At 41.8% G+C, this 142,135-nt stretch overlaps 11 protein-coding genes across 17 annotated transcripts in view; 7 read left to right on the top strand and 4 right to left on the bottom strand.

The window, feature by feature from the left end:
• Window positions 1–8,625, bottom strand: part of LOC139333133 (fibrous sheath CABYR-binding protein) — a 12,258-nt gene extending 3,633 nt beyond the window's left edge. For both annotated transcript variants that reach the window (XM_070965413.1, XM_070965414.1), the window contains exons 1-3: window positions 8,517–8,625; window positions 5,676–6,098; window positions 702–749 (exon numbers count right to left, since the gene is read on the bottom strand). In XM_070965413.1, the coding sequence (XP_070821514.1) occupies window positions 702–749; window positions 5,676–6,098; window positions 8,517–8,561 (516 nt within the window). In that variant the 5' untranslated portion in view covers window positions 8,562–8,625. The remainder of the gene's footprint in view (window positions 1–701; window positions 750–5,675; window positions 6,099–8,516) is intronic.
• Window positions 8,626–25,109: 16,484 nt separating this feature from the next.
• On the bottom strand, window positions 25,110–35,306 carry erap1b (endoplasmic reticulum aminopeptidase 1b). 2 transcript variants are annotated; one of them, XM_070965268.1, is made up of 19 exons: window positions 34,930–35,306; window positions 34,144–34,658; window positions 33,628–33,766; window positions 33,246–33,380; window positions 32,989–33,109; window positions 32,722–32,876; window positions 32,349–32,462; window positions 31,975–32,106; window positions 31,577–31,708; window positions 31,122–31,205; window positions 30,809–30,966; window positions 30,488–30,567; window positions 30,171–30,354; window positions 29,762–29,918; window positions 27,547–27,731; window positions 27,238–27,399; window positions 26,944–27,084; window positions 26,723–26,804; window positions 25,110–26,487 (listed from the first exon to the last, which is right to left on the bottom strand). In XM_070965268.1, the coding sequence occupies exons 2-19, from the start codon at window positions 34,632–34,634 to the stop codon at window positions 26,317–26,319; spliced, it is 2,823 nt and encodes a 940-aa protein (XP_070821369.1). In that variant the 5' UTR covers window positions 34,635–34,658; window positions 34,930–35,306; the 3' UTR covers window positions 25,110–26,316. The 2 variants fall into 2 exon arrangements, with proteins under 2 accessions (XP_070821369.1, XP_070821370.1); XM_070965269.1 differs by having other exon boundaries at window positions 34,992–35,001.
• A 1,722-nt stretch (window positions 35,307–37,028) lies between these two features.
• naaladl1 (N-acetylated alpha-linked acidic dipeptidase like 1) lies at window positions 37,029–47,352 on the top strand. Its single transcript, XM_070964909.1, has 19 exons — window positions 37,029–37,228; window positions 37,540–37,712; window positions 38,238–38,359; window positions 39,845–39,964; window positions 40,734–40,926; window positions 41,165–41,258; window positions 41,356–41,460; window positions 42,016–42,101; window positions 42,195–42,314; window positions 42,402–42,487; window positions 43,206–43,269; window positions 43,530–43,597; window positions 43,714–43,805; window positions 44,473–44,566; window positions 45,054–45,135; window positions 45,336–45,509; window positions 45,933–46,020; window positions 46,122–46,214; window positions 46,953–47,352. The coding sequence occupies exons 1-19, from the start codon at window positions 37,029–37,031 to the stop codon at window positions 47,128–47,130; spliced, it is 2,232 nt and encodes a 743-aa protein (XP_070821010.1). The 3' UTR covers window positions 47,131–47,352.
• Window positions 47,353–52,823: 5,471 nt separating this feature from the next.
• Window positions 52,824–79,429, bottom strand: atosb (atos homolog b). Of its 3 annotated transcripts, XM_070964133.1 has the most exons (11): window positions 79,086–79,429; window positions 68,009–68,200; window positions 61,815–62,000; window positions 61,413–61,626; window positions 59,189–60,548; window positions 57,612–57,670; window positions 57,271–57,370; window positions 55,923–56,081; window positions 54,945–55,013; window positions 54,541–54,746; window positions 52,824–54,238 (listed from the first exon to the last, which is right to left on the bottom strand). In XM_070964133.1, the coding sequence occupies exons 5-11, from the start codon at window positions 60,374–60,376 to the stop codon at window positions 54,085–54,087; spliced, it is 1,935 nt and encodes a 644-aa protein (XP_070820234.1). In that variant the 5' UTR covers window positions 60,377–60,548; window positions 61,413–61,626; window positions 61,815–62,000; window positions 68,009–68,200; window positions 79,086–79,429; the 3' UTR covers window positions 52,824–54,084. The 3 variants fall into 3 exon arrangements, with proteins under 3 accessions (XP_070820234.1, XP_070820235.1, XP_070820233.1); XM_070964134.1 differs by lacking the exon at window positions 68,009–68,200; XM_070964132.1 differs by lacking the exon at window positions 79,086–79,429 and having other exon boundaries at window positions 68,009–68,655.
• A 318-nt stretch (window positions 79,430–79,747) lies between these two features.
• Window positions 79,748–86,330, bottom strand: cenatac (centrosomal AT-AC splicing factor). The gene is made up of 11 exons (XM_070964135.1): window positions 86,026–86,330; window positions 85,063–85,229; window positions 84,361–84,459; window positions 84,208–84,274; window positions 83,834–83,896; window positions 83,326–83,393; window positions 83,102–83,216; window positions 82,975–83,005; window positions 82,698–82,799; window positions 82,262–82,394; window positions 79,748–81,779 (listed from the first exon to the last, which is right to left on the bottom strand). The coding sequence occupies exons 1-11, from the start codon at window positions 86,140–86,142 to the stop codon at window positions 81,659–81,661; spliced, it is 1,083 nt and encodes a 360-aa protein (XP_070820236.1). The 5' UTR covers window positions 86,143–86,330; the 3' UTR covers window positions 79,748–81,658.
• A 370-nt stretch (window positions 86,331–86,700) lies between these two features.
• LOC139332036 (zinc finger protein 664-like) lies at window positions 86,701–88,891 on the top strand. The gene is made up of 2 exons (XM_070963717.1): window positions 86,701–86,961; window positions 87,095–88,891. The coding sequence occupies exons 1-2, from the start codon at window positions 86,790–86,792 to the stop codon at window positions 87,910–87,912; spliced, it is 990 nt and encodes a 329-aa protein (XP_070819818.1). The 5' UTR covers window positions 86,701–86,789; the 3' UTR covers window positions 87,913–88,891.
• Window positions 88,892–89,262: 371 nt separating this feature from the next.
• LOC139332030 (uncharacterized) lies at window positions 89,263–109,308 on the top strand. The gene is made up of 5 exons (XM_070963707.1): window positions 89,263–89,566; window positions 89,721–90,203; window positions 102,654–103,549; window positions 103,633–103,900; window positions 109,014–109,308. Exons 1-5 carry the CDS (start codon window positions 89,395–89,397, stop codon window positions 109,043–109,045), a joined length of 1,851 nt encoding a protein of 616 aa, XP_070819808.1. The 5' UTR covers window positions 89,263–89,394; the 3' UTR covers window positions 109,046–109,308.
• Window positions 95,825–97,116, top strand: LOC139332035 (zinc finger protein 664-like). The gene is made up of 2 exons (XM_070963716.1): window positions 95,825–95,996; window positions 96,157–97,116. The coding sequence occupies exons 1-2, from the start codon at window positions 95,825–95,827 to the stop codon at window positions 97,095–97,097; spliced, it is 1,113 nt and encodes a 370-aa protein (XP_070819817.1). The 3' UTR covers window positions 97,098–97,116.
• LOC139332096 (zinc finger protein 501-like) lies at window positions 100,648–128,125 on the top strand. Its single transcript, XM_070963809.1, has 3 exons — window positions 100,648–100,849; window positions 101,010–101,901; window positions 128,063–128,125. The coding sequence occupies exons 1-2, from the start codon at window positions 100,678–100,680 to the stop codon at window positions 101,879–101,881; spliced, it is 1,044 nt and encodes a 347-aa protein (XP_070819910.1). The 5' UTR covers window positions 100,648–100,677; the 3' UTR covers window positions 101,882–101,901; window positions 128,063–128,125.
• LOC139332034 (zinc finger protein 664-like) lies at window positions 110,110–125,789 on the top strand. 2 transcript variants are annotated; one of them, XM_070963714.1, is made up of 4 exons: window positions 110,113–110,388; window positions 110,546–111,268; window positions 111,353–111,520; window positions 124,767–125,789. In XM_070963714.1, exons 1-4 carry the CDS (start codon window positions 110,217–110,219, stop codon window positions 124,817–124,819), a joined length of 1,116 nt encoding a protein of 371 aa, XP_070819815.1. In that variant the 5' UTR covers window positions 110,113–110,216; the 3' UTR covers window positions 124,820–125,789. The 2 variants fall into 2 exon arrangements, with proteins under 2 accessions (XP_070819814.1, XP_070819815.1); XM_070963713.1 differs by lacking the exon at window positions 124,767–125,789 and having other exon boundaries at window positions 110,110–110,388; window positions 111,353–119,774.
• On the top strand, window positions 126,407–136,732 carry LOC139332033 (zinc finger protein 879-like). 2 transcript variants are annotated; one of them, XM_070963712.1, is made up of 3 exons: window positions 126,407–126,679; window positions 126,843–127,733; window positions 127,818–136,732. In XM_070963712.1, the coding sequence occupies exons 1-3, from the start codon at window positions 126,508–126,510 to the stop codon at window positions 128,039–128,041; spliced, it is 1,287 nt and encodes a 428-aa protein (XP_070819813.1). In that variant the 5' UTR covers window positions 126,407–126,507; the 3' UTR covers window positions 128,042–136,732. The 2 variants fall into 2 exon arrangements, with proteins under 2 accessions (XP_070819813.1, XP_070819812.1); XM_070963711.1 differs by having other exon boundaries at window positions 126,843–136,732.
• Window positions 136,733–142,135: the final 5,403 nt, after the last annotated feature.

The following is a 142,135-nucleotide window of genomic DNA, read 5'->3' as shown; positions in this document are numbered from 1 at the left end:
ATCCACAAAAGTGCTTTAAAAAGTAGGTGATCTGAGTATTGTGTTATACATGAGAAAGAGAGCAGAGCAAAGTGCTTTTCCATCCATCCGAACTTTTCCATTCAAAGAGTCACTGCAACTGTAAACTTAGAAAAGAAGAGTGGAAACTGTGAGTTACTCTGGTTTGATGAATGACATCTTTTGCACAACTGTTGGGTGGTGACATATAAGCAAAAAACAGCACTCACACACTGAAATGTGTTAGCTCAATGTATGAGCAGTGTTGTGCTTTATATAAGGGGTGTGTGCTTTGCTTGAATGGCCTCTCATCAATAAGACAAGGGATTTCAGTGAAAACTGAATGGAGAGTGACCCTGCATCACTGCAACACAGTTTTTTTTTTTGTGTGTGTGTGTGTGTGTGTGAAGGAATCATGTTTTTAATTGTTTTCCTTTGAGGGTTTTGAAATTAAATGAACAAATCTCTAAAAACACTGCTCTGCTAACTTAGGCTACTGCTGATTCCTCTTCAACACATATGAAGTCGTCTCTTCATAACTGCTCATAAAGTCAAAGCAGGTCTTACTTGAAATGTGTCAAGTTGAGTTATGCTCCACTCATACTCATTCACACCTGGTGTAATCTGCCTAATCTGCTAAATTATGCTGTTTGAGATAGTAGAGGCTTAAGTGTGTGTGAAAATGAAATGCAGATTTGTTTTACCTCTGTCTCAACAGGAGCCTCCACTGGAGTCCCATCTGGATGTACGACCTGTGGAGGACAAAGTCAGTGAGCAAAACACTTATAGAAATATAAAAGTATCTTATTCAAGAAGATAGAAAGATGGCAGAAAGGGCATCCCATTAAAAAAGGCAATTAAAAATTTCTGCCTCATGCTATGCTGGGGGGAGGGGGGGGGGGTTAAAGGTGGTGCTCTGGGAGGGGCACATGCTATTCCTAAAAATGTGCCAAGAGCAAAATGAACTTCTGCTCAACAGTTTGTCAGCCAATCAGTAGCTGTGATGCCTTGAGGCATTTTAACAGAGAAAACCCAGAGAGGGTCTTTGTGGGTTTACAGTGTCCAAAAAAAAAAAAAAAAACATAAGGTCACAAATCAGATCATAAATGTACACTGGCAGTCAACAAACAACACACGCACACACACTCATCTTAGAGTATGCTTTGTGTGTGAGTGCAGCTGTAGCTCAGGAGAAGGGGAGGAACATGTAATGTGCATTAGGAATTTAACAACCAATTGTGTACCGGGAGGCTAGTCCGGCCATTTCTTGCACCCCCCCACCTTGTTAAATTATTGTCGTCATCAAGCCCTCACTCCCAAAAACACACACACACTCCAACATTTATTATTACATCTTTTTCTTTCAGGAATGTTGCTGGGTGAAGATAGATTTCAGCATTTACTCTGTTATAGTTTCATAATTGCCACTGCTTCCTGGACCTTTGTGTATTACTATTCAACTCATAATTTTCACTCACAATTATGAGAAAATGCAAATACAGAAGTCACTCATATTTTATTTATTTTTCTATAAGCCAAAGACACTCTGGTAGCCTTGCCACTGATTTAGTGGAACAGTTGGCAGTAACCTAAATGGCCAATGGCTGCATGGCCATTGTGCATCCAAGTGTGCTGAGCCATAATGGCAATTACGGGGAGCTGCACATAAATATTGTAAATCTTCATAGTACAACAATAAATTATTTAAACTGTCTTGTACCAGCCGGTCTTCAATGTAGGACAAGTCTAGTGCTTGCAGGCTGCTACTGCTAGTCACGAACAGACCAGTCATCTTTTGACCAAAATCACCCAAATCAATTTATCTACAGCCGAACAGAGGGAAAACTCAGTTCAAATGCTCTGGTTAGACTGGAGTTACTTGACCATCTCCATTTTCTTCTCTGTGCTGTGTGACTGAGAGGTGAGGAATCCTGTCCTCCCGGATTTTAACTTCTTCTGAACAAAAGCCAAGTGGGCAAAAATGCACGTATAGCTGAGGAGGGTAAATATACACTCCAGTTACACAGCGTTGGGGGGATGGTATAAGGGAGAGAAAGGGGCAGGTAAGGAACGAGGGAGAGGCCTTCCTTTCCTTGACAGGAAAACACACACATGCACAAAAATGCACATAAAGTATAAACACCCCCTCCGGTCTGTCCCAGCGGCAGAACAGTGTGTACCAAACTGATCTACACACAGATCCTTCCTCACCAGTCCCACCAAGAGACATATTCAGCACAAATCAAAGCTGATGTAGAAACAGCCAGCACTTACACAGACCATTTATCCCACAGAGAAAGTCACAATATATCTGCAATGCAATGATCTCTGTGGTTCAGCCAAATTCACACTCTCACTTTATTTTCAGGATCTCTGATTTTGAACAAATTTAGAGTTTAAGGACACAATTTTGCAAGGCCTAATTTGTCTTTATTTGCAAAGACAGCTTCAAATGAATGAATGAATGAATAAATAAATAAAAACAGCATTGTTAACTCATTCTTATTATAAAAAGAGATCCAAAGCAAAAACTTGAAAACTGAGAAAGGAGCGTTATGAAAGTGTGTGGTTCAGCTAACAAAGCCCTACAGTGTTCCAAAAAACAAACCTATAAAAGCTGCCTGTAAATGTTGAGGGGAGGTGGTTGTATATGCATGTGAACATATGTGTGGAGGAAGGCTGGACACTGGGGAGAGGAAGGCTGAGTGCCCTCACGTGCTTTGCCACAAGGTGATAAGTCTGAAAATGAAAAAACGATAGCTTTGCATGTCTTTATTGGCCACGGTTTCTGGCTATCATGTCAACTGTGATAAAAGAAATGCTTACTAATCATCTGTACGCATGCTGTATTTAGCATTTTTATCGTGAGCAAACTGAAAGCAAATGTACCGCAAGTCATCCTTTCACTTTAAATTTGTCAGATCCTTTAAAAAGGTTGTGACAGCTGTCCGTAAGCTCCTCTTCAATGCGCCAAATACCAAAGGCTAGGCTACACAACTACACACAGACACACTTCAACAGACAGATGAGCGCCCCTGAAATCCCAACAACTCAAAAATATCCCTCTTTCCCCAGTCTTGTCTCCTCCCACTGATAAAAGGGAGACATATGGATGAACAAGTGCACGTTTGGAGTAGACACTCTAATGAGGGCCCATACATTGCCATAGGACAGGAGGAGAAGAAGGGAGGGGGAGAACAGAAGGAGGGAGGGAGAGAGGAGAGGAACAAGTGGTGGGAGGGAAGGAAGGGTGATGGGGGAGAGTGAATTTACAAGGGAAAGAGGGGTGAGGGACCGAGGGAAGGAGGACTGGGCGGCTGCAGGAGCACAGAGGGCGCAAGCTGGTACAAAATGTTCAGCCACGGTAGGAGCCGCACCCACCGTCGCTTCAGGCCCACAGAAAAATGAAACACACTCAGTAGGTCTGGGTGGATGGGGTGGTGGGTTTCCACTCACCTGAGTCTCCGTGGTGACACCAAGAAGCGGAGGGGCCACCTCCCTTTGGTTCCAAAGCCAGCTGAATACGAGCCCCATTGACACCTGCTCTGATCTTATCACTGATCGACTAACTGATGTCCAGCTCTCACCTGACAAGTGGTGCCACCAAGCAAAAGGTTTCTTGCAAGACTATGGCCTACAGCAGATAAGCTGTCTGTGAGCAAAGTTTCATGAAGTCAAAACAGAAAAGTTGATAAAACAAAGCAAGAAAAACGTGACTTGAACGATTTAATTAAGCTGCTACTGTATGTGTGTGCAGTTAGCCAGCACTAATTATCAGTTTTGCAGGAGTGTCTGTGCGCAATTGTGAGCGTCTGAACTGAATGTGGCAGATGTGCAAGTGGGGAAGGAGCAGAGAAGGAGGAAGGCGAGAGGTGGGTGGTGTGGAGGGAGGGAGGGAGGGAGGGAGGGAGGGAGGGACAGGGGGGATGAGGTAGGAGGGTGGGGGGGCGTACTGCCACAACTTAACAATTAAACAATGATGGGCAGTCCATCTCCAATAGAATCCTCTTTATGAGTCCTGTACAGCTCAGTGGGCAGAGCATAACACTTCAGGGTTAGAGGTCACATTCAAAACCTCCATGTGTGAACTGGACGGGATGATCCAACAATTGCTCCTCTTACACCCATTCTCCATTAAGCATTACACACTCACATGCATCCTAACAAAACTCAGTTACTGGGAGCAAAGACCACAAATTTAGTGCATGTGTGTGCTCACATGCCATCTCCAAGTGTGTACGTGCACAGTGGTTCAGGCGCACAGATGTACATGTATGTGCAGTGTGCGACTGTGTATGTCTGCACATAGCCTCCAGTCAACTGGCTGAAACAGAACATTCTGTTCCCAAATGTGTACACGATGGCGACGACACAAAGACCACGTGTCATTTTTCAGCTTGCAAATGAAAATGTATAGATTTGGATGGCAAAAAATTCAAGCACTTAACATTTTCCTAAACTAAATATTTCCACGCTTGAAGCCTTTATCATCACATCTAAATTGTTACTATAAATGCGAATGTGAGTCATTGTGTAGATGAAACACCAGATAATGCTGACATCAACTATCTCTCAAGGAGTGTATTCAAATTTAAGCATATTCCAATCCTTGAAATTAATTAATTATTTCTGAACTTTCCAGACTCTGTATGAACACTGAGAGGTATGCTTTTTTTGGTACACCACTCTGTGTACAGTCAAATAAATAAATTAAATTAAATTAAAAAAAACAAAAAACAGAAGCCATGTGTCTTCAAATACAACAAACAGCAAGCCTTTTCATCCCATTCACTAAGTTCATTGACTTTCAAACTGAAAAACAGCATTGATAGCATATATTACAGAAAGGTGTGTTATCTGATATGTCAAATTTGGACAACCTCTTTCATGAAATGAAAAAACAGCATGGTTCTCCCTAGATATTTTTAGAGCACAAACAACTCTTACTTATACTTGTCTTATCCAAGTTATCAGTCTATTCCCTAAGACATAAACGTGCTCAGTAGCACAGACATTAGGTGACCCTGTAAAATGACATAGCTGAACAGGCTCTGCTCAGTCCGCCACTGATGGAGCCTACAATCTCTCCCGTGCTCTCCACCTCTTTGCTAAATGGAACATGTTGTTCCTACTGACTCCCACCCCCCCACCAGTTCCACCTCCCTTCTCCCATAAGGACCCAGCCACAGTACATACCCTTCGGTGGTTGTCCACAAAACCCAAACTTAGATTGGTACTCTTTATACAGAGCCAGCCAGTGAAGTGTCTCTTTCCTGCAAACCATATGCAAAGTGGAACCTACCAAAGATTAATTCTCTATTTCCACATAGCAAGTATCTAACCTGACAAAAAATACCCCCTCTGGCAACTGTATGCATTTTTTATGATGGTACATGCTGAACCCTATGCAGCTCATTGCCTCAAGAAGGAACCAACTTGGCGAGTTGTCTTGATACATTCACTAAAGAATCTAACACAGATTTTCAAGATCTGACTGCTTGAAATTGGCAGCTAAACTGCCATGCCTTATTCACCTGCTAAAATTTACACTCATACAGTACATGGCCTTTGAGGAGCCATCACACCAGGCCTACTTCAAAGATTCCTTTAAAAACCTGAACAACAGCAAGATTTTCTAGAAGAAGCCCATTTGGGACAATGCTCTTAATAATCCTTACCTCGGTTTCTGGTTCTGTTTCGGGAATGATAGGCTTTTCCTCCTGTATGAGCTCAGCTTCAACTACAATGGGCTCCGTTGGTGGCGTCTCAACGACTGGTGCTTCTTCAGTGACCGGGGCAGGGACTTCAACCTCGGCCTCTGCCGTGGTCTGTTCCAACACCACAGCCTCAGGCTCTGGTGCCTTGACCTCGACTGGCACGGGCTCTGCGACAGGTTCTTTCACGACTGGCTTTAGTTCTACTTCAGGGGTTTCCACAATGGGAACAGCAACAGGAACAGGCTCTGGGATCTTTTCTGGAGCTGGAGTTTTAGCTGCTTTCTTTGGGGTTGCTGCAGGGGGCACACACACTGCAATCCCGGGGCTTGCTTTGACTGGTGGGTTGGCTGCATGCTGCTCTTCAAGGGCTCTCCTCTGGGCCTGCTGCAAGGAGGAAAATACACAAAAACATCTGGGTCAATGGCTGTTGTCGTCACCACAGTGGAAGCCACTATTTAATTCTTTTCATGTTTTCATCCTGCAACCCATTCTGCTGCAGATATTAGTTCAATTAATTTAGCCTCTTGGGTACTTAGTGTGGCACAAGTAAGTGGCAGTTAATTTACAGTTGCTTCAAAGATGTATTGAGTATGTAAACTGCTAAATGATGAAGGTGGAATACCAAAAAAAAAATAAATAAATAAATACACAAATGGAGTTTTCGGAGTATGAATGCTTCTGACACCCCCATTGTGTCCACATACTGATGTTGTTGTCAGTCAGGGGTTCGTTCTGGCACATTTCTGTGTGCAGGAATACCAGACATGCCATCCCAGCCAGATCCAACATGTTTTTCAGCGCTGGACAAAACCCCCCCTCAGACTTTAATGGAGGTTTTAGGGAGGACAGACCACCGGATGGAGGGGCTGGGTGACTGGGAGTGGGCCCAGCAAAGCTAGTTAGATAATGGGAGCTAATTAGTTGAATCAGAGCAGTCCTGACAGGTCTGGTGAAGCGGGAACAGAAACCGTGCGAGTCAGCAGCACTGCTGGGTGCCCTGCGGGCCAGACAGTGGGCCTAATCACATCATAATCAGGTTATAATCAGGTTACAATCACTCCCCGAAAATGCTTTTGTTAGGCCGACAGCCAGTTAGGCATTCACAGTGCTAGACCAGTGCTGGAATCCAATGAGGCATGTTTGTGTAGGTTCATATGTCTATGCCTGTCCATCTAGTCACCGTCAAAACAACCCCTCCCTCATCTTTATTCACAAATAGCTGGTTGAAATCCAAACCTCACTATCACAGAGTAATATAAACATTTCAAATAACTGAAGTTGATAATTGTGGGCATCTGTTCAACACCGTTAACTATCTCCAAGGCCCAGTCAGCCTCAGAGGGAAACACTTCAATGTCAACGTGAGGGGGTTTACATGTGGCATGTGTGAGGAGCACTCAGCTTGACTTCAAGTGTCCAGCAGCTCCTTCCCTTCCTGCGCTCTGATATGTCCTGGGGAATTGGTGATAACACCAAGCTGTAAGCGACTGCAGGGCATTTTTATCTGAGTGTCACTGGCAGACTGTGAGAGAATCAGAGAGATTGTGCAGACTCCAGTCTGGCAAAACTAAGGCAAGACATTCCTCTGGTCAACACACTACCAAATACAGTTGTGTGGTGATGAGAATAGTAGACTGGCCAGCAAGCTAGAGGCTTAAGGGGGGTGGGGAAGAATGCCACAAACTCCATATTGAGAAGTTTCCCCAGAGCTGGAAGACTGGGCTTCAAATGGTCCTTTAGTGGTGTAGTGATCATTAGAGCATGATTTTAAACAATTATTAGGACTAGAAAAGACTCGACAGAGATCAGTTCGGTGGTGGAGTAACCTCTGACCTCAGAGAAGCAGGAGCTTCTATGTTATTTTCTCACTCATTATAGACCCCTCCTCCAATCCACCACACCCACTTTTACTTGGGCACTGAATGTTCAGAAGTGAAATTTCTCCCAATTCCCTAAGAGGAGTGGGGCGGCAAATATGCCAATCATCATGTCACTGCCGCTTCAACATACTAAATTAGAGCAAATGGCCTGTACTAAGTATACCAGCGTATAATTTAAAATTGAAGGTGGCACTTTTCACGATTAATGAGAAAAGACCACAGAAATATATAAACCTGCAGATCATCCCAGCACTAAACCAAATTATGCAGCGCGCACGTGGAGCGCGGGGGTTAAGCCAAGAGGCTTCTTCTCTCTTGTACCTCACATGGGATCCAAATGCACCTTTACGTGTCGTGCTAGTAGTATTAACTGTATAATTTCAATAAAATCTATTTTGGGGGCGTTTTTGGCACAGCCGTCCATCTTTACGCACGGAACTTAGAGCGCTCCTCGGAGCTGAGTGCGTCATGAGAAAAGAAGTACAAACGCGTGAATATATGCGCTCAAATAAGAAACTGAATAACATTAAGAGAATCAACACAAACCGACATTGACTATCTTGTACGTTTTTTTTCTTTGCTTTGAGATTTCGATTACAGCGCTAGTTTAGAAGCTTCATTTCATCATAAGCGCACAGCACGTGTTTTGCCTCAATATTAAGAGCAGCAGTTGTATTTTTACGCATCAGCAATCACAATGTGTAAAGGCAAAAACGAGGTTTCGCCCTTTGGAAAAAACGGTGAGGAGTTTAAAATAAACACAAGAACCATCACAAACTGACAAAAGGGCATTTCCATCAGCATTTTCCGACACGGGAAAGACCCCAGCGACTGACAGAGTTCACATTCTACTGATGTCCGAAATACTTCGGATATGATGAGATGCGAATAAAAACCCCAAAGCGCGCCTGCCACCACTTACCGCTCTCCTCATACGACGCTTGTTCTTCTTCCACCTGCTGGGCATTTTGATGTGTGTTGGTGGAAAGTGGACAGACCGGAGAAAGGAAACGAGCAGAATGGCAGAGTGGGCAAACTCGATCTTTATAGAGCCCCCGGTCAATGCGTTACCTTTGAACCGAACCTATGAGAGGACTGGGATGGAAATGGGGGCGTGGAGAGGCAGACACACACGCACATCAGTTTAACACATATGCATGTGCACGCCAGCTCAGTGAGATGATCGTATCAGAGCCGGGCTACCTATTGGCTGGATGCTGGGTTGTATTATGCAACCACTCCATCAGAGCAGAGAGAGAGCAACTCATGTGCTTGCAGAGTGCCACACCCCCCTTTCCTGGATCAGTTAGAAATACTTTTTTTACTCGAGCGCGTGGCAACAATGCAGCACGTGCTCTAAAATATTTTGGAACGATGTTTGCAACGCACATCATAAAGCATGGTACAATTCAATACGTGCCTCCTTTTTAACTTCAATTCATTATCGAGAGAAAACCAACAAGGGAGAAATGCGCACAAACAGGCGCTCCTGCCAACAAAACAGCGTCTGTCAACTTTTTCCTATTCCTGAAAATCATGAAGCCAGAGAATAGCTGTCATTGTGTGTTTCTCATGCGGGGAATAAAGAGAAAGAAAACACGCACACGTGTTTACGCCCACCGCCCCCCTGCGCTGCATCTGCTGTGAGCGCCCATTGTCTCCTACGGATACAGCGGTACTCGTGCATAATTGGAGAAAAGAAGATGTATATGCTTTATTGTATCACTCAAATCGCGTAAAAGAAGATTTCAAGGTTCATAGACATGTTTCACACGGGTTGTTCAGTGAGAGGATGATGTGAAGTTTCTTTATACGGAGGGGTTTTAGTGTTTGTCTCTGTTTCGTGGTTTTTAATTAGAAACTGAGTTGACCTTATACAACATGGCACTTTCCTCTGAAAGCTTGCAACCTGATTTGTTCCTCAACAGCGTGTGAGTGCAGATGGGTTACATGCACACAGTGCTTCAGCATGCCAGCACCACCTCCATGTTGAACTGGCGGTCTTTCCACTACTGTAATTCAAGAAAACTTCAGAACATGCAGCTGCTGCACAAACTGATGTTTGTGTCACTGTGGCCTCTCTGTTACTGTTGTCACTGTAACTGCTCACCAGACAGCAAATTCTGAGGTATGTCAAGTCAAAGTAACAACAACAAATAGGAAATTGCATAAAGCAAATTCCATAGCATGACAACAATGTAATTTTGCCATGATAACTCTTATTATCCGGATAATGTTACTTAGATTCGTAGATTGTTTACTCAGACATTCTTCCTGTATGTTCCAAGCACAATTTTCTTTAGTATACAACATCTGAATAGAGAAATTGTTTTAAATACTGCAGTGCACTGTGGGTGATATACACCTCTGGAGGGGCCATTGCTGATGACTCACTCCCTCAGCCCTCCAAGGGGCAGTCTCACCATGTTCACTTCAGGTTTTTCAGGCAAATGGAAATGCACTTTTTATCCTCTGCGGGCATGAACTGCACGTTGCATGAATGATGAAACGCAGTCATGATTGCCCCACCCATCCACTCACCTGTTCCCACTTTCCTCATTAGCCCTGCAGTCATTTCACCAGCCCATTTTCATTCAGCCTTTGTCAGGTCATCTTAGTTGGTTTTTCCTTTTTGTATTTGAGTTTCCGTTACCTTTGTTGAAGGTTACCTGGACGTGCACATATCTTCCTTCCTCCCTCCTTCCCTCAAGAAACCACTGAAACATTTCACTGCCTCTATTGTCTGCATCTGGGTCCTTACTTTTTACCACTCTCCCTTTCTGTGTGTGTGTGAGCGATCTGGGATTAGATAGATAGCTAGATACTTTATTCATTTCCAAGGGAAATTCACAAAACAAAAAAAGAGCACTGAAGGCTCAAAAAGTACAAAAAAAAGTACAAAATAGCACACAACACACACAGAGCTGCCGGAAGAGCTGCCACTTGCGACGGTGCTGGAAACACTGTTAATTCATTGGTTCATTGGTATGTCCATTTTAGTCAGTATTTGAGGAGGCTTCAGTTACAGAATAACAGACTGTATTACTGCCTCAGTCAGATGCCACATATTCTACATGTCTCTTTACAGTCTAAATCTTTCAGAGTTTGTGTAACAAAAGTTAGCACATACCTGCTCAACTTGCTGAGATGAGACTCCATTCAAGAGTAATTGTCAAAACACTGAAGAGCCAGTGTTTTGCTATGTAAAACACTAATCTTATTAACATCTGTTACATTCAAATTAGTTCAGGTGTGACCTATCTAGAGTGGGACATTTTCACAGGAGCATTTGTCTCACCTTTGATATGACTTGCTTTGTACTCCTTCCTCCCTCCAAATGCTGTTTGCAATCAACATTCAATCACACGTTGCTCTGTTTTTACTGAGCTGATCAACTTACAGCAGGGCGACGTCAACAAGATTGCTCAGTCACAGAGGATTAGTTGCTGAGCACAAATGGTGTCACACTGGGGCTCACCGTCTTGCTATTTGTGGCTGAAGGATTTTCTTTAACAGCTGTATGGTTACAGGTAAAGAAGACACTTATCATTCCAGCATCCTCATCAAGCCAGACTTAATTATCATCAGAGAAGGCAGAATGTGAAGTGATCAGCCTATCAGAAGTATTCAAACTGTTACATTATTGTAAAGCATTATACGCTGCTTCACCCCTCCATCACATCTATTGCTCACCACTGTGGGACTTCTTGAATGGCTATCAGTCTTATTTTATTGATTGGGTTAATTTTAACACTGAAATGAGATGAAGTTAGCCCTTAATCCCATTAATAATTTATTGTGAGTCAGGATCCCGTCTAGGCTGGTTAAACACAATCAGGATATTGTCAAAGGATGATTGTGCATTTGGGAGTTGGTCTATGGAAGGTTTTGAAATGTTTCATCAAAAGCTCAAAAAATTTGCTTGAATATTTGAAGAGTTGAATTGTGAATTATGTGCTTGATTTGTATATCGGATGGGTTAATAGTACTGATAATTTAAAAAAATGCAGAAGAACCAGATCTTCCTGATTTTGTGACATTCTACTTTGCCATTTTTTGACAATTTTAAATATATTGACAGTCATGTCTGCATAATCACCAAGAATCTACATAAAATAAAGCTGACTTGCAGAATTATGATGGTGGACTGGATTTCCTACAACTAATATATAATAAATCTGGTGATATTCTATATTTTTAATTTTAACTTACTGCCTTTGAGGCCACACTAGAGGTTTTAGTGTTTTAAAATTCAAGAAAGGTTTTAGCCACATCTCAATCAAATGTGACTCAAACCCTGAGAAAGAAAGACAGGTGTTGAGGAATGTGCTCCACTGGCGGCAGAATTAATTACGATCAACAATCCAATCTTATCTTCAGAATCTTCAGGGATGAAGCGATGGAGACACGGCAATGGGCAAACCTCCACCCTCTCTCCAGCCTACAGATTATTGTTTTGGCTTCACTTGTAAAAAAGACAAGGCACACCCAGTCACCATAGATATGCATATGCTGCTTACAATGCTGATATTCTAATGATTACAAGTCTGACCCCTCTCTTGCAAGTAATGAGGCCGGTCAGGTCCTGGAGAATGGATGTGAGAAACAAATGGAATTTGCCCGCAGCCCAACAGATGTTAAAGAGGTAGCTGGTTGGTGTGAGTTGTTGCTCAACATTGCCTGTTCATTTGTGAGTGTGAAAACATGACATGATTCATTATCTATAAAACTATTGGTGATAGAATTGAAAAAAAAAAAAAGCCTGCAGGAAAAGACAAGAGGACAATCCTCCTTTAAATACTTTTGATATCGTTTTTCTGAAATGTGTGTGTCCACTGGGGTTTTCTGTGCAGTGTCCAGGCAGAATAATATGGAGGCCTCTCTGCACAACACAAGCAAGTGCTGGAACACATCAGCCGCTCAGAGGAGGATCACCATCTTTAAATAGATGCATGATGTTTACCTGTGCTGATCTCTCTCTCACACACACACACACACACACACACACACACACACACACACACACACACACTGGAATGCTTTTTATCAACAAACACCCCTCCCTAATTCAGCTCCATAGTTACCAGTGCTGTCCCAACAATGCAAACACACACAAATACAAACACTGCCTAAATACCTAATTCTGGGTTTGGGGTTTTCAAACTGTAGTCCTGAGACACTTCGGCTGCTTGGCACTTGCTGTTTAGAAAAATTTTATGGAAAGAGCAGATTGAATGAGCTTTATTTCAGTTGAAATGACATTCACCTGATTATGCTTTTATGCACATGGTCAGTTTAATTTGGCTTTCAGAATCAGAATTTCTTGCTAATGTTTTGTTTCTTTTCATGGTAAACTGAGACTCTTTTTAAATTTTCAAATGTTATCTTTGGGTGCGAACAGAGAGGACTACATACTGTGTCGAACCACTGTGAGGCTATGAAAACAACTTCAGCAAACCAGTAAGAGAGCATTTCAAATCAGGAGTTAGAAAGGAAGAAGAGACATAAATTTTGCAACTGCAGGTTATTGCTATGTGCAAAATTTCAATATGCCTAAGGTATAAAGCTCTCCAAAGCTTGTTAGGATATTCAAGAAGTGGGTCAGTGAAGCTGTGTGCTTGGACTGTACTGACGGGGAGGTTTTCAGAACTGCTACCACAGCTCCTGCGAGGACTGCTGCACACCAACGAGCAGCAGGGTGAGTTATGACAATGACAAATGCTGGCTCACAGCTGAGCTGAGACAGTTAAGGTTGGAAAAAGAAGGAATGTGCAGGAGTGGGGACAAGGACAGGATCATCATTTACAAACCTAAAGGCCCCCTCTCCATTAACAACTTGCGCCTCATTCAACGACCTGAATGAGCTCTGATGCTGATTTGAAAGACATGGATTTTGACCAGACTCTAGCTGTCTCTTCACCACAGGAACTTTCCCCAGGGAGTAGGATTCATTGATGGAACTTAGTGTGTTTCCACAGCAGGGACCAGGGTCTAAATTAAGCTCTGGGGACATTATTACTCCCCAAAAGTCCCTGCTCAGGGTAGCGTAGAGGAAATTTGGGGGTGAGGCTTGCAGTGCTGAATGTTTTTGTGTTTCATCAAGTCCTCACAGAACTCAATTTCAGCCACCATTTTTGACTGAATTTAGACTGTATAGAAATGTAAAGATTGCAATGATGATGATGAATTGTAAAAGCATAAACTGCCACTTGCTGCGTTTGATTTACATGGTTTTTAATGTTGTTTTTAAAAGATCTCAATTAGGTTACGGTTGGTCAGAAATCAGCAACTGCTAAGATGAAGAAAATTTATGATGGAAAGGGAAGGGAGGATTTTATAATGAGCCTTTCCCTGGATCTGATAGAACTGTTGCTGAAAACCGTCTCAGGCCACATAACATCTCGATAACAGCCGATCAGGTGAGGAAGGAGATCAGGAAGATGAAGGCGAGGAAGGCTCCAGGCCCTGATGGCATCAGCTCCAGACTGCTAAGGGACTGTGCAGATCAGCTCTGTGGGTTCGTCCTGCACATCCTCAACAAGAGCCACAGTCTGGAGAGAGTTCCAGCCCTGTGGAAAACTTCCTTTGTGGTTCCAGTCCCAAAGACTGCACATCCCAGAGAGCCCAACCACTTCAGGCCGGTAGCCTTAACTTCTCACCTGATGAAGACCTTAAAGAGGATCATACTGAACCACCTCTGTCACCTGGTGAGCTGTGAGTTGGACCCCCTACAGTTCGCATATTGACCAGGCATTGGTGTGGAAGACACAGTGATCTCTTTATCACCTGGAGAACACTGGGAGCACAGCAGGGGTCATGGTTTTTGATATCTCCAGTGCTTTCAACACAATCCAGCCATCACTGCTCAGGGGGGAGCTAGAAGGAGCTGGATTAGTCTGTCACCTGGCTGCGTGAACCATCAGCTACCTCACCAACAGACGACAGTATGTGAGGCTTTGTGACTGTGTGTCTGACGTGTATCACCAGGGAATGAACTTGAATACAGGGAAGTCATCTCAAACTTCTTGAAATGGTGTGAACTGAACCTGCACATAAACGCCAGCACAATGAAGGAGATGGTGATAGACTTCTGCAGGAAGTTACCACTGATTACACCAGTGAACATCCAGGGTTTGGACATTGAGATTGTGGGGGAGTACAAATATCTGGATGTTCACCTCAACAACAAACTGGACTGGACTATCAACACAGATGTCCTGTACAGAGAGGGCCAAGTGTACAAGTGGTCTCCACCTGCTAAGAAGACTGAGGTCCTTTGAAGTAATGTTAAAAACATTTTATGACTCTTTGGTGGCATCTTCAATTTTCTACACAGTGGTCTGCTGGGGCTGTGGGAGCCTTGACAGAAAAAGACTGAACAAACCAGTCAGGAGAGCTGGCTCTGCTCTCGACTCCATCAAAGTGGTGGTAGAGAGTAAGACGATAGACAAGCTGACGTGAATCATTGACAACTCATCCCACCCCCTGTATGAGATGATGGGGGCCCTAAGCAGCACCTTCAGCAGCAGACTGCTGCATCCACTCTGTAAGAAGGATAGCGACCGCAGGTCCTTCATTCCAACTCCAACTGGATTTTTTATTCTCTTCAATGTCTCCTTTTATGTTCCTGCTACAGTTGTTGCTGCCTGTAACACCCTGACTAATAAAGTCTTATCTTATCTTATCTTATCAGGGCATTTTTATCTCTTAGTTAACCACATATAGGAATCACGAGCCTGAGTCTTGGTTGCCAAATCGGTTGAGGGGTGAAGGGAGTTTCACCAATTTTATGCCTAATGATGAACAAAATACCAACTTAACCTGCAGGGTTCAGCTCATTACTTGCTTGAGTAAAGCTGATCAGCTCAAACTTGTTTATAGCCGGCATGGCCAGCTCATAACAGCCATTACTTTACCAACCAGACTGGCTCAAGGCTTTCCTTTGAGAAATTTTTCACCCAAATCAATATTTTGTGCTCACTCATTTTCTCTTTCTTTCTTTTCTGAAGCACCACACGAGTGCAGACAATTCAGAGTGTGTTAATGAAGAGTCACAGTGGCGATGAAAGCTGGACAAAGATAGCAGCGCAGGGAAATACTCACAGTGAGCGTCATCAGGGTGTCATGCCAGGGACTCTCCAGTGCTTATTCGTGTCAGAAAGCAGTGGGGGAGGGGAGGAGAGATCAAGAGAATGGGAGGAAGGTAAGCAGAGAGATCACCCTGGTAATTAAAGCAACTGTGCTCAGCTGTCATTCAGCAGAGAGCAGACTTACATTCACAGGCTGACAAACACTTTCTCTTTGTACTCCTTTAGCAGCTCTGGCACTCTTTTCTTTGACCATCATGCTCGCATGCACAAATGTAAAAACATCCCATCCATTCCTTTTTATATTGTCTGTGCAGCCCTCAGGGGGTTTCTCCCTCTAAATCTATCCCAGGATCCTACATATCTCTTTCAGACCAACAGTATTCAAATTCAGCAGAAGACTCAGACAATCTAACAAACTAACTAACTCTTAGCCCTGCACTTGAGCCTAACTGGTCTCCCTCTGTTTATCTCCAGCCCTGTCAGTTTGTTTGTCTGTCTGCCAGCAGGATTTCTTGAACACCAATGAACAGGTTTCTTTGTACTTTTGTGGGCAGACTGACCTTGTATACTGCCCACATGTGGGTCATTAAAGGCCATAGTAGAGAGGCTATGCATTATTCAAACCCTCAGAACAATGTTTTAAATTGTAGTCCAGATCACAGTTTGACCATAACAAATCCTGCTGAACAACAGAGATAAATGTAAATTATGGACAGAACATTTACATTTCTCTTTGATGTAATAGTGCATGCATGCAATTTCAAATAATTCACTTGGTTTGAGTAGTTCGCTCCATATTACTATGAAAATGCAGGAGGATTCACAAAAGAGTCATTGAAACCATGCTGGCTTAGTGTCTTGGGAGAGCTGTGGTGATTATATATATGCATCTGCTTGTTTGATCTGTCCTGCACATGTAATTTCTATTCGTTAGACTTCGACTGAAGTACGGTCTTATACATTGTTCAATAATGAGGACGCTTTTGTTTTCTCCTCATCTTGAGATAACAAAATAATTAACTAATGAGCTCAATATAATAGCATTAAAAAAATAATAGCAGGAACAGCTGTTCTCAGTTTCTGTAGATAGCAGCTTGAATCCTTCAATAAACTTTATTGGGCCAACACGTTCAAGAGACTTGTCTCCCTCACCTGGGCACGCAGTGTCAATGAACCAAACTCAGAACCTCCATCAGACAAAATATTTTCACCTGTGTGTGTGTCCGTGTGTGTGTGTGTGTGTGTGTGTGTGTGTGTGTGTGTGTGTGTGTGTGTGTGTGTGTGTGTGTGTGTGTGTGTGTGTGTGTGTGTGTGTGTGAGACAGACAGACAGACAGACAGAGAGAGACAGAAAGAGAGAGAGCATGTGTGTGGAAAGGTTATACAATTCCTATTTTTGACAATGCTTAGAGGTACACTCCATCAATGCAAGGGTCATCATGTGCCATATATAGTTAAGGGAAGGGATCACAATAAATTCTTATATTTTATGATAAAAACTTTAGCCAAAATGTAAGGAACATCAATGCATGCTCATTTACAGATATGTGCACAAAAATGTACACATATGCTTGAATGCACAGATATTATACTGCACGCACACACTCGTCTACATGTATGTGAAGAACATGGAGGGGTGGAGATGTGAAGAGAGTGGGGGAATGGGTGAATGGATGTGAGGGGAGAGAGTGGAAAGAGCAGGAGAAAATGAGAAAAAGCAACAAAGTGTGTCACTATGTGTTTGACAGACAGACAGACAGACAGACAGACAGACAGACAGACAGACAGACAGACAGGCAGGCAGGCAGGCAGGCAGGCAGGCAGGCAGGCAGGCAGGCAGACAGACAGACAGACAGACAGACAGACAGACAGACAGACAGACAGACAGCGTGAGGAAGACAGAATATAACAGAGTGGAGTGGAATGAGTGGAGGAAATCAGCACACAGAGCCAGAGAGAGTCGGGGGACGAGAGAGGAACAAATGTGAGACAGAGCACGTGGTGTAACAGACAGAGGAGCAGGAGTTTTTGATTCCAGGGGTTATTGGTCTAAATACTTTGTGGTGTGAAAGGTGCCTTGTAGGAACACTCAGGATATCCCCTTCATGCATTCATCCTGCTGCTGCAATACTGCCTCAAAGTAAAAATTCAGATATGCAATTTAGAGGACAAGATCCAACTTGGAACCAGCAAAACCTTTTCTGCACACTCTCCTTTGTCTAAGGGGATTTACTCTAAGAGTAAATGAGACAGTAATCTGGATTTATTGTTTTCTATATTGAAATTATCACCACGCCTGCTTGTGATATATAGATACATTTCCTGATATCGTTGGTGTAGTACACTTAAGAATATTTATGGAATATCATCTGACTTTCTGTATCAAAGTTGTAATTAAATCCACAAGGTGGTACTAATGAGAAAAGAGTGAAGACGTGGAGAAACAGGTGGTGCAGATTTTAGCCTGATTACAGAAGGATGGAACTATCCAGCCTTGTACGTGCTGCGCAGTGTCATTCCTGTTTGCTCCTGTAGAATCTCTGCTGATTCACATGAACCTTGAACCTCCTCCACTAAGTTAAGGTCATATTTCTTTCTTGCCCCATCAACTTTCTGAATCATATTTTCCCACTGATGACCTCAGGCACATTTCCAAAGTCAATACTTTATTGGTACGGCGTCCATTCTCCATACAAGTGCTGGCTGGCTTTGACCAAACTGTTAAATGACTCATTGTAGCAGTAAAGTACAAACAGTAGAAGCTATAATCATCCCTGAGATACAGATTTATACACCGTGAACATATTTTTATTGTCAACACATATGACAGCATGTTTGGTTAGTTATTGATAGATGTTAATCTTAGACTGGGTGGGAAAGTTCATTCTGGGAAAGTGAGCGTTCTCCCGTTTTCTCAGAAAATCTACGGTCAAGCTGACTTTAAGCCCAGAAATAATATCAATGAGGATACACACTGGGCATCTGTCTACACACTTGCACTGCCCTCTAGTGTTTAATTTGCACTATAAAACAATAGCATCCACACACAATCCACAGACTATTCCAGCAGCCGCTCACAAGCAAAATACTGTGAGTTCGCATGTACATGTGTGTGAGAGAAAGAGCGAGATGCAGATAAAGAGAAAAAAACACTACAGCAGCAGTTTACAGTTTATGGGTTTACTGGTTTGTGCTGTGGATGCTGCCAAGAACCTCACATTGTCTCTGCTGGACTAACACGTTTGTGTTGTATTCTCAGTGGCTTGCAGAAAACACTCCTCTGTGGCAACACGATTTGGGGTGTTGAGATCCACAGGGCTTCGCTCTCTCACAGAGTTCAGTGTCATGAATCAGGAACAGTCAAAAAGTTACACTCTGACTCTAAAACGTGAGCAGAACAAAGGATGTTCTGGGAATAAAGCTATAAGACACACACCTACGCACACACATACCCCCTGCACTGTGTAAGTGACGGCTCAATAAAGATGGAGTGAAAAGAGGAGAGGATTTTAACATGTAGAGGGAGGCAGGTGACACCATATCCAGTTGCCTCAAAACCAAGAGAAACTAACAACATGTTTAGACCCTCTAGACGTGTATAGGATTACTGTTCATGTTTTGGATACATGTTTCTGGGCCTCATGTGTCTGTATGTCAGCCTGTCTACACAATGTCCTCTTTAGCTCTGGCCACAAGTGGAAATTGGCAGAGAAAAAGATTAAATGTGAAGCATTTTTTAAATCAATTTTCAGTTTAAACCAAATGAGAATAAGATTTAATCCCAGCCCTTATACGTGTGTTTGCAGGAAATAAATCATTTCAGTTTAGTGACAATAATGATGATTTAAGTCTTGAAGGGCTTTACTCTTAGCAGTTACGGAAGTGAGAAGAACCATGAGAGCATAATGAAGAAGCACTGCACATAGAGGATAGGATTTAATCAATTCAGGGTTGACTAAACTTCTCTGGATAGTAGAGGTTGTTTTTTTTTTTTGCTAAATCTAAGTGCGTAAATCATATGTTTGGTGCAAGAGTGGACTCTGCTGGACAAAGTGAAAATGATAAAAAATATAAAAACTCAGACTGGATGGCACAACTGGACTGGAACAGAGTTGAGGCCTGGCTAATGGAAATAATAATAATAATAATAATAATAATAACAACAGAGTTTGGTTAGAGTGTTGTATTTGTTTTTTGGAAAACATGATATGCACATATGATAATACAATCATCTTGTATTACACCTTGTATTTACATGGAAATTCAGTATAAAATTAAATATATAGACATGAAGGTAGATTTCTATATTTAGTCTACATTTCAAATTCAGGCTGATATTACAGATTTTTCTTTGGACAGATAAATGTTACTCTATCCAGATATCTGTTTGTACACCACCTACAATACTATATACAGTATATCATACACATGAAACCATGCTATTTGCTCATTTAGACACATCATTTACACTATTGTCGTTGACAAGATAAAGATAAAGTTTGAAATGAAAGTCTCACAAAAAGACTGTAGATATACTGCTCATCTCTGACCTTAAAATACTGCTTTCAGCCTTCAAGTAAATACCAGTAAAATAAGCAGTACATTTGTTTTGTGTCACCAAACAGAAAATAAGGACAACAAAGAAAAATGAAAGAGAAAACAAATATGCAATCCAATTTCAGGTCATGTCTCTTCACATGCAATGGCACAACACAATCATATTAAAACCTGCAGAAAGCTTCAGGCAAGTGTGACACAAATATATCAGTAATTCACTGAAAACAAGTGCTACACGTAAAAACACGTTTTCTGACAACTCATGTGTCTGCTTTTGTCTCAAGGCTGCCACTCAATTAGCGTTATATGCCCTATAACATATAACAAATAAACAAAACTGCAAAGCACTCAGAGACATACCTCCCTGAGGCTGAACAATCATCCAAACTTGTAGCTTTGATGAAAGAAAAAAATATCCAACATGTGGATCACGATCTGCATTAAAATACACAGAGTGATGGGCAATAATCCTGAGTAGATGATAGAAGATGATGATGAGTAGATGAGTAGATGTATCCGTGATTTAAACAGTTTTAAACCTATTTGGGGTTTGTACAAGGATGAATGGTGCCAAGCAATTTTGTGAAATACAGTGTTCATGTTGTTGTGCCACCAATCAGCAAAGTGCTAGAAAACTTTGCAGGATTGCGTAGAATTAATATGTGCAATCAAAATTGGTGAGAAAACATTTAATGGAAAATCTGCGCTGCATAAATACATGTTGGAGAAAGGTATCCTTAAAAATTGGCACCCACTCCTCATGATTCAGGAGAAATGGGCGGGAACAAAGTGCTTTGTAAAAGGCCACAAGGTGGCACCGTCAGATTCACATTCACACCTGTGCTTACAATTAAGTGGTTTTTGATATATCCTGCCAAGGAAAAGATGCAAACAAACAGCATGGCCTCCTTTTTGGAGAAAATAACAGCAAGTGGGGGAATGAGGCATACAGATGCAGATCACAACAACAACAACAACAACAACAAAACAAGCTCACAATAAAAATGATCTTTAAGACATTATAAACTCCAGCAGCAGCTCACTCAAGTCCACGAGGCAGTCTAATAATCAAAACTGTCCATAAGCTCAACACAAGCACAGTGTGATGGTCCTGGCTTATTGCTGTGACTGTGTTTGTGGTTGAACCATGTCTGTGTGAGGTGGGGGTGTCATGGGATACACAGGAGTGTCGTATTCTGTGTAAGCAGGGGGAAGATCGTCAGGCTTAAATCCCAGCTGAAATGCACAGAGAGAAACACAAAGTTAAAATCTAAGTGGCAGTATTTTTGCAGTCAGTGTGGCTGAAGGCAGAATCAAAATGGGACACGATCGGATGCATTCTGGTCTGGCTGGTGATGCTTTCCGTCAGTAATGTGTCTTAGAATCACCTCATTGTAGGAAGGCGGCGCCTCAGAGTGGACAGTAGTGCTGTATCGTGGTGGTGGTGAATGGAGCTCCTGGCTGTGTCGAGGCACCCTGAGGTGGTCTTCGCTGTCGTGCTGTGACATGCCAGGGAAGGGGATGATATATATCGAGGCAGGGTGATCCTCCACGTCACTGTTCCCCCTCATCGCCAGCTCCCTCTGCTCCTCCCTGAAGCGATTGCACACCTTGCAGAAGGCCGCGCAGAACACGACGGTGAGGCCTAAGCCCAGCATAGCCAGGAATATCCTTCAAGCAGAGGAGCAGGAGATGGATGAGAGGAGGATGAGAAAGAGGGAGATGAGTGCAAAACAGAGGAGATAGGAAAGTGTGAAGTGGTTTGAGGATGGTAGGAAAGAGATGAGGCATCAAGGAAGTGTCAGTGGGAGTGAGAGGAATGAGAGAAAAGTGGAGAGACAAAAAAATATATTAAAAAAACGATAGAAGAGAAACTGTCTGAGAAACAATCTGCAATTGACTTAAGTAACAAACATGTAGGCCTTTCTGTTTTAATAAGATCAGAAGAAAACAATAATGCTTGAGCAAACAATGTTTTTTCCACCCAACGAGAAAGTGAAGTCAAATGTGCACAAAGCAGAAGGGTTAAATAAATTACCAAAGAAACTTGCGGCTGAAAAAATATCTTACTCTAGGAAGGGAAGGTAGTTATCTGGCATCCTTGGAGCTGCTTGGACAAACTCTTGATGGACCAAAATGAGCGTGGAGTCAAAAACCACAGAACGATCCTGAAAGGTGAAACATTGCGTATTGATTGTGCCATCAATGTTTTATTTTAGCAAAAAAATGTCATCTCTTTAGAGCTGCATAACTTGACTCTAGTGTTTGTACATGCTTTCCTCTTCCTGCATCTTTTCCAGGAAAATAAATGTTGAACTTAAGACCCTTAAACCTTTTGCCCCAGAAAGAATTATCCAAGAATATTTTATTGCCCTTCTCTAGGAGGAGAGATGATAGTCTACTATCAGTGGTTGGCATTGTTACGCAAAGATCTGATGCTGACATTTATTCCACTATGCTTGTAAATCTACCAGGTCAGCAGAATTATTGAGGTAATAGTGTATAAATAGGTCACACTATAAGACACTATAACAGTGTAAGATGTGGCATAATCAAGCCAGCATCTCTGCCTTGATTTTTATATTTTTCAGACACAGTGGGTTGAGAAGATTGTCCTATCTCTTAAACTGCGTAGACCGTTTAAAAACACAGTGGATTACATAAAAAATGTGCTGTCACAAAGCTGAGAAGACGGCTGTTCCTGGTTCAGCTGATGTTTTCACAGGACAGCAGCAAACACACAGTTCAGCTTGTCAATCAGTGGCACACACTTCCCCTTATTATGTCATATGATTTTAGTGAACGGACAGATTATGACACACTGGTTAACACCCTTGAATCACAGGTAAATCACTGCTCGCGTCATTTCTATCAGAGGGGAGTTGAGCCACTTCAGATTAAAACCCCCAAAAGAGTTCCTCACTGCTATGTTCCCCTTCATGAGTCTGGCACTGAGACCACATTTAAGTGGGTTTGCCTGAGGTACCTCAAAGCCTCAGTGCAGCCAAGTAACTGTCAACAAGTCATAACCGCTGATACACTGTGGCTTAATTTCCTGCCTTGTGATCAAAGGATTTGGTCAAAAATGATATCAACAGCTATAGCCCAAAGTCTTGTACTGTGTACATATTTTGAGGTGGTCAAACATCACCACTTTTTATATACTGAATAGATTATGAAACAAAAAAACAACAAGCAAAGACCACAAAATGACATGAGAGGGTAGTGAGGTCAAAATGCACAGGACATGACCGGTTAGCACACTGGAACAGAGGCCAGGTCCGTAAATACTGACTAGACAAACAAACTGCTCCTAATATGGCTCATCTGAGATACTCGATAATGAGATTCAGCTTTCAGAAATTGAACTGTTAAGTTTCATGAACAGGAAGCAGAAGCAGAAAGGCCAACTCTTACCTCCAGTCCGGAGACGGCTCTCCTCAGGTGTACGACGGCGAGGGAAAACTCACCAGAGCAGAGGGCAGTTTCACCTATTGTGGGTGTGCTGATGAGGGGGCGGTGTGTGCATGTGTGTGCATGCGTGTAACTGAGTGCAAACCCCAGCATGTATATCAACCTATGAACTTTCATGAATGTCAGTATTTTTCATTGTGTATTTTTGTTTATGTTTATCTTATATACACACACATACCCACACGGGTGTTTTTCTTACGAATATACGCTCACATAAATGAAATTTTGAGTGTGTTTTATCAGCTGGCCGGTGTATGTTTTATTAGTTTGTGCTAAAGGTCCATCATAAGAATTTATGGCAACATTTGAAGATTTAAAGTAACAGCTACCTCTCTGCACAAGGCCTCAACTGAGAGCTAAATGACCTTAAAAACACGAGCAGTAGAGGACGAACAGAACTTTTGAAAACAGGTGCAGCAGAAAGAATAAAAATCATTCAAAAAGCAATCATGATCTGCAGGAGAGAGACGACTACAAGCATGTTTCCCAAGTCAGGAGCACCTTTATTGAGGTTCCTCAGTGTTTACATGAGCATATGGTCAATACTGGTGCTCCAGCGTAGAAGCGACAGGTGAAGACACAGCTTTTATCACAGACAGCTGCTGAAAATTCTGTGGAGGAAGAGCTCGAACCTTGTGTGTGTCAACGCATGTTCAGATCGGTTGAATGCAGGGGAAAAACTCTTGGCACACTTGATTTTCTCAGAGTAAATGAAAGCGTTTTTTTTTTTTTTCTTAAATTCAGGTTTTCACAGGGGCTCTGATATTATAGACCAGGTAAAGGGTAACGTTGGGACATTTGCAAAAGACTGAAACAGAGACAAACAACGACAGTCAGACTTGAGATATCTGGAGTTTTAGTCCAGTATGAGTCAAACTCCTAAACCCCTGCATCCTACATTTACCATAATGCAACTCGACTTGACTCCACACACCACCCCTGTTTGTCTTCAAACCCATGCTAATATAACCCCTGCTGACATCCCGATGACATCATCAGAGGTTATTTTGAGGCTTGAGAGACGTCCCCCAGAGGACCAGAATATTATGCGACTGTTGTCTCAGGCTGAGTAGTCCTTCCATTGACAAGTAAAGTGATTGTTGTGTATAATAATTGGACAAATACTCCTCAAACAGTTTGGCCATCTGCTGAAGTTTGGTTTTATAGTGTGAGTGAGTGTGACTGATCGGAAACACGGGTGAATCAGAGGATTTTGAAATTACTCCAGAAAGCAGGAAATTCGATCTCTATTGCTTGCAGAGTGTGTGACCTGCTGATCAGAGGGGTGACAGGGTACAAAGGTTTCATCTATAAAACTTCCAGCACTTAACATGCAAGGATTGCCAACGTTATTACAAAACAATAGAACACAGTACAAAACCTGAAATACAAATTGAAATTAAGTCAAATTGACTTTATTGATCCAATACTTCATTCAGCGAACACGTTCTTCCCACAAAATAACAGAATTGCTCTGAATCCTGTCCTACAGAGGAGGGATTTTACAGTACCATAAAGCACTGCTGTGTTGAATAACGCCACCTTCCTTATAGTGCACTGTGCTCATCATCTATATAAGAATTTTAATAAATGTAAAAATGCTGCCAAGAAGGATCAGTGGTGTCAGAATTTATTTTCATGTTCCCAACACTGGAACCTCAGGGAAAGTGCAAATACGTATCTTACAGCACCATTATCTTAAATTTTAAGCAGATTTAAGCCTTTTATGATTCAACAACCCTTACACTGTGCAAAAGTCTCACACGTGCATAACGGTAACTCTACAGCATTCATCCAGGTTGAGCCGGTGTGGACACGTATGTTTTTTAGCATTTTCACTGCAGGCCGGAGGCAGTAATCCCTCTCTCTCTTTCCTTTTTCTCATGTTAAGTGAGATGGAGTGGTCTGGTTCCTAAATATTTGAGAAAAAATTTAAAATTTGCTATTTTGTACAACAATGTACAATATCTATTTTTTTGCTCTCTGCAGTGATAATGAAGCATTAAGGAAACTTTCCGACAAATTCACAACCTGAACTTTCAGGTAAAAACTCACACGTCTACACTTCACTTCACCCAAAACACAAATCCCGAAAACACACACACACAGCTCTGAGCACAAATGTTAAGGTGAGGAAAGACCCTTTTTCATATTGATGTTACTTCGTCAAGCCTCGTGGGGGTTCTTTAAGGGGGTCCATTATTTCTTGGATCTCTTTGAACCTGAGTAACACCCCCAGCAGCTTCATCTTTAGGCTGTAGTTTACAGAGGTGGCACAAAGTCATTGTTTTGTAAGTCACAAGTAAGTCCTAAGTGGTGACACATAAGTCTCAAGTCAAGTCAGTCAGGTTTGGTGTCATTAACAACGTACACCGAGACGGCTCAGGAACCAAAGGGTTTTTTTTTTTTTTACCTTTACATTTAGGGAGGGTAAGTCATGAGTCACTGGTGTTATAATCAAAGCTGACTTGCAAGGCAGTACAAAGTCATCAAATCTCTGATTCAAGTCTAACTCCAAGAGCCTCGCATCCACACCTCTTGTGGTTCCTGCCTTTAGTGACCTTATTGTCCATTCTCAACCATTTTTTTGTTTCCACTAGAGCTATAAATCTTCATGCACGACTCTTCGGCTGCGTCTGTCCAGCCACGCCTGCAGCAGAGGAAGGTTGGTGTCCATCCAGCGGATGTTATCCTGGATGGTCTCGTAGGTCTGCCGGATGCACCTCATCTCTGAGCCCGTCTCCTCGGTCAGGGAGCCGAAAAAGCCTCTCACCTGAGCACAGAGCAAAGGAATCAAATTACAGCAAAATAGGAGAGACAGGAGATGAAGAAAACATGTGGACATAAGCCAGAGAGTGGATTTACACTTGTTTGCATACATAAATATGCAGATGCATTTCAAATAAAGAAGGCAGGGTGTTGGGGCAACAGCAAACACTCTCTATAACCCGACATAAGTAATTCAAGGTCAAGAGTGTGGTCCATAATGGACACACAGCCCAGCTTACCTCGTCGAACATCTCCCTGGTAGAATACTGGTTGGTCACCCCGGTCACCACGTATGAAATAGTGTGAGAGCCCAAGTCAAATCTGCAGCATTGAAGCAAACAGAGTCGCAATTGAAAGTTCAGAATACACAACTCTGTTAACATTTTGTGGAAAAAGTATTTTCAAAGATTGAGAAAATGAGAGAGGAATGTATCGCATATGCATGACGGGGCTGACTGACTTCTTGATCATGGTGTGCCAGTTGGCTCGGAGGAAGTCCCAGGCCAGTTTATAGCCGTGTGGGTTCTTGCTGACAGAGACGACCACATCCGGGAGGTCCTGAGTCTTCATCACCTCACCGTGGAGGCTCTGCTCCATCATCCTGCAGACGGAAATAAGAGAATAAAAGGAAATGCTGAGCAAAATAGGAGGGACACAAGAGGATAATGAAAGGGCAGGAAGAGATGAAAATCAAGAAATCAGTGCAGCGAGGAGGGCAAGAAGAACGGGGAACAAAATGCTTGCAGTGGCCCACCACTTGAGCTTGTCCTGCAGGGGGCTGACAGACATTGCGGTCTTCATGCGGCTCTTTACAGACATTTGCAGCGAGTGGCGGTACTTCTCAAACAGGAAGTCCCACCCCTCTGGTGTTCGAGCTCCAATCACAAACACAGCCATGGTGACGTCCACAGGGAGGCTGAAAACAGAGAAGGCATTCAGTTCAGTAACTATCTGGAAGCTTTTGACGTTGGAAGTTCAGCTCTTTCTACAGGGAGTATTTGTGAGGAAGAACAAATATGAAAAGGAGGCCACTGGTGTGCTGTTCAGGACCGGGGCGCCTCACCTCATGCTGCCGTCTGAGTCTCTCCACTTGTTAAAAAGCTCCGTGGCTTTAGTCACACAGGGAGCGTAGTTCCTGACGCAGCCGAACAGCAGCAAGTAGCTCCTCAGCACTCGCTCAGACACTGATCCAGAGTCAGTCCACTCCTGACGGTCAATCAGGCCCCGAAACAGATCCACAATGTAGTCCTGAGACACACATGCAGTCAGTCAGTCAGTTTATTTTTACTCATGTCTGATGTAAAAGTTTCACTATGAATTGATCTTATTTGCTTGGTGGATCTGAAGTAAACAGTTATATGCAGTAGTATTGTCAATTGTCATCGTTTTGGGCATTTCACAAAATAATCAATGAAGTAATCAAAGGAATGTGGAAATTAATTGTCAGTTTTAGTCTGTACTGTAATCATTGACAAAAGAAAATAAGTAAAATAAAAAATGTGCAATAAACTATGAAAATAACCATTAATTCTGATGATTAAAAATAAATAGAAAGTTTCCACTGTGTGCTTACTGAACTGCTGTATTCATGCTCTGTGCCTGAGAGGAATTTTGCTTTGTTTGAACTGCCAGACGTGACAAGGGGCACTCTGCTTATTCGACATGTGCACAGCCCATTGTTTTTCAAGCTTTTTCAGGATTTATGCAAGGAACCATAGCAATTGGTGCACACTTGTCTGTCTGCACATTTTAAATCTGCTTGTGGAGTTCTTGGCCTCTAACGGCACAATGGAGCAGTTTTTTATGAGTGGGTCCCGTTTTGTTTGACTGGATAGACGTTCCTGTCGCTATCCACAGTTGGCGTTTATGTGCCAGGAAACAGCAATGCACCAGCAAAGGCAGGAAGAGGAAGAAGAATATTTGAACTATTAAAACTTCCACTTAGTCAATGTTAAGTACAGCATTGCATGACAGGGTTAGAATACTGTTATAACCATTTTCCCCCAATACACTTTGATTTGAGCTTGTCCAGAAGTTTATAAGTGATCCTACATCATTACTGAACCACAACTGTATCTGCAATTAGGCTCTAAATTTTTGGGAATGTGCTTTTCTTTCTTCTGCAGTCTACTCAGTGGTTAGACTGAATAGGTTTAAACCTTTTATTTAGTTAGTTTTAGGAATAGCTTTGCTAGTGCGACATGTCTGTTAATTCCAGCTTGTTATAGGCATTATTGTGCACTTGAAACTGGAACAACAACCTGTTCCTGTTTAAATCTGCACAGATTTTGATGCTCAGCATCTATATTTCTTTTACCAGTAACTGGAAATTTCTTCTATTCTTGCTGAACTGTTGCTCAGAGGCATCTTTGTCACTTTCCTCCCTTTAAGCTGTCAGTCTTGATGAACCATTGTACAGTGTTTTGTTCTCCACGTACAAAACATTCCATTTTTTCAAACCCTTCATACAAAATAATACAAAATAACATCTATTTTACTTTCTACACCATCCGACCATTCAAAAATACAGCGTCTCAGCCATCTGAATGTACCGAATCAAGCTTTTAAACGACAGTGTACATGAAATCAAATCAAATCAAACTTTATTTATATGGCACTTTTCGTACTTAAAAGCAACACAAAGTGCCTCACAGAGGCTAAAAACAAAGAAGAAGAAAACCCAGCCCTCCCGCCCCCATAAATATATACAGAGACATATAGAGACACACACTCACGGACACGCACGCACCCACACACACACCCATACAGGCAAGGCAAGGAAAAAGCCACCTTTGGGGGCCATTTCCACACTGAGAAGGCCCCCGGTCCATGACTAGGGAGCGCCGCCTGAGACCGCCCCACACCGAGGTGCAGAGGCCTCCAGCCATCCAGGCCAGAGCCGTCCCCTCAGCAGCGCCCCCATCAGTAGACCAAAAGCAGCTCCCAGTGTGGGGGGCCCCCATGAGGAAACACTGCAGCTAAAAACCAAGGGACTAAGACATAAAATAAAATAAAATAAAATAAAATAAAATAAAATAAAATAAAATAAAATAAAATAAAATAAAATAAAATAAAATAAAATAAATAGTAATTAAACATGTCGTTAAAACATGCAACTAAAATAAGATACAAATAAAGATTAAATATGATAAGAAGCCTGATTAAATGAATAATATAAATCAAACAAATCAATTGAAAGCCTGATTAAAAAGGTGGGTCTTGAGCCTCTTTTTAAAAACAAATGAAATGAATATGAAATCCTGTCTGCTTTCACTAACCTTCATCTGGTTCTCCACAGCAGCCATGTCTCTCTTCTCCATCAGTTTGTAGAGAGGTACGAGCTCTCCAAAGCCCTGAGTCACAGCCATGATCTCAGTCTCTCTGGACAGGTACAGAGACAGCTCCAGAGCCGTGTCCAGCCTCACCTTCCCGACGCTGCAACACACACGACCTCAAATCAACACCATGCTGCACTAATGTCCCTTTTTGCAGTCATTTAATTGTTGTTTTCTTACATTTGGCTGATTAAAAGAACAGCAGGCAACAGTCAATTTCCAAACGAACAAGCCACTTTGCCACAATTGACAAAATGATTAAAATTTAGCATTACGCCCGTCCCATTCCTTCATTAAAAGTAGTCATTGTTTGGCGTAGGTTCAGCTGTTAGTATCTGATCTTTAAACAGACCTGACCAGCTGGAAGACGTTGTGGATGAGGTTGGCGCGGTCATTGCCTGTCAGGGCTGTGTGGTTGTGCTGCAGCAGTTTGATAATGGAGTCCCACCCTCTGCCTGCATAATGGACCATGTAGTAGCCGCTCATGTCCACATTGAACTTCACCCAGTCCACCTCCTGCGGCAGGTACAGGACGTCTGCATGGAGGAGGAGTGAAGACGAGCTTTGACGTGAAGACGACTTGCAGACTTAAAATTCCATGTATGTGCATAAAGGGTATAAAAGGAACAATGTAAACGTCAGCTTCCTCACACCGAGCACCACACTCACCAGTCTTCGTCTTAAGCAGGAAGCGGTGGATGGTCTCAGAGGCGCTGGTCCTGTAGGTCAGTGGGATCTGCCACAGAAATCTATCAACACACAATCAGAATTGCATGTGCATTAGTGCACGTGGCATGGCTAACCTGGACATTTCTGACGGCCCCATTCGAGGTATTGAACTGGCTGCCTGCAGTCCCGACTCTACCCGTTGAAAGTGTTTGGTGTCCCAACTTTTTTATTAAGAGGTTTTTACGTCGAATGCAGGAACACAGACTTCTGCAATGACACACTCACGATATCTGCCATGGCATCCAACACTTGACATTTTACCCTTGAGTGAGGGAGGGGTCGTCTGTCTTCAGATAACGCTCCTGACTCAGCCTGACCTCGCGACCTCTGACCTCCACAGTGACCAGCGGGAAGCCCTCCTGCAGTGTCCAGGTGTCCATGATGGCCCTGACATCCAGCTCATCACCAGAGAACCATTTCTACGTATGCAAACATACATCACACATTAAAACGATTTAACAGTCACAGATTTGCACAATTTCAATAGACAAGCGAGTGGAATACAAAGATCTGGGAAATACTGAATATGTTTAGTGAGTAGAAAAGTATCATGTCACAAAGTGTGAAAACGTACTGCAGCTCCAGACTGGCTGTTGCGCCTGGAGCAGAATTCCTTGTGTTTCATTCGGCCTTCGTCCAGATCATCCGAGCTGCAAACCTAGTGGGGAGAAGCACAAAACTTACACAAGATGTGGCATCATCCCATCAACACACACATTCTGAAACAGCTCAATGTGACCAGATGTTAATCCTCATGCAGAGGTGCCCTGCCAAAAACATTACGACTTTATTGCCCCGCTGTCTTTGGATTTTCATTTTCAAATCCAAAATTTTCAGCACAATTTTCCGAACTTTAAATAGTGAACAGTGACTCAAATGTGACACCAGATACTGTTGAGTATCCCTCAGCCACAGGACCAATACACACACACACACACACACACACACACACACACACACACACACACACACACACACACACACACACACACACAAACACACACACACACACACACACATATCACTCACATTAGTCAGGCTCTCCCACAGGTGGCTGTTGACAGTGTTTTGGTAGCTGTAGCGCTTGAGGTATCTGATGATGCCGATCTCAAAGGCCTCGGGAGTCAGAAAGTCCCGCAGCATATTCAGAATACACGCTCCCTGAAATCAAAATACAAAAAAACACACAGGAATGCTGAAAATGAGCAATTCAACTATTGTCTGTTGTACTTTTGTAAGTAGTTTCAGCTGTATGTTAATTTTGTTTTGATGGCACATTTGTTAATAACTCAGTTATGCAAATTAGGATTGATGTAAATTACTGGCACACCATTCAATGAGTCTGCATTTAACCAAGTGCCCAGATCATTGTTCCAACATCCAAGTGCAACACCACATGATTGGTCCTCTGACAGAGTGAGGCTGACCTTGTCATATGACACGTCGTCGAACATCTCCTGGATCTGCGTGGGGTTCTCCACGTGGGTGGAAACTGGGTGAGAAGAGCTGAGCGAGTCCACCTCCATGGCCTCAAAACATTTCCCCAAGAAGAAGTCATCCTGGGAGAAAGGAAGTGTGTTTACAGGAACACACCCACTGCAATGTCAAAGTAATCCAGTGCTTATGCTACACTGTGCCACTCATATCTTTCTTATTCTGCCTTCTGACTTTAACTTGGAGAGGCAGAAATAGATGGAGAGAATGAATAAGAAAAGATACAGTATATTGTACAGCAGACTCTGACCGCTCATTCACATGTTTCAAGTAAGACACGGGTCAGTTTCCTGTGCTCGGCTCTCACCACGTGCAGCTCCGGGTAGGTGATGTCGAGAGAAATGAACTCCATGAACTTGGCGAAACCCTCATTGAGCCACAGGTCATTCCACCACTCCATCGTCACCAGGTTCCCAAACCACTGGACCGAAGAAGAGCACGTGACACACAGATGCATTTTTAGGTATTCAAATGGTTTAACGCCACTTAAGACTCGGGATGAGACAGATCTGTAACTACTGCGCATGCTGACATTTAGCGTCAGCTTGCAGCATGAGACTCTCGGCTTCCAACAGCGACTGTCCGCCCATAAAGGTGAAGCAACTTCATTTTGTACAGAATGACGAATTGTGATGCCAACTTGTTGCTTTTATTTCTTAAAATAGATGCAGACCAGCTACCTGGTGTGCGAGCTCGTGGGCGATGACCTTGGTGAGACCCAGTTTGTCTGAAGCTGAGGACTTCTCAGGGTCGAAGAGGAGGCCCGTCTCTCTGTAGGTGGTCAGCCCCCAGTTCTCCATCGCTCCTGACTGGAAGTCAGGGATAGCAGCCAAGTCTGCGGGGAGCAACAGCAAGCACATAAATACAATATAAATATGATGCATCCACGCCACCGGCTGGTTCATAATAATAACAATAACATGGTAAAAACATGTATTTCCACTGACCCTGTTTGGGAAGTGGGTAAGGAATATCAAAGTAGTCATCATAGAAGTCCAACAGCTTGACAGCAGCATCCAGAGCAAAGGCCGTCTGGTCGATCTTCTCAGGCACAGCGTAGACTGAAATCTGATGGGGAGGAACAAACTCCTCAGTGTTCATGTTACAGCAGTATGTTAAGTTTCACCAACGGATGCTGTTAGGTTACTCAGAGTGGGACAGCTAAATGACGGCATGGCATGACAGCGTCTGCTGTCCCCCTCACCTTCACACCGTGCTGGGTGGTCTTGCTCACAGACAGGAAGTCAGACACGATGTAGGCCACAAGGTAAGTGCTCATTTTCACGGTGGTGTCAAAGTGATCCTCGAGCAAACCACCTGGCAACTCCACAGTTTTTAGCTGAGAAACACAGGTGTGTAGTGAGAGAGATGGAGAAAAGAAAGGAGAGGTTAAATGGCCAATTACAGACAGAGTATGGTGAATTATTACATCTTTAAAGCTCTTAATGCTTCTTTACTGTGTGTGTGTTATTGTTGGACAGGAACAGTGAAAACAGAACTCAATTTTATTAACCAGTTCTTCCACAATCCCTCTCCTCTCCTGCACTGAAAGCAAACAAAGCAAATATCGCTGCATGCATGTGCACCTTAGGCATGTTGGATATGGCTATGTGACGTGGTTCTCGAATAATCCGTATGGTGAAGTTGGCTTTGAAGGCCGGCTCATCGAAACAGGGGAAGGCTGCACGAGCAAAGGTGGCTTCAAACTGCGTGGATGCCAGAACCCTAACGGTGCAAATAACAGTGAAATAAAAGTTATATTACCTTTAACATAACATGCTGTAAGAAGACTAAAAGGAACATTAAAGCTGCTGTATGCAGACATTTAAAAATCAATGAATCAAGGCCAAATTTGTTGCATAAATGACACTCTCATCAACGTGACTGATTATTGATAAACCTGTGGTACTGTTGGTAGTGCTGTGTCTTGAACACATCAGCAGTAACCCAATAAAAAGCAGTTCTATAAAGCCAATCTTGTCTCTCATGGTGTTGATTTACTGCATTTACATTTATGTCTCAGATTAACGGGGGACAGATTCAGTGATGTTAAGATGCTACATACAGCTCCTTTAAAGGAAACAGAGAAAAATAAGTCATACCGGACTTCCCCGCTCCTGGTGCGGTAGCTGCTCTTGTAGAAACCGTGGTAGCTGTCAGACAAGTTGGCAGCAAACTCCAGCAGAACTTCGTACCTCCTTCCTTTGGTCAGCACAGAGTCAGACAGCAGGGCGAGCTGGTGGAATCGAGGATACTCCAGAACCTGGAGAGGCCTCACACCTTCAGGTGCGAGGAGCAGCACATTGGATACCTGCATCTGCTTGGCGTGGAGAACGATGGTGCTGGTGTCTTCGTGCACGTCCAGCTTGATACGAGCAACGCCACTGAAGTCCAGGGTGGTCAGGTTGGGGTGGATGGTCAGGTCATAGTGGAGGGGGGAGACGGTTTTAGGAAGTCGCATGCGGTCCCAGGGAAATGGCTGGCCGTCAGTGGCTACGGGGCCATCTCTGTCCTGGCCTTGGTTTGGTAGCTGCGCTCCTGAGGAGGGAGGAAAGGGAACGAAGAGGAGGAGCAGGAAAAGAGCCGCTACCATGGTGGAAGCAGGAAGTCCTCTCACCTGAAATACAAATATCACATAAACACCTCATTATGTTCACAAATACTGAAGCTTTGTTGTATCTTTTTTTTTTTTTTTTTTTTTAGTAAAAGCTCAGTGAAAGCTGAATTATTAAACTACGCACAGTAAGAGAGACAATGACAACGCACACACACACAAGTGAAGTGGAAGTACCACATTTTCGATTTCACGCACATTTCCATTCATTTACGGACACGAATCCCTATCGAGAAAAACTCACATTTCACCAACACTGAGGCTGTAAAATTACCTGTTCTTGCAGTCTTAACAGCAGCCAGCTGTCTCTCAGTTCCTGTAAAATGCTCAGCTCACCGTGTCGTCTTCAGCGACGCTTCAAAGTGAAAGTGAAACAGATGAAGGACGTGTTGCATGCTGGGACACAACAGAGGAAACTGTGTCCTCTGTTAGGGTTCATTAGCTGGATCACCAAGACCTCCAGCTGTGGACAGTCGACTGGAAACTCCAGAGAAGATGCTTATTGATGTCAGGACGTCTGTTCATGTCTGCTGCTGAGACGCAGGAAAACACGTCCAGGAAACATGAGTTACAAAGAGAAACGTTTTCACGACCGTCAAATGCTGCAAAATACCAAGTGTATCACTCCATGGCTGTCAACCCGGACCAAATGAAGAGGGACAGACCAGTAAAGTAGGGAATAGAAGGGAAACATCCTCTGACAACAGGAAGTTCCGTGTTGTTATGGTCTGAAATTAGACATTTCACCACTGGAGGGCGCCATTGCCACGATTACCGCTCATTTCCGTCCATAGACGCATTTTACTGAACCGACTGAAATGAATTGAGCCACAATCTTTTTATTTGTTTATTTGTTTATTTTGAATCATCATAAATTCCTCTGGCTTTGAAAGCAGCTCTCCTCAACCTCTGAAGCCAAGTGCTACGATGCACCTGTGTTGAAGATTGAAAGTCATTTTAATTAAGTGTACAGTTTACTAGAAATGTACAGCTCAAAGGTCAGCGGTCAGAAGAAAAGAAAGTTTGAATACCTGTTAACACAACAAACTATAATATTGTCTTACACTAAAATTGCTTTGCACACTGCAAAAGAAAAGTCTAAGTCTAAGATTTTAGATCTGACAAGATATATGTTCTACTGTAAGAAGCAGTTATTAGGTTTGATCATTTCACTTGTTTCAAGATTTGTTCTCCTTCATTATCTCTATGAGGTGTTATAGCTCATTGCTTTATGGTTTTATTACTGGTTTCGGAGTAATTTAATGCTTGAAACAAGAATTTCCAGAATTATAAAGCTGGTCAACACTGACAAGTACAAAACTGCTTCGTTGAAGACACAATTTCTTTGCATCCAGACAAATGTATTTGATTTTAGTCTGGCTGCACTACTTTAAAGATAACTGTGGCTTCTTTGAGACTGGATTTCTTTACTTGTTTCCAAAATCTTGTTCAATGCAATTTTCCTGTTCTGCTACACAATAATTGTGCTTATTTTAAGGAATATTTCCCCCAGTCAATTGCTTTTTTTTCTCTTGTTTCCGAGTTTTTGCAGCATATATCCTCAGGCTCACAAAGCAAATTTTAGAACTCTGATGATCTTAGTTTATTTTTCAAGGGCACCGACACAGAGGTCTTTGTCACAATTTACAATTTATATACTTATTTCTGTGCTTCTGTTGTTGTCTTTAAGTCAATAAACTGTCTGATTTACAACCTATTAATGTGATTAAGACGAGGATACAGACTACAGAGCCATTTCAAACTTGCCTCTGCTTTGACTGATAAAACATCTGCTCATTCAGCTGTTCAAAATATGACACAAAGCTGAAAAGACAATTTGGCAAAAGATTGCCTTCAAGCCAACGTATTCTAATCTAATTCAGTTAGGTTTTGTGAGTCAGTTTGTTCATCTTTTAGGCCAACATAGCCCTTTGTAGAGGGCCACTTTTTCATCCTTTTCAGAAACTTTCCAAAACATACTCTCACTTTAGAAACCGGTGAGGATCTACACAAAAATAAATGAGACATAACTGAATATCAGCCGAAATGAAAATTTCCATGCGTTAACATAGTGTTAACATTGGAAATAAAGGATTACCCCCCCCCCACACACACTCAAAGAGTAAAGTCCATCTGAGTCTCATCTGCAAACATTAATGAGTAAACTTTACAATGAGCATGTCTCCTTATGGGAGGTCATCTGCACTGGTGCTGCAGTCATAATTTGGGAATCAGGTGCAAAGATTTTTCCTCAGAGAAGCCTTTATTCATAAGCAACGCTGAAACACTCCTGACCTCTGGAGAAAGCTCACTGTCAAGCAGACCAAAGACAGGGTGAACTCATTTATCCAAGACCTGATTTCTGGGGGGAGAATGATTAAGCAGGTGTTGATAGGGACTCTGTGCGGTGCTGTCGTACTGACCGCAGGTATTCTCATCGGCCACTACGGTATCAAAAAGAGCAGCAGCTCGCCACCGTCCTGGGTGAATGATGTGGCGAAAGATGTGGACGAGGGCTTCATTGAGATGTTCATGTCTGAGGTGGACAACATCCAAATTCAGGAGAACTTAAGGTGAGTGGATGAATGCTCAAATTCAGATTTTGATGGTCTCTCAATGACGGTTGTTTTTTGTTTTGTTGTTGTTGTTGTTGTTGTTGTTGTTGTTGTTAAATGTTCATGTGAGACCTACTGAAACAGCCTTGTGAAGCAGTTTTGTGTTTGGTTTTCACATTGTCTTAATGTCTAAATAAGCTGAAGGCTCATCAGCAGTGTTGTGAGATCTGCTGGGAATAGCCCTTAGTGTAGACCTTTCAGGTTTTAGACTGTTCAATATCCAACATATAACAGAGCCAAACTTTTATTATACTCATCTTCCTCCACAGGGAGTTGACAAAAGTGCCCCACATGGCCACCACAGCTGGAGATGAGCAGACAGTGCAGTTTATGCTTAAGAGATGGCAGGATCCCCAAACTGGCCTGGACCAGGCGTGGAGAGAAGAGTACAAGGTCTACCTGTCCTTCCCAGACCCCAAGAACCCCAACAATGTCACTGTTGGTGAGTCAAAAAGTTGTTGAATGTGCTGGAGTGAAAGAGGGGACAGTCACACCATCCCTCTCCATTCAGTATGTTTTTAATGATGAAATTCACTGGTTCATTATCTTTTAAGGGTCATTAACAGGTAGCAGGTCTAGCACATTTCAGAATATGATGTAGAGAGTGATCAGGCTTTATTTCATCTGTTTTGCTGTTTGATTTACAGCTGTGAGAACTGCATTTGATTTATCTGCAACATCTGCAGGGTCATCCAAGGGAAGCCAAAGTCCTCAAGCCATTCATAAATTATGACATTCAGCTCATGTTTCCCATCATGTTGCATCAATACCAACTTTAGCTGGAAGTAATATTTTTTGGTTTTGAAATAACATTTACATTCCACACTCAGATTAGTTCCACAATCTGAGAGAGTTTGACTGCATTTCTGTGGTGTCTAACACTGAGCAGGTCTTCATTCTGCCAGCAACCTGATGATTTTTACTTTACTGACTCAGCAGACAAGTCACCATGAGTTGTCCATTTCAGTGAGCCCGACTGGTAATGTGCTGCACATAGCCAGAGAGAAAGAGAAGAGTTATACTTCAGACCAAAATGATCCTGAGGTGGTTCAGCCATATGCTGCGTACTCCCCCGCTGGACACCCAAAGGTATTACAAAAAATCTTTTTAATCCAACATTTCCTGTTTAAAAGAGACTGTTTTCATGCCTGTTTGCTGAAATGAAGCATTCATAATTGGGATAATTGATAATAACAATAATATGGGAATTAAATCCCTGAAACAATGAAAATCACGATTGCCACACCCCTACCTCACATAATACAAGATAACCTTTCATGGCCTTTGAGGCTTGTTTCTTTTTTAATCTTTCATCTCCTGTTATTGACAGTCATTGTATAGGCTGATACGAATGTCTTACTAATTGTCAGGGCAAAATGTGTGTTTGACTTGCAAGTCATTACTTGACTGTAATGATGTTCTAAGAATCTAAGATCTTCAAAAAAGACAATAAAACTTCTGCTTTAAACAATGGTGAAGTGCTGGTACAACAGACGTAGATCTGAAGCTTATCTGGAGGTTTAGTTTATAGAACGTGAATACTTTTAAAAACAAACGTACAGATATGGCATCGTAAAGGCTAAACCCTTGCATGCACCAATGATATTGCAAGTTTTAATGTAGATCAGCGGTCCCAAACCACCCCAACCCACCACGCTTAGAGAGACTGAACAAAAAATATTTAATTGATCATCAGAGTCTGAAAGAAGTTTTATTTTGAAAACCAGGTGCATCCGCCTGCGCCTCTGTACACATATCGAACCGTTCGTCTCGTTCACGTGATAAAAAAAAAAGTAACTCCACAAGCTAGCGAAAATGAGTAAAAAAAACAAACAAAAAAAAACCCCAAAAAGACAAACGTCTTTGGAGAGCTTCTTCGGCAAGGAAAAGGACAGATGATGAGACAGAAGAAGAAGAAGAACCTGAAAAAGAAAGCCGCATTTAAGAGACAATATCAGCAGTCCTACTGAAAATACGGGTTTATCGCTTCAGGTGATTCTCAAGCACCGCTCTGCGTAATATGTGGCGACAGGCTCGCACATTAGGTAATGAAGCCTTCTCGTTGAAGAGGAACAAGCGCAGGGCTTCCACTAATTACAACAACTGCATTCGGGGCAAAGGTGAGTTGTCTTATTGATCATTTGTTTCTATTCGTTTCAATGCCGGTCCGGTCCGTGACGCAAATAAGGATGGGGACCGCTGGTGTAGACTGAAATGATAAACCATCAAGAGCCCATCTCTTAAGAGTGGATAAGCCTGGTTTATCTGCGATATTACTACGTGTGAACGTCTGTTGAAGGGAGGAGGCCATAATAAGGGTTTTAATGAAAGAGGAGGCTGTGATAAGATAAAGATGTGAAGAAGGATGAAAGGGTTCGCAGGAGGCAGTGTGATGTGATGTCGCAGGAGGCAGTGTGACGTGATGAAGTTTATATGTTTCTTGCAGAAAGTGGTATTTTCCAGCTCTCCCAAGCTGAAAAAACTGCACAAAACGATCTGGTACTGTATTGGTTCACTGGGTTGCTTCCTGAGTTGCTGCTGTTGACATAAAGTTGACTTTTCTGGTGGTTTTAGGGGAGACTGGTGTACGCCAACCAGGGGAAACCAAGTGACTACCAGCTGCTGAACCAGACAGTGGACCTCAGAGGGACCATTGCTATCACCAGATATGGAGGAGCAGGAAGAGGTGATAAAGTGAGTTACACTTTGTGCTAATTAGTGAGCAACTGACTATCCTGTTTATGTTTGGTCAATAGTCAGTCTCTTAACAACAGCTTTTATTGAGATAGGAATGGGTGTGAAGGACAAACACGATACAATATAATTACTTTACAATTCAGTCAGTTCTTTATAGCACTGAGACTGGAACTTAGACTGTGTTCAGACAGAGAGAATAAAGACACCCTCACCCCTTAACCCTACTACTCCCACCGATGAAACACATGAAGTAACCATAGATTCTTTGAATTAATGGAGTGAAATCATGCAAATAAAATATTTGACTTTTATCATGAGGATGATATACAGCCAGTTGTGTTAAATATACTGTACATTGCAACCTTTCAGTTTCTTAGTGAAACTTGAAGGAAAGGTTTACAAATCTTATGCATATTCACTGACTCCGTGAGTCTTAATAGTGCGCAAATAACCAATCAGCACCATGTAAGGATGTGCCCCCACAGACTTTCTGCCTAATAACAGCTACAGGTTATTTTTTAGTGAAAACCTTGATGAGTCAGCACTGAACACAAAGACAAATATGCATAAATGTAAAGTACAAAATTAAGGGTAAGTAAATCATGCATATGGAGTGTTTATTTGAATTTCACAATTTAGTGGCTGTCAGTCGAAAAATGGTTGTACTGCAGTGCTTCCAGGAGGTAATGTCTCTATTAAATTTAAGTAAAAGATAAATGAATGAACAATATTCAGCGGACAACCAAATGCCATGTGTTTCATCCAGGCCATCAATGCAGCACCCTACGGCGTTGTTGGTGTGCTTGTCTACACAGACCCTCTGGACATCAACGATGGCCTCATGTCAGACATCAATGAGACGTATCCTCACTCTTGGTATATGCCGCCGTCTGGTGTGGAGAGAGGTTCCTTCGGGGCTGACTTTGGAGACTTGCTCACACCCTACCTGGCTGCCAAAGGTAAGCAGTGACTTGTGTAAAAATGGTACACAAGGTTCATCTTCATAGCATTGTTTTTCTTTTTTATTGTGTGTTTGCTCAACTACTGCTGCACTTTGACTCCAATAATATCTGAGGGGGCACTTTTACAAGAGCTACATACAGCTTCATATAAAGATAAAGCAGGGTAATTTTTAATTATTTTATTTCTATATGTAACTTATTTATAAATCCCTGAGAATTGTGTTTTATTTTGCAGAGGAAACCTACAGAATTCGTGCTGAGGACATTACAGGGATCCCTCCCATTCCAATTCAACCAATCGGATTTGAGGATGCCTACATACTAATCTGGTTTGTGATGAGACACATCTGCTTGTAGGAACTAATACAACCCTAAATGGCTGTTTATGAACTAATTTTAACTTATTTTTTCCATTGTTCATTCCAGTGAGCTAGGTGGAGGAGCAGCTCCATCTGAATGGCAGGGGGCATTCAACTGTACCTACAACTTTGGTGGCCCAGGGTTCAAACAAACATCTGCTTTCCACAACAGGTGCTCAGCTGCAAACAAATTCAAGCATTAGATGCATTTACAGCTGATCTAGGAGCATTTTCTATGGAGCAATGCGCCTGTTTAAATTCTAAAATAATCATCAAACCTTTCTATTTTTCCAAGAATGATTCCAAAAAAGAGGCTGTGTAAAACATAAATAAAACAGATTGTGATAACTTGTTGATCCTTCTTGACATGTACTCAATTGAACACAGCACAAAGACAATATAATCAATGCCTTACCTCATCAACTTAATTGATTTTTGTAAACATATGTCGTAGCCCGGTTCCACTCCTCTGAATTCTGCACATAATTTCCAATTACTTTCAGCAGTTCAAATAGGAAATATAAAGATAATGAAGTGAAAACAGAATAGCAGTTTGACCTTCATCTTATTTTGTACTCTAGTGTGCCAACGAAAAGCCTTAAATATCACATGTAAAGCAAGTACACACATAAACAAACATGCAGTAGTATCATATAGCAATGAATCTACTAGACTTTTTCACTTTTTCTCCATTCTTTGTTGCACTGAATTTGATCCTCTTTTCCAGTGACGTGAAACTGAACATCCACAACTATGAAGAGGTGAAGAGCTCCTCCAATGTGATGGGAGTTATCAGAGGGAGTGTTGAGCCAGGTGAGACTAGAAACCATGTCCAAATCTGCCATAAGACTTCATCTGCTATCAGTTTGTGATTACTCCGCAACTGCTCTGTGTTTACGTCCACAGACAGGTACGTGATCTATGGGAACCACAGGGACAGCTGGGTTCACGGTGCCATCGACCCGAGCAGTGGGACGTCGGTCATGCTGGAACTGACCAGAGTGCTGGGCAAGATGGTCAAGCAGGGTGAGGATATTAATAGCTGAATGAGAGACTAATTGTTCTGCGTATAGAGCTGGATAATGAGTTCATCTCTGCTCCTCTCTGTGGCAGGCAAATGGAGGCCTCGCAGGTCAATCATCTTTGGAAGCTGGGGAGCAGAGGAGTTTGGCCTCATTGGGTCTGCAGAATACACAGAGGTGACTTGCAAGAGTTTGTACGAGTGAAAAGATGAAAAATTCAATTCAATATACCTTTATTAGTCCCACAAGGGGAAATTCCAAACTACAGCAGCATCAGTAAGAAAAAATAGACGAGGTAGACAATCAGTAAGTATATACAAGTATAAATAAAAAAGTGTGATAGAAATAAGTGTCTCTAAATTAGAAATTGCGTTTGCAGACTGTTATGTACAGATACAGATAAATTATCAAGATGAAAATTATAAATTGTGTTTGCAGACTGTTATATACAGGATGTATTGTACAGATTATTGCCCCAGTAAAATTTTGCTCAGGTTCTTGAACAGATCATTTAAAAATAAATTTCAGATAAATGCACAGATTACTTCACTGGTTGTTGCCCAGATTATTGCACGTTATTGTTATTCAGCAATAAAACACTCAGGCGTGTCAGTCAGATACAACTTTTCTCGGCCTGGTGTGAACAGTAGCTTATTGTGGGTAATTTAAGCTAATGCTAGCAATATTTAGACAGATATTCCTGTTTAAGAAATATAATTTGGCTGTGCTGAGCGCTTTTCTCTACTTGTACTACTGTTGCACTAAATTTACCATTAATCTATTATCCATAATTTGTCACTCATGTGGCAAGTAGTAAAGTCTCACCTTAAGTACTGCTTGTATACTCACAGTACATACAGTGACAAATATGATCTTGATCTTGTCTTTTCTCCAGCAATACTTGGCCAAGCTCAGTGAACGAACCGTTGCTTACATCAATGTGGATATAGCTGTTTTTGGTAAGAAGCTCCACATGCACTACCTGCAAAGAGTAATGTAAATGTTTAATGCCTTGTAACAGTCTCAGTCCTTGGGTTCACCTGGACAGATGCAGCCACTGTAGTTAAACAAACATTTTGAAATTTCAGATGTTTCTAAAAATGTTCTGACATGATCACGCATGAAGAATTGTTACGATGGCTACCACTGTAGATTGTTATCACTGACTGTGCAAGTTAATAGTAATGCTAATTCAAAACATGCATCTTTCACTCCTCAGCCAACGCCACTCTCAGAGCTTCAGGGATGCCATCAGTACAGAACGTCATTTTCAAAGCTGCCAAACAGGTAAGCTCTTTAAAAACTTAATTCATGTCAGTCAATTTTCTTTCCAGCATTGTAACTTGAACAACACTATTGTCCACAAACCACCAAGAACACATCAACGTGTGTTTGTTCTCTAGGTCAGTGCACCTGGACTGGACTCCACATCTGTTTACGACAACTGGATCCAATATTCCAACCGAACAAGTCCAACACATGGAACCATTCCCAAGTAACGATCACACCTTTCTTATTTTTCCACATCTTGCACTGCGGAGGGCCAACATAGGAGGAGTATGACCATGTAGATGTATGTGTGGATGTGTACAACATAAGCTGTGTTACCCTGAACTTTTAGTCCCAGGAACCACTTTTCAAGAAACTAAAAGGTTCCCTCAGCCCATTGTTGACCTGCAGATTTTGAAAAATAATGGTTAAAATTAAATGCTGTGAGAACACAACTAATCAGAAATGTTCCATAGTTCCCATACCTTAGTCTCTAAGCAGGGACTTTTTGGGGACTAAAATAGTGTTCCTTGAACTCAACATAGACCCGATCCCTGCAGTTGAAATGCACTGAATTCCTCCAAAGGTTTCTAGTCCCCGGGGAAAGTTCCTGTGGTGGAAATGCAGCTCACATAACTGTGTGCGGCTGAAGAAGAGCTGACATGCTCATCAACAACAGTAGCTACAATATTCATTTTTGTTGCTCTCCATCATTAGCTGAGACTTATCAGACTGCTTAGATAACCCCACATAGTTAATTTTATTTATAGCTCCTATAAATTATTGCAGCTTTGCCAAGCAGAGTTGGACCTCCCGTACAGCATGTGGTTCGTTAGCTGTGTTGTGAGGTGATTTGCATGTGAACATTCTTCTTTTCTGTCTTTCTTTGACAGAATGGGATACCTGACAGGAGCCGGGAGCGATTACGCTGCCTTTGTCCATTACCTGGGAATCACTTCCATGGATATTTCTTACACATATGACAGGGTATGAAAGAAGTCCGCATGAACCCGTTGCCTTTGACTTACTGTATTAGATTTTTGTCTGATGAGTGTGAGTGCTGTAGAAGCTTTGCATGGTAACATTTCTTCAGATGTAATACAGTTTAATTTTTCCACCTAAACATGTTAGCTGTGGAAGGCAGCAACAACAAGCATAACAAATCTCTTCAGTGTGTGGTGCAGTGCTGTGGCCTCAGTTGAAAGCCTTATCATTTTATTCTGCTGTCATTTAGTTTCTCTTCACTGGGTCCAGAACACATTCCTCCTCCCTGCCAACTGGATCTTAAATGTGTTGCACTTTACTGCCATACTGTACTGTTTTCTTCTGTTCTGTTTTCTCATTTTGTCTCTTGTTTGGAATAAGCAGCCAGCCAAGAAAGGTTTTTCACATGTGGGGGGAGAGGTCACGAGTGAACTGATCTCATTTAGTCAGTCATGTAACTCCTATCATATGGATGTTTTTCTTCATTCAGAGTAAAACAAATGCTCGCATTTACCCTGCGTACCACACAGCCTATGACACCTTTGACTACTCCTCAAAGTTCATTGATCCTGGTGAGCAAAGATGTCTCTCATATTATCACATGTGGCATTTTCTTATAAATCACTGAACATTTTTCTGTCACAATCCTGCAGATTGTTTTCTTTTGGGCTGTTTCTGAATATGTTAAAATTTGCTATATTTGAACAAAATGCCCTGTATTTCTCAGGTTTTCTTGTGTTCAACATCTCATTGTACCACTTCCTCCTTTCAGGGTTCGTCAGCCACCAGGCCATTGCCAGGACAGTAGGAAACATCCTCATCCGATTGGCTGACACCCTGGTGTTGCCATTAAACTGCACTGATTATGCTGAGAGTCTGGAGGACTACCTTACCGTATCAGTGAACCTCTATCAGGAAAAACTACAAGCTAAGAATATTTCCATGGGTAAGCACAGGACAGTTAGAGATATTTTAGTGATGCAGAGGAATGTTTTCTGTTTCAGTATGTCAAGACAAGACTTCAGTGTAATGCAAATGGGCCACTCAGTGTTATGTTTTTTATGCTTTTGACTTGTGTGCTTCCATCTTGGGCCAAGGCAGCTGGAATAGTCACTTAAGTTAATGCATTACTTCTGACTGTTGGACCTAAGATTGACGATATCTCTGAGTGGAACATGCAGTAACCAAAATGCTCTTTGTAGCATGAAAACCCTGAAGATATAAGCTCTACAATAATGTCTTCATGCTGCACTAAGAACAGAACAAACAAGCGAAGGAGCATCTGTTTCTCCTACTTGTGGTCACAGAGGATTAGAGAGGGTGAAATCTTTGCAGAGAGGCTGCACAGCTCATCTGTGTTTTGTTTCAGAACCACTGAAACGTGCAGTGACCAGCTTTCGCAGTGCAGCTACTCATTTGGACAAAGTGATTCTCACTTCAGACCTGGCAAATGAAACGTAAGAGCACAAACATACATATACAGACATGTTGTCATCTTCTTTGCCATCCACATAGAAATTAATGCCAGAGACCTCCCCCTCCATCTCTGTTCTCTTAGACCGCTGAAGATCAGAATGATCAATGACCAGCTCATGCTGCTGGATCGAGCTTTCTTGGACCCTCTGGCCTTCCCGGATAAATATGCATACAGGTGAGATGTCTCAAAATAAAACTAAGCTAACCACAACGTCATTGCACTCGAAGAGAGTAGGAGGAGTTGCCAGATGATGTGTCCTACTGACGTTGGTGAAGCTTCAACTTTTCCTCTAGTGTCACTATGAGTTTGACGATTTTGAATGAAATGTCTTGACTGTAATTGGATGACTTCAGTGAAATGCTGCAGACATTATGCCGTTATAATTTTGGTAATCCCTTGACTTTTCATCTGATGCTGTCATCAGGTCAATATATTGTATATATGCAACTACAGTATGTGCAAAAACAAAAGACATTCCCATCAGCCTCGGGTGTGCTTTGTGCTTAGTGTTATTAACAAATTTTAGCATGAAAACACGAAATTCAGAGGGTGAACATGGCAAACATTATACCTGCTTACCTTCGGCATGTAAGCCATGAGTATGTAGCGGTGCAGCCTCACCGAGCTGCTAGCATGGCTATAGACTCGTGGTCTTCTTGTTATAAAGATACTTGAAACTTTTTCTGGAGATAAATTAAATTCACAGAGCTGTTTCTTTTCTGCTGAAAATCTTTTGTGTCCCATTTCTCTTCTTCTTTGTCTCCCTCTTACACTCCTTCTCATTGCTTTAGTCTTTGACAGAGATTATCTTATTCATTGTGACTCAACACACCTCTTATCTAAATTTATTGATTTATTATTCAATTGCCTAGCATTGCTATTTTGTTCTTTATTTCCTTGTGTGATATACAGGCATGTTATCTGGGCTTCAAGTAGTGCGGGCAAGTCAACCTTCCCAGGTCTGGCTGATGCCTACGCTAATGCTAACTCATCGGGACTGTCCAGCGACTGGGATAAAGTACACTACCACCTGTCAGTCCTGAGCCAAGCCATCGAGGGCGCCGCCAACACGCTGTCTGACGTCATATAGACAAGGAGGAGGGAGGAACTGTACTTGCTCATTGAAGATGAACAGTTGTTGTAAATACAGTTGCAGTTATTCTTCTCAGTGTACATAAACTGTTAGTGAACAACAATAAATACCACTAAGAACAATAATGAAGAAAACAGTGGTCACAAGTAAGTGGCACAAACATCCACCTGAGTAAAGCACAGTTTAAGACGTTACCTTATCCTGCCATGTTCTTCAAAAAGAAAAAAAAACTGTCTTTGTTTCCTTTATCAATCAATCAATCAATCAATCAATCAATCAATCAATCAATCAATCAATCAATCAATCAATCAATCAATCAATCAATCCATAACCAGCTCTGATCTTGGTGATGTTTAATGTCATGGAATTTGTATCTCATCAGCTGCTTCTCATCAAAACTGAAGACATGACAGGATAGCTGAATATTTCTAAGTCAACGCCGCCATTGCATCTAAATTTGTAAAATTATGTTTAAACTGGCTTTTCAATGTTGTTTATGCGTGTCAGTAAACTAATTCATGTTTTTCTATGACTTTGAAGAGATGTGTCCAGAAAAGTTTTTCCATTTTTCTTTTTTCTTGTAGAATTAAGATTTTCGTGGAATGGGAAAGGCGAATGATGGTAGTTTCTGGATTTCAAAGATCAACCACAGCACATTTCTGCTGGAACAAGATGTGTGTGACTGTCTGTGTGTGCCAGAGTATTTCCTCTGACAGTCAGTCCTGAGCCACCAGACTATCTGAGAAAGAGAAAAGCAGGCGCTGCAGAGCCATTATAGCGGAGGGATGTGATGTGAATTTAGTGTGTTTATGATGCAGAATTGAATAGATCAAGACTCTAAAGTGCATATCTGGTGTAATGACATACAGAGGGATAAAGTTTAAGTTAGATAAATTGGTGCAAAGGTTTTTCATTTTGTCGGGGATATCAGCCAATCAGCACTCTGATATGTAAGTGTTCCAACATGAGATGACTGCCAGACCTCCAAACAGGCTGAAATATGACTTATTTGATGTGGCAAGTCTGGAACATTTCACCAGCACTGACAAAATGCACCTCATTGAAAACCTGTATGTACTCTATGGGCCTCAGCTGCATCCTGTTACAGCCTGCTTCCCCACTGCAAGCCTGGATGTGCAGCCACAATACTGGCTCCTGCCACCAGGGGTCAGAAAATGTTTTTAAAAAATCGTACAGGCAAAGTCAGCATTTGGTATTAGTGTTTATGTCGCTGTCAGAAAAGCTGAGTGGCAGTGCTACCTGCAAAACCCAGTCGATTAAGCCCTCTGATAGGTAATTAATTTCACGGATCCGTCTTACGAGGTTGCCGTCAATAATGCTTAACTTTCCTGTTAGGCTCTCCTGTAAACACTGATCTCTCAGGGACTAGTTTTGTCCAGACAACTCCCCTCAAGGCCACAGTGCTCATCACACCCATCTGAGCCCGTCCAGCCGCTGCAGAAACACAACTGTGTGGTAGCACTGCTGTGGAAATGAGTGGCTGTTTGTGTGGGTTGATAGGTGTGAGAGGTAGATGGGTTCACTGATTCACTATCCTTTATTCTCTCTAAAAAAGATGGTCTCCTTTGGAGGTTTTAGAAGAGGCCTAGCAGAGCTCTAGAAGCAAGCTGGAGGTGCATCAGTCACAAAAACAGCAAAATGTATGTTCAGATATGTCAGACAAAGCAAAAGAAGATATGAGTGAAAAGTAATTGGCACAGATATATACAGTACCAGTCAAAAGTTTGGACACACCTTCTCATTCAATGTTTTTTCTTTATTTATTTTTTTTATTTTCTAAATTGTACATTAATACTGAAGACATCCAAACTATGAAGGAACACATATGGAAAGGTGTAGTAAACAAAAAAAAGTCAATCAATCAATCAATCAATCAATCAATCAATCAATCAATCAATCAATCAATCAATCAATCAATCAATCAATATTTATGAAGCACGTTTCATACAATGTAGCACAAAGTGCTTTACATGTTAGCACATGCATATTAGCATCCTCTTTGGTGGTGGGAAATTTGAAGAGTGTTAGAATCTCCAGTCCGAAGATATCAGCAAAAGTCTTTTTACTAAGGTAAGAATTTCACTTTACCATGTCCCTTCCACAATGAATAGCTTATGATCCTTTTCTGACCATCAAACATAACTTACATCATTGCAAACATTATTGTGTGCCCTAAAAGCTCACATATTTCATGCTAACCTAGCATGTTAGGTCACTGCTCAATCTAGAGAAATACACAAAGTGGTTAGCGGGGTACAGTTGAGACACAATGTCTCAACTGTACTCGTGCTAGAGTTCTATTACATCACATGCTGTTAAGTTGTGCAGTGTAATGATAACATGTTATAAGTCATAATAAGATTGTGATACTTGAACAGTGTTGTATTAGACATCTTTTTAACCATGAATAATGTAACGATAATTTAGCGTGTGGTGGAATAGGCAAGGTGGTAGAACGGGTACAGGTGATACAGCCTTTATGGGATGTGTAGCCTAGCCTACTTCAGAGTTTGGAAATAAAAAGGTTTGCAGTGTGTGCGTGTTAACTATGTTGTGTAGCCTGTATGGACTTTTTGTTTATGTTTGTATTTTTGTGCTATATCTGAATATATAATATGAAGGCAGGGTGCATTAAGTTTGATGTGTAAGTTATATAAAAATTGTTGAGAACCTGATTCACATGATTAATTACTCTCGTGGATTAATCATTTTATTATTTGAAGGGCATAGGCAACTGAATGGAATAAATTTAATGTGGTATAGGCATCACGTCCTAGTTTAAGACAAAAAGAAAGTGAATTCAGGGGACAAAGATGAGGACATGCAGACTTAAAACCTGTTCAGCACAAGGACTGGTGTTTTTATGGATCCTGTTTTATGTATTCTACAAAAATTAATTGACTTTAAAAAGACTGTAAGGCCATCACTTCTCCAAGTCATTTCCGTGCTTGCAATTTTCATTCATCCTTCTACTGTTCTATAATACACTACACCAGTAATTATCTGGTTATGGAGATTACAGGAAGAACATTAAAATAACGGTATCATGCAACCAACCAGCCCACAGTATGACACTGTAAAGCTAAATAATATGCAACACAGTACTGTAATTCATTTTACAGTAATAAACTGTTGTTATAGATTACAGGAGGTACTCTGCTGAATAGTAATGCTAGTAACTATAGCTGCTAGTAGTTTACTGTAATTTAACAGGCAAATTTCTTACAGTGATGGGTTAAGGTTTGTGTAAGGGTTAGGCAAGTTAAGTGTGCCTTGTGAATAAATCAACAGTGTCACCAGCATCTTCACACCATCACACCTCCTCCTCCATGCTTCACGGTGGGAAGCACACATATAGAAACCATCTGCTCACCTTTTCTGCATCTCTTAATGACATGGCGGATGGAGCCAAAAATCTAAAATTTGGACTCTTCAGACCAAAGGACAGATTTCCAATGGTCTAATGTCCATTCCTTGTGTTTCTTTGCCCAAGCAATTCTCTTCTTCTTGTTGTTGTTCTTCCTCAGAAGTGGTTTCTTTGCAGCATCCCGACCTCCTCTGAACAGTTGATGTTGAGATGTGTCTGCTACTTGAACTCTGTGAGGCATTTATGTGGGTTCTAAACTGAGGTGCTGTTAATTTGCGGTTTCGGAGGCCGGTAACTCCAATGAACTTATCCTCTGCAGCAGAGGTAACTTTGGTCTTCCTTTCCTGTGGCAGTCCTCATGAGAGACAGTTTCATCATAGCATTTGATGGTCTTTGCGACTGCACTTGAGAATATGTTCAAAGTTCTTGAAATTTTCCATATTGACTGGCCTTCATGTAGTAAAGTAATGATGGACTGACTTCCTCTTTACTTAGTTGAGTGGTTCTTGCCATAATATGGATTAGAACAGTAGTCAAATAGGGCTATTAACTGTATAGACCTTTGAACCAACCCTACCTCTGCGCAACACAACTGATGGTCTCAAACACATTAAGAAGGCAAGAACTTCCAGAAATTAAATCTTGACAAGGCACCTGTTAATTGAAAACCATTCCTGGTGACTACCTCATGAAGATGACTGAGAGAATGCCAAGAGTGTGCAAAGCTGTCAGCTAAGCAAATGGTGGCTACTTTGAATAACCTAAAATTTAAACATATTCTAGTTTGTTAAACACTTTTTTGTTTACAACATAATTCCATATGTGTTCCTTCATAGTTTGGATGTCTTCAGTATTAATGTACAATTTAGAAAATAATAATAATCTTTCATTAAATTGTGTTTATGTGGTTTTGTCTCCCTGCTGTATGTGAGCAAACAAACATTCTTGGAAACCATCTTTTGGGTGTTACCCAAGGTACACAATTGCAAGTTCAGGATCAGCCCATAATCCCTTATTTTAAGCACACACTTCTGGCATTGTGAACTGTGTATGGCAGGAATGACTGGCTGTTTTGTTGGTGAGCTGTATATATAGATGTACCTCCGTATTTTAATCTGTGGAATATTTCCAGAGAATGGCTTCTCTTTTTAGCAATGCCGTACTTGACATTAACACAGTTTGACATCAATATTTGCAGAAGTGCCCAGAACAACCAAAGTCTGTCTCTGCTGGGCCAATGAGCAGTGTCTGTGGTGCAGCAGAAGCCAGGGGAGGAAGCACTTTCTAGCTTTAAGGTTCCTCTCATGCAGATTTGTTACCATCTGCAAGAATGGAAATTGAGCTGAATGTCTGTTCTCAGGCTTCCGTTTGTGACTGTCAGCTGCTTCCTTTATTGTATTTTACATTATGTTGTTATTTCAGGTTTGTCTCTGAGAGGTGGACATGGAATATCCTGTCACATTCAGTATGTAGTTGACTGAAATCTCTTTTTTATTTTCAATAAAATGCTGTTTTGAAGATTTTGTTTGTTTTAAAGCCCAATACCACCAATTTTACAGATGAAGCTCAGTTTCCTTGTCATGGTGAGAATTAGCCAGCCTGTGAAACCAGCTATGTCATGTTTTCTTGTTGTCAAGTTGGAAAAAAAAAATAATGATGTCCCAATAATGTTGTGATGTCAACATGGTGATATCAGTTTGGTTCTTATGACTTTTTATTCAGTTTTTTCAATATGAATATCACCTTTAATCTCTCTTCAATCCAATGATGCTGTCAAAAGTTGTGACTATCTCTTCTTTCTCGGTAAACTTCCTCAGATTGCCTTTCAAAACAGGAGTGCAAACTTAACTGGCTTCCCTCCTGACTGTAACATGAAGCTCAAATGCAGGCTGCTCTAATGATGGCTTTTCTAGAAGTAGTTAAGTGGCACACTTTGTCAAGAATTTACTCGAAGTAATTACTGATTTAAGAGTGTATTCAAAAATGTGTCATTGGAGGAAAAAGCTACTCCATTCAGAGCAGGAAGTACTTGTTTTAGGCAAATTTTACTCAAAGGATATCCATCAATACAGAGCACTGAGTTGATGCCTTGCATGTAGTAATAAATAAGGTAATATCTTGTACCAGGGTTGGCAGTTTATGACATTGATGAGGAATCTTTATTTAATGCATCTGTTTTTAACTCATCTGACTGATAACTGATCCACTTAACTGAGCCAGTAAAGTGCAGTAACAGCAACAATGTGGTAAAAAGAAGAATTTCCACTGTGGCTGTCAATCAAAAACAACAAACACAGGTGCTACCCGCCAGGCGCAGAGTTTATTCTTTTAAATATACATAGACTTTTCCCCATATTAAATACCCCACCACCCTCCCCTCCCTAATCATCCCTCCCTCGTCCAATTTCTTCCCTCACTGTCAATTCTCCACTCTCTCTCATCCCCCCTCCAGAGAGAAAGCTCGTCCGGCTGAAAAACACACTCTACTTTGTGCAGCATATTGCTTATTAAGACATTTGCGAAAACATAAATTAAAAATACTACAGCTTGTTGTTTTTTTCCATTTTCTGCTCTGACATCAGACTGTTCTGAACAGAATCTAAAAAAAAAGGAAATAAAAAAAAAAGAAACAGCACAGTGTCCCTCAGTCTGGCTACATAAAATGGATTCCCCTGTTTTTCATGACATGGTATGACCCTCCTGGTTTGAAGTGTACACGGTGTCCTTACCACAATAGGTGAAATGGTAAGAAGAAAAATGTACTATTCAACTGATGTCCTGAGTTTGGTCAAATCACATCGGTGTGTTTTTTTTAATTGTGTTAAATGATAAGACATCCACGATCAAGATGGCTGACAACATTTCAGCCTTCGCTTTCACTAGTATTTGTGTCTCTGCTTGTCTCCTCTCTGCTGGTCAGAAAGTGTGTGAAACATGTGGAGGAAAGATAATCATTCTATTCTCCCCTCAATCAGGGATGTGATTATTGTTTTGTGGCCTTTCGTCAAACTGAACGTTGTGGAAATGTTTGGTCCAATGAGGTGGCTGGAGCTGCAGGCAGAGTGAAGGACAGTGTGATACGGCACTAGAGCAAAATTCAGGTGTTTAAGTCACAAGGCATGCATGTTAACACTGAACTCAGAGAGTCGCCACCAGAAGTGTTGACGTGTGGAGTATGTGCTGTGTGTGTGTCAGCGTTTGTACAGATGAAGGTGCTGTAAAAGTCCTGCTTCTGCCTGGGTGAATACTGGACTGCTCCTTGTCTAATATTTCTTTCTTTTTTTTTTTAGAGAACGGAAGATACAAGAATGCCGTGTTTGACTGAGTGTTTTTTGTTTTGCCTTTCAATAGAGGATAAATGCATAAAAGCAGGGCTTTTACTACCACCGACACTGTATAATGTGTGCACCTGCGTCTTGTGTGCATGTTGGCATGTCTCATCAAGTCTCATCAAGTTTTGTGTCTATCATTCTAGCAGTCTGTCTGTGTCCCTCCCTCCTCTTTAGGAAGCACTGGAGGGGCTGCGCTGGCATTGGGGGGGGGGTCAAAGGGTCAAGCTGGGGTCACACACGGGGGGAGTATTTAGGGTTTCTTGGCACCTCGGTGAAAGATTTCAGCTCATAAGGGATCCCTGTGTCCACTTCGATGGATTTGCGGGAGAATAGCAGCCGGATATCATTGTGCAAGTAGATCTTCCCAGATTTGGAGCTCTGGAATCTGAGAAAGCCAGGCGTGAAAAAAATGTGTTAGCAAGACGATCTTTTCTTTCTTCAACTTGGAAAATTACTGCAAGTGCATGCAAGAGTTTGCCGGCATTCAAAGAAAACATTGCATAGGCGGTATGCACTTAATAAGAGTATGCATTTAATTTTCAATTATGCATTTGAAATCATTATCATAATCTCATGATACTTTTCCAGAAAACACAACACAGGATAATAAAGCAGAATTTAAATGTCAAATGCAAACAAAACATCAGCTGTAAAAAGCAATGCAGCCAGCTGAAGCCTCAGTCATACCTGAGATGTATCAGGTAGCAGAGAATCTTCTTCCTGTCTAGCACTCCGCCCCCTGGAGAGGCCTCGCCTTTCCCTTCAACCCCCTCCTCTACAGGCACCAGAAAGATACGGTGGCGCAGGAAGGTCATGTGATTGACAGGCATGTCGCCAAAGTTGTAGGTCACCAGGAACATCTTCACCACAGTTTTGTTGGGGTTAAATAAGGTCTGAGAACAGATGTCAGAGCAACGTCAGCACTGCAAACCACAAAAATATACTGCACTGCATATGCTTTCATTCTTGCAATGACAAGCACATAACCCTTATGTTTAGAACAAATGAGATATTTCATGTAGTTTCTCATGGGCTACGTGGTCTTCTCCTGGGCAAAGAATGAGATGAGGATGACAGAAAAGACAGCTTACCACTTGAATGGTCCCTGCTTTGGGTATGCTGTATCCTTTCTTTCCAAGAGGTTCGAGGGATATCACCCCCTGCGAGGGAGAGAAACAGAGACATGGCACTGATTAAATGTCCTCAATCACTCATGGCTAAATAACTCGAACTCTTTGGTATATTTTAATAGCTGCGAACTTCTACATCAGGATCAGGATCTGGATTAAATATGTTCAAAGAGCAGCAGCATGACAGCAGCATTACAATGGTAATTTCCATTTCTGGTTTGATCCACCGATGAAGCACATCTGTATAGGTTATGCATGTAAAACCAAGTCATTATCAAAGCCACAAAACACAAAAAAAACAAAAATAAAAGCGGACTAACTCTAAAATAACTACATCAAGCTGTAGTTACAAAGGCAGCTACGCAGGGAGTTATGTTAAATGTGAATTAACAGTTCAAAGAAGTGAACTAAAAGAGGCCTGACATTCACCACTTTTATACACAATTCAAAGTCAACATGAGGCATGAAGCTAAGAAAGTGAAAACAGCTGGTTTCCACATGGTCCAGTATAACAGCAGACACAGTTCAAGACTTCTTAAAATAGGACTAAAGATGTGCACATGTTATATGCTGGTCCCACCTTACCAAGGACTTCTGTTATATGATTGAATATATAGTATTTAGCGCTGATGTGGACAGTGGCTTTGAGATGTATGCATGAATAGAAAAGCACGGCACATATTTTTTTTTACATCTGGTTCTGAGCAAGCAAGCAACACCAATCTTGAAGCCAATTCTAAATTTATTATTGTTTTGGGAAGTTGTTCTGATCTCTAGTTTTGTTTCGTTTGTCTTTCACTGAGTGTATTTTCTTCATGCTATCAAACAAACTACCTGCAATAAACTGTTTTTTTTTTTGGTTTGGTTTATTGTTTGTGCTTGACGAAGCGTGCACATAACCACACAATATCTTCCAAACAAACACATGCTGACACTGACCAGGAAGGGTGAGGGCGCACTGTGCTCTGAGATGTCGTAGTATGTAACCTGCACAGGCAGGGTAACATGCTGTGGGCAATAAGAACCGCTGGCGCCGATCTCTGCCGTGAAGCCTTCGATCCGACCTGACGGGGAGAATCGGCCCTTCAGTATCGACTCCTGGAACACACAGGAAGAGAAGAGAGTTTATGGTCTTGAACAGGAGCCATTTAAAACTCTTCACACTATAAACATTAGGGTTCATTAAGGACACGGTTTACTGCTGCACTCTGAGTCAAGTTTGGCTATAGAATCAGAAGAAACGTCCTACTTTGAGTGTGAAATCCATAAAAACCCAAATTTCCAGTATTTATCTTAATTGAAACCAAAGTTCAGCAACACTGAAATAAAACACGCATTTGCAGGTAAACAACAATGAGAACCAGGAAGAGGATATTTTGGAAGCATTAAACCAGGAACAAATATTATTATATTGTTACACATTTTACCTATTGTATACTCCAACATATTAGGATTCTCTGTATTCAATTCAATATACCTTTATTTGTCCCGCAAGGGGAAAGTCCAAAAAATTCCAAAAAATTAAAGGAAAGTAAGTATCTTTGATCTGTTAACCATGTCATTTGGGCACTAACTTATTTTCTGCATTTACTTTTAATCCTTATAATCCAGGGGGGAGGCTCAAAATTTATGTTGTTTTCACTGATATTCAGATATACAGGGTGTATCAAAATAGCAAAACAACTTCACAACATTATTATTATAAACATATTAATAATAAAAATGGTAACAATTTAAGTCCAGTTTTAATAGAAAGATTTTTTAAAAAGACACATTGTCCTGAACATCAGGACGGTCACAATGCTGAGCATCAAGTGTTCCAAAAATGTCCCAGTAACTAGTGGGAAGTTTCCCAAAGACTTAAAAGTGTTTTTTGGTTTTTTTGTGTGTGTTTTTTTTTATGCTGCATTGAGGTGTTAATTTCTTTATTTGTTTTAGCATTGAGATCATAGTTAGTGATAGTATTAGAAATTGGAAATAAACTGGGAACACCTCTGAGTCTAATGAAGTCCAGTACAACACCCTTAACTATGACCTCAATAAAAAACTCATTACACATTTCTGACAATGACACCAAAAACTGAACATTACAAACTTTGTAAAGGTAGAATTTAGGCTGAGCGATTGTTTGATTTGCATTGGACGGTCCAGGTGTGCCTAATAAAGTGGCCACATAGTGTATGTTGTCAAGGAAGAACCAAGACGTTGGTTAAGACTTTGCAGCCATCTTTGACCTGCAGTTACTTTTGTCTCTTAAATTTCTTAAAATAATCTTTACAGTTCTCACCTCAAAGTTGCCCAGTAGCGATCTGCTGATGGAAGATGAGGGCCAACTGGAGCGTGTGGAGCGGCCGGTGTCTGTGTGTCTGCCGCTGCGCAGCTGCCGACTGAATATGACCACAAGCGCACACACAAAACAGACTGGTGGTTAGTGGTTAAGATTACACTAATTTTGTCTTAACCAACATGTCACATGCCTCTGAGTGTGTCTGAGTATTCAAGTCCAGACACAAAACCCTTTAATTTAGAATAACATACAACCAACGCAAACTCCCACCGTCTTTCCCTGTGTTGGCTTTGCTAAAGTTTTAATACTGTCCTCTTTTGAAAGTATGACGGAGCACTCACCTCTTCAGCCGCAGCCCACTTTTTAGTCGTCTCCCTGATCTTGTGCAGTCCGCGGCAGTCTGAAGAGGACAAGAGGACGATTCATGTCAGCACTTAGCTATTCACCAATGAGTAACGTGTTTGAAATATTAAAAAATAAAATTGTCAATACACATAGAGAGAATAAAGATACTCAAAGAACAAATGGGCATGTGTTGGTTTTTTTGTTTTTTTTCCTGCGAGACAAATTTGTATGTGTAACTCTGTATTTCCTCTTACTTACTGAGCACTGACTGTTGGATGCACAAACATTCCCCATTTCCAGGCTGCTGTTCAACATAGAGGCCACGCAGCTGTCAGATAATTTCTCACTAGACAAACCTATGCTACCTGCTAGCCATTTACTAACAACAAACCTTTCACTCATGGTTAGCTTACTGGCATTAGCTAACCTTTGGCTCTCTAAAGAGCTTGGAGCTCTATGTCAGCTTGTCGTCTCATCGTCACACTCGATCAAAACCACCGACTGCATTTTAGAAAATGAGTCTCCCCTTTCCGTGTCACCAAAATATCTTTTTCTAACCTTTATCTACTGAAATACCACCTGTGGCAGTTTAGTCTTGCTCCTTTTCTTGTCTCACTGTCCTCTCTGTCCCTAATTTGTGTCCTTGAGTCTTTCTTACATCTATCTGCTTCTCCCTCTGCTTCCCTCCACATACACTAAACACCTCTGTAGATCCCACCACTGTATGAAACCTAACTAGTGAACTCTATTGTCACCATTAGCACACTCCCCGTCCCACAAACCCACACATGCAAAGCTCTTTCTGGCCCCCCAATGTTCAAAAATGGCCAATTCACTTCCAGAACCATTTTTTAAGCAGGATGTATGTACATGTATGTGTGTGTGTGTGTGTCTGTGTGTGTGCGCGTTTATGTGTGCATGTGTAGACGCAGCATACTCATGTGCGGGAACAATGGACCCTCCCTCAATGGGCTTTATTCTGGAGCTACTCAGCCTGTTCCAGCGTGGTGTGATGATGAGCCGAGCATCACTTTATTCTTTCACTTTTGCTCATTCTCCTAGTCTCTCTTTACTTAGGCCTCAGCCTCTTTTCCAGGACTGTCCAAACTCACAGATGTCTTACCATCGACCACTGACTGAAGAGCTATTTCATATTCAAAGTTTTATAAGCCTTCGCATATGGTGGTGTAAATGCTTTTGGTCTAAAAACTTGGTATCTGCATGCAAATGTGCACATGCTATTTTTTCATGTATGCTGCAATAAAATCACCTGGAGCTTCTTTCTCACAGCGGCTGTTAATTAATGTTGGAAAACTGCATCATCTGGCCATGAAAAAAAGTCATTAGAAAAGAAGAAAATTGTTTTCCTAAAATCCATTTTCCTTCCCTCAAGTCAGTTACTGCCTTGTTATTACAGACAAGTTGCTTAACAGCTTATGTAAGCCATTAGCTAGGATGATGGTTGGAAATCTAGGATGATGCAGTTGTTTTCGGAAATTAGACTACTCAAAGCAAATGCCAGAGAGAAAGAGATGTATGATGTGTGTTTGTGCCTGCATGCGGGTGTGCTGACCTTAGGCCTGTCCCATGCAGTGGGCAGCAGGTGGTTCCAGTAAGGGGCAGCTTTAGCATCAGTGCTGCGACATGAGGCCGGGCCAAGCCCTGGAGCCAGCAAAGACAGCCTGCTTCTCTTGGATGTGGAGGGTCCCTCGTCTTCTGAACATGAGTCCCCTGTGTCGCTAGGGGACAGAAGCCTCTTTTTGGCTGGCCAGTGGCCTCCAGAGGAGAGACGGTGGCCGTTAGTGCTGGGAGTTTTCTCCCAGGAAGCCAGGCCATTAGAGGAGGAGGAAGCCGCCTGGGTGGCACTTCGTTCTGGTGGAGAGGATTCAAGTCCAACTTCCCATTCGGTGGCCTCGCCTGGTTCCTGCAGCTCTGTGTGGTGCGGAGGGGAGAAAGGGCCTGGAGGGCTGGTGGGACTGGCAGGGTTGGGAGTCTCATACGTGGGCATTTCATATAAGTAGGGACTGGGCTGGCCTCCAGATGAGCCATTACTACAGCTCTCATTTCCAGGGCTACCTAGAGTGTAGGTGGGTGTGTGGCCCCCATTAGGTGCCTCAGTCCTGGCTGAGCCTCCGATGGAATGGCCCTGGTCACACAGATGACCGTGTGGGTCACACATTGGGGGGGATTTAGGTGAGAGTGGAGCAAACACATCAGGAATGGGCCTGTCATGATTGTGCTGAGTTGGGCGTCGGGAGGGGTTGTGGCTTGGGGAGAGGGGTGGAGACCTTGGTGACAGTCCCCCCTCAGAGTCTCTGTGCTCCATCTGTGTGCAAGGGTACACAGAACCAGGCCCACCAGGGCCCATCGCTAACCCCATCCCAACACCTTGAGCTGGAGCTGGCCCACATAGCACTCCTCCCTCCAACACCTCCTGATCTGAGGAGTCCCCCAGGTGAGGGCGCTTATGAGTCAACTGGGGCTCCTCTAGCCCCCTTTTCACGCCCAACCGGACAGGCCTCTGTTGGGTATCAGTGTGGGATTCTGTGGAGGTAGAAAATCCCCCCAGCTGGGAGAAAATGGAGAGCTGGTAGACCTTTTGGAGCCGTAGCTCCTCCTGTCCAAAGTGCCTGGGTGCCCCTGGTCTGACCCCAGGGTCTAGGCCCTGTGTTGGAGCTGTAGGTGGAGGCAGGTCCCCCTCCTGGGCTGGAAGCTCTAATGGAGCCTTTTTGTGGGCTAACTCCACATGAATGTGCCGCATGGTTTCTATGATGGAGGATAAGAGTCTTGACTAAGTTTTGTGCCACAGGGTCAAGTAGGTCCTCACAAGTGCCAGGAAGCAGAGCAAGATGTTCCACAGGAATAGGAAGTCCTATAGTTCCTGCTCTGATGTTGTCAAATAGTGTGAATCAGGAAGCTGAGCCGCACAGCACCTGAGAGGAACAAAATATAGTACCACTAGTCAGGATGGATTTTCATGAAGGGATTAATGATGGTAGACCATATGAGTGATGCAAAACATAAAATGGCATGAAAATTTTCAAAGGACAGGTCCTCAACAACAGTGTGAAAATATTTAGTTCTTATATATTAATCATAGGGTCCTCGGTTCAAAAAATATTCACTTTTACCAACACTTCTGTTGCATTACATGACAAATGTTGTGACATTTGAATAGAAATCAATGCTCATATAGTATGCAGGTTTTCCTGTCTTTTACAGTTCTCCACATAGCTGTACTGACTGACTGTCATAGACATACAGCATGAATCACATCGAGCAATAAATCATATCCATAAGAAGTGAGTCAATTTGCATCACTGTATGTGAATATGATGTACTCATTCTGTACATGCTCACTTCAGCCAGGTGTTACCTAACACACCCATCCAATTTTTACCTCAGAAAAAGCGCAGTACTATATGATAAAAAGGTTTCTTTATTGAGAGTGCAAAGGAATGGCATGCCTCGAACTGTTGGCTTTGACACACCTTGACACTTAAAATGACTTCACTATGTCCCAGTGTTATCTGAACAAGGCAGAGGTAGTGTACCTTTTCTGCCTTCAGAAAATATTCTTGCCACAAAAACAGAGAGGAATTCAGGTATTTATCTTTATAGTTTGACTTAACATAACATATAAACACTACTCAGGACCTTTCATCTCTAAAACAGCATGAAAATACAGCTTTTTGCATTAACTACATGAATGGGCCACTATAATACAATTCATGTCAGGCATGAGCCTAATTTGTCTCCTGGCTAATTAAAGACAGTGTACAAAATCAGTATCTCACCTCTGTGCCCGTCCTTGTCTAATCCTGCCCGTGTGGACAACCTGCATCTGGCACAACATCTGGAGGTTGTGTCTAAAATGGCCTACTAAAGGAACCCGTCTATCTCCATGGCAGCTGCCACGAAACGACGCCAACATCCCAAGTTGGGTAATCAGGAAACAGTAAGGACTCCAGTGGAAGCAGGAGTGAAAGAGCTGGGCACAGGAGCTACGACCTGAGGAGAAATAAAAAAAGGTTGGTGGTTTGTCGGTGAAAAAAGTAAAACTAACACCATGGTAGATATGATAATCTATGATTCAAAGTAGGGATTAATATGGAATGCACCATCACAAGAGGACTGAGATATGCAGAATGGTCTGCAAGTGACTCAGAAATCTTAAAAGCCTGAACAATAAAACTTACCAGAGGGGCGGAGTGTCAGTGATGCAGGAGGCTCTTGAGAGGAAATGTTTCTGAACAGGAATCTGAAGTGACTCAATTGGGGCTCCCTCTGTGATTGGCTGATAGCCAGACACACTCTCCTTGGTCACCTGGGTGTAGGGTGTGGCACAGTATGGCATCATGACAGGGTCATTCCACCCAGAGTCCCTGAAGAGACAGAAAGCCATGGAAACATTTCAAAACGGTGGTGAGTGAGCTTTTCCTTAAACCCTGCAAATACACACACATGCACATGCACACACACGCACGCACGCATTGACGACGTGACGTTGATGTAGCGATGTACACATCTGAGTATATCTGAACAGACAGAGGAGGCACACAAACACAGCAAGTAAGGAAGGAAGTCAATATTTAAGCCTGTTACTGGACAAACAAAAGACAAATCAAATCTAATAATTCATGCATTTCCTCATCATGTTAGTATTCAATAATTCAATTGAGGAAGAAATTTTACTCCCATCCCTTTTTTCATAACCAAAATACCCCGTTTTGAGTACAAAAACCCAAACACTCCGGGCTGATGATCAAACGTGGATTAGCAGTGAGTTGATATTTCCAGTTCTAACTGGGCACTAAATGGGGCAAGGCCAGGAGAAGCAGGACATTTCCCGACCCACTTGGACCAGAACTTGGGAATGTGGAGTGGGGGGGGGGTGTCGCAGTGAGCAGTTGTCACGGCAACCAGTAGCCCAAGGATAACGGCTCCTTTGTGCTTGGCCACAAAGAGGGAGAAAGAGAAAGCAGAGCTAGAGAGAGAGGGTGGACGGTGGGGGGTGCTGGGGGGCAGGGAAGGGTGGCAAAGATGCTCCTCCAAGAAAAAATCTACCAACACAACAAAATGGCTGTGTGTAGAACCATTCAAAAAAATTCAACACACTGTGATAAAGGCCACTGTTCTGAAGAAGAAGAGGAAGAAGAAGAAGAAGAAGAAGAAGAAGAAAAAGAAGAAGAAGAGAACTAATCTGCCTAAAACCCTGCTGGCACCCATGAACACCAGTAAAGAAGCGAGATGGTTCATAGTTGGTTCCGACATTGCAGCAACCAGTTACTGCACTTCCTTGTACTTCCTTTTGAGTCATTCTGACGACATAGTGATTGTGCATGAAGAGATCATGACGTGCACAGAAGTGATGACATTGGTATTTACATTGCTTGGCTGACAAACAGTGTTTATACGAGGATGTGCTGCATTTCATATCTTTTCTCAAAGCAAATTCTCCATTCAGTCGGGACAGCAGCGTCTTTAACCTCAACGGGAAGGGAGGAATCATCAGTCAAAGATGACAAGAGTGAGAGGGATCTGGACATAAAACTGTCCCCTCATATACATTCTGACCTGATTATATGCAACTACGGCATAATGGTATATCATCAGGTAATTATGCTTTGTCAGGAGTGAAGCCTTTGTCACCTGTAATTACTCGCATGACATATGGTCCATATGCAGTCACACAGCGCTACCTTTGGGAACACCCAGGTGGCCAAGACTTACACACAAACACAAGTGCCTCTCCCAAAATTCACAACAAAGCGTTTCACAGTAGTTCACATGTGTCCATAAAATATATTTTGGAACAACCAAAGATGGCTTTCTTTACACCACAAGCACACACAAACACAACAAAACAACCAACACATTTTGAAATAGATAACATGTTTGTATTCTCACTATTGGAAGCTACATGCCATGAAATAGCCATTGGTATAACTCATTGTTTTCTTACTGGAATTATGCTAATATGAACAGGATGGTACATGGCAATGCCACATAAAGAGTCACATATCAACTACATCCTAGGCCAGGACATTTGGAGGACAAATGCTGTCAAACAGAACGTGATATTTCTCAAGGTGGGGGCACTCCAGGGTGAAACTAGAACTGCCCCAGTCAAACAGGGAGATCTGGTTAATTTCATTTGCTAGACAAAAAGATAGATAGGTAGCATGACAGGTAGCATGATGCAAGGAATCTCATCCTCTTGTTTGGTGTCCCCCTGAAGACAGGTGAAGTCTCCAGGATAAGCACCCAGGGGCAGCCACAGGGAGTGGGGGTTGGGGAAAGGATGAGACAGGAGTCAACAGTGAGTATTTATAGTCATTGCCTATGTTAAAGCTGGGAGTACCCTAGGGCTCTGTGCTCGGTCCCATTTGATTTCTGACCTTATTTTGAACTAGCTGAGCCAGAAACTAGCAGAGGCTGCCCAACCCTTTTCAGGTTTGATCTGGGAGCAAACAGAGGAGTAGCAACACTCTGGCTTAACCCCAAGAAAGGCTTCAGGTTGCGCGGCGTGTGTGCCTGCTCAGACATGAGAACTTAAGAACTCGTGTTACTACACGGCTTAACGCTGTTGTGATTTTAATACATTAACACTCACACCTGCCCTGTTTGACAATGCTCCCATATTCATCTCTAATCTATTTCTACAGTCTGATCTGTGTAAAATACATGTGACCCGTGCACACTTAGTGTGCAAATAACACAGAATCGTACATTTGCAAATCTGTTTGCGTGAACAGCAAAACAGTTACAACTCTGCAAACAATTTGCAAACATGTAGGTTTGCAAAGCTAGATGTTCAGTGGACCAATTTCCCCACTATGGATAAATAAAAGTGATTACATTTTCCCTATTATTCGCTATTATTTTTATATTTTTAAAGCTATTATCAAGAGTTATCGCAAAAAATCTTTACCCTAAAAATTCATCTCACATATCCTTGATTGAACGCTGCTGACATGATGTATGAGGATGAGACACATCATTGTCAGGCAAAGCACAATCTCAATGTAACATCTGCAGCATCTCTGGAAGTGGAGAAGCAAGCAATCACTCACAAAGAGACAGAGTGAGGGTAGAAATGGTAAGAGGACAGGAAAAGGATTGAGAAACGCCTGACAAGAAGAAAGCAGCCAGAGAGAGAGAGATATATATTACAGCCCAGCCAAAGGCTGAGGAAGGTATAAATATGGCAGGAGCAAATACATCTCCTGAGTGTCAGGGTCAACTCACAGTGTTCACGGCTGCACTGCATAAACCAGCTGCTGAGTTAGCTCATAGCATCAAAATTAAGCTGCACCAAACAGCAACCTTGCCTTCATATCATGTCCTCACGAAACAGCATTTAGTAAAATAATCAGACAGTTGCTATAATTAAAAGGCTGGAAAATATTTGTGATTGGGAATAAGAAGAAGAAGAAGAACCTACAATTATAAAATCCAGCTATTCCTGTTTTGCTCATATATTTTAGATTTGTTTAATTTGCATGCATAAAGGTGGAGGAAATACAGTATGTGTGGGTGAAGCAAAGACAAATGAAGAAACACATGAAAAACAATAACAGAGGCTGTTTGGGCACAGAAACCCAATGAGATGATGATTCAGTGAGGATGTGAAGAGGACCATGACAAAATGCATTAAGAAGGGGTACAGTTTACTTTAGGCAAGACATAAATCTGGATTGAACAGAGAATAGACTGAGTCATGCTGACAGAAACATTCAAATGGAATTAGGCTATAATCAAACCTGGGAAATGACTGTCCAATAGAAAGGAGCTTAGGAAAACAATAGGAAAATGAGATGGGGAAGTAAGGGGAGAACTTGTATGTATACACTGCTCGGATCCAGAGCAGAAAACAAGGGAAATTACTATTCTGGCAATGACATCGTTCATTGTTCAACTGTTCAAAAAACTGTTTTTACTTACTTTTACCACAAGATTTTGTTTGCTAAATGCTATTGTAGACTAAACCTAAAAGCTAAAATGCATGCTTCACAAGGACATCCCAACCTCAGCAACAGCATCAAGAAACACCACCACTATTACTCACAGTCATGTATAAACACTGAGCTCATGAGACAAGGCTGCCGTGGAGCTCAAATGTTTTGTTCAGGAGATGTCACATCCCTAAAGGAGAATATTTTGCTGCTGAGATGTGTTGAAATATGTGCACGCCTGTTCCTTTAGGCCAAGAGAGACTCGGTCAAGAGGTCAAAGGCCAGCAGTCTTGGGTCAGATGACTTAGAGCACATCATGAGGCCCAGAGGCATTTCATTTCATCATCATGAGAGAAGTGGTGTTCAAGGGCTGACACACAGGCAAACAAGGTGCTGATCCACATGTAGCTAATGACTTGCACTCACACTAGTTTAGTTCCACTGAGCAGTTGCAGTCTGAGCAACTAGTTTGACATACTCATCAGTCATTGTGGCAACTGGAACATCAGTATGTTGAACAAAAACATCTGCAAAACAGACAAAAGCACACTGAAGACCCTGTGGCTCCCTGTAAACTTTGAAAAGCTGCACATGGGTGAAATGACACACACACACACACACACACACACACACACACACACACACACACACACACACACACACACACACACACACACACACACACACAAACAACCTTGCCACAAGAAGGAATGCTGATGGCTCTGACCGAGGAACCAGCTCTCCGTGAAATGTATGAAGGGGCAGAGTTCACAGCCAGCACCCTCACATTTGGCCTGTGCAGTCATCCCAACACCCGGATGCCACATGCATGTGTACACACACACACGTGAACACAGACACACAAGACTCACAGCACTGCCATTGTCTTTCAGCAATTAAAAAAAAAAGAGAACAAACTACTAGAATTACTCTTAATGTGGGTTTGTTTACAATCCTCATCAGAAATGCACCAAATGCAGCCACTGCTTATTTCAGATGTTTTACTGCATGCTCTTTGACAATTGCAGCACACCACCTTTGAGAAATTGTTTATGGGAGAACAGCTGCTCTGTTTACAGCAGTCTGAATTTACGATCATTTGCCTGCTCCCTAACTAGCTTGGAGTAGCTATACTTTTATTATATACAAACATTTCTTTCATATTATATCATACTTAATACTGGTATGCAGTACTGTAAATCCACGACATTCAGAAGCCAACAGAGTTGAAACTTTAACAGAGTAAGACAAGTGGGTCCTGTTGATGATTTCACCCATTTCAACACAGGTTTTCACATGGTTTTCTTCCCCTACAAAAAAGACACGGTGCACCAATGCAATGCCACAGTAATCAAGAAGCAAGTCTGTAAGCCTGCGCTCATGTTTGTATTTTTCATCCTAAACACACAAACACATAGCTAATCACTAAGAAAGGCGACTTTCTATTAACTGCCCTTCTTGGACACTGTGATTCACAATGGTTCTCGCATGTTGCATGATTATTTAGCAAAGCATCTTGCAAAGCATTCAAATTTGAAAATACATATTTAGCCCAAGCCACCTCCCAACAAGAGAGATTGGGGCATTTGTCAGCATTTGGCTTGTGGATAGAGATATGTCCATCCTGTTTTCAATCTGTGACATCAATTTCCAATCAGAGGCATACACTAAGCTATCATCTTGAATGGGCCTTTTGTGAAGACTCTTGTCTCTAGCTGCTCAGCTGCACTCTGTCCTCCTTGTGTCCTCAGCCCACCCTTTACACCCAGCCTTTAACAGAGGTGTGATAGCATCAGCATGAAGTTAGCAGCCTCCCAAATGCCCTGATTGTCTCATCGACTTTTAGCAGAACCCCACCCGAGCTACTCCCAGGCTTGTACTGTGCCTGGAGACTGATAAACACACAGATACACACACACTTCTGCACACATTCTCCGACACAAAAAAGTTGCTAAGTGTTCCTGCAAACAATCACCTGTTGATTAGATTACAGGAGCCATCTAGAGTTTGGAAATCTGATGAGGCTGTGCACGACGGGATAGAATGACAGCCAACTGAGTGTGCGTCTGAGTATGAGACAAAGAGAGAAGACAGGAAGCGACAAAGAAAGACAGAAAGTGACAGAAGGAGACTGGTTACGTTGATTGAAACTGATAAACCTCTGAGCAAGGCGCACGTACAGTACTCAGGCTGACGAGTCATGGCAGTTTAAACTAAGCTGGCTCAGTGACATAGTTGCTGAGAATGCTGTTTGACACGGGGTCCCTTTCTGTCTCTCCCTCCCTCCCTCTGTCTGTATATCTGCCGGCCTATCTGTCTCTCTGTCTGCCTTTCATGTGGCCATTTTAGAAGACGTTGAGTCACCCGAGCACAGCTGACAATACAACAGGAGCAGCATTATCACACTTGACAGCAGGAGAAGTTGTGACACTCACCCTCTAAGAAAAGATGGGGTTTATCTCGCTGTCTCTCTCTCTGCCTCTCTCCTTCCTTCCTCTAATTTGTCTGGTGGCTGGATGGTTGACTCTGCTGCCTTGTCCTTCTGTCCTCCTCTGATTTGTATTTCCACTGGGTCAGTCTCTCTCTTTCGACTCTCTGGTCTGTTGCCTCTCTGTGCTTCCTTCCTCCTGAATAGGTGGTGTTGAGAAAGACACAGTCAAGTTTTTCTGCTTCCCTCTGCTTGTTCTGTCAGGAGCCCTCCTTGCCTGCACTCTCTCTCTCTCTTGTTTTCTTCCTGTCTACCTCTCTCCACCCTCACACATACACAAATCAAAAACCCATCAACAACTCTCACCCCCCACCCATCTCGCTTTTTCCCTCCCTCTTCTTGACTCTCTCAGGCCCCCCCCTGTCCTCGCTCTTCGTTTCTCTCATTCGCACCCCTCCAAAAAATCTTGAATACAAAAGCCACTCCACATGCTAGTGTTCCCCCTTTCCTCTCCTTCCATTCCTCCTCACCCTCTCCTCTCTTCCTCTATCTACTCTCAGGCCCCTCCCTCCAACCCTCTCTCTCTCTCTCTCTCTCTTTCTCTCTGTGTGTTTTCTTTCTGTCGGTTTCCTCTCAGCTGATAGAGCGAGGCATGCTTTGCTCACTCAGCAGTGAAGGCATACAGGGTAAAGGGGGGGGACGTTTCTAGCTGATTGGTTAGAGAAAAGGGGGGTCAGCTGTAGTAGCTGAGGTTCTGATTGGCCAGTGGAGCGAGTGAGAGGGGGAGGAGGCGTGGGGAGCCAGAACTCCACCCACCTGCTCCTGCTTGGCCTGTTCTGCAGAAGTAGAGAAGACCAAAGAGCACTTTCCCCAAACAGTATGTGTGTGGGTGTGTGTGTGTGTGTTAAATGTGTGTCCTTGAGATCTTCAAGCTTGTTTTGTGTACAGCGTTTCACTTGTGTAATCTCGTCCTGTAGCGTGTCAGCCACATGTGTGGTTGTGTGCGTGTGCGCGCGCGCGATATTTAACGAACAACAGTTAATAAAGGAGTTAATGCCTCACAGATTAAAGATGCAAACGTTGATGCAATGCACCCTCCCCCTTCCTTTGCTGTCTAATGCACACTCACACACAAAGGCAAGTGTGTGTGTACCATGAACTGTACAAAGCGTCTGTAGCCTACACAAGCCCACAAAAGCAGAAGGCTTATCTGCTGCTGCTGTGCAGATAGAGAATGAAGTGCATGTGAAAAAGTTTATCAGCTGAGTACCAGGAGCAGCCCTCAGCTGAGTGTGTCTGTGTGTGTATTTTTCCATCTGTGAGCTAATAAGGAACAGTATGTTGACTAGGCAAGAACTATTTTGAACAGAGTGGTGCGGTTAAAGTACACACTGTGCGAGCAAGTGCATCACACACTTGCACTTATGCTCTTTCACCTCACACACACACTCATTGTGAGTGGAGGTTACACGAGTAAAGAACACTGTGCACAGAACATACTTGAAACTGACGAGATCACAGTATTTTGCACACAGCTTCGCCCGGCCCTCTTGTTACAGACACAAACGCACACCTGCTGTGTTATACATTTTTTTTTTTTAGGACAGCCAGGGTTGTGCTGTTACCACACGTGCTGGTCTAGACAACCCACTAACATCATGATCATGAAACAATAGTTTTCACAACTTACAACGTTCAGAAGATGAAACATATGGGTATCATATAGGGAGGATGTGAAGTTACCTGCGGCCACCAGACAAATTTGCACTCTATCAGCCTAACTGGGCAAGTAAGTATTTCATTTTCAGTAGCTGGGGAAAGTGGGTGAACTACATTTTCTATATATAGTTTTTTACTTTGCATTACTTTGGCTGTAATACTGTTAAACGGTCTGCCTGTGTGCATTCATACATGCATGACTGTGTGTAGAGCGGCATTTAACAATTATTTTCATGAATGTTTAATCTTACGATTATTTCCTTGATTAATCATTTAGGCTATAAAATGTTGGAAAATAGCAATAAACATCCATTATAACTTCCCTGAGGAAAATCTGACATATTCAAATTGCTTGTTTAATTAACTCTTCAATTCACTGAAATCATCACTCAGTTATTTTTAAAATGTTGCTGAGTAATTTTCTGTCAACTGACTAATTGATTAATTACCTCAGATTTGTGTGGAAGTATGTCAGTTGTTTCGGTGCATGTGTGTGTGAACGGTCAAAGCGAGCAGAGATGAGGTTTGAATAACAAGACATGGCTTCAGCCACGCACCTCCAAATATAGAGATGTGGGGATATGGGAGAGAGGGGAGGGGGGACGTAGAAGGCGTAGAAGACAGAGAAAGCACGATAGACAGAGGAAGATAAAGTGACAGACAGACGGGGGAAGACGGCAATGAGGCAAGATTTCTGTCCTGAAACAGGACCAGCTGCTGCTGTTAACAGCAAAGCCTGTAAAAACTGAAATAATGTGGACTTTCTGCCAGCAAACAGCACTGTTATTTAGAATCTTGTGTTTCAGCATACACAAACACACTCTCACACACTTCGGTCCCTTTAAGAGCCTGCGTCGCCTTCCATATTTGGAAAAAAAGGGTGTGTCTTCTCTACGAAGACCCTCCTCTATTCAAGGACAGTCTAGGTGCAACTGAGGAGAAAGAAGCATTGAAAACACACACTCGCATTCCATCAAACACATGCATTGATGCCTGTTTGCTATGATGTCTATATGACGATGTTGGGTTTGGATCTTTGGCCATGACGTGTGAAACATATCATATAAACACATCTTGTTTTTCTAGGCCTCTCAAAGTGACACCAGCTGTTTGTTTTTTTTTTTGTGGGGGGGGGGGCCAAACAGTCTTCAAATAGTGAAGAGTGTTGATTTGACTCCACCAGCCCAAAACCTCAGTGAGTAAACAGGTTAGTTGCAGTTTTGAATGACCTGTTTTAAAATATTGAAAACAAAGTCCAATTCACTCTCCTCCTGGGAAGGGAGAGAACAAAAGGAGGAGAGGAAGGGGGGAGGTGGAGGAAGGGTGGGAAAGGAAAGTGTGGTTGTCTGTATGTAAAAAAAAAAAAAAAAAAAAAAAAAAGAGGGTGGGGGGTTGGGGGGGTGGTCTGTATAACATGTTTAAAGAGGCATGGACCCCTGCCCTGCCTGCATTGGTGTCTGTTTCTATTGGCATGTGTGAGAGTGTGTTAGTAGTGCACACACAGGGACATATGTGTGCTTGAGAGGTGTGCATCTCTCTGATAAGTGTGTGATGGGCTGCAGCCAAACACCAAGAAAGCTCCAGTGTGCAGAAGCAAATATTACAGCTAATATTTACAAGAAAATTACAAGCAGCACTGTGCTGACTTGTTGTGATGCAATGTGTTTGGTCTCACTGTAACATGTGAGTGAAGTAGTGTGTGGTAATGAGGTAGAAATATCGGAGGAATGCTGATGTTGACATATCAAGCATCAGTGCATGAAATTAATCTTGACCTATCAAGAGTATATTAGAGTGATTTCAAAACATTTAAATGAATACAACAGCCTTCACATTTTCAGAAGTACACCGCTGACAGGATTCAAGTTTAAAGTGCTAATTTAAAACTGGCTTTCCCATTTATGCAGCACACGCTTTTTGTCTTGGTCCTCATTTTCTATTTTTAGCAGCCTCAGTTATTATGTGTCACCACATGGCAATAACATTAACAGCTTTCTATTTTCAACTTTTCAGCCCTTATTTCTCTGCAGGCCATAGTGTCTTATACATCCCGCTTTCTTCCTTCAAGCAGGTGGATTTTACAGCTTGACCGCTACAGTATAAACACAAACAAACAAACAAACAAACAAACAAACAAACAAACAAACAACACTAATCAGATAACCATTTCCTGCAGGTTGTTTGCCACCCTGAGTGGGTTCTTTACATTTACATCTCTAGAGCACTGTAATGCGTGAGATGAACTCTCTCTGGATGGCATGTTTGACCAGCTGTGTGTTGATAAAGAAGATCACTAAGTGGAAAAAGAGACAGGCCTATTTAAATATGAGTATTTAACTTTGCTGCCAAGAGAAAACCTGTGTGTGAATATGTGTATTTGCTCATTTGGCAGTTAAGCAACTTAGCTGAACATATTTGATAAATAAAATCCTGATGGTGATCGCTTTATTTGCTTTGCATTATTCCATACTCAACTTATTATCAAGTGACTATGTATAAGTGTAAAGTGACGGTACAGATTGGGGTTAAGTTTAAAATAGGCAGATGCAGCAAAAAGACATTTCTGAAAGTAAATCAATTTAAAACAAACAGCTGTCCAAATAAAGCATTCCTGAAATAGCTTCTGTTTGTTTTTCCATGACCAGATTTGTCTCTCCATCCACTTCTGCAATCATTCCCACCAGTCATTTATTGATCCAATGTGCAGCAGCGCTGAGACATGACTGAAGTCTGCAAGTGTGGAAACTTCCTTTGTGCATCCCATAACTGGCTGTTGTTATTAAATTTCCTCACATAGATTTCTAAAGTCTGGTGTAATCCAGTTAAATCAAGTCTTCCCTCCAACACCAATCCATCAATAAGAATTCATTATTATATACCAGTATAGATATTTAATTACTGATCCCTGACATACTATAGAAATGAGCAGAGCTTAACTCTGTGAATGCTTTTTAGTATCCGGTCAAAGTTTGGAGAAAACAAATACAGTTCGCTCACTTTTGCTGAAGGAGGATGGGAATAAAAAGGGAAGAGAAGGACAAAATCAAGGAGTGATATATACGAGAGACAGAGCGCAATGGGAAGAAATGCAGAGATGGGGAGGAGTGTGGCACCCTGAGTCTTGGTGACAGGCCGGGCCAGCGGAGAGGGTGGAATGTTCCAGAGAAATATGTTGCCTATTCATGGAGGACAGGAAATAAAGCTCTCTCTCTCTCCACCTCTCCTCCCTTCCCTCTCAGGCCTCACTCCTTCACCCTGAACTCAGCTGCGTGTCTTTTTACCTCTCTCTGTCTCTCCTCCTCACTCTCTGTGTCTGTGTGAGTTTCCACCTCTCCCCCTTCTTCTGGCCTTCGGGCGTTTTTATTCCTGTCCATCTTCCTTCACTTTAAATTAATTCCCTTTCTTCTCTTTCATGCTTGGGAAACTCGCACAGCATGGTGGTGTTGTACCACTCGAAACCGGTAGCGGCTGAATGTCGTCCAGCCTGCCATCTGGGCAGTGAAACAAAAAGAAAAAAGAAATCCCCTTCTTTGCTATGTAGCTCACTAATACCTAACCAGGGCATACTGTCACTATCTAACCAGCCAACCTGACTGATGATTGGTTTCTAGCCAAAGTGGATGGTGGGGAAGATTATGGTGGCAGTTAGAGTTCATTTATACCCACATTTGTAGGATGTGTGTTGAGTTTACAACAGCAGATAAAGCAGAAAGCAACCTTAAGGACAGGTGTTCACCTCAACTAAAATACCAGTGAAGCTTATACAAGTGCACATTTATGAACACACACACACACACACACACACACACACACACACACACACACACACACACACACACACACACACGCACACACACAGCGAGAGTGGCTCATCCATTTTGGTAAGGGGGGGGGCATTACAGGGTGAAGGGCAGAGAGAGGTCTGCCTAGGGTTAATCCTGAGATCAGTCCAACACAAACACACACGGTTGCAGTCGTTAAGCAGCAGTTAATAATGAGAGGCTTTGGTACCACAAGAGTTGCTACTCTGCATTTGAGCCCTGAGGCAGGGCTGCGCACACTTTAGATATTTACAGAAAGTCCAAACAGGCAAATCGACAAAACACAAGCAGCCTCTAAGTAAGCTGGACGCGAGTCCAACGCATGCTGTTATCTCTGCACGAAAGCTGCCGATATATCAACTTACATGCAAGAACGTATCAGTTTTAATGCTGACATGCATATCCGCATAAAAATATGATGCCGACAACTTGATTTAGCAGACATCCAACACAAGCAGCACATAAAAGTACAATTTATAGGCTATAGCTGGGAAACTTGGCATATCTTTGTCTTCCAAAGTGCACCACAATGCCACATGAGGGGCCATATGGAATCGGCAAAGTTTTTATAGTTTACCCTGAGAGGCACATGAATGTCTGCACTAAGTTTCATGACAATCCATCCAGTAGTTGTGAAGTCATCTTACTGAAAAGCAGAAATGGCAGCTGCCATGGTGCTGGAGGAAAAGTCAGGTCGACCAACTGTGTGGATTTGCTCTTAATCCAAACATACAAATCCAGCACATTAGATAAAAAGTATTATTTATTTAATTATTATTATTTAACAAGTGGGTATCATGGTTCTCCAAAGTGGAAGGTTTTTTCCCGTCTGTATAAAAGCCAATTTGAGTGATGAAAGACGCATGCAACGGCACAGGCCTGACACACATACTCCACAGGATGGAGAGATGGGAATAAAGGCAGAAGAGAGATGGAGGGCTTTGATGCAAGGTAGGGTGAATGAGACAAATGACAACGTACTGCAGAGTAATGGACAGAGCAAACAAGACAAAGAAGAAAGGGAGAGGGGCAGAGAGTGAACAGGTCTTAGCTTGATAAGCCCTGTGTTGACCTATATAATACAGAGATGCATCTGCCTTCCAACAGCAACTCATTGATTCTGTGGCCAGTATAAAAGCCATATCAGCTGACTAAATGGCTCACAAGCTCCATACATTAAATTATATTTAGCCTGTATCGGTGTATGCTGAACAAGGCTCCCCACACTGGATTTTAGACAGCCTTTTGGAGAAGGCTGTTCTTTATCTGTACCTGTATCTAATTATGAGTATAAAGGTCTGCAACAGCTTGTTATTACCAAAATACACATATTGCACATTTTAAACGATACATATTAATCTTATGAAACCAAAACAAGAAAGCCTAAAAATCCAAACTGATGTAGCAGACGTGTGGGAATATTGGGCATTTTTATATTAAAAAATGAAAAGCAATTCTGAAAATACATAGTTGCTGATTGTTTTTCTGTTGGTTGACTAATCAATGGACAGAATCATCATTTCAGCCCTACAGTAAATGCACTTTTGCTTGATAAATGACTGTCTGTCTTCATTTTTTGGTGCTGCGGGTGTGTTTCCACTGTAGGTTGTTTGCAGTTAGCCAATTCTCAATATTCATTCTCCAGGTATTCTACTGATCCTCAATGGAGCAATACGTGCTGAAACATATATCTGTAAATGTTCTATATAAATGCTTCATCAAGTTGTGAGTTTGTGGCTCTCTCCCTTTTCTCTTCCCTTTTTCATTCATTGCTTTCAATCCAAAAACTTAAAGTCCAGATAAAACGAGAGTATGTAGCGTCAGTGTCATGATGTATCTCTGAGTGACACAGGAAAGGAAGGTGGGTCATAATGTTGGGAGGAATTTGATTTGAATGTCATAATTAGGGCACACATCACATTTTGTTATACAGGAAGAAATCATGATTGGATTTTGATACAGGAATACATTTTTTTTAACATATATTGTTAAATGGGTGGGATGTGAATGTTATCTAAAAGGATTAAAAAGCAATTTTCCCTTTCATCTCAGCTTTACCTCTACAACCTAACAAGCTGTATCCGCCCTTCACAAGGTCAATCAGAAGCAGCACATTAAAATGACATCCAGCAATGGCTGCGGTGGCCTGATCAAACATGGTGGAGCTTTTTGGGTTGTTTGAGCCACCGAGATTATAACACACAGAAATATAAAACCCCAAAGGAATAAAATTCTTAATGAATACTGCTTATTTGACTACCTCATTATTTTGACTATTAATTCCATAATTGTATTGCTTTGTTGGGTCTTTGTCATCAGACTCCCATCCTTGAAACAATTTCCCAATGCTCACTTATTCCAAGCATCCACTTCCAAGCCTTCACTACCCTATAAATAGGTTAAGCTATTAACGACAGTTTATGAACTGAACACAGTCACAAACACATGACCTTCTAGGTTTGTAAGAGGACTAATTGGTTCTTCTTATTGACAGACTGTTAAGTGGACTAATTGGCCTTTCTGGTAAGCCTGACATTAGGTTTAGTTACAGTGTGTGTGTGTGTGTGTGTGTGTGTGTGTGTGTGTGTGTGTGTGTGTGTGTGTGTGTGTGTGTGTGTGTGTGTGTGTATATATATACTGTATGTGTGTGTAAAGACCTGAGGTGACGAAGGGTGAGTGAAGGGTTCAGGGTTAAAGTGCAAATCCTAAAATGACTTTATCTCCATAGACCACCTTTTGTGAAAGTGACCAGCAGAAAAAAAGTCTTCACGCTGAAGGCTTTCTCTTGTCCTTCTCTTGAGGACATTTGATTATCATAAGTGAAAACACATGAAAGCACACACAGTTCATGGTGCCCTCTGACCTCCTCTCTTGTTAGCTTTATCTTTCACCTCATACTGCTTCCGCTCTGTCCCTGGGCTGAAAGTGGTATCTTCTAGCAAACAGCATCACTCTGATTCCCCGAGGGGGTGTCGAGAAGATGTGGGGAATGTCAAAAACATCTAGATGCAATGGATTCACAAACAATGGATCAAGAAAAATGACAAAAAGATCTCTACAGTGTCACCAATTACCGCTCCATGCAACACAAAAGGGGGCATGTGAAGGACCTTTATTTTGACGCATAATGGGTAGATCAATAAGGTTAATATTGTTATATAAAAGAGAAAACTACATTAAGTAGAAGCTACTAAGATTTATTTTAAGACAAGGTTGACACTGTTCCTGTCAGTCTACCAGTCAGCACTGGCTCTTGGTAATGGCTTGAAGCTATGTATTAAAAAACATGTATTCACAGTGATATACACATGCTTAACAACTCTTTGTGAGTACCTTCCCTTCTCTCACCCTTAAACCTAATCCTTAATAGCTAAATAGCTCTTTATTTAAGATAAGAGATGATGTAACTCTCATAAGGATGCCAGTACAATTCGTGCATGCACACACATTGACACACATGAGAGATCAATACAGGCCCAGAGCAGTGTTGAGTACTGGATCTAACCCACATAATCATCTGTAATCTCTGACATCAAATCCTGCAGAGACACACTGGAGGGCTGACAACAAGCCTTCATCAGCTCAACGCGTTTAATAGCCAACCCCACTTTCCACACACACATAAAAAGCGCTGCCAGGTTCAGACATAATAAAGGAGAATTGCAACCACGAACCATAACCAGTCAGTCAGACAGCCATGAGAGGTATGGAAGGTATATTCCATGTGTTCAAGGTTGAATGCACAGAGGACCACAAGATGAATGGTGTCCCTTAACTTGAAGCCCTTTATGTCACAGATTATCAGATGAACTACACATGAATAAAATAGTATACTGCAGGAAAGGGCGATTTACAGGCAGTGTTAGACAGAGGCTGTAACATTGTTAATCTGGGCCCAATTGATTCAAACAGAATCAGGAGAAACTGGGCTCTTAGTATTACAAGACACAAGTAGAGTCACGTTGACCATGCTGTTTTCATCTAATAAATAGCCTAAGTAGGTACTGGTGGCTTCTCATAGAGAAAACACACAGCTGCTCATGACCACACTCCAGCTTAACTCGTTGCACTTTGCTGGGCTGCAAGCATGCTGTATATTTCCTTGAGATTACTGGTAGTTATACATTATGAACTATGCAAACAGACCAGTCATCACTGGGGATTCCTGGCATTGTTTTCTTCCCATGCAAAAAAACATTTTCACTCATTCTGGCTGAGTTTCTGATCTCTCCCTCCCTTCCCTTTCTTTTGATGTGAGAGAATTTATTTAAGTGTCTTTGTCTCACCTGAACAGACTTTTATTTTCCAAGTGTGTTTTAGCATTTAGGAATTTAAGTCAAAGAGGCATTGTGCACAGGACATGCCCAGACCCAGGACCCAGGCCTGCTGAACAGCATGCACCTCACCTTCAGGGTTGGTTACAGCAAAGATCTGCATGACGTCACACTCAGCTGAGGACAAAGCCCACTGGTTTCTCCCAGACAGGGAGGTGGGGGGTAGCTGTCAGAGCAAGGCAAGGACAAGCGCGAGAGAAAAATGTCGACTTGCAGTTGGATTTGCTGCAGCAAAGTGAGTGTGTGTGTGTGTGTGTGTGTGTGTGTGTGTGTGTGTGTGTGTGTGTGTGTGTGTGTGTGTGTGTGTGTGTGTGTGTGTGTGTGTGTGCAGAAATATTCTATTTGCATATATGTGAGACAGCTGGATGATCCCATATGCACGTGTGCTGTATGGGTGATGTAGAGTGAGTGCAAGTGCATACAAGTGTGCTTCATGTGTATGTCAGTGCCATCATGCCCTGCTGCTTTGCAGCTGATCATAATATCACTGATATGATGGTTCAACTCTAACACTTTATAGATTTTATATATACTGTAAGAAGAGTTTAGTGCCAACATTAATGCTCCCTTCTCTAAATGATGCAATGCAACTCCCAAGTGCAAGCCAAGGGAACAATACGCCCACTGCACTCAATGCTATCCTCTATCCTGTAAGCTTTACAGTGATGATCATCATTCCACCCGCTGAGCTACAGTCATAATCTCACAGATATATGCTCGTGCTGCTTGATCCCTCCTTCTTGCACAGGCCATACATGCACAATGCCAGGAGGACATGAGTGTGCAGTTATGACAAAATAAGACATTACACATGCATTTTGACGGGGCACACACACCCATGACAGGTGATGGATGATTAATACACTAGGATTTCTATCACTTTGTCCCTCACTACCGCAGACTGCACGCACGCACATAAAGGAAGAGTGAGGCAGGCAGACAAAGCAGGGGAACGCCCCCCACACCAAGATATACTGTCAGGTCATCAACTGGCTTAAGCTGGATTCCACTCAAACTTTGCTCAGATTCACTCGTTAATCGAGAAAAAGATGCCAGTGAAAACCTGCATGTTCAGAGCGCAAACACTTAAATACTGAATAACCTGAACCTTTGTACAGTTTCCATACATGGCGATATTTTAAGTTCGCACGATGCAGAGGATTAAAAGGCAACTATCTAGCAAAAATTGAATATTTTGAAGCCTACTCACCTCACAAAAAAGGTGGACAGCCTGAACTGACGCGTCCCTGTCGTCTGGGAGTTTGGCCTTTTTGTTATCTCTCTGCGTGTTGACTGCTGCGTTGTCGGATTCCAGGTAGCTAAACGTTACGGAGCGAAAAATTCACTTCGAAGCTAAAAGCAGGTTAGCAATCTTAGCTGGATGTCTGATAGGCAAAAGAATCGGACAGTTTCAGTCTCGTCCTCCTACTCTGTCTTGCCACATAGCTCGCTAGTTGGCTGACCACGTCCCTTCCTCTCCGTGTCTGTCTTTTTTGTGCTCGCAGCTGTTTTCGTTGTTTCAACCTTTGCCTGAAATTCCTCCTCTGTCCCTTTAAGCGACGTTTCCGGGGTTTGCTCATTAATATAGAGAAGGCGGGGCTTCACGGCCAGCTGAGCGCCTGTCATTTAAATGATTGGCCGCTTCTATTCCGATTAGCCAATCGGTACTCCGGGAATACGCCCTCTTTAACAAATGCATATTTATTCAGAAATCCCACTCCGTGATTGGTCTATGGATTAACTTAAGAAACGCCCAGTACACGTGCTTTTTCTCCCCTCCCATTTCTTGGAGCCAAGGACGGCTGTTGCGCTGGAGCGTCGGCTGTCAATAAGTAGTAGCAAATTTAAAAAAAAATACAACAAACCACGATGTGATATGAAAAGCCAAAACTTTATACAGTTATAGAGCACTGACCGCATGTGGTAAAATGTTTACGGTTTTACGGCAACGGTTCAATTCAGTCAAATGAACACATGGTAACCCCCTTCTTTTCTTCCGCTTGTACTGAATCATCCATAGCCATGTTGTCACAGAGCTAAGAATAGATCAGCTACACGTTGTATCCCCATATTGCCTTGCAGCTGCACTGAACTCCACGCCCATCTATCCAGAGCACACTGGGGCCTGATTATGCTTTGCCGTGAGAGGCGGCCTGTGCAGATAAAAGAACAGTCCACTGAAAGCTCACGGAGTGAAATATAGGAGCATATCCTGCTCTTGGGCATTCATCCATCTCTGTGCTGATGTTCCCCTCTGGCAAAGCAACCGCAGTATATTTCACACAATTATGGCCACTATACATATCACCTCCCTGTAATTTTCGTCTGCATCTACCATGCCGCAATATACTTCGCAAATCATTACACCTATTACAAAACCATTTGTCAAGTGACAAGCGCCACCTATTTCTGTATTAGCCAAAAATTCCTCCTCATGGATGAATTTCAGAGCAGTAGTAGTTAGGCATGAATGCAGACAAAACTGTGTCATGGGTGCACAAACGCCTTTTAAAGTGCAAATTGGGTGTTCATCATGGATCTAGCGTTTTGTCGACAATTTAGGCTCAAGAATGCAACAGAGGACACTTTCTATATATTCTTGGTGCAGTGTCTTTGCAGTGTTTTTTTTTTTGCAATGTCCTGTTAGCAGAACATTTCTAATTTTTTGCCTCACCATCTTTAAATTAGCTTCTGGAGATCAAAAATCCCCCTGATGCTTTACACAAAGACACTTCCACAAGTTCACTTCCTTCTTTCTATAACAGATGATTAGAAAAGAGGCTGACCTTTCCTCTTTCACAGAGCACTGAATATAAAAATGCTGATCCCACTGACACAAAAGACATATGATGCACTTTTCCTGAACATTTACACTCTAATAGTCACATCGAGTCTGAAAGTGATAAACATTTGCATATGCAGCCTTTAGGCTTTTTTCAGCAACTCACCACTTACAGTAACATGTTCTGAAACGGGAAATGAGAACTCATTTGGTGTACAGATTCACTGTAAAACAGACATTTCTTGTCAGAGGTTATAGAAACTATGAACTGCTGCTCTTCTTGCGTGGAGTAATGTTTAGAGTTGCTCTGAGAACAACTCTGTCAGAATTTGAAGGAGAAAAAAAACACTCATCCACAAAAAACCCCTCAATCACTTCATGACATTTTTGCCACATCAGGACAAATATGGACACACATCCTTAAAAAAATAAAAGTTTGGTTTCTACCATGTTCTATCTATCTATTGTTAGTTGTGTGGCTTGCGCCCCCTGCTGGTTTCTCCTCAGTGCTGCAGACTAACCAGTAATTTGCTCATCAGTCCTGGACTTGCTGCAGGAAAAGCATTTCAATGAGGCCTTTTATCTGTGGTGCTTTTGAAATCGCTGATTTCCAGTTCAGCTGCACCAATCTGGTTTAAATGTTTTAGTGTGCACCTTTTGTTATTTTGGAAAAGGTGTTGTGAAGTTGGTTCATGCAGTTTTTATAAAACAATGCAATTACCCAAAGAAATTTTAAAAACAGGAATATATCTATAATATATAAGCACTGATCAATACACTAAGTTCAAATCTTTACTGCAAACTCCCATTAATGTTCGAAAGAAGGTTACATAAATTTCCAAATGTGCACACACACTACCATTTGGCTAACAGTAGGGTGTCCAGTCAGCCTGACCATTTCAACCAAGTGCAACTCCTCAGAAACACAATACAAAAACTCATTCACATCTTGCAAACTATATACATCTTCCATTAAGAACTATCAGACACCAGACTCCGTTTTAAGAGACGTCAGAATGTGTCAGCTGTTCGGTCGTCTTTGCTTTCTTCGATCCCTCCGTTCCATGTTCCCTCCTCCTCTTCTGTCTGTTCTTCTGCCCCTCCTCTTGTCTGAACTGGTGCCTGTTGAAATAAAGGTCACATTTGAATGCAGAGACAAGTGAAGTTAATCTGCTGAGCTGAACCTTAAACATTATACATCCTTTTAATGTTTAACCAGGGACAACAGTTGAATATCAGCCTTTTGGGCCAACTCTGGCTCATATACTCATGAAATACAACAAAATCTATTCAATAAAAACTGTTTTGGTATTTAATACTATTGGGATACTAAAAAAATGCATATGCGTCCAAACACTTTCCAGAGTTAAAGCAGTGTTACTTGTGGCATTTTCAGCTAGAATGAGACTGAAAAAGGAGCATAAAAAAACAAAACGCATCATAAAAGAACATCTGCCTTAACAATCATACCCCATACTGTATGTTGCTGCAATAGGTTCTCCATGCACGCTGCTGATCATCGACCAAAGTGGCTGGTAGCGGTAACAACACATGTAATAATTCTATGTTAGTGTCAGGCGTACTGAAGGGTGTCGTGACCTCACCTGGACTGCCAGCGTCGGCCACTGTTCCACACTCTACCAAAGGAGGGAAGCCAGTTGGCGTCCGTATGTGAGCTGTGATCAAAGTTGGCCCCGACTCTGTTCGGTGGAAGCTTCCTCAGCTTTTCTTGCTCCTCTGGTGAAAGAGAAATGAGGCCATTTTTCAGAATTTTATAATTTGATGTGTGCAATTTTGCTTTTTTTCCATACGTGTAAGTGCAAATGTTTTTAAAAGATACAGCAGAAGTATCTAAACTGTATTCAGAATGTGTTGCTGTGATTGTAAGAAGGCATAAAACCAAAAGAGTACAAGATGCACATGAACTGCTCATGGAGATTACCATCGAGGCTGCAACATTTCTCTGAACAAATAAACTGCTCAGCTGACAACAAATTTCCAGCACACACAACTTACGAAACGTCTGAGTACGATTCTTACTCTGTTTGAGGAAGTCTTGGAGCGAAGGGCCAATCTCCAGATGTGCTGCAGCTCCGGAGGTCCCCTCCAGAGGATCATCCTGGAGCCAAGGAGGGACAGCACCTACAACACACACATAATACGACATGCTTACTCTTCATCAATCACATGCAAGAGATGTTTTGAGAAGAATAACAATCCTCAGAGGGAGAAGTGGCTGAGAAATATTTCTATCAACAGAATATATACATCCAACAAACCTATCTAATCCAGATGAGACCATATATATTCACTGTACCTGTATGAACATTTCCACTGTTTGATGAATCCTGTAACAGAGAAAACAAGTGATCAAGTAAGGAGAACAAACCAAAACAATTAATTACCAAACTTGAACACTTTCTTCATGAGAGTTGTGCATCTACCTGGTAGCCAATGAAAGTCAGGCCTTGTCCTGCTGCAGCCCACGGTACTTCGACCATTGAGTCAACAAAACCGCTCCCCGCCCGCTGGTCCAATCCCTGAGCTGTAAATTGGGAGCTGCTTCCCAAGGCAACAAGATGAGCACCAAACCAACACTCTCATTTCAAGTTCTATTGATGATAAAACTGCAAAAAGGATAAAATGTTGCAGGTAGACACGGCGTTACCTGACAGCATCCTCCGCAGACGTGTCTGTGCCGTTGGGTCCGTTGAACAACTCCGGCTCTGCCTCATGCTGATATTGATTCAGGAAAAGCCAACAGTGGTTCATAGAGGAAGTCTGAGCACTAATCACGCTTCATCTCAGCTTTTATCATCACGCACTTGCCCCAAATGCTGACATGAACCTCTCTCTATTCAGGTCTCGTTTTTCCCTTCCAGCTTCGATCCAGTTCTCAGTTTACAACAAAAATGCTTTTTACGAAAACACATTTTTGTTTCTGTTTATTTTTTGGTTTTTATGGTAATATGATGAAAAAAAATGGCTTGGTCCTTGAACCACTCTCGCAACCAAAGTTTTTAGAACTAAACAGGATTGGTTACCTACTTTGGCATTCACAACCATTTACCTGGACAAAAGTGGTATTTCCCATCTTACAGGCAACTCAAAATCATGAATAACAACAGCCAAGGCCACAGTGATGGATACTGCCACAGCATCCTTGGCAAACAAACCTCTAAAAGAGACTGAAGGACCTCTTGACGATGCCTCTCGTGGGCCCGGATGTTATCAGCTTGCTGCAGGCAGGAAAAGAAAAAGATTTTCATCAGCAATGTCAGTCTGTCCATCACGTTGGTTCTGAGTGAAATATTTCAATATCTATTGGATGGACTGCCATGAAATTTGATACAGACCAGCCACAACTAATTACATCAACCTCACAGCCGTACTTTGTGTTTAGTGCATTTTATGCTTGAAAACTAAACTAAATATGACGAACATGGCCGAGACAGTAACATCAACATGCTAGCTTGTGTTTGTCTTGTGAGTACAGCTGTGCTGGAGTGCAAGTCCTGCCTGTTGTCACCAAGTTTGTTTGTTGCATTACCTGTTTTATGAATTCATCCTCCTTCTCCACAAATGATTCCAACGCGTTTGCCACCTCGGTTTTAAACCTAATCAAAAACAAACAATGATATTTGCAAAGAATCTTTTATTTCCCAAACTTCATTTGCAGAAGCTTTTGGCTCACCAGGCCTACCTTTCAGTTTCCTCCTCTGTGACGATGACCTTGTCTCTAAACTTGGGGTCGGCCTTATTGTCCCACCAGAATTTGTGAGTATTCTTCTTGTGTTCTGGGCTGAAAGCGGATACAAAACAGTTTATTGCAAGAACCCACATGGACAAAGCATGAGGATGAGAATTTTGTCAAGCCCACACACATTTGACAACTTTGTAGTTGTTAGAGAACAATGCATCTAAATTGAGGTATAAAATATGATCGTCATGATCACAAAAACAAGAACAGACAACACAGATGATATCCCCAAGACTACTTACTGTATTCAAGTGCTTTTTCATCGCAACGGGTGGATTTAGGGTGCTTCTAATAGTATTTCATGATAACGATCGCTTTATGATTTTTTAATCATTAAAACATTGACAGTCTTAAGTAAAACCTATTTTACAAATGTAGCAGCCAACATAAATTAGTAAATCTCCTGTTGATCTTACTCATTTAAGACCTTGCCATATTGTACTGTTTCATCAGCCTAATGAAGCAAAACATGTTTCATGTTCATGCGAATGTTAATAAAAAGATCTTTGATGACATACTTTTGTGACATGTGCCACCACTAGCACAAACAGGCGCTCTGTGTCAAATGTGTGCCTGTACTGGGTAAACATGAAGCAGGGAATCAGCCAAAATAAGCTAAATAAAAGTTAATTAAATAAAACTTACGCGGCCATGTGTTCCAACAAGCCTCCGTACAGCACAGTCATGTTGCCGTCTGTAACATTTCTCTCAACTTCAAGGCTACAGCAGTAGCACCAGAACGTCTGCTTGTGCTGGGTGCAGTCAAATTTTTCTACTTGGGGCTTTTTGAGTGTTCGGCGAGCTTCCTTCACCTAGGAGACAGCGGATGAAACAAACATGGCAAACAAAAAAGTTAGTCTCAGTAAAACTGATGCAGAGAGGAAAGCAATACAAGAGAACAATGAAAAGCAAAGATGGTGAACGATAAATGTACATAAACGTAAAACACGGAACTCAAGAAATTAAGAATTGTCAAAAACATATATATAATGTGGATTACTACGCTTTAGACAGTTTAAATAAACTATGAAAATATTTGTGCAAAAGAAATATTCTGATCCCTCCATCCTTGAATCGTTATTGAGGGAACATAGTGACTTATTAGAGTTTTACTGCTGTTAAAATCAATGAATGAATGAATGAATAAAAGGTAGCCGTGGTAGGTGTCCAAGACACAACAAAAATATAGAGGTATCAGAGCCAATAATAAATCCATGTGTGCGTGATGTACAAACAGTTGTAGCATAAGGGATGCTATCTATCTTATCTGATCTTATCTCAACAAATCGATCAACTACTGTCATTTATAGTATCCCACTTTTTATCAGACTTGTAAAACATTTACTATCCTTGACGCATCTCCTAGTGGCCTTTACATTGACTAAATCAATCCCAAAATAAGTACATATTTAAGTGGTCTTACAATATTTAATAATGTCATGTAGCACAGGTTATTAAACGGAACACAAAACTGCGACGATGTTTTGTAGCTAAAGTTAGCATCGGTGCTAATAAGTGCGCAAATAGGTTCAGCTAAGAGGAAGAAAATGTGAGCGCAAAACACTCAAAGTGTGAAACATCAGTGAGAATAAATTAAAATTAACTTACCTTTTCTAAGAATTTGAGAAGAACCACTCTAAGTCTGCTCTGGTGATTTTTCCCAAAGATATGTCCCTTCCCAGTGAATGTTGTTTGCCGACATATGGCACAGTAATATGCACCCATTTAGACAGCGTGTAGGAACCAGAAACTCTACTAAAGCTCAGCTGACGCAAGACATGAGCTAAAAACAAACATTTTGTTTCCACTGTTTTTCCTCCTTCTTCTTTCCTGATGCAACTAATCGGGTGAAACACAAGCTAGCTTAAGACAGCGCTAGCAAGGTTTTCGTGCTACAGGAAGCAGTACGTCACAAAATCTTCCCCCCGGAAGCAGGGAGATTCTGTTCTTCATCGAGGCTGAAGATCGGTCTGACTGACATAAAATGCAAAGTTGAATACTTGAAAAAAAAATTAAAAAAAAATCATTTTGATGTATTTTTTCGACTACCTTCATTTTATGTTGCACATTCTACTTTTTACTAAATGTCACAGGCAAGTATAAGTTTTATGCCACCATATGTACTTGATATCAATAGATTTCTAATCAAGATTTTACATGCAACGTATTAATAAGCGAGACATACGTACAACCCTCAAAGACAGCAGAAAGAAAAGCGAACTCACTTTCACTGTCGGAAGTTAATAGTGTGACACCCAGCGGAAGTAAACAGAAGAAGCTATTATCGTTAGCTCTGCGGATGTATTGAAGAAGCTGGGAGACCACACTGTAGTTGTAGCGCAGGGAGTTATTTAATTTGTAATTAAGCAACAATGTCTTCAGTTCATTACTTGAGAGAGTTTGTCAACGAGCGACTGACTGCTGCTGCCGAGGAAATATTCAGAGTTTTTGAAATAACTATCGTCGAGTACGAAGAAGAAATCGATCGTCAGCGCAGACTGCTGGACGTCGTCTGGAAACCTGAAATTAAGTTACACAGGATAGGTGGGTAAAACATGACAATAACACCATAAAAAAGACCCATTAGATTCACAAATAACCCCAGTAATACTGGGTTAATTCGTTTTCCTTTACCATCACAGTCGAATCCTATTTCTTCTGTCGTCTGCCCCTCCAGAGCTCCCACAACATGTCCGTAAGGAGGAGGAGGTTCTCTGTAACCAGGAGAGGAACTCCAGTCTGAATCAAGAGGAGTCAGAACCTCCTCAGATTAAAGAGGAAGAGGAGGAACTCTGCACCAGTCAGGAGGGAGAGCAGCTTGTACTGAAGGAGGAGACTGAAGCCTTCATGTTGACTCCTGCTTATGAGGAAAGTGATCACCAGTACCTCTTTAATAACTGTCATGTAGCTGAGAGCCAAGATCAGAATGAAAGCGAGCATGGAGACTCAGGATCATGTAGAAATACAGAGACAAAACCAAAGGAAAGACATCACGAAAGTGAAAGTCACAGTTACAATGTATACAACCCTAACTTGTCAAAGATTCACCGTAGTACTCACACAGGTAGAAAGTCTTTCAAATGTGACACTTGTGGAAAAGATTGTAAGTGTAAGTCAAAATTGAATATTCACATGAGAATCCACACGGGTGAGAAGCCGTATTCCTGCGGCACCTGTGGGAAAAAATTCAATCAGACATCAGGATTGAAGGCTCATAGAAGAGTCCACACAGGTGAGAGGCCGTATTCTTGTATCACTTGTGGGAAAAGATTCAATCAGACGTCAGTGTTGAAAGCTCACATTAGAATCCACACTGGCGAGAAGCCGTATTCTTGCACAATATGTGGGAGAGCTTTCAGGTACAGCGGTGACTTGACGGTCCACACAAGAAGAGCCCACACTGGTGAGAAGCCATACAACTGCAACAAATGTGGGAAAAGATTCTCTGGTATATTTGAATTTTCCAGGCACATAAAAGTGCACACAGACAAATAATCTTTCGATTGAACACACTCAAGTGAGAACCCATATCATTGCAATGAAGTAGAATATTGTATATTGTCAATAATGTCATCAAGTTATTAACTGCTTTTTTCCCCTTCATATCACTGGATAACTCATACATATGTTAGCAACAGTATTTCTTGGAAAGCATATACAAGCAGATGTGAGCTCTCTGATGTTGAAGCTGAGAAACCCTCTGACAGCGGGTCACTCATGTTGTCATCCTGCCAACTATCATCCTTTTCCCTCTGCTGCATGTCATTTGATTTCATACGTTTCTGTATTTTATGAGTGATTCAGCTTGATAAACTTTTGTTGTTTTTGGCTTTAAAAGTCACACACAAACACAAATTGTTGATGGTGTGCTGCATGGTGTTGTCAGCGAGTTTTGTTGTCAGTGAAAATAATTTCTTAAATTCCAGTTATTCAGACTCATGTTCCAAACCTGGATTTGGTGGATTATGTTATCTGCAAGCAGGAACAACCCAAGCGCTAGCAATGCATACCATAATTAGTACCTAATAGAAAATGGGTCACAATATGCTGTTTTTGATGTATTCTGACAATAAAGCTGATGAAGTGATAATGTAAGAATGCCAGATTCACACTGGAGTCTACAGGTACTGCACAAGCAAGAATCTGTTCATCGAGGCAGCAGATGGGTCTGACATAAAATGTAGAAGTAGTCAAAGTGAGAAATGCTTCTTTTCGGCATTTTAAATCATAATATGATGCAAGTGGTGTTTCAGGCAGCTGGAGGTTCAATGAAAGTATGATTTGATAATATTTGGTAGTTTGATCCTTTCAGCTGCCTCATATTGAACAAGTACTTAAGCAGTGGTTGAATGTAACTACATTTACTCAATAATATACTTGTGTACAACATTGATTGTCCTCAGATGACCATGACTGGATGTAAGTTACACACAGATATGAGATGTTGAAGACTTGAAATGAAAAGCAAGCAGATTTTGAGGTGTTTGTTCTTTGAGTACTTTCATTTTTACATCTATTGTGTATTTTTACTACTACTTTTAGGACATTTTACAGGCAGATATATTATGCAGTTCATTACATGTTACTTTCTAAATAAATGTACAAATTGACATAAATGAACACATAAAAACTTTAAATGTGTTATGTTCTTACACCATATGTTTGTATTGAAAATTACTGTCAGCCATATTGCTCGAGAAGACTGAAATTAAATGTAGAAAATAGTCTTATTTCCTTGTGAAATGACGCGGTACAGATGTACAGCCCAAAACGACATCGGAATGAAAAAAGAATTCATTTCCGCTGACGGATCTTAACAGTGTGACACCCAGCGGAAGTAAACAGTGCAGCTGATTGGAGGTTCGGCTCGGGTAGTGACAGCGCTGTTAGCGTTAGCTTTATGGAGGCACTGAGTATGCTGGGATACCATATTGTCGTTGTAGCGCTGCTGGGTATTTCATTTGTAATTAAAAAACAATGTCTTCGGTTGAGTATTTGAGAGAGTTTGTCAGCGAGCGACTGACTGCTGCCGCCGAGGAAATATTCAGAGTTTTTGAAATAACTATCGTTGAGTACGAAGAAGAGATCGACCGTCAGCGGAGACTGTTGGACATCGTCTGGAAACCTGAAATTAAGTTACACAGGATAGGTGTGTAAAACGTGACGACAGTCATCCCACCAAATAGATCAACTGGATTTGAATGTAATCCCGATGTGTTTACATATATGCTGGTACTAATTTGCTCGCAAGCCTATGGTTTTCTTTATCCTCACAATAGTATATTTTGTCTCTGTCCCTGAAGAGCTCCCACAGCAGCATGTCAGTCAGAAGGAGGACGAGGAGGAGGATGAGGAGGAGGAGGAGGCTCTCTGTGACCAGGAGAGGAACTCCAGTCTGGACGAAGAGGAGTCAGAACATCCTCAGATTAAAGAGGAAGAGGAGGAACGCTGCACCAGTCAGGAGGGAGAGCAGCTTGTACTGAAGGAGGAGACTGAAGCTTTCATGTTGACTCCTGCTCATGAGGAAAGTGACCAGCAGCTCCTCTCTAACAGCTCTCATGTAGCTGAGAGCCAAGATCAGAGAGGAGGCGAGCATAGAAACGCTGAACCAAAACCAAAGAAAAGACATCACATCAGCAGAAGTCACAGTCACAATGAATGCAACTCGACCCTGTCAAAGATTGACAGTAGTACTCACACAGATAAAACGTCTTTAAAATGTGACACCTGTGGGAAAGCTTTCAAATTTAAGTCAAAATTACAGAGACACCTGAGTGTCCACACAGGTGAGAAACCATACCTTTGCAAGTTCTGTGGGCAAACATTCGGTTACATGTCAGTACTGAAAACTCATATAAGAATCCACACAGGCGAGAAGCCATATTCATGCAAAACATGTGGGAAAGATTTCACTCGTAGCAGTGCCCTAAAAGTACACACGAGAATGCACACAGGCGAGAAACCATACCTTTGCAAGACCTGCGGGAAAAGATTCTGTGCCATGCCACCATTGAAACGGCATATGACAATCCACACAGGGGAGAAGCCGTTTATTTGCAACACATGTGGGAAAAGATTCTGTCGGACATCAGAATTGAACGCACATGTAAGAATCCACACAGGTGAGAAGCCTTATTCATGCAAAACCTGTGGGAAAGATTTCAGACTCAACAGTGTCTTGAAAGTCCACATGAGAACCCACACAGGCGAGAAGCCATACCTCTGTAAAACATGTGGAAGCGATTTCAGTTGTAGTAGCGGCTTATTGGTCCACATGAGAAGAGCACACAGTGGTGAGAAGCCATAGCACATCTAAGATCGCATGCAGGCAAGTAGCCCTGTATTTGAAAAACTTGGCAGAAGATTGAGTTTTTGTGGTTCATGGTCAAAACACACAAGAAATCACTGGAGTTAGGTGCCACATCATTGTAGCGCTCATGGAAAAAAATACTCCAATCCCAAAAAAAAGTGGTTGCAGTGGTTTCTTCGGTTAGCAGACTCACTTTTAACACTGATTATCAGATGGTCATGATCACGTGTAAATTTCACATAAATCTTGTACACTTCCAGTGAAAAAAAAACCTTTGAGGCATTCGTCCTTTGTATCCATCCATTTTTCTTTTCTATTTACACAACCATTCACACTCACACCTAGGGGCAATTTTGCAGTCACCAATGAACCTAATGAGCATGTTTTTGGTCTGTGGGAGGAAGCCGGAGTGCCCGGAGAGAGCCCACACATGCACAGGAAGAACATGTAAACTTCACACAGAAATTCCCTGACCTGGGAATCGAACCGCCAACCTTGTTGCTGTGAGGCACGCGCACTACCTTTTGCGCCACCGTGCATTGTATGTCACTTCTATTTCACAACATTTCACAGTCGGAGTTGTACGTTTTTAGGCCTCTGCATTCATTTGACAGCTACAGTGTACTAATCACATGCATACAAAAACGTATTGTTTGCTGTTAAATATGTTGTCTGCCTATCATTATGTGAACTATGTAAAAAGAAAAAAAAAAGGTCCACTTCGACTCAACGCTACAAAAAGTGCTGTGTACACATGATGGCCTCAGTAACGCTGAGAGGAGCTGTTGTGCATGAGGTGCATGGGGTATTTATACACTGTTGTGCTGGACAATGTGGATTTTTGGAAGGAATGATTCATGTGTGTATTGATATGGTTGTTAACATGGGTGTCTGGTGTCTCTGAGAGTTAACCACATTGCTTTGCCTCCTACCTGGTGGTGTGTGTGTGTGTGTGTGTGTGTGTGTGTGTGTGTGTGTGTGTGTGTGTGTGTGTGTGTGTGTTATTTTGAGTTTTCGGTATTTTACTGTGTCAATGTTTACAGGTGGTGCTCAGATCTTTAATATCTGATTTGTGTTACAATAAACTTATATATATTCATGCAAGGACAACTTTTCTCTTTATTCATCAAAGCTTGCTTGGAGGATTAGATGTGATTCCTGCCCCTCATGTTCAGACAGGAGAAATGTCACTGGGCAGGAAACGGCTCCAAGTCAACTCTCTCAACAAAAATGAGAAGTCATGGAGATAGACACCCACCCAAAAAAAGTGCTACAGGCTGGCTGGGAAAGATATAGAACATCAAAATCATGTTTTGGCTGACAGGAGGGTTAGCAGCAAGAGACTTGAGAGTCTATGGAAAGGAGATTTGTCCAACTGTGATATGGCCTGTCTACTGTTGCGAGATTTGGAACAGCTTCAAGTTAAAGCAAAAAACAAAAATGCACAGAGTATGTGCAGGTTTTTATGAAGGGATCAGAAGGTGAACCAGGATCCAGAAGCAGGGAGACTGAGAGGCAAGACAGGAAGGATGCACACACACAAGTGCAGAGAGAGCAACAGTGGACACAGCAGGGGAGGGACATAGGAAGGAACAATACTGGAGCACAGCTATAGCTGTGACACACTGTATGGAAGAAAATCAGCGAAGAGCAGAAACAGCACTAGGATCAGGAGACATGCAGAAGACATTTACATTCAGTTTAAAATAGAGTGGGTACTGTGAGGACTACAGGAGGACATAGAAAAGAGGATGTAATAATGACCAGATTAAAAAGTGGACACTGAATGACACACTTCACATTATATGAAAGCATCCAACTCGTCTTTGTGAACAACGTCGGGGACCAGAAGCTGTAGAACATGTGCTGTTTGTTGCAGGAAATATATCTGAGAGAGAAAGGACTCTGAGATTCAGGTTCACAGGAACAGGACAGAGGGTGGTGGGAGTGGACAGGAGGACAGGACAGGTTTCAGTTGCTCAGGAAAACAGGCCTGAGACAAAGACAATATATTTAACGTTTTACCTTATCTGCTTCATTGATTTCTGTAAATATCTGCTTTGTCTTAATTTAATGGCAGCAACATTGTAAGTGCCTCACATTTGCAGGTCATTTTTTCAGTGACACATTAGTTGAACTACCCCCATTCGTTCCTACCCCCAAGGACTGTCTGCAAGTGTTTCCGGGGGGACCGTATTAATCGTATTAATGAAAGGACATTGTGCGAAAATACGTGGAAAAAAGTTCGTTTGTTAAGTGTCTAGAAGTGTGTAGCAATTATTGTCAAGTGTCTAAAGGTCCTTCAGAAGAAGCCTTACCCTCCATGTGTTGTAATGCAGCCAATGAGGTTTGTGTTGTTTCTGTTTTTGATTATTTTATGAAGTGAGCCACTGCTAATAATAAAGTAATTCATAAAGTACTGTATGAATAACACAAGGTTTACAAGACAACAAACGTTTTACTTTTAAACTAAGGTTAAAAGGATATTTCATATGTGAAGTAAAGGGGACATTTATGTGCAATTTGTATATTTGATTTATTGTTTATTTGTCTGTTTCATGTCAAATTACAGTTCTCACTTTTGGGAATAAAGCAGTAGACTTAAAGAACAGTTGTGCTTTCATCATTACATTACCGGTGGAGGGTACAAACATGTTTCAAACAAGTTGGGACAGGAGCAACTAAAGACTGAAAGTTGTGGAATGCTCCAAAGACACCTGTTTGGATCATTCCACAGGTAAACAGGTTGATTGGTAACAGGTATGGTTGGGTATGAAAGGGCCTTCCTGGAAAGACTCAGTCGGTCACAAGCGAGGATGGAGAGAGGTTCGCCACTTTGTGAACACATGATTGTATAAAGGATATGTTCAGTAAAAGTGTGATTAAATCCCATTTGGTCGTTTGATTCTTGGGCCTGCCTCATACTGAATGTGCATGTGTGCAGTAGTGGAATGTAACTCCATTTACTTGAGTGCTGTACTTATATTTACAACACTGATTGCCCTCAGATGGGCAAGGTAGCATATAAATTTCACAGATATAAAGTCTTGAACAGTTTCATTTAAAAAAATCACATTTTGAGGTAGTTTTTCTTCAATTGCTTTCATATCCATATTTGTATGTCCATATACTTCTACTGTATTATGTTTGAGAAACAATTCACAAGCAAGTATTTTGGCTAAGGGCAAAAAAAGTTATCCTTCAATCTGAGACAGGAGGAGTGCCTCTGAGTTTACTCACATTTAGGAAGTCATGCAGATCGACACCCAACCAAACAAGTGCTACAGGCCGGCTGGAAAAGTGGGGAAACAGCAGGAGATACAGCAAGAAGAGACTCAGGAGTCTGTGAAAAGGAGATATGTCCACCTGTGATATGTCCTGTAATCCATTTGTGGCCACTGGAAACAGTGTTGGGAGATTTGGAGCTCATTCAGGGGCCTGTTGCACAAAACTAGGATAAGGGATTAAGCCGGGATATGGTGGTTATCCTGGCTCAACTTATCCATGATCCAGTTGCACAAAAGCAGGATAGCGGAAAGTGGGATATGTTATGGGATACGTTACCATGGAGATTTATTCTGTGCAGCTAGCCTGCTCCAGACCAGGCTAAGTTCCAGGATCTATTTAATCTCATCCCTTATCTCAGTCAGCAGTCATCACAAACGGATCCACGGTCATTATTTAAACATTAACACAAAACATAAGCATCATTAATTTCAATTTTAATTAATTTCATTAATTATCATCATTTATTATTAATTATCATTTATCAGTAGGTAAATGATGATTTTAGATGATTTGCCACGCTTTCTCTCGTTGTTTTATAACTGTGGCGGTGTTGCCTTTCTTTTTAATTTGGTCCCTCACCTCCTCATAAGCCTCCATGAGGCCTTCTGCCTCAGACGGGGAAAAGTGCGCTGTTCTAGTTGCCATGGTGAATCGGTAAATCTGTGATCGAGGAATCCACGAGCACATACTTATCCAGGATAGGTTCACCTGGCTTGTTGAATCTGTGTCTGCTCATCCTGGCTTGGTCTTTGTGCAACCGATTAAGCCTGGACGCTCATGTTTTGGATCGAACAACAAAAAAGCTTTAAAGACTGTTAACATTTGTAACACACTCAAATTATTTACATAAAACATGCTCTCGCATACTATTTTGTCTTTATTTATTTACACCTTCTATTTCTTTTCTTTGTATCTTAGTCTGTCTTTTCTGTAATGTGTCGCTAATGTCTCTGTATCGTTCTGTGTACTGTACACACTGATGTTTTCAATAAAGTTTGTAAAAAAAGTAGTGCTGTCAATCAATTAAAATATTTAATCGCGATCAATCGCATAAATGTCACTCGCGATTAATCGCAAATTAATCGCACATTTTCACTAGGTCACAAAGAACGTTCATCCATCCATCCATCCATTATCTATACCGCCTATCCCTTTCGGGGTTGCGGGGGGCTGGAGCCAATCCCAGCTACAATGGGCGAGAGGCGGGGTACACCCTGAGCCGGTCGCCAGCCGATTGCAGGGCCACATACAGAGACAAACAACCATTCACACTCACACTCACACCTACGGACAATTTTTAGAGTCATCAATTAACCTAATGAGCATGTTTTTGGTCTGTGGGAGGAAGCCGGAGTACCCGGAGAGAACCCACGCATGCACGGGAAGAACATGCAAACTTCACACAGAAAGGCCCCGCCTGACCCGGGGATCGAACCGGCAACCTTCTTGCTGTGAGGCACGCGCACTACCTGCTGCGCCACCGTGCAGCCCCAAGAACGTTCATCGTGCGATAAAAAAACATGACGCCGTTAAAATTGATTTGCATTAACGCGTTAATAACGCGATATTTTTGACAGCACTAAAAAAAAAAAGACAAAAAAAAACCAAGTGAACCCGTTTTAAAAAAGGACACTGTTGTAGCTAATTACCATCAGAAGAGGGCAGTAATGCGATGTAAGCTGCCGTTACCCGTCAACGAAGAAGAAGAAGAAGAAGAAGAAGAAGAAGAAGAAGAAGAAAGACGCATCTGCACGGAGTTAGCTGGAAAGCAACATTGTATCGTAGGTATCTCATTTTAATGAAGCAACAATGTCTGCAGTTAAATACTTGAGAGAGTTTGTCAACGAGCGACTGACTGCTGCTGCCGAGGAAATATTAAGAGTTGTTGAAAAAACTGTCGTCGAGTACGAAAAAGAGATCGACCGTCAGCGCAGACTGCTGGATGTCGTCTGGAAACCTGAAATAAAGTTACTCAGAATAGGTGTGTGAAATTTTATTATGGTTAGTATTATTATTACAAGACAGAGAAATTCCGAATGTGTCCAACCCCAGGTGTTTGAATATATAATGGTGGTAGTTTGCTAGCACAACTGCATTTTATCTCTGTCATCACAGTAGCGTTTTACTGTCTGTCCCTGAAGAGCTCCCACAGCAACATGTCCGTCAGAAGGAGGAGGAGGCTCTCTGTGACCAGGAGAGGAACTCCAGTCTGGACCAAGAGGAGTCAGAACCTCCTCAGATTAAAGAGGAAGAGGAGGAACTTTGTACCAGTCAGGAGGAAGAGCAGCTTGTACTGAAGGAGGAGACTGAAGCTTTCATGTTGACTCCTGCTCATGAGGAAAGTGACCAGCAGCTCCTCTCCAACAGCTCTCATGTAGCTGAGAGCCAAGATCAGAGAGGAGGTGAGCATGGAGACTCAGGATCATGTAGAGATTCAGACCTAAAGCCAAAGGAAAGCGAAAGTCACTGTGACAATATATACAACCCAAACTTGTCAGAAGTTCACTGTAATCCTCACAGAGTTAAAAAGTCTCACAAATGTGACACTTGTGGAAAAGCTTTTAAGTTTAAGTCACAACTTCAGAGACACCTGAGGATCCACACAGGTGAGAAGCCGTATTCATGCAACACCTGCGGGAGAAGATTCAATCAGAAATCATCATTGAATACTCATGTGAGGATCCACACAGGGGAGAGGCCGTATTCGTGCAACACCTGTGGGAAAAGATTTAGTCAGGCAACAGCATTGAATAGTCATATGAGGATTCACACAGGTCAGAAGCCTCATTCATGCAACACCTGCGGGAAAAGATTTAGTCAGGCAACAGCATTGAATGTTCATATGAGGATCCACACAGGTGAGAAGCCTTATTCATGCAACACCTGTGGGAAAAGATTTAGGCAGGCAACATTATTGAATACTCATATGAGGATCCACACAGGTGAGAAGCCTTATTCATGCAACACCTGTAGGAAAAGATTCTGTAAGGCAGATTCATTGAAGATTCATATGAGGATCCACACAGGCGAGAAGCCGTGTTCTTGCAAAACGTGTGGAAAAGATTTCAGGTGTGCCTGTTAGCCCCGATTCTTTTGTTGGAAGTCCAAGAACAGACCAGAGAAATCTTCAGATCACAGCTGAAGTATTTATTGAGGTCACAGGTGAAGTATAGCAGTGCTGGGTTCAGAACCACAGAGTTCTCGCAGGACCTCCGTCAGAATGAGCACAGATTTCTGATAAAACTTCACATTTATCTTCTTGGGCTTAAGACAGCCCCGTACAGAAGTTGGACTTACGCAACCGAATGTAATTGGCCAGTAACCAGGATGTGGACAGCCCAACTACTGTCCACATCTTGTCCTTGGAATGTGAGAAGTAACCTGTGTGAGTGTTATTTAGGCGTGTATCTAATGCAACAGGCCTCACTGACAGACAAGAGAGAAGAGAAAAGTGTCCCCTGCCTCTTGTTATCAGACCTGGTTTTCACCAGTCATGTTATCTTACAACTCTGAACGGTACAAGGACATTCATTCGGTTACGTAAGTGCTATAAGAAAGTACAGAATAAGAACACTTATACCATGGTCTGGGTGAATACTCGATTCTGATTGGCTGCAGGGTGTCTGTTAAAAAGTGTTGTAGGACACCCATAAAAAGTTCCGATCAAATAGGCTGATTGTTCTAAATTATTGCACTGGCTCAAATGCTAGTTGGTAACCGTGGCAACAGAAACTCAGAACATACGTTAACATACATTATTTCACAGTTTATTTATCACAACGGCAAGACAGTAGACAACATGAGTGATTTTATAGTTTCCTTTAACCTATTTGGTGAATTTGATCATTTTAAAGACTGGGATGCAGCAGAAGAGAAAGAGAGAAGAGGTTATAAGAAGAAGGAGATACGACACAAGGAGGTGACACCGGAGGAATTGGAACAGTTTAGAGGATGACAAGGACGAGGTCAACACAAAGAAACATTTAACATTTAACTTTTATGTTAAACATTGGTTAACATAAAAGTGCAGCTGCATGACAGCAAAAAGGGCTATTGAAAATATACAAAATAAATGAGTTGAGAACTTTGCATTTCTGCCACGATTTGACTTCGCGTAGAACTTTGTTTTTCTTTTCTTCATCGTAGCAAATGTCTCAACAACATCGTTAAAGTTAGCCCTCTCAGTAAGGTCTCTCTCAATGAAAAGTAATGCCAGGTTTGAGAGACGAGACTCACTCATCGTTGAGCGCAGGTATGATTTAATTAGTTTAAGGCGACTGAAAGTGCCTGAAAGCTCTGCCTGTGCACTGCTTATTGGAACAGTCAGATAGATCCTTTATATTTTTTCAAGGTTCGGATAGGCCCGGTGCAGGTCAATTGCAATGAACTTAACTTGAACTGCAACTTATTGTTTCATTCTTTAGCTCCGTTTTATATATTCACACACGTTTGTTTGCCTCTGCTCCAAACCATGGATGTATTATGGTCTAAATGCGCACCACCGTCAGAGCGTCTTGTTCCCATGACAACTGACCGGAGAAAGACACATGGCACGTCATGTTTATGGGCTTCACCTGTGGCTGTGGCCACACCAAGCACTGCTTGGTTGAGGATAAATTGAGCCAGGATAACCACCATATCCCGGCTTTAAGCCGGGATATGGTGGTTATCCTGGCTCAATTTATCCATGATCCAGTTGCACAAAAGCAGGATAGTGGAAAGTGGGATATGTTATGGGATAAGTTACCATGGAGATTTATTCTGTGCAGCTAGCCTGCTCCAGACCAGGTTAAATTCCAGGATCTATTTAATCTCATCCCTTATCTCAGTGAGCAGTCATCACAAACGGATCCACGGTCATTATTTAAACATTAACACAAAACATAAGCATCATTAATTTCAATTTTAATTAATTTCATTAATTATCATCATTTATTATTAATTATCATTTGTCAGCAGATAAATTATTATTTTAGATGATTTGCCACGCTTTCTCTCGTTGTTTTATAACTGTGGCGGTGTTGCCTTTCTTTTTAATTTGGTCCTTCACCTCCTCGTAAGCCTCCATGAGGCCTTCTACCTCAGACGGGGAAAAGTGGCTGCTCTAGTTGCCATGGTGAATCGGTGAATCTGTGATCGATGGCGGGGTCTATTTGAGGAAGCCGCGTGCACATACTTATCCAGGATAGGTTCACCTGGCTTGTTGAATCCGTGTCTGCTCATCCTGGCTTGGTCTTTGTGCAACCGATTAAGCCTGGACGCTCATGTTTTGGATCGAACAACAAAAAAGCTTTAAAGACTATTAACATTTGTAACACACTCAAATTATTTACATAAAACATGCTCTCGCATACTATTTTGTCTTTATTTATTTACACCTTCTATTTCTTTTCTTTGTATCTTAGTCTGTCTTTTCCGTAATGTGTCGCTAATGTCTCTGTATCGTTCTGTGTACTGTACACACTGATGTTTTCAATAAAGTTTGTAAAAAAAGTAGTGCTGTCAATCAATTAAAATATTTAATCGTGATTAATCGCAAATTAATCGCAATTTTTATTTATTCTAAATGTCCCATTAATTATCATTTAACACTCTTATCAACATGGAAAAGTGGATAGGCTTGCTTTATGCAAATGTTTTTTATTGAAAACAATGTGTAGTGTTATATTTCACACTAACATTCTCACTTTGAGCAGTCATTCACATTTGAATGAATCAAATCTCACACATTTTAACAATATCAATAAACAGATGACAAAAAAAAAACAAAAAAAAAAACTTGGTTACAAAAAAGCCCATTCAACAACCCTTTCTAGGGGATCAAAACAGGGTGATACAAGTTACAAAGTGCACATCATTGTAAACTAGGACTCAGCCTATAGTGCAGTTGAACCATGGCTTAAACTTTCCTTTCTTAAGTTTCGTTTGAACATACAAGCAGTCAAACTATGATGCTCTTCTGTTTATTCACCAGAGGCTTATCAACGCAGCCTCTTATTTCTCTCAGAAAGAATGAACATTACTTGTCTATGGCTGCAGTAGGCTTGTTTTTAGTTGCGGTATCCATATGCCTCTGTCCAAACTTTGGTCTTGTCAGTCGACTCATCTGGCAACTTTTTGAAACTAAACTTTCTATTCAGAATCTTGTTCGCATCCATTTCGGCGTTTCGCGCTTTATCCGCCTACACTTTCACAGCTAGCGAGCAGGCGAGACCAAAACATGCGTGGAGCGTGTCTATTGTTTTGTTTCCGGTTTACAATCGGATCCTGTAGTATTTGTAACGTTACTAGCAGTGGCCACAGCTTATAAAAAACTACAAGTTCACTAGGTCACAGAGAACGTTCATCGCGCGATAAAAAAAAATGACGCCGTTAAAATTGATTTGCGTTAACGCGTTAATAACGCGATATTTTTGACAGCACTAAAAAAAAGACAAACACCCCCCCCCCCCCCCCCAACCCGTTTTTAAAAAAGGACACTGTTGTAGCTAATTACCATCAGAAGAGGGCAGTAATGCGATGTAAGCTGCCGTTACCCGTCAACGAAGAAGAAGAAGAAGAAGAAGACGAAGAAGAAGAAGAAGAAGAAGAAAGACGCATCTGCACTGAGTTAGCTGGAAAGCAACATTGTATCGTAGGTATCTCATTTTAATGAAGCAACAATGTCTGCAGTTAAATACTTGAGAGAGTTTGTCAACGAGCGACTGACTGCTGCTGCCGAGGAAATATTCAGAGTTGTTGAAAAAACTGTCGTCGAGTACGAAGAAGAGATCGACCGTCAGCGCAGACTGCTGGATGTCGTCTGGAAACCTGAAATAAAGTTACACAGAATAGGTGTGTGAAATTTTATTATGGTTAGTATTATTATTACAAGACAGAGAAATTCCGAATGTGTCCAACCCCAGGTGTTTGAATATATAATGGTGGTAGTTTGCTAGCACAACTGCATTTTATCTCTGTCATCACAGTAGCGTTTTACTGTCTGTCCCTGAAGAGCTCCCACAGCAACATGTCCGTCAGAAGGAGGAGGAGGAGGAGGAGGAGGAGGCTCTCTGTGACCAGGAGAGGAACTCCAGTCTGGACCAAGAGGAGTCAGAACCTCCTCAGATTAAAGAGGAAGAGGAGGAACTTTGTACCAGTCAGGAGGAAGAGCAGCTTGTACTGAAGGAGGAGACTGAAGCTTTCATGTTGACTCCTGCTCATGAGGAAAGTGACCAGCAGCTCGTCTCCAACAGCTCTCATGTAGCTGAGAGCCAAGATCAGAGAGGAGGTGAGCATGGAGACTCAGGATCATGTAGAGATTCAGATCTTAAGCCAAAGGAAAGCGAAAGTCACTGTGACAATATATACAATCCAAATTTGTCAGAAGTTCACTGTAATCCTCACACAGTTAAAAAGTCTCACAAATGCGACACTTGTGGAAAAGCTTTTAAGTTTAAGTCACAACTTCAGAGACACCTGAGGATCCACACAGGTGAGAAGCCATATTTGTGCAACACCTGCGGGAGAAGATTCAATCAGAAACCATCATTGAATACTCATGTGAGGATCCACACAGGGGAGAGGCCGTATTCGTGCAACACCTGTGGGAAAAGATTCAGTCAGGCATCAGCATTGAATAGTCATATGAGGATCCACACAGGTCAGAAGCCTCATTCATGCAACACCTGTGGGAAAAGATTTAGGCAGGCAACATCATTGAATGCTCATATGAGGATCCACACAGGTGAGAAGCCTTATTCATGCAACACCTGTGGGAAAAGATTTAGGCAGGCAACATTATTAAATAATCATATGACGATCCACACAGGGGAGAAGCCGTGTTCTTGCAAAACGTGTGGAAAAGATTTCAGGTGTGCCTGTTAGCCCCGATTCTTTTGTTGGAAGTCCAAGAACAGACCAGAGAAATCTTCAGATCACAGCTGAAGTATGTATTGAGGTCACAGGTGAAGTATTGCAGTGCTGGGTTCAGAACCACAGAGTTCTCGCAGGACCTCCGTCAGAATGAGCACAGATTTCTGATAAAACTTCACATTTATCTTCTTGGGCTTAAGACAGCACCGTACAGAAGTTGGACTTACGCAACCGAATGTAATTGGCCAGTGACCAGGATGTGGACAGCCCAACTACTGTCCACATCTTGTCCTTGGAATGTGAGAAGTAACCTGTGTGAGTGTTATTTAGGCGAGTATCTAATGCAACAGGCCTCACTGACAGACAAGAGAGAAGAGAAAAGTGTCCTCTGCCTCTTGTTATCAGACCTGGTTTTCACCAGTCATGTTATCTTACAACTCTGAACGGTACAAGGACATTCATTCGGTTACGTAAGTGCTATAAGAAAGTACAGAATAAGAACACTTATACCATGGTCTGGGTGAATACTTGATTCTGATTGGCTGCAGGGTGTCTGTTAAAAAGTGTTGTAGGACACCCATGAAAAGTTCCGATCAAATAGGCTGATTTTTCTAAATTATTGCGCTGGCTCAAATGCTAGTTGGTAACCGTGGCAACAGAAACTCAGAACATACGTTAACATACATTATTTCACAGTTTATTTATCACAACGGCAAGACAGTAGACAACATGAGTGATTTTATAGTTTCCTTTAACCTATTTGGTGAATTTGATCATTTTAAAGACTGGGATGCAGCAGAAGAGAAAGAGAGAAGAGGTTATAAGAAGAAGGAGATACGACACAAGGAGGTGACACCGGAGGAATTGAACAATTTAGAGGATGACAAGGACGAGGTCAACACAAAGAAAACCACGAAATGGGCAGTTAAAACATTAAGAGACTTCCTGGCTCAGAAAAACATGGACATCAACTTTGAGAACTACACTGCCACTACTCTCAATGACATTTTGCGACTGTTTTATGCATCTGTCCAGTCCACTAAGGAAGGAAGAGAATACAGTGTTGCCAGTTTGAGGAGTTTGAGAGCCAGCATTAATCGCCACTTAAGAGACGTCAACATCATTAGCGACACTGTGTTCAAGAGCAGTAATGCGGTTTTTAAGGCGATACTGAAGCGTTACAGAAAGAGTGGGAAAGACACCAGCTTCCACCATCCTCGTATCCCTGAGTCGGACCTTGAGATAATCAGATGTTCACCTGCGCTGTCTCCCGATACGCCCCTCGGCCTTGTCAGAAAGGTGTGGTTTGACATCCAGCTGTGTTTGGCTCGGCGTGGCAGGGAGGGGAACCGTGAGCTGACCATGACATCTTTCAGCATCCAGAGAGACGAGGATGGCGTTGAATACGTCAGCCTAGCACATAATCCTGACACTAAAAATCATAAAGATCCAAACGACCCACACAAGCAAAACCTAAGAGGTTTTATGTTCGCAAGGCCCGGGGATCCCCTGTGCCCAGTAAAAAGTTTCAAGAAGTACATCTCTAAATGTCCCCCAGACGCAAAATCTTTTTATCTGCACCCGAAGCGCTCCATCACCGTGGCATCTGATGTGTGGTACTCGAGGGAGCCGATGGGTGTCCACTACCTGGGAGACATGCTAAAAAAAATCAGCGAAGAGGTCTGTACAATTCTAATAATAATGTAGCCCTATGTATTATGCCTAACGCTTCTTCAGCCCTCATAAATATTTGTGTCTTAAAGGTGGGTCTGTCGCGGATTTACACAAACCACAGCCTCCGGAGCACGGCTGTGGGTCGACTCTCAGACGCTGGGCTGGAGACTCGCCAGATCATGTCTGTGATGGGGCATCGCTGTGAAAGCAGCCCGCAGGCTTGTTGGGCTCCGTCAGTCCAGGAGAGACGAGAATGGAGCAACATTTTGTCGTCCCGCAACGTCCCAACCAGCAGTGGTCAGGGTCCACAAACATTAAATCTCCGTCCTTCAAATGCCAATGTCCCAACCAGCAGTGGTCAGGGTCCACAAACGTTAAATCTCCATCCTTCAAATGCCACTATGGTGGACATGCCAGTATCTCTATCAAATTTAATGATCAACGGCAATGTTGCATTTAATTTTGAATAGTTCGTCGCCTGTCTTTCTGTCTTGCTTACCTTACTTACTTGATACAGAGAGAATGGTGGATAATATTTCTAAAAACGATTTAGGATAGACTTGCTTGATAGACATTTAATGATCAGAGTGAATGGTGGATAATATTTCTTGCAATAAAAATGATTTAGTAAACTGTCTGGACTTTGATTCTTTGAAACAAAATTTCGCATCATCTTCTGGACACACACAAGCAGTAAGAGGTGCACTTGCCCTCTGAAGTGATACTTTATATCACGTAACATAACGTTAAGCAATCATCTCACTTCCCTCCACTGATTAGGCCTAAACAGCTGCGGCCGACCGAGCTGCACGTTCTGTGGCCAGAGCCGGTTACCTTGGCAACGCGTCACAACGAGAGATATTAAATAGTCCACTCAGCCGTTTTTTGTGAAAAACTTACGATTTTAACGGTAAAAACAACATTAACGTATTAATAATTGATTTCATATTTATTTCTTTCGCAAGTGACCATGGTATAAGCGGAATGCCCTTCGAGGTGTCCATTATCAGTAATGAATGGACGACGCGAAGGCGTTCGCGTCGGGCATTATCCCTTACATAGGGTGCTTTTCATTTCGTTGAACTGTGGGTGCTTTGCATTACGTTGAATTGTGCCTCCTCGGGTGCTTTTCACCCCATAAAGTGTTAAATTATATGCCGTTAGAGGCTCGTCTCCTTCAGGTGCATTTAAGCAATTGGAAGATCCTTCATCATGGCGGAGGGGAAACGACTTCCGGGTCGACGAAGGAGAGAGGAGACGAGGAGGCACAATTAAATGTAATGAAAAGCACCCGGATGCGAGGAAGGGACGTGAGGACGGAGGAGACGAAACACCGAAATGAAAAATCCTCGCTCCACAGCGTCAGTCCGAAGCGACGTCAATTACTGATGACGTTTGCACAGCTGTAAAAGCTGTAAAACGTGATATTATGGTCAGATCTGCAGTCAGACTGTTCTACTCCTGATTGCTATTGATGAGGTTTCAATTATATGCCGTTAGAGGCATAACAGAGGACGGCTGTGTGGTGGATTAAACCAACAGCCTTGTAGCCTTGCTTTAAAAAAACGTAAATATATACCAAGAATTTTCATTAATTTCTTGGTGACAGATACAATTGTTAAAAGGACACAGTTGAAACAAGAATCAGGATTACATTTGTGAACATCTGCTCCCGCCATGATTCAAACGTGTACCACATACGACACGCCCCTTAAATAATAAAAGACTTCCGCGTAGGCTACACCGGTGTATCCTCACTCTGATCTCCTTCAGAAGCCTCCTCTCTCCTCGCTCCTCGTCTCCTTCAGGTGCATTTAAGCAATTGGAAGATCCTTCATCATGCCGGAGGGGAAACGATTTCCGGGTCGACGAAGGAGAGAGGAGACGAGGAGGCACAATTAAATGTAATGAAAAGCACCCATACATAGGGTGCTTTTCATCGCTTCGGACTGACGCTGTGGAGCGAGGATTTTTCATTTCGGAGTTTCGTCTCCTCCGTCCTCACGTCCCTTCCTCGCATCCCTCTTTCATGTCCTCGCTGGGCGGAGCTAAGAAGCGAGGAGAGGAAGCGAGTGGAGGAGACGAGGAGACCAATTTATGTAATGAAAAGCACCCACTGATAACATTAATGCCTATGGAGCATGTACTATTTAATTAACCCTAACTTGCTCAATTTTCAACCCATTTTTAAACGGTTTGATTTGTTATACACGCCAGAGATGTAGTTATGTTATTGCATATTTACGGATAATTATAACCATGGACTTTCATTTTAAATTAAAAAAGTAGATAGTAGACCATTACCTGCCATAGCTGCACACATATACAGTGAAATTAAATCGTCAGTGTTTATGTTAAACATTTAATAGTTTGATATTTTATATTTCTAATTAATACATATATTAAATATAAAGGGGTAAGTTGACCCACATGATATTTCAAACTTAACCTGAATAATGTATGTACATTATATGAATTGTGATTCATATTGGCAATTTACCCCAAGGCTTTTGGTTCATCTTGCCCCATGACCATCGTTTTGATAAAACCTAATTAATTTAATGATTCAGAATGATCTTTTGCTAAATGATTCACATAGTTCTATACATTGAATATCACTAACATGCATAATGTATAAGTTTAGACCTGGGTCCATTTGCTTTAGCATAAAAAATAATTATACCACAGAAGTCAAAGAATTCCACAGCCAGTTGGAAATGATGTTTGTGTTCTTATTTTAGGGTCTCGTGACAACTCATGTGTATAGTTTTAAAGATCAAGGGGATGGTTTGTTCATCTTACCTGTTCTACCCTACATATATTTTATTATAAATTTTTAAATAAACACATTCAGTAACATGTCATCAAGGTTTCTTTTATTAACAGGTGCGCACAATTACAAAACAATTCAAGATTCACTCCAAAGAGTGACTGTTGCACTCTAAACCATGCAACATTCACTCCAAACCAACATGCACCCAAAACCAACATATTAACATATAACATAGGCCTTTATAGCCTTGGGGCAGGAAGGCAATGCGTACAGGTGGTCAGGGGCCTTCCTCTTCAGGCTTTTTCTCCTCTCTCCAGTGGCTGCCTGAGGCTTTGGAAAAATATATAAATAATAATAATAATAATAATAAGGACAGTATTAACGGTAACTTTTTAACAATTCATGTTCACCTATCAGTGCTGAGTTCAAGACAATGCTATGTTCTTTAAATCTACAAAATAAAACCCAAATCAGTGCTCTTGTAATAAATTGATTTTAATAAATTGGCTTGGCTAAAGGCGAAATTATGTTTTGGGTCTCTAGACAAAATTGTCAGTTTTGATTGTAAAGGTTCCCTTCACCTTGTTGTAGTTTGTACATGCTTATTCATAAAAGTGTATGAGTGACATGAGCAAGTGACAGCCTGTGGTTCTCAATCCTTTTAAACAGATTACCACCTCAAATAATATCGGGTTCTTCAAGTAACACCATCATATCCCTTCCTGGGCACCACTGAGATAAATGATTTAATGATAAGCCATATGATGCTCTTAGTTGTGTACAAATACTCACATCAGGTGGAGGCTCATCCTGGTGCAGGTCCATGGGCAGGTTTTCTTCTGCTCTAGAGGCAGCAGTGCTTCTTGTTGCTACCGGCTAAAATATACAGTTAAATATTAAAATGTCCTTAATGTACAACACTTTATGTATTCCTAAACTTGCAGAAATCGTGACAATATGTATATCACATATTCTTGTTGGTCAATGATACACATACCCTTTGGAGATGAGCAGGGAAGTTGAAAATGGTTGGCACAACACCAGCCTTAAGCCGGACAGTCTGCCCTGTGCAGACTCTGCAACAAAACCGTCTCTTCTTAGAGCAAGTTCCCATTGCCTCCTCTTCTCTGCGTTTTGGGGAAACCTTAAAAACATGAGAAGATACCAAGATATATGAATTACTGACAACATTTTACACCCTTCTTACCTTTAACATTAATGGTAAGGACAAAAATACTGAGCTAAATTATGATATTGTTGGGGTAATTCATGTAGCCTATGCTTGAATGCCATTATGAAAACCTAAATAACAGTAACATGTTAAAAGAAATGTGAAAAAGAAATATTCAATGATTATTATGTAAACAAATGGTAGAAACATTTCTAAAACGTCAGGGTCAAAATAACTTGCATTATAGAAATACAAATCCACTAAGGTAGCAACAATTATCCTAAATATGTCCCTCAAGTCATTTCTTACGAGTGAAAAGTGATTCCACGGGCTCTTGTTTTGAAGGAACGTTCGTTTGAGCATCCATATGCTGCACAAAAGTGTGGCATCTTGTACTGTAGGGGGGTATTTCTGCAAACACAAAGCCAGCCAGTTACTGTATCACAATAAATCTAAATCGAGGATATATTTCACTAATGAAACAGCTTGGAAATCATGCTAAAACGAAGGAGTAATTATGCCTTTCCCACCTGTATAGAATTAAGTTCAGGTTACTTTGTAATAGTCCAAGTGGCTCACATGTCTCATTCACAAGCTCTTGTTTCTTTGCTAGCTAATACCCAACTGCATCCACACAAATTGTCATTTAGACAATATATGTTGTTGTCATACAATTATTATTGGTCTCACAGAAACCTATATAATAACTGAAACTCCCAGATTGCAGCCTTGCAAATGGCTGTAACAAACACACAACTATGCAGCGATTTTCGAAAAGAAAAACTGCAATTTCAACAGGTCTGCGCGGCCTGAATCATAGCCACGTTAATAAGGTTTTTAATAAACCAAACCGTTTGTAAATCTGTCAAGAATTCAGCAAGTTAAGGGTATTTTTGTTTGTGTAGGTCGCTCACCTTCCATCGACTACGAGAGAGCGCTCCGGAAAAGTCCCCCTAGGTAAGATGGCCGACTGGTGACAACGCCGGCGAAAGTCCCATCAGCCATCTAGCCTTTCTATATATGTCTATGTTCCAATTGCTTCAATGCACCTGAAGGAGACGAGGAAGGAGGAGGCTTCTGAAGGAGATCAGAGTGAGGATACGCCGGTGTAGCCTACGTGGAAGTCTTTTATTATTTCAGGGGCGTATCGTATGTGGCACACGTTTGAATCATGGTGGGAGCAGGTCTTCACAAATGTAATCTTGATTCTTGTTTCAACTGTGTCCTTTTTTTTTAGGAGAGGAGAGGAGACCAATTTACTGAATGAAAAGCACCCATAAAATCACTAGACAGAGCCAAATTGTTACATGCCAGTGAGTTGAAAGTTCACATGAGAAAGCACAGGTGAGAGGCCGTACCATTGCAAGATCTGTGGGAAAACATACTGCGATGCGTCTCATTCGGCACAACATGCAAGATCACGTAGGGGCAAGTAGCCTTTGTTTTTGTATGTGCTCGTTCTTGTCATTCATGGTCAAAACACACAAGAACTAAATGAAGTGAGAGGCCACATAATTGCAGCAGAGAGAAGTTTTACTCAAATCACTTGCTGGAATGAACACTGGAGGATCAATATACACAGGAGAAACCATGGAGCTGAAAGTCCTGTGGACACGTACTGCATGAAATACACTTTTTAAATAGTTATGACTGTGATTGAAAGTAGACAATTTCCCATTGAGAAGAGGTCACAGTATGTTCGTGTGATGAAGCACATTTTCAATGACCTTGTCCTTCATTTGACCAGGTTCCTCAACCCAAGTGCTAGCATTGCATACCATGATGAGTTCCTAAAGGAAAATAGGTCACAAATTGGTTTTGTGTTTTCATTGCATGCATGTATTTTAACAGTAAAGCTTTGTTTATAAAGATAATATATTTAATGTTTTATCTCATCTACTTCATTGACTTTTGTAAATATCAGTCGGTCACAAGCGAGGATGGAGAGAGGTTCACCACTTTGTGAACACATGATTGTATAAAGGATATGTTCAGTAAAAGTGTGATTAAATCCCATTTGGTCATTTGATTCTTGGGCCTGCCTCATTTTGAATGTGCATGTGTGCAGTGGTGGAATGTAACTCCATGTACTTGAGTGCTGTATTTATATTTACAACACTGATTGCCCTCAGATGGGCAAGGTAGCATATAAATTTCACAGATATAAAGTCTTGAACAGTTTCATTTAAAAATAAATCTAATTTTGAGGGAGTTTTTCTTCAATTGCTTTGATATCCATATTTGTATGTCCATATACTTCTACTGTATTATGTTTGAGAAACAATTCACAAGCAAGTATTTTGGCTAAGGGCAAAAAAAGTTATCCTTCAATCTGAGACAAGAGACGTGCCTCTGGGTTTACTCACATTTAAGAAGTCATGCAGATCGACACCCAACCAAACAAGTGCTACTGGTCGGCTGGAAAAGTGGGGAAACATCAGGAGATGCAGCAAGAAGAGACTCGTGTGTCTGTTTAAAGGAGATTTGTCCAACTGTGATATGTCCTGTAATCCGTTTGTGGCCACTGGAAACAGTGTTGGGAGATTTGGAGCTCATTCAAGACACTGTTGTAGCTAATTATCACCAGAAGAGGGCAGTAATGCGACACAAAGGATGTAAACTGCCGTTACCCGTCAACGAAGAAGAAGAAGAAGAAGAAAGACGCATCTGCTCGGAGTTAGCTGGAAAGCAACATTGTATCGTAGGTATCTTATTTTAATGAGGCAACAATGTCTGCAGTTAAATACTTGAGAGAGTTTGTCAACGAGCGACTGACTGCTGCTGCCGAGGAAATATTAAGAGTTGTTGAAAAAACTGTCGTCGAGTACGAAGAAGAGATCGACCGTCAGCGCAGACTGCTGGATGTCGTCTGGAAACCTGAAATAAAGTTACACAGAATAGGTGTGTAAAAATGTATTACTATGATTATTGTTACAAGACAGAGGAATTTCGTATGTGTACGACCGCAGTTGTTTAAATATGTGATGGTAGTAGTTTGCTAGCACGACTGCATTTTATCTCTGTCATCACAGTAGCGTTTTATTGTCTGTCCCTGAAGAGCTCCCACAGCAACATGTCCGTCAGAAGGAGGAGGAGGAGGAGGTTCTCTGTGACCAGGAGAGGATCTCTAGTCTGGACCAAGAGGAGTCAGAACCTCTTCAGATTAAAGAGGAAGAGGAGGAACTTTGTACCAGTCAGGAGGGAGAGCAGCTTGTACTGAAGGAGGAGACTGAAGCCTTCATGTTGACTCCTGCTCATGAAGAAAGTGACCAGCAGCTCCTCTCTAACAGCTCTCATGTAGCTGAGAGCCAAGATCAGAGAGGAGGTGAGCATGGAGACTCAGGATCAACTAGAGACGCAGACCTAAAGCCAAAGGAAAGCGAAAGTCACTGTGACAATATATACAACCCAAACTTGTCAGAGGTTCACTGTAATCCTCACAGAGTTAAAAAGTCTCACAAATGTGACACTTGTGGAAAAGCTTTTAAGTTTAAGTCACGACTTCAGAGACACCTGAGGATCCACACAGGTGAGAAGCCGTATTCGTGCAACACCTGTGAGAAAAGATTCAGTCAGACATCATCATTGAATACTCATATGAGGACCCACACAGGGGAGAAGCCATTTTCATGCAGCACCTGTGGGAAAAGATTCGGGCATACAACAACTTTGATTAATCATATGAGGATCCACACAGGGGAGAAGCCTTATTCATGCAGCACCTGTGGGAAAAGATTTCGTCACACAACACCATTGATTGTTCATATGAGGATCCACACAGGTGAGAAGCCATATTTGTGCAACACCTGTGGGAAAAGTTTTAGTAATGCAGCAATATTAAATGCTCATATGATGATCCACACAGGGGAGAAGCCATATTCATGCAGCACCTGTGGGAAAAGTTTTAATGACGCATCAGCAATGAATGTTCATATGAGGATCCACACAGGTGAGAAGCCTTATCCATGCAGCACCTGTGGGAAAAGATTTCGTCATGCATCAGGATTGAATGTTCATATGAGGATCCACACAGGTGAGAAGCCGTGTTCTTGCAAAACATGTGGAAAAGATTTCAGGTGTGTCTGTTAGCCCTGATTCTTTTGTTGGAAGCCCAAGAACAGACCAGAGAAATCTTCAGATCACAGCTGAAGTATTTATTGAGGTCACAGGTGAAGTATAGCAGCGCTGGATTCAGAATGACAGAATTCTTGCAGGACCTCCGTCAGAATGAGCACAGATTTCTGATTAAAGTTCACATTTATCTTCTTGGGTTTAAGACAGCCCCGTACAGAAGTTGGACTTGCGCGACCGAATGTAATTGGCCAGTTACCAGGACGTGGACAGCCCAACTATTGTCCACATCTTGTCCTTGGAATGTGATTAGCAACCTGTGTGTGAATGTTATTTAGGCGCGTATCTAATGCAACTCTGAACGGTACAAGGACATTCATTTGGTTCCATTAAAATGAGGTGGGAACATCATTACTGTATTGTGCTGTATTGTGTTACCCCTGTTAGCGGCAGTCAACTCTGCAGCCCCCCAAACTGCAAGTGACCACCTACCTTAAGAAGCAACACAACCAGACTGGAGATTTTGACATCCCCCTTTTGATATAATTTATTGTATCAGCCAAATCTGCAGCTGTTTCTCTGTGCTGTGACGTTAACCCTGGCAAATGTTGTATGGCCTTACTGTCTAAGCATATATTTTCTTATAACTCATACTTGTGTGTTTTACTATAATTACCAATGAATTGATTATTCTTATAATCTCACCGTGGTTTTGATATAACCCTTAAGTGCACTTGTTACATAGAACATCTTGTTGAACACTCTGATACATGAAAACATCTTCTCACTTTGATAGAATCCTTGCATGTCTTGAAGAACTTGACTCTTAGCCTTGAGTCATAAATATTAGGTCCCTGGAGACAATCAGTGCTGATAACAAGATGCTCATGGCACCTCTCCTCCTTATTTATGACGTTTGTAATATTATCCCCACGCCTGATGACAACACACAAACACACACATACAGATTGTTTATCAGATGTTCAGAACAAGATATGTTTTGCCCAGTACTTGGAAACTGTCCAGTTATGTTCTGTAACGTATATCTGATTATTGTACGGGGTTGGTCAAACCCAGCACCATAAATATGAACTTTTGCCTGACAACGGTACTCATTTTGGTTGAGATCCTGAGGGAACTCTGACACTCTGAGACCAGCGCTGCATTGCTTTACCTGTGACCTCCAATAAATACTTCCGGACCATTCTTGAGCTTCCAATAAAGAGCCGAGCTTCAAAGCTAACAAATTGGTGCCATGACTCGGCTTGGCTGACTCCGAGGCCGTGTCCTATTGATGACCACCTGAGTTGATCAGAGGAGGACTTTTTTCAGACAATTCTAGGCACCTAAATCAAAGGTATGCAGAAACCTCTTTTCTATCAGAAACTTCTGCACATTGGACATACCAAATTACAATTGTCTGACTAAATGCCATCCACTGATCGCTAAAAACTAAATAATTTGATGCTTAAAGAAAAAACTTGTTTATTAAATGAATGGTCACATGTTAAGTATAAACACATAGATTATTTAGAAAGGTAAGCTCCATCATTAGGACGTGGTAGCGACAAAGGTAAGCTCCGGCCCAGAGAGGTGCATGATAGCAACAGAAGACAGTTCTGGCCCTGGGAGGCACGTGGAGCTGTAAGAGAATAGCTTTGGCCCTGAGTGGGGTGCTGAAGCCAAACGAGAATCACCTCCAGTCTATAGGCAGACTATCGATGCGTGTAGCTGGCCCCGGTCTATAAGCAGACTATGACCGTGTGCTGGGCATAAGTATAAAAAAAAAAAAAAAAAAGAGATAGAAATACGAAAATTCTCCTGTTGAGTTGTGAGCTGTAGAGTTAAACTGTTCATAAGGACACAGGGATAAGTTTATTATTTTTCATATAAATGTGCGGTGGTTTCCTACTTGATTGATATTTTACTGTGTGAGTGACAGCGTATCGAGCAGTACAGACTGATCGAGAATTCCTGTACTGACACAGATCTCAAGTAGTTTTGAAAAGGGGAGCACTGGAATAGGTTAAAGGGGATTTTCAGTTAAGGTGTTACCGAGATTGGTGAATTAAAACGAGTGAATAGACTGGAAAACCCCCAGCGATCACATAGGACTAGACTTTGTGCAGAAGCTTCTTGCACGGGCAATGATGGATGCTTTTCAGCATCAGATGCCTCAAGCCGAGTATACGAGCCCTGCAGCGCCGATAAAGACACAAACTACATCCTCAATCGGCTCAGATACACTCTCAAATCAAAACACAATGATGTCTCTGTTAGTCATGATTAAAATGGTCTGTTACAAACCGCCCCATATCCAGGCAATGAAGAATCACAAAGACAGGCAGAGAGATATTTGAATGAAACTGTGCGCGTGAACATTGATCAATCACTCAGAACGCCGACGCTCTTGCAAACCCGATCCTGTGCTCTAGCATCCGAACTGACCCACATGAACAGTCAGAACGCTTCGGAGTCTGAATGCGTTGATCCCTCCATTCACGCTCTAACCTCTGCTTTTGAGCAACATGGCCTTCACAATTGGAAAGACCGCACTGACCAATCAAGCTTTCTTAATCTGCCCCAGTTCATCACGCGCGACCCCGCTCCTGGTAACATCCATGCTTGCTCAGACACCCGTCGTCGTCAGTTTCAGATGCCGCTGACGTCAGCAACCGCCGCTGGTGGATGCACCGTGGACGCGTACACTCCGTTCTCCCTGCAAGATACCGCGCTGATTAAATCTGGCCTGCCAGACATAGACAAAGGGATCCTCAGTGGATCAAAGCATTCTTGGTTGGTTTGCCGAGCATGACGCACACTGTGTGGGCTGCTCATGTTATCCAATACATTGATAATGACCTCGAGCATCAATGTCAGGAAGATAACGATTTGGCCTCCCTTCAGGCTCAACTGCTAAAATCAAAAGTGAAGAAAATGAGAGATGATGTAAATCTCAACAAGGCTGCTGCTAAACAGTTGCCTCAGCAGCTACCATCTCAGCCCATTCCTCACCCCTTGCCCTTTGCCCCACCCCTTCCATATGACCCTTATCCCGACCCTCCTCCCTACTCGTACCGACCTGTTGCCTTAAAGCGTAATAACAACAGGCGAGGGCTGAAACGCATCGATCGATTTGGCGTAGCTCCACTGTCTTTTAATCACTGTTTCATATGCGGTGGCTTTGGTCATTGGGCCCGTGACTGTTCTGTTCTGTTCAGCACTCACGCTCACAGGGAGGAACTCCTCCCTATACTCATTCCATGTATCCTCCCCCTCCTGAACCTAGAGCCCCTCCTGCTTCCCACTCTCAACAAGGGCCTCTGCACCATGCCCCTGGTGCACATCAACTTCCACAATAGGGCTGCCCAGGGTTAACACCTGGTGACTCTCTGTGTTTACATGACTTGTTTCTTGAGCCTTTTGTTAAACTCTGATTCTATCATGAAGGCCACTGAAACACTTCTACGCCATCTTGCGCACTGTGGCTTCAAAGTCTCGAAGTCTAAACTCCAGATCGGGAGACCTAAGGACACATTTTTGGGCCGTGTGGTTAGTTCCTCCGGTCTAAACATGACAACTGCCCAGAAAACATACATTTTGAGTCATTCCAAACCAACCACTGTTAAATCTATGATGCAATTTCTGGGGTTAGTAACGTACAGCAAGAACTTTATCCCTGATTTTTCTGGTCTGGTGGCACCTTTAAGGGCACTGATCACACAGGCTGGATACACAAACTACAACTCTCCCTTGCAGTGGACAGCAGAGGCTGATAAGGCCTTTGTAGATGTCAAGGCCGCATTGTCTAATGCTTGCTCTCTACACTCTCCTAACTACTCAGAGCCTTTCCATTTGGATGTTGATGAAAACGGCTTTGTTAATGCCGTTCCGATTCCGAAAAGAGGGAGAGTAGGAGTGCAACAGACAGAAAAATTTTGATGTTTCCAAATTGGTTAATGTGGAAAGAGGACATCCTACATGCATCAGACATGTAGCAGCAATAGGGAAAGCAGTACAAAAAACATCTCACGTCACCATGAGCAACCAGACTGTAGAGCACACTACACATGGCATAAAAGCATTTCTCGACTCTAACTATCAGCACACTGAATTTTAGGCCTGCAACAGATGCTTAACAAGCCTCACATTCACTTCACTAGTGAAGGCACTAACATGGCTCTACAGATGGATACTGTACAAGATCATGATTCTGTGGCAGAAACTGACAAGGAGATGCAACTACACTCCTCTCTACACAAAGAACCGATTGAGAATGCTCAAATGATATTGTTCTGCGACGGTCATAGTCATCACACTCCGACAGGCACTTTAATGACGTCATACACCGTTGTAGAAGAAACGACAGCTGGTTTACAGACAAAACAAGTGCAAATTGTTCCACAACCAGCTTCAGCTCAGAAGGCGGAATTAATTGCGATAACCGAAGCATGCAAATTAGCGAAAGGCAAGACTGTAAACATCTATACTGATTTGGCTTATGCGGTTCAAGCTGTGCATGTGGACATGTGTCATTGGAGGAGGAAAGGTTTTATGACCTCAGCTGGCACTCCTGTTAAACATCTGAATCAGTTACTTGACCTTTATTATGCCCTGCTAGAGCCAGAACAGGTTGCTATAATCTAGTGCAGAGGACATCAAAAAGGAAATGGCAAAATTGTAAGAGGCAACAATGCTGCAGATATGGCAGCAAAAGAGATAGCAGGGTACAATATGTGTCTCAGAAGGCTCCTGATGACAAGCCACATAGAGATCTATGTGTGCAAAACATCAAGAAGCTGCCGCTCCATCTGAAAAACGGACATGGAGAGAAAAAGAAGCCACAGAAGATTCTCTAGGGCTCTGGAGAAATCATGAAGGAAGGAACTACTAAATATGCTGTGTCAAGAAGCACACAGCAGAGGTATCCCCATCTTAAAGACATCACCACATATTTTGTGCAGTCTTGTGAGATATGCAATCAGTTCAATCCAAAGATCTCACTCAAAGCTGGGTTAGGCAGCTACCCAGTTCCTGATGCCCCATGGAAAGAAATAGTAATTGATTTTACTGATACGGGGCAGAGCACAGAACTGAAGGTAAAAGATATCTTCTATTCTGTGTAGATCCATTTTCTCGATGGGTGGAAGCCACACCTACCAAAACAGAAAAAGAAAAAGAAGTGATTAATTGGCTGAAAAGAGAAATTATACCCAGATTTGGAATCCCAGAAGTCATAAGATCTGACAATGTCCCTCATTTCTCTAATGAGGATCTAAGACAAGTGGAAAAGATGTTTGGGATCCGGCATAAGTTCGGTGCAGTTTACCACCCAGCCTCTCAAGGCTAGGTGGAAAGGACCATACAAGGTAGCAGAAACTACATCACATTGTGTGAAAGTCTGCTTGACAGACGACAGGCTGAGTAATTGGATCCATAAAACACACTGTACACTTACTCAGGACCCCACTGAAAGAACATTGACTGAGGTTCGCACTGACTTAGAGGCCTCATCTACTAACAATGACGATTGACATGCTGAAATTGAAAAGCTATGGTAACTTAGACCAACCTCAGCGGATCACGTCTTCTAAAAGACTCCACTCTGGAGATTTGGATTTGGAACCTGACTCACTGTCGCTATATTAACCACATTAGTAGTGCCGACCATATTGCCCATCCTGTGGTGGGACAGCTGGCAGCTTGAAGCTTTATCTGTCCAGAAGAGAAACAATGATTCGACACGTCCCCTCTGCAACCCTTATACACCCCCACTCTACACCAAAACCTAGAATCAAAGATGCATACAGCATCAGAAATTGTCTCTTGGCAGTCTGCGGCCTTTCAGTCTACATTCATTCCCCACAGACATAAATGTAGTGTATTTGATTTATACCATAACACTCGGACCTATGTAGATGCAATTGGAGTCACCAGAGGTATGCCTGATGAATAAAAACTAGTTAATCAAGTTGCGGCAGGTTTTAAATCTTCCCTCTTCTGGTCGGTGACCATAAATAAATATGTTCCTCATATTAATTGTGTCCATTTTAATATCCAAAGATTGAATAACGTGACTAGAGATGCTGTAGCAGGCCTGCATGAACAACAGGCTGCTACTTCTGTGATGACGTATCAAAACAGATTGGCCCTTGATTTTCTCCTAGCTGAAAAAGGTGCTGTGTGGGCTCTCTTTGCCCAAGACTGCTGTGTGTTCATCCCTAACAACACAGCTCCAGATGGCTCTGTAATCGGAGCCCTCACTGGCCTCAGGACACTATCTTTTGAACTAGCGGAAGACTCTGGAATTGATAATACACTGACTACTTTGTTTGATGCTACTTTTGGCAAGTGGAGGACACTAGTTGCTTCCATTTTGATGTCACTCATTGCAGCAGTAACTGTTGTAGCAGAACTAGCCTCTAACTGACCTTCTCTTACCCTCTCTGACTTCTCATGAGAAACGGAGTTGTAAACCAGTCTAACTGATTGAACTATAGACCATCTAGAATGCTCATAATGAAGTGTGATTTCGAAGAGAAACGGGATGTCCCATGTCAATGCTAATGGTCCCCCAATAGCCCTAAGGACTGGATATAGTAAAGCCGGCTGGGAAGAACAAAGGCCAGGCTTCAACTGAATCCACAAACAGAGTCTGCGGATGGGTTGCAAAGTAGCCAACCTTAAAATGAACTGTTTGTAAGCCTGAGGACTTTGTTTCTTGGTATACCTGACAATTGCATCTCTGTACAACTCAACACTGGACATATTCACATGACTAAACCCATGATCTGTATGCTGCCTATGTTTTCCCATGTCCCATGACAAGCTGTGAATCTAACTTTGTTTTAGGATTTGCCTGAGGCTCTGCTATGGAGCCTTTCCTACCATCTAAGGGTTTGTAGGGTTCGAAGTTGATTGTGCTTTATGAGACTTTTATTAAGGAATAATCATAAGGATGATAATCATTTTAGCAAATATAGTCTGCATTTCTTTATTTCGTTATTTCTTTATTTCTTTCTTTTTCTTTTGTTTTTGTATTAGTTATACATTGAGTAATTATTCATGTTGGGATGAAACTGTACCAAGATTATCATTTAATGTTGTCACCCAGCCATAGGAAGTGCCTGATGCATGCTGTGAACAATGTTGAAATGTCATTGAAAATTTGTTATTGAAATTATATGTGATTGACCATAGTGAGAAGCAGATGAGCCCCTCGTATGAGTCATTGATTAATTCAGCTCCTTGAGGTGATTGCGCGTCACAAAGCGTCTCACATGTTCGACGGCCTGCCCATTAGACAGGCCCCTGGAGCAAGATTTAAATGTCTGCAGCCGCAGCATGAATTCAGTGCGTGCGCTCGTTACTCACAGTGCGCACGTTACTCGCAGTGCGGGCGTCACTCAGAGTGCGCGTTACTCAGTTTTGTTTATGTTATGTTTAGTTTTGTCTTTTAGTTCTTTGTCTTAAGTTTTGCACAGTCGTTTTTGCTCTTTAAGTTTTTCCCGTCTTCAAGCTACTCAAAAGCCATACCGAGTAGCATGATTTATTTTTCAGAAGACGTGTTTCTTTAACTTGCCGCAAGCTTTCAAGTTATTTTTTTTTTTTAGCCAAACATTTTGTTTTAACATCAGTAAATTTAGTCGAATAATAATAATTTTGTAGCCTTTTTCGACCGGCCACCGAAGAGACTCTTAATTTGTACTGTCAGTCTAAAATAATCCGTCACCGACTCAACCGAACCAAACCCTGCAGCCAGCTGTTGATCCTTGGTCCGGCTAACAACCATCCGGAGCCGCCCCTCATCTGTAACCGACACCAAAGAACCAGTTCCAGAGACGTCACCGTCCAACATCAGCTCGTCACCTTGGTGCGCTTGGCCTTCACCAGACCACTGAGTAGATCGAGCCAAGGACAACCATCTGGGCATCTTCGAGTTAGTTCGGAGCAGAGCACAACGGGACGCCATCAGTCAAGTAGGCATGCTAAGCGGGTTTGAATAAGAGTTGGTCCGTGAGGTTAAGATACTGCTCACTTTACGTTCGCGTCCCCATTATCCCCTTTCAACTACCTCTCACTATCGCCAATTTAATTACCATTATGTTGCCATAAGTTTCTTGTGTGTTCTGTCATATCACCTCCCATCTTCTGTCTTATTATCCCTGATACATCACTCATTATCCATAATTCTGCTTAATAAATGATATTTTGATATAAGTCCTGGTTAGACGGTGTCCTTTTGAACTGAATATATACGATCCCTGTATCCAGAGTTTACACTTCAGATTATCAGACTGGTTTACTGTTAGTTCATTCGTTAGTATTTATCAGCGATAGCAGTTAATTTCTGCAGTCCTCCTTAGCTGAGGAAGGTGGTGCCCTGTTATTTTATCAACGAATGCAACATCAAATTAAGGTAGTCCCCTAGTTACACTACACTGTCTTGCATCAGGCACCTCTGTCTAAAATGTATTACCACGGCCATTAATGATAAATTTCCACCACCACCTCATTATCAATTAGTACAATGTCCTGGTGAGGCAGTTTCCATGCTCTCCCCCTCCCCCTCTGAGTTTGAACAGGAAGAAGCTGAAGCTGAACTGGACTTCAACATGGAGGAAGATGGAGACAATCGCTGCTTGTACATTTGACATCATGAATACACATGCGACTCGCTAATGGTTAACACACTCCTACATATAGCTCTTGTATACACATAGAGGCGTGGATTGTATTTAATCTATTATTGCTGGTAATTCTTAATGAACAATGCTCTACTTCAGAGATGAGACTAAGAACTCCTGTATAATCTCTTTTCATTATTCTTGTTTTTGATATGGTGCCTTTTGGGATGTTTTCTTTTACTATTTTTTACTTAGTTCTAAGAATTTACCTATATTGATATTATGTTATTTTTATTATTTCATTTTTATTGTTTTAAATGTCTTTTCATTATTTTGAACACACAACAGGTTTTCCAATGAACACAGTATTATTATTTGACTGCTTTTCTTATCCACTTGTTTTATTGTTTCCACATGTTTTACTTTTTCCACATGCTTGTGCAAAGAAGAAATGCTTGCTGCCTGTTAATGCAATGAAGAACAGCTTACACATTATTGCTCACATATAGGATGCCAAACACATACGCACTACAAATTGCAGTTTAATTTTTATTTTAATCAGCATTTTATGTTTTAATCTTCATTTTATATTTTAATCATTTTTAATTTTTATGTTTTACTCTCAGTTACTTATATACCCTCTCACAGTCACAGTCAAACCTCCTATTAATTATGATATGTTTTTCTATTCTTCTCGTGCAACTGAGATGGATCGGAGTCCTGCAGCTGGCCTTAAACATTCAATTGGGTTGCATAACCATCCTAATGCGCGCTCCTTTGCTGTTACCGACACCTGACGGCCCAGATAAACACGCAAGTCTGTCCTACTTCGGAAGTCTGCTACGGTCATTCTGGTTCTCCTGGTTTCACTGTGGTGCAATTCCGCTCAGACTGACTGGGACCCACTCATGGCAGTTCAGGACAGCCCTTTGTAGGAGCGACGCTGACAAGGCCTCTTTCATGCTGCTTTTGAATTGACTTTCATGTTGTGGACTCTGATCCGCTCATGTTGCATTAGACCTGCTTAAGCATTAAAAAAAATATATATATATATATTTATTTATTTCTGTTTTATTCGTTTATTTTTTTTATTTTGGAATTGTTATTTTTTGTTGTTTAAGATTTTATTTTTAGTGGATTCAGAATTTGTTATGGGTATTTGGTTTTATTTTTGTGGTTTTACTTTTGTTATATTATGTTTTCTTATGTTTCATTTCATTATTATTATTTTGCCTGTTTCATTCAACTTTTGTTCTTCTTGTTCCATGGGTTATACTGCATTATATTATTTTGTTTATACTATGTCATGATTTCATATTCCTATGTTTTATTACTGAATTATGTTATTTTGTTTTTACTACGTTATGACATCTTGTCACAGTGTTTTTTGTTCCTTATTATTCCATTTTGGTCTGGATTTTTTACTATTTCAAAGATTGTTATTCCTTGTTTTTGAAGTTTGTAATTTGTTTCGAGTTTGTTTGCTGTGCTCATTGGGTTTGGTTATTGCATTTTGTGTGTTCAGTTGTTTTTGTGTTTTACCTTTTCATTTTTCATTGATTTCATTTTTGTTGCTTGTATTACTGTTAAGATCACTGGTTTTTATCTTTTTGATGTTTTTTACCTATCCATTTATACTTCTATTGTTTGTGTTGACATGATAAAATCATGTCAAAAGGGGGAATTGTTACATGAACATCTTGTTGAACACTCTGATACACGAAAACATCTTGTCACTTTGATAGAATCCTTGCATGTCTACAAGAATCTGACTCTTAGCCTTGAGTCATAAATATCAGGTCCCCGGAGACAATCAGTGCTGATAACAAGATGCTCATGGCACCTCTCCTCCTTATTTATGGCGTTCGTAATATTATCCTCAAGCCTGACAACAACACACATACACACACATATAGATTATTTATCACATGTTCAGAACAAGATATGTTGTGCCCAGTACTTGGAAGATGTCTAGTAATGTTCTGTAATGTCCATCTGATTAATGTACAGGGTTGGTCAATCTCAACTCTATAAATATGAACTATTGTCTGACAACGGTGCTCATTCTGGCTGAGATCCTGAGGGAACTCTGTCAGTCTGAGACCAGCGCTGCATTGCTTTACATGTGACCTCCAATTAGGGCTGGGCGATATGGCTGAAAACTCTATTGTGATATAAGTGTTTTATATTGGCCGATATCGATAATTATTGATATTTTTTATGACCTATTTAAAATAAGGATCAGGAGAAAAATACATTCAATTTAAACATTTTTATTTTAAATGTAACCTTCCTCTGATTATAATCCCCTCAGCTATCAAGGTAGAAAGGAAATGTCAACACAACCATGGAAAACACTCAAATAATAAATGTAAAAAAAGTGTAAAAATGTAAACCGAGAGAAACCTGAGAACTTTTTTTCTGCAGGTTTGGTGCAGTAAGTTCACAAGCTGATTCACCCTCTGGTGAATAAAATGTTTTCAAATATGTGCAGTGTTTTGGAAACATAGCAGAAACTGAGGTAGACTTGACATCTGTAACATACAAACAAACATGATAGACAGTACAGTAACACTGACTGAACTATAAAACCAGCCTAGACATATGAACAACTTCAGTCACTCTTCTTACTCTAAATATACATGAACTATTCAATTATGTTTTTATTGCAAGTGTGTTTAAGAAAAAAAAAAAAGTACGTGTTAGAGATATAACCTGGCTTCTCCACAGTGCTCAGTGAAGCATGTCTTAAGCTTTATGATATGCCGCTGCCTCCGTTACGTCTTCGTGCCTTTTAGATGATTTGTCATCAGGCAATGAAGCAGATACCTCTGCATGGTGGTCAGCTGCTTATGCGGTGGTGCTGCGGTTGGCGGGCGTTGGCGAATACGGCTGCGCTTCAAAGAGTGAGCGCGGCTAAGGTGGTTAAATAAGTTTGTGGTGTTAGCGGTCTTGGTGGGGACGAAAGTCTTGCATAAGTTACAGACCACATTGGTCTGACTACGGTCCGACTTATAAAATCCAAAATACTGGCGAGCTGACTTTCCCTGCTCTATCGACGATTTCTTCGCTCGCTGCAGCGCTCACTTTCTATTTCTCATCTCACTCCTCGCGGAGCAGCAAACACGTGACAACAAGATGGCGCAACCGAACGTGATAATGTTACATGATTGGCGTGTTAGCGTGTCTCTTTCACTGATTAGCGATTACTCCCTGCGTTGCTCGGTTACCTGAGAGCGAGTGCCTTTATTCATGCAACCAAACTCTTCGCAACTTCAGGTTTCTTCCGACGAAGAAAAAAAAATTATCGAATGTTTTATCGAACGCATTTTATATTGATATTGATGGCGTGTCTATTGCGAGACATATCGCTATCGTTCTATCGGCCCAGCCCTACCTCCAATAAATACTTTGGCTGTGAACTGAAGACTTCTTTGGACCATTCTTGAGCTTCCAAAAAAGAACCGAGCTTCAAAGCTAACAGGAGCGCCTCCCCTACCCAAAGGTGTGAAAACACACCTTTAGGTCTGCTGAGAGCTAACTCCCTAGGGGGTGGCTCACACTGGAGGCATCCTGCAGGACTTTGTATGTAGATGTTAAGAGATCTAGACATCAGAATTTAAAACACAAAAGGACCTGATATCCTGGTGAGGAAATGGGATGTGGGGTGTCTCAAGTAGATGAAGTACAAGGAACTGAAATTGCCATTACAGGTCACAAAACCTTTCCTTCTCCAATGACACATGACCATGTGTACAGCTTGGACTGCAAAAGCCGAATCAGTGTAGATAGTTACAGTCTTTCCTTTTGCTAATTTGCATGTTTCTGTTATCGCAACTAATTCTGCCATTTGAGCTGATGCTGGTTGAGAGACTATCTGTGTTTGTCTCTAATTCAGCTGATGTTTCCTCTACAACAGCATATGATGTCACTAATGTGCTAGTCGGTTTATGATGACTGAGTCCATCACAATATAATATCATTTGAACATTGTCGATTGGTTCCTTGTGCAGAGTGTAGTGTAGTTGCAGTTCCTTATTAGTTTCTGCTACACAGTCATGATCTTGTTTGGTATCCATCTGTAGGGCCATATTAGCTCCTGCACTAATGAAATGAATGTGAGGTTTGTTAAGCAGCTGTTGTAGGCCTTGGATCCTATGTGCTGATAGTGTGAATGCACTGGAGTCAAGAAAGGCTTTTACTCCATGTGAAGTGTGCACAGTAGTCTGGTTACTCATGGTGATGTGAGATTTTTTAAATTGTTTTTTTTGTTTTGTTTTTGTTTTACTGCTTTTCCCGTAACTGCTACGTGTATCAACATCTTACTACTCTCCCCCTTTTGAAAAGGAACGACATTCACAAAAACATTCTTTTCATCAACATCCAAATGAAAAGGCTGAGCAGTTTTAATGTCCACGAAAGCTTTGTCATTTGATGTTTTGGCCAGGTTGTGTTATCGTTGACTCAGTACATTGTGTCTCTGGAGGTCTGGTCTTAACTGGCATTTGATGTTTTGGTTGTGCAGAGGACTGTATGTGAATAGAGAGTCTGGCTCAGAAACACCTTCCCCCATTGTTTCAGGGAAGCGGGAAGCACAGACAGTTCAACTTCAAAGGTTGCCGTGGAGATGCTAATTTTGCTTTACAGCCGATAAGGACAACAACACCGCCTGAATGGATAAGTACCAGGACTCAGAGGAATCTCCGAAATCAGATAATGCTGATAGGTTATAAATTAGACATTCCTGTAGCAAACTGTTTTTGCATGTCTGTGTGCCTTTTTTTGTATCGCACTAGGATAATGTAATCGATATGTTTGAGTTAATTTAGGATGTTGTTACAGTACTAAACTCATAATCTGTATGATATCAATGCTTTTCCTGTGTTTCTAGTTTATAAAATGACAAAACTGTGATTTTAGTTCGAGTTTCTACCATGGAACCATACTGCCATCTAGAGGTTGGTAGCTGCTAGGTTTTGGATACTTGACATGAGACAATTGGAATCAGTAGGCAGTACACTTCAGATTATCCGACTGGTCTACCTTCAGTTCATTCGTTATTAATAAATCAGCATTACAAGAAATAATAAATAAAATCCTTCTGAGCTGAGGAAGGTTAGTGCCCCAGTTTAAACTTAGAGGTTTAATGAACTGGTTCCCCTACAAGTGCATATTATGAGGAGTTCCTAAAGGAAAATAGGTTACAAATTGTGTTTGTTTTTTCATTGCATGCATGTATTTTAACAATAAAGCTTTGTTTATACAAAGACAATATATTTAACATTTTATCTGCTTCATTGATTTTTGTAAATATCTGCTTTTTCTGAATTTAATGACAGCAACATGTTTCAAACAAGTTGGGACAGGAGCAACTAAAGACTGAAAGTTGTGGAATGCTCCAAAAACACCTGTTTGGATCATTCCACAGGTAAACAGGTTGATTGGTAACAGGTGATAGTATCATTATTGGGTATGAAAGGGCCTTCCTGGAAAGGCTCAGTTGGTCACAAGCGAGGATGGAGAGAGGTTCACCACTTTGTGAACACATGATTGTATAAAGGATATGTTCAGTAAAAGTGTGATTAAATCCCATTTGGTCATTTGATTCTTGGGCCTGCCTCATTTTGAATGTGCATGTGTGCAGTGGTGGAATGTAACTCCATGTACTTGAGTGCTGTACTTATATTTACAACACTGATTGCCCTCAGATGGGCAAGGTTGCATATAAATTTCACGGATATAAAGTCTTGAACAGTTTCATTTAAAAATAAATCTAATTTTGAGGGAGTTTTTCTTCAATTGCTTTGATATCCATATTTGTATGTCCATATACTTCTACTGTATTATGTTTGAGAAACAATTCACAAGCAAGAATTTTGGCTAAGGGCAAAAAAAGTTATCCTTCAATCTGAGACAAAAGACGTGCCTCTGGGTTTACTCACATTTAAGAAGTCATGCAGATCGACACCCAACCAAACAAGTGCTACTGGTCGGCTGGAAAAGTGGGGAAACATCAGGAGATACAGCAAGAAGAGACTCGTGTGTCTGTTTAAAGGAGATTTGTCCAACTGTGATATGTCCTGTTTGTGGCCACTGGAAACAGTGTTGGGAGATTTGGAGCTCATTCAAGACACTGTTGTAGCTAATTATCACCAGAAGAGGGCAGTAATGCGACACAAAGGATGTAAGCCGCCGTTACCCTTCAACGAAGAAGAAGAAGAAGAAGAAGAAGAAGAAGAAGAAGAAGAAGAAAGACGCATCTGCACTGAGTTAGCTGGAAAGCAACATTGTATCGTAGGTATCTCATTTTAATGAAGCAACAATGTCTGCAGTTAAATACTTGAGAGAGTTTGTCAACGAGCGACTGACTGCTGCTGCCGAGGAAATATTCAGAGTTGTTGAAAAAACTGTCGTCGAGTACGAAGAAGAGATCGACCGTCAGCGCAGACTGCTGGATGTCGTCTGGAAACCTGAAATAAAGTTACACAGAATAGGTGTGTAAAAATAAATTATTATTCTTGTTATTATTATAACAAGACAGAGGAATTCCGTATGCGTACAACCCCAGGTGTTTGAATATATAATGGTGGTAGTTTGCTAGCACAACTGCATTTTATCTCTGTCATCACAGCAGCGTTTTATTGTCTGTCCCTGAAGAGCTCCCACAGCAACATGTCCGTCAGAAGGAGGAGGAGGAGGAGACTCTCTGTGACCAGGAGAGGATCTCCAGTCTGGACCAAGATGAGTCAGAACCTCCTCAGATTAAAGAGGAAGAGGAGGAACTCTACACCAGACAGGAGGGAGAGCAGTTTGTACTGAAGGAGGAGACTGAAGCCTTCATGTTGACTCCTGCTCATGAGGAAAGTGACCAGCAGCTCGTCTCCAACAGCTCTCATGTAGCTGAGAGCCAAGATCAGAGAGGAGGTGAGCATGGAGACTCAGGATCAAGTAGAGACGCAGACCTAAAGCCAAAGGAAAGCGAAAGTCACTGTGACAATATATACAACCCAAACTTGTCAGAGGTTCACTGTAATCCTCACAGAGTTAAAAAGTCTCACAAATGTGACACTTGTGGAACAGATTTTAAGTTTAAGTCACGACTTCAGAGACACCTGAGGATCCACACAGGTGAGAAGCCGTATTCGTGCAACACCTGTGAGAAAAGATTCAGTCAGAAATCATCATTGAATACTCATATGAGGACCCACACAGGGGAGAAGCCATTTTCATGCAGCACCTGTGGGAAAAGATTCAGGCATACAACAGCATGGATTAATCATATGAGGATCCACACACGGGAGAAGCCATATTTGTGCAACACCTGTGGGAAAAGTTTTAGTGATGCAGCAATATTAAATGCTCATATGAGGATCCACTCAGGGGAGAAGCCATATTCATGCAGCACCTGTGGGAAACGTTTTAATGACACATCAGCAATGAATGTTCATATGAGGATCCACACAGGGGAGAAGCCTTATTCATGCAGCATCTGTGGGAAAAGATTTCGTTACACAACGCCATTGAATGTTCATATGAGGAGCCACACAGGTGAGAAGCCATTTTTGTGCAACACCTGTGGGAAAAGTTTTAGTAATGCAGCAATATTAAATGCTCATATGATAATCCACACAGGGGAGAAGCCATGTTCATGCAGCACCTGTGGGAAAAGTTTTAATGATGCATCAGCAATGAATGTTCATATGAGGATCCACACAGGTGAGAAGCCTTATTCATGCAACACCTGTGGGGAAAGATTTCGTCATGCATCAGGATTGAATGTTCATATGAGGATCCACACAGGTGAGAAGCCATGTTCTTGCAAAACGTGTGGAAAAGATTTCAGGTGTGTCTGTTAGCCCTGATTCTTTTGTTGGAAGCCCAAGAACAGACCGGAGAAATCTTCAGATCACAGCTGAAGTATTTATTGAGGTCACAGGTGAAGTATAGCAGTGCTGGGGTCAGAATGACAGAGTTCTTGCAGGACCTCCGTCAGAATGAGCACAGATTTCTGATTAAAGTTCACATTTATCTTCTTGGGCTTAAGACAGCCCCGTACAGAAGTTGGACTTGCGCGACCAAATGTAATTGGCCAGTTACCAGGACGTGGACAGCCCAACTACCGTCCACATCTTGTCCTTGGAATGTGATTAGCAACCTGTGTGTGAATGTTATTTAGGCGTGTATCTAATGCAACTCTGAACGGTACAAGGACATTCATTCGGGTCCATTAAAATGAGGTGGGAACATCATTACTGTATTGTGCTGTATTGTGTTACCCCTGTTAGCGGCAGTCAACTCTGCAGCCCCCCAAACTGCAAGTGACCACCTACCTTAAGAAGCAACACAACCAGACTGGAGATTTTGACATCCCCCTTTTGATATAATTTATTGTATCAGCCAAATCTGCAGCTGTTTCTCTGTGCTGTGACGTTAACCCTGGCAAATGTTGTATGGCCTTACTGTCTAAGCATATATTTTCTTATAACTCATACTTGTGTGTTTTACTATAATTACCAATGAATTGATTATTCTTATAATCTCACCGTGGTTTTGATATAACCCTTAAGTGCACTTGTTACATAGAACATCTTGTTGAACACTCTGATACATGAAAACATCTTCTCACTTTGATAGAATCCTTGCATGTCTTGAAGAACTTGACTCTTAGCCTTGAGTCATAAATATTAGGTCCCTGGAGACAATCAGTGCTGATAACAAGATGCTCATGGCACCTCTCCTCCTTATTTATGACGTTTGTAATATTATCCCCACGCCTGATGACAACACACAAACACACACATACAGATTGTTTATCAGATGTTCAGAACAAGATATGTTGTGCCCAGTACTTGGAAACTGTCCAGTTATGTTCTGTAACGTATATCTGATTATTGTACGGGGTTGGCACCATAAATATGAACTTTTGCCTGACAACGGTACTCATTTTGGCTGAGATCCTGAGGGAACTCTGACACTCTGAGACCAGCGCTGCATTGCTTTACCTGTGACCTCCAATAAATACTTCCGGACCATTCTTGAGCTTCCAATAAAGAGCCGAGCTTCAAAGCTAACAAATTGGTGCCATGACTCGGCTTGGCTGACTCCGAGGCCGTGTCCTATTGATGACCACCTGAGTTGATCAGAGGAGGACTTTTTTCAGACAATTCTAGGCACCTAAATCAAAGGTATGCAGAAACCTCTTTTCTATCAGAAACTTCTGCACATTGGACATACCAAATTACAATTGTCTGACTAAATGCCATCCACTGATCGCTAAAAACTAAATAATTTGATGCTTAAAGAAAAAACTTGTTTATTAAATGAATGGTCACATGTTAAGTATAAACACATAGATTATTTAGAAAGGTAAGCTCCATCATTAGGACGTGGTAGCGACAAAGGTAAGCTCCGGCCCAGAGAGGTGCATGATAGCAACAGAAGACAGTTCTGGCCCTGGGAGGCACGTGGAGCTGTAAGAGAATAGCTTTGGCCCTGAGTGGGGTGCTGAAGCCAAACAAGAGAATCACCTCCAGTCTATAGGCAGACTATCGATGCGTGTAGCTGGCCCCGGTCTATAAGCAGACTATGACCGTGTGCTGGGCATAAGTATAAAAAAAAAAAAAAAAAAAATAGATAGAAATACGAGAATTCTCCTGTTGAGTTGTGAGCTGTAGAGTTAAACTGTTCATAAGGACACAGGGATAAGTTTATTATTTTTCATATAAATGTGCGGTGGTTTCCTACTTGATTGATATTTTACTGTGTGAGTGACAGCGTATCGAGCAGTACAGACTGATCGAGAATTCCTGTACTGACACAGATCTCAAGTAGTTTTGAAAAGGGGAGCACTGGAATAGGTTAAAGGGGATTTTCAGTTAAGGTGTTACCGAGATTGGTGAATTAAAACGAGTGAATAGACTGGAAAACCCCCAGCGATCAAGCGCACATAGGACTAGACTTTGTGCAGAAGCTTCTTGATCGGGTCCTCATTCGGGCATTACGCCATTCTCCTTCTCTGAAAAACACGTGTGAAAACTTTTGAAAAATGTCACAATCAGTTGTTGACAAGTGGCAGGAATGTAAACCCGGCTCATTGGGGTTGGTGTTGTTTGAAACATTGACCAGATGGCAGAAAAAAGTCCTGCCTGAGGAAAAAGATAATGGCAGGGATAGATTTGTGAATTGGGTGAAGGAAATGCAGATGAGAGGCATGTTTGGAGACTGTGAAAACGCTCCGCCAAAGCCGAGCGATTTCAGTATATTTCTGAATCTGGCTACAGGGAGTAGAGATCAGGCCAGAGCTTTAGTGCAAGATGCAGGAATACTGGACAGAGGCAAAGCGGAGAAAGAAGAAAAAAGAGCTGAGACATTTTTGACAGATTGCCTCTGTTTAATGGGAGAATTTAAATTCTCCATTCTGTCTCTGTCCTCTGCACAACCAAAACATCAAGTGCCAGCCGCGACCTTACCTCCAGACACACAGTGCACAGAACCAAAAGATGATTCACTCTTGTCTAAACAGTCAGTGCCTTACACTGAGGCACGGGCAATGATGGATGCTTTTCAGCATCAGATGCCTCAAGCCGAGTATACGAGCCCTGCAGCGCCGATAAAGACACAAACTACATCCTCAATCGGCTCAGATACACTCTCAAATCAAAACACAATGATGTCTCTGTTAGTCATGATTAAAATGGTCTGTTACAAACCGCCCCATATCCAGGCAATGAAGAATCACAAAGACAGGCAGAGAGATATTTGAATGAAACTGTGCGCGTGAACATTGATCAATCACTCAGAACGCCGACGCTCTTGCAAACCCGATCCTGTGCTCTAGCATCCGAACTGACCCACATGAACAGTCAGAACGCTTCGGAGTCTGAATGCGTTGATCCCTCCATTCACGCTCTAACCTCTGCTTTTGAGCAACATGGCCTTCACAATTGGAAAGACCGCACTGACCAATCAAGCTTTCTTAATCTGTCTCACTCCATCACGCGCGACTCCGCTCCTGGTAACATCCATGCTTGCTCAGACACCCGTCGTCGTCAGTTTCAGATGCCGCTGACGTCAGCAACCGCCGCTGGTGGATGCACCGTGGACGCGTACACTCCGTTCTCCCTGCAAGATACCGCGCTGATTAAATCTGGCCTGCCAGACATAGACAAAGGGATCCTCAGTGGATCAAAGCATTCTTGGTTGGTTTGCCGAGCATGACGCACACTGTGTGGGCTGCTCATGTTATCCAATACATTGATAATGACCTCGAGCATCAATGTCAGGAAGATAACGATTTGGCCTCCCTTCAGGCTCAACTGCTAAAATCAAAAGTGAAGAAAATGAGAGATGATGTAAATCTCAACAAGGCTGCTGCTAAACAGTTGCCTCAGCAGCTACCATCTCAGCCCATTCCTCACCCCTTGCCCTTTGCCCCACCCCTTCCATATGACCCTTATCCCGACCCTCCTCCCTACTCGTACCGACCTGTTGCCTTAAAGCGTAATAACAACAGGCGAGGGCTGAAACGCATCGATCGATTTGGCGTAGCTCCACTGTCTTTTAATCACTGTTTAATATGCGGTGGCTTAGGTCATTGGGCCCGTGACTGTTCTGTTCTGTTCAGCACTCACGCTCACAGGGAGGAACTCCTCCCTATACTCATTCCATGTATCCTCCCCCTCCTGAACCTAGAGCCCCTCCACAATAGGGCTGCCCAGGGTTAACACCTGGTGACTCTCTGTGTTTACATGACTTGTTTCTTGAGCCTTTTGTTAAACTCTGATTCTATCATGAAGGCCACTGAAACACTTCTACGCCATCTTGCGCACTGTGGCTTCAAAGTCTCGAAGTCTAAACTCCAGATCGGGAGACCTAAGGTCACATTTTTGGGCCGTGTGGTTAGTTCCTCCGGTCTAAACATGACAACTGCCCAGAAAACATACATTTTGAGTCATTCCAAACCAACCACTGTTAAATCTATGATGCAATTTCTGGGGTTAGTAACGTACAGCAAGAACTTTATCCCTGATTTTTCTGGTCTGGTGGCACCTTTAAGGGCACTGATCACACAGGCTGGATACACAAACTACAACTCTCCCTTGCAGTGGACAGCAGAGGCTGATAAGGCCTTTGTAGATGTCAAGGCCGCATTGTCTAATGCTTGCTCTCTACACTCTCCTAACTACTCAGAGCCTTTCCATTTGGATGTTGATGAAAAGAACGGCTTTGTTAATGCCGTTCCGATTCAAAAGAGGGAGAGTAGGAGTGCAACAGACAGAAAAATTTTGATGTTTCCAAATTGGTTAATGTGGAAAGAGGACATCCTACATGCATCAGACATGTAGCAGCAATAGAGAAAGCAGTACAAAAAACATCTCACGTCACCATGAGCAACCAGACTGTAGAGCACACTACACATGGCATAAAAGCATTTCTCGACTCTAACTATCAGCACACTGAATTTTAGGCCTGCAACAGATGCTTAACAAGCCTCACATTCACTTCACTAGTGAAGGCACTAACATGGCTCTACAGATGGATACTGTACAAGATCATGATTCTGTGGCAGAAACTGACAAGGAGATGCAACTACACTCCTCTCTACACAAAGAACCGATTGAGAATGCTCAAATGATATTGTTCTGCGACGGTCATAGTCACCACACTCCGACAGGCACTTTAATGACATCATACGCCGTTGTAGAAGAAACGACAGCTGGTTTACAGACAAAACAAGTGCAAATCGTTCCACAACCAGCTTCAGCTCAGAAGGCGGAATTAATTGCGATAACCGAAGCATGCAAATTAGCGAAAGGCAAGACTGTAAACATCTATACTGATTTGGCTTATGCGGTTCAAGCTGTGCATGTGGACATGTGTCATTGGAGGAGGAAAGGTTTTATGACCTCAGCTGGCACTCCTGTTAAACATCTGAATTAGTTACTTGACCTTTATTATGCCCTGCTAGAGCCAGAACAGGTTGCTATAATCTAGTGCAGAGGACATCAAAAAGGAAATGGCAAAATTGTAAGAGGCAACAATGCTGCAGATATGGCAGCAAAAGAGATAGCAGGGTACAATATGTGTCTCAGAAGGCTCCTGATGACAAGCCACATAGAGATCTATGTGTGCAAAACATCAAGAAGCTGCTGCTCCATCTGAAAAACGGACATGGAGAGAAAAAGAAGCCACAGAAGATTCTCTAGGGCTCTGGAGAAATCATGAAGGAAGGAACTACTAAATATGCTGTGTCAAGAAGCACACAGCAGAGGTATCCCCATCTTAAAGACATCACCACATATTTTGTGCAGTCTTGTGAGATATGCAATCAGTTCAATCCAAAGATCTCACTCAAAGCTGGGTTAGGCAGCTACCCAGTTCCTGATGCCCCATGGAAAGAAATAGTAATTGATTTTACTGATACGGGGCAGAGCACAGAACTGAAGGTAAAAGATATCTTCTATTCTGTGTAGATCCATTTTCTCGATGGGTGGAAGCCACACCTACCAAAACAGAAAAAGAAAAAGAAGTGATTAATTGGCTGAAAAGAGAAATTATACCCAGATTTGGAATCCCAGAAGTCATAAGATCTGACAATGTCCCTCATTTCTCTAATGAGGATCTAAGACAAGTGGAAAAGATGTTTGGGATCCGGCATAAGTTCGGCGCAGTTTACCACCCAGCCTCTCAAGGCTAGGTGGAAAGGACCATACAAGGTAGCAGAAACTACATCACATTGTGTGAAAGTCTGCTTGACAGACGACAGGCTGAGTAATTGGATCCATAAAACACACTGTACACTTACTCAGGACCCCACTGAAAGAACATTGACTGAGGTTCGCACTGACTTAGAGGCCTCATCTACTAACAATGACGATTGACATGCTGAAATTGAAAAGCTATGGTAACTTAGACCAACCTCAGCGGATCACGTCTTCTAAAAGACTCCACTCTGGAGATTTGGATTTGGAACCTGACTCACTGTCACTATATTAACCACATTAGTAGTGCCGACCATATTGCCCATCCTGTGGTGGGACAGTCGGCAGCTTGAAGCTTTATCTGTCCAGAAGAGAAACAATGATTCGACACGTCCCCTCTGCAACCCTTATACACCCCCACTCTACACCAAAACCTAGAATCAAAGATGCATACAGCATCAGAAATTGTCTCTTGGCAGTCTGCGGCCTTTCAGTCTACATTCATTCCCCACAGACATAAATGTAGTGTATTTGATTTATACCATAACACTCGGACCTACGTAGATGCAATTGGAGTCACCAGAGGTATGCCTGATGAATAAAAACTAGTTAATCAAGTTGCGGCAGGTTTTAAATCTTCCCTCTTCTGGTCGGTGACCATAAATAAATATGTTCCTCATATTAATTGTGTCCATTTTAATATCCAAAGATTGAATAACGTGACTAGAGATGCTGTAGCAGGCCTGCATGAACAACAGGCTGCTACTTCTGTGATGACGTATCAAAACAGATTGGCCCTTGATTTTCTCCTAGCTGAAAAAGGTGCTGTGTGGGCTCTCTTTGCCCAAGACTGCTGTGTGTTCATCCCTAACAACACAGCTCCAGATGGCTCTGTAATCGGAGCCCTCACTGGCCTCAGGACACTATCTTTTGAACTAGCGGAAGACTCTGGAATTGATAATACACTGACTACTTTGTTTGATGCTACTTTTGGCAAGTGGAGGACACTAGTTGCTTCCATTTTGATGTCACTCATTGCAGCAGTAACTGTTGTAGCAGAACTAGCCTCTAACTGACCTTCTCTTACCCTCTCTGACTTCTCATGAGAAACGGAGTTGTAAACCAGTCTAACTGATTGAACTATAGACCATCTAGAATGCTCATAATGAAGTGTGATTTCGAAGAGAAACAGGATGTCCCATGTCAATGCTAATGGTCCCCCAATAGCCCTAAGGACTGGATATAGTAAAGCCGGCTGGGAAGAACAAAGGCCAGGCTTCAACTGAATCCACAAACAGAGTCTGCGGATGGGTTGCAAAGTAGCCAACCTTAAAATGAACTGTTTGTAAACCTGAGGACTTTGTTTCTTGGTATACCTGACAATTGCATCTCTGTACAACTCAACACTGGACATATTCACATGACTAAACCCATGATCTGTATGCTGCCCATGTTTTCCCATGTCCCATGACAAGCTGTGAATCTAACTTTGTTTTAGGATTTGCCTGAGGCTCTGCTATGGAGCCTTTCTTACCATCTAAGGGTTTGTAGGGTTCGAAGTTGATTGTGCTTTATGAGACTTTTATTAAGGAATAATCATAAGGATGATAATCATTTTAGCAAATATAGTCTGCATTTCTTTATTTCGTTATTTCTTTATTTCTTTCTTTTTCTTTTGTTTTTGTATTAGTTATACATTGAGTAATTATTCATGTTGGGATGAAACTGTACCAAGATTATCATTTAATGTTGTCACCCAGCCATAGGAAGTGCCTGATGCATGCTGTGAACAATGTTGAAATGTCATTGAAAATTTGTTATTGAAATTATATGTGATTGACCATAGTGAGAAGCAGATGAGCCCCTCGTATGAGTCATTGATTAATTCAGCTCCTTGAGGCTCCAAAGCGTCTCACATGTTCGACGGCCTGCCCATTAGACACGCCCCGGAGCGAGATTTAAATGTCTGCAGCTGCAGCATGAATTCAGTGCGTGCGCTCGTTACTCACAGTGCGCACGTTACTCGCAGTGCGGGCGTCACTCAGAGTGCGCGTTACTCAGTTTTGTTTATGTTATGTTTAGTTTTGTCTTTTAGTTCTTTGTCTTAAGTTTTGCACAGTCGTTTTTGCTCTTTAAGTTTTTCCCGTCTTCAAGCTACTCAAAAGCCATACCGAGTAGCATGATTTATTTTTCAGAAGACGTGTTTCTTTAACTTGCCGCAAGCTTTCAAGTTATTTTTTTTTTTTAGCCAAACATTTTGTTTTAACATCAGTAAATTTAGTCGAATAATAATAATTTTGTAGCCTTTTTCGACCGGCCACCGAAGAGACTCTTAATTTGTACTGTCAGTCTAAAATAATCCGTCACCGACTCAACCGAACCAAACCCTGCAGCCAGCTGTTGATCCTTGGTCCGGCTAACAACCATCCGGAGCCGCCCCTCATCTGTAACCGACACCAAAGAACCAGTTCCAGAGACGTCACCGTCCAACATCAGCTCGTCACCTTGGTGCGCTTGGCCTTCACCAGACCACTGAGTAGATCGAGCCAAGGACAACCATCTGGGCATCTTCGAGTTAGTTCGGAGCAGAGCACAACGGGACGCCATCAGTCAAGTAGGCATGCTAAGCGGGTTTGAATAAGAGTTGGTCCGTGAGGTTAAGATACTGCTCACTTTATGTTCGCGTCCCCATTATCCCCTTTCAACTACCTCTCACTATCGCCAATTTAATTACCATTATGTTGCCATAAGTTTCTTGTGTGTTCTGTCATATCACCTCCCATCTTCTGTCTTATTATCCCTGATACATCACTCATTATCCATAATTCTGCTTAATAAATGATATTTTGATATAAGTCCTGGTTAGACGGTGTCCTTTTGAACTGAATATATACGATCCCTGTATCCAGAGTTTACACTTCAGATTATCAGACTGGTTTACTGTTAGTTCATTCGTTAGTATTTATCAGCGATAGCAGTTAATTTCTGCAGTCCTCCTTAGCTGAGGAAGGTGGTGCCCTGTTATTTTATCAACGAATGCAACATCAAATTAAGGTAGTCCCCTAGTTACACTACACTGTCTTGCATCAGGCACCTCTGTCTAAAATGTATTACCACGGCCATTAATGATAAATTTCCACCACCACCTCATTATCAATTAGTACAATGTCCTGGTGAGGCAGTTTCCATGCTCTCCCCCTCCCCCTCTGAGTTTGAACAGGAAGAAGCTGAAGCTGAACTGGACTTCAACATGGAGGAAGATGGAGACAATCGCTGCTTGTACATTTGACATCATGAATACACATGCGACTCGCTAATGGTTAACACACTCCTACATATAGCTCTTGTATACACATAGAGGCGTGGATTGTATTTAATCTATTATTGCTGGTAATTCTTAATGAACAATGCTCTACTTCAGAGATGAGACTAAGAACTCCTGTATAATCTCTTTTCATTATTATTGTTTTTGATATGGTGCCTTTTGGGATGTTTTCTTTTACTATTTTTTACTTAGTTCTAAGAATTTACCTATATTGATATTATGTTATTTTTATTATTTCATTTTTATTGTTTTAAATGTCTTTTCATTATTTTGAACACACAACAGGTTTTCCAATGAACACAGTATTATTATTTGACTGCTTTTCTTATCCACTTGTTTTATTGTTTCCACATGTTTTACTTTTTCCACATGCTTGTGCAAAGAAGAAATGCTTGCTGCCTGTTAATGCAATGAAGAACAGCTTACACATTATTGCTCACATATAGGATGCCAAACACATACGCACTACAAATTGCAGTTTAATTTTTATTTTAATCAGCATTTTATGTTTTAATCTTCATTTTATATTTTAATCATTTTTAATTTTTTATGTTTTACTCTCAGTTACTTATATACCCTCTCACAGTCACAGTCAAACCTCCTATTAATTATGATATGTTTTTCTATTCTTCTAGTGCAACTGAGATGGATCGGAGTCCTGCAGCTGGCCTTAAACATTCAATTGGGTTGCATAACCATCCTAATGCGCGCTCCTTTGCTGTTACCGACACCTGACGGCCCAGATAAACACGCAAGTCTGTCCTACTTCGGAAGTCTGCTACGGTCATTCTGGTTCTCCTGGTTTCACTGTGGTGCAATTCCGCTCAGACTGACTGGGACCCACTCATGGCAGTTCAGGACAGCCCTTTGTAGGAGCGACGCTGACAAGGCCTCTTTCATGTTGCTTTTGAATTGACTTTCATGTTGTGGACTCTGATCCGCTCATGTTGCATTAGACCTGCTTAAGCATTAAAAAAAATATATATATATATTTATTTATTTCTGTTTTATTCGTTTATTTTTTTTATTTTAGAATTGTTATTTTTTGTTGTTTAAGATTTTATTTTTAGTGGATTCAGAATTTGTTATGGGTATTTGGTTTTATTTTTGTGGTTTTACTTTTGTTATATTATGTTTTCTTATGTTTCATTTCATTAGTATTATTTTGCCTGTTTCATTCAACTTTTGTTCTTCTTGTTCCATGGGTTATACTGCATTATATTATTTTGTTTATACTATGTCATGATTTCATATTCCTATGTTTTATTACTGAATTATGTTATTTTGTTTTTACTACGTTATGACATCTTGTCACAGTGTTTTTTGTTCCTTATTATTCCATTTTGGTCTGTATTTTTTACTATTTCAAAGATTGTTATTCCTTGTTTTTGAAGTTTGTAATTTGTTTCGAGTTTGTTTGCTGTGCTCATTGGGTTTGGTTATTGCATTTTGTGTGTTCAGTTGTTTTTGTGTTTTACCTTTTCATTTTTCATTGATTTCATTTTTGTTGCTTGTATTACTGTTAAGATCACTGGTTTTTATCTTTTTGATGTTTTTTACCTATCCATTTATACTTCTATTGTTTGTGTTGACATGATAAAATCATGTCAAAAGGGGGAATTGTTACATGAACATCTTGTTGAACACTCTGATACACGAAAACATCTTGTCACTTTGATAGAATCCTTGCATGTCTACAAGAATCTGACTCTTAGCCTTGAGTCATAAATATCAGGTCCCCGGAGACAATCAGTGCTGATAACAAGATGCTCATGGCACCTCTCCTCCTTATTTATGGCGTTCGTAATATTATCCTCAAGCCTGACAACAACACACATACACACACATATAGATTATTTATCACATGTTCAGAACAAGATATGTTGTGCCCAGTTCTTGGAAGATGTCTAGTAATGTTCTGTAATGTCCATCTGATTAATGTACAGGGTTGGTCAATCTCAACTCTATAAATATTCAATTCAATTCAATTCAATTTTATTTGTATAGCGCCAAATCACAACAGAAGTTGTCTCAGGACACTTTCCATATAGAGCTGGTACAGACCAAGCTCTTTTATCTACAAAGAAACCAACAATTCCCCCATGAGCAAGCACTTGGCGACAGTGGCGAGGAAAAACTTCCTTTTAACAGGCAGAAACCTCGAGCAGAACCAGACTCTGGGTGGGCGGCCATCTGCCTCGACCGGTTGGGTGAGAGAGGAAGAGCAAGAGAGAGAGAGTGAGACAGACAGACAGACAGACAGACAGACAGACAGACAGACAGACAGACAGACAGACAGACAGAAAGAAAAGCAGTCAGAGAGAGAGAGAGAGAGAGACAGAGACAGAGAGACAGACATGCAGTCACAGTAACAGTGACAGTGGATGTAATAACAGCAGTAGCAGTTGCAGTGGATGTCAGGCAGGGCCAAGGCAGGAGACGCAGCTGAAATCCACAATCCAGATTCAGCCACTGTCCATGGGAACCTGCAAGACGACAAAGCACAGAGACTCCGGGGAAGGAGCTAAGTTAGTAAGACGCCGTGGTAGGACATGAGAGCGTGCGGATGGAGAGGGACAGAAGGACGGAGGAGCTCGGTGTATCTTTGGATGTCCCCCAACAGTCTAATCCTATAGCAGCATAACTAGGGGCTGGTCCAGGACCAGCCTGAGCCAGCCCTAACTATAAGCTTTATCAAAAAGGAAAGTTTTAAGCCTACTCTTAAATGTAGAGACAGTGTCTGCCTCCCGGACAAAGACTGGAAGATGGTTCCACAGGAGAGGAGCTTGATAGCTAAATGCTCTGACTCCTGTTCTGCTTTTTGAGACTTTAGGAACCATAAGTAGACCTGCATTCTGGGAACGCAGTGTTCGAGTAGGGCAATAAGGTACTATGAGCTCTTTAAGATAAGAAGGTGCCTGGCCACTTATGGCTTTGTAAGTAAGGAGGAGAATTTTAAACTCTATTCTAAACTTTACAGGGAGCCAGTGCAAAGTGGCGAGTATTGGAGAAATATGATCTCGCTTCCTGGTTTTTGTCAGAACACGTGCTGCAGCGTTCTGGAGCAACTGGAGAATATTCAGCAGCGAATTTGGGCAGCCTGATAGTAAAGAATTGCAATAATCCAGCCTGGAAGTTACGAATGCATGGACTAGTTTTTCTGCATCATTTTGAGACAAAATATGCCTGATTTTTGCGATATTACGTAGGTGAAAAAAGGCAGTCCTTGAAATTTGTTTTACATGGGAGTGAAAGGACATGTCTTGGTCAAAGATAACTCCCAGATTCTTTACAGTGGTGCTGGAGGCCAGCGCAATGCCATCCATAACTGCTATGTCATCAGAAAGTGACCTTCTAAGATGTTTAGGGCCTACTACTATAACTTCAGTTTTGTCCGAGTTTAGCATCAGAAAATTGCAGGTCATCCAGGTCTTTATGTCATGAAGACATGCTTGTAGTCTAGTTAACTGACTGGTTTCTTCCGGTTTCATTGATAAATATAGCTGGGTATCATCTGCATAGCAATGAAAATTTATTGAGTGCTTCCTGATAATCTTACCTAAAGGAAGCATATATAAGGTGAATAGAATTGGTCCAAGCACAGAACCCTGCGGAACTCCATAGCTGACTTTAGTGAGCACAGAGGAGTCGTCATTAACGCGTACAAACTGAGAGCGATCTGACAAGTAGGATTTAAACCAGCTTAGCGCAGTCCCCTTAATGCCAATGAAATGTTCCAGTGTCTGCAATAGGATGCCATGGTCAATGGTGTCAAATGCAGCACTAAGATCCAGTAAGACTAGTACAGAGACAAATCCTTTATCAGATGCAATTAGAAGGTCATTTGTAACTTTAACCAGTGCTGTCTCTGTGCTATGATGCACTCTAAATCCTGACTGGAAATCCTCGAATAAACTATTATTGTTTAGAAAGTCGCACAGCTGATTGGCAACTGCTTTCTCAAGAGTTTTTGAGAGAAAGGGAAGGTTGGATATCGGTCTATAGTTGGCTAAAACCCCTGGATCAAGAGTAGGCTTTTTCAGTAGCGGTTTTATCACAGCTACTTTAAAGGACTGTGGTACGTAGCCTGTTGATAAAGAGAGATTGATCATGTCTAAAACTGAAGAGTCAATTAGAGGTAATACTTCTTTAAACAGCTTAGTCGGGATAGGATCTAAAATACAGGTAGATGATTTTGATGATGAAATTATTGAAATTAGTTGGTGAAGGTCAACAGGAGTAAAACAGTCTAAAACTGCGACAGACTGAGTAACAGTTTCTACAATTTCTGCGTTTGAAGACAAAACAGTACCTGTTAACGGCAGGAGTCGATGAATTCTGTCTCTAATAGTTAGAATTTTGTCATTAAAGAAGCTCATGAAGTCATTACTGTTCAGAGCTAAAGGAATACATGGTTCACAAGAATTATGGCTCTCTGTCAGCCTGGCTACAGTGCTGAAGAGAAACCTGGGATTGTTCTTATTTTCCTCTATTAGTGCAGAGTAATAGGCTGCCCTGGCACTGCGGAGGGCTTTCCTGTATATTTTAAGACTGTCTTGCCAGGCGGACCGAAATTCTTCCAATTTGGTAGAACGCCATTTCCTTTCTATTTTCCGTGAAGTTTGCTTTAATTTGCGGGTTTGAGGAGTATACCATGGAGCTAACCTCCTATGTTTAATTTTCTTCTTTTTTAGGGGAGCAACAGAGTCAAGTGTCATACGCAACGATCCTGTAGCACTATCAACCAGGAAGTCAATCTGGGAGGGACTAACGTTAGCATAAGACTCCTCAGTTGTATTGAGACATGGCATTGAATTAAATACTGATGGGATCATATCCTTAAATTTAGCTACAGCACTATCAGACAGGAGTCTGGTATAAGAATTTTTGCCTACTGGCTGGTAGTCTGGTAATATGAATTCGAA

This window comes from Chaetodon trifascialis, chromosome 6, assembly GCF_039877785.1.
Source record: "Chaetodon trifascialis isolate fChaTrf1 chromosome 6, fChaTrf1.hap1, whole genome shotgun sequence".
In the NCBI taxonomy this organism is placed as follows: domain Eukaryota; kingdom Metazoa; phylum Chordata; class Actinopteri; order Chaetodontiformes; family Chaetodontidae; genus Chaetodon; species Chaetodon trifascialis.
This window is presented reverse-complemented; position numbering and strand designations above follow the sequence as displayed.

Excerpts from the sequence above, each read along its gene's own strand:
- erap1b (XM_070965268.1), bottom strand. The coding sequence starts at position 34,634 with ATGGTAGCGGCTCTTTTCCTGCTCCTCCTCTTCGTTCCCTTTCCTCCC. Across the intron at positions 33,767-34,143 it reads ACCAGGAGCGGGGAAGTCCG|GGTTCTGGCATCCACGCAGT; the intron begins GTATGACTTATT and ends TTGCACCGTTAG. Across the intron at positions 27,400-27,546 it reads GACTCAGACGGCAGCATGAG|CCTCCCTGTGGACGTCACCA; the intron begins GTGAGGCGCCCC and ends CTCTGTTTTCAG.
- naaladl1 (XM_070964909.1), top strand. The coding sequence starts at position 37,029 with ATGATTAAGCAGGTGTTGATAGGGACTCTGTGCGGTGCTGTCGTACTG. Across the intron at positions 37,229-37,539 it reads CAAATTCAGGAGAACTTAAG|GGAGTTGACAAAAGTGCCCC; the intron begins GTGAGTGGATGA and ends CTTCCTCCACAG. Across the intron at positions 42,488-43,205 it reads GGTCTGCAGAATACACAGAG|CAATACTTGGCCAAGCTCAG; the intron begins GTGACTTGCAAG and ends TCTTTTCTCCAG.
- atosb (XM_070964133.1), bottom strand. The coding sequence starts at position 60,376 with ATGCGGCACATTCATGTGGAGTTAGCCCACAAAAAGGCTCCATTAGAG. Across the intron at positions 57,671-59,188 it reads CTGCATGGGACAGGCCTAAG|ACTGCCGCGGACTGCACAAG; the intron begins GTCAGCACACCC and ends TGTCCTCTTCAG. Across the intron at positions 54,747-54,944 it reads AAGCAGGGACCATTCAAGTG|ACCTTATTTAACCCCAACAA; the intron begins GTAAGCTGTCTT and ends ATCTGTTCTCAG.
- cenatac (XM_070964135.1), bottom strand. The coding sequence starts at position 86,142 with ATGGGTGCATATTACTGTGCCATATGTCGGCAAACAACATTCACTGGG. Across the intron at positions 83,217-83,325 it reads TCTGCGGAGGATGCTGTCAG|CTCCCAATTTACAGCTCAGG; the intron begins GTAACGCCGTGT and ends CTTGGGAAGCAG. Across the intron at positions 82,800-82,974 it reads CAGTGGAAATGTTCATACAG|GTGCTGTCCCTCCTTGGCTC; the intron begins GTACAGTGAATA and ends TGTGTGTTGTAG.
- LOC139332036 (XM_070963717.1), top strand. The coding sequence starts at position 86,790 with ATGTCTTCAGTTCATTACTTGAGAGAGTTTGTCAACGAGCGACTGACT. Across the intron at positions 86,962-87,094 it reads AATTAAGTTACACAGGATAG|AGCTCCCACAACATGTCCGT; the intron begins GTGGGTAAAACA and ends CTGCCCCTCCAG.
- LOC139332030 (XM_070963707.1), top strand. The coding sequence starts at position 89,395 with ATGTCTTCGGTTGAGTATTTGAGAGAGTTTGTCAGCGAGCGACTGACT. Across the intron at positions 89,567-89,720 it reads AATTAAGTTACACAGGATAG|AGCTCCCACAGCAGCATGTC; the intron begins GTGTGTAAAACG and ends CTGTCCCTGAAG. Across the intron at positions 103,550-103,632 it reads TAAAAAAAATCAGCGAAGAG|GTGGGTCTGTCGCGGATTTA; the intron begins GTCTGTACAATT and ends TGTGTCTTAAAG.
- LOC139332035 (XM_070963716.1), top strand. The coding sequence starts at position 95,825 with ATGTCTGCAGTTAAATACTTGAGAGAGTTTGTCAACGAGCGACTGACT. Across the intron at positions 95,997-96,156 it reads AATAAAGTTACTCAGAATAG|AGCTCCCACAGCAACATGTC; the intron begins GTGTGTGAAATT and ends CTGTCCCTGAAG.
- LOC139332096 (XM_070963809.1), top strand. The coding sequence starts at position 100,678 with ATGTCTGCAGTTAAATACTTGAGAGAGTTTGTCAACGAGCGACTGACT. Across the intron at positions 100,850-101,009 it reads AATAAAGTTACACAGAATAG|AGCTCCCACAGCAACATGTC; the intron begins GTGTGTGAAATT and ends CTGTCCCTGAAG.
- LOC139332034 (XM_070963713.1), top strand. The coding sequence starts at position 110,217 with ATGTCTGCAGTTAAATACTTGAGAGAGTTTGTCAACGAGCGACTGACT. Across the intron at positions 110,389-110,545 it reads AATAAAGTTACACAGAATAG|AGCTCCCACAGCAACATGTC; the intron begins GTGTGTAAAAAT and ends CTGTCCCTGAAG. Across the intron at positions 111,269-111,352 it reads TCATATGAGGATCCACACAG|GGGAGAAGCCATATTCATGC; the intron begins GTGAGAAGCCAT and ends TGATCCACACAG.
- LOC139332033 (XM_070963711.1), top strand. The coding sequence starts at position 126,508 with ATGTCTGCAGTTAAATACTTGAGAGAGTTTGTCAACGAGCGACTGACT. Across the intron at positions 126,680-126,842 it reads AATAAAGTTACACAGAATAG|AGCTCCCACAGCAACATGTC; the intron begins GTGTGTAAAAAT and ends CTGTCCCTGAAG.